Source organism: Dermacentor albipictus, chromosome 7, assembly GCF_038994185.2.
Source record: "Dermacentor albipictus isolate Rhodes 1998 colony chromosome 7, USDA_Dalb.pri_finalv2, whole genome shotgun sequence".
In the NCBI taxonomy this organism is placed as follows: domain Eukaryota; kingdom Metazoa; phylum Arthropoda; class Arachnida; order Ixodida; family Ixodidae; genus Dermacentor; species Dermacentor albipictus.
The window spans coordinates 75,563,398-75,707,576 of NC_091827.1; the positions used below are offsets into that span (position 1 = coordinate 75,563,398).

Below are 144,179 nucleotides of genomic sequence, written 5' to 3' on the forward strand. Positions count from 1 at the left end.
ACTCCGACGCCGACTGCTTATCACGCGCCCCCATCGATCCCCCGCCGCAAGACGACGAGGACGACTATGCCTTCCTTGGAATAATAAACGCGGAGGACTTCACTAAACAGCAGCGAGCAGACCCGGAGTTAAAAGGCCTCGTCGAGTACTTGGAAGGGAACACCGACGTTGTCCCTAGGGCATTTAAGCGCGGGTTGTCTTCGTTCACACTACAAAACAAGCTGCTCGTGAACAAGAACTTCTCACCAGTCCGCGCCAGCTACCTTCTTGTTGTACCGTCAACGCTGCGTCCAGAAGTACTGCATGCCCTACACGACGATCCAACCACTGGGCACCTCGGATTCTCCCGGACGCTGTCGAGGATTCAGGAAAGGTATTACTGGCCGCGTCTCATCGCCGACGTCGCCCGTTACGTCAAGACATGCCGAGACTGTCAGCGTCGCAAGACACCACTGACAAGGCCAGCAGGATTACTACAGCCGATCGAACCTCCTCGTCGACCATTCCAGCAGATTGGGATGGATTTGTTGGGGCCGTTTCCGACGTCAACATCCGGAAATAAGTGGATCGTCGTGGCGACGGACTACCTCACCCGCTTCGCTGAAACTAAAGCTCTACCAAAAGGCAGCGCAGCCGAAGTGGCGAAATTTTTCGTCGAGCACATCCTGCTGCGACATGGTGCCCCAGAAGTCCTCATCACGGACAGAGCAACGGCTTTTACAGCAGAGCTCACCCAAGCCATTCTGCAATACAGCCAGACAAGCCACAGGACGACAACTGCCTACCACCCGCAGACGAATGGTCTCACGGAGCGCCTGAACAAGACCCTCGCCGACATGCTAGCAATGTACGTCGACGTCGAACACAAGACCTGGGATGCCGTCCTGCTGTACGTAACATTCGCTTACAACACGGCGGTGCAAGAAACAACACAGATCACGCCGTTTAAGCTGGTTTACGGCAGGAACCCGACGACGACGCTCGACGCCATGCTGCCGCACGTGACGGACGAGGAAAATCTTGACGTCGCTAGCTATCTCCAGCGCGCCGAAGAAGCCCAACCGCTCGCCCGCCTGCGGATCAAGAACCAGCAGAGGACCCACAGCCGACACTACAACCTCCGACGACGCCTTGTCGAGTACCAGCCCGGTGACCGTGTTTGGGTTTGGACCCCTATACGCCGACGAGGACTGAGCGAGAAGCTTTTGCGTCGCTATTTCGGACCGTACAAGATCATCCGACGTATTGGCGCACTGGACTATGAGGTCGTGCCAGACGGCATTTCGCTGTCACAGCGGCGCCGCTCACGACCTGAAATTGTCCACGTTGCGCGACTCAAGCCATACCACCAGCGTTGACGAACTTTGGGACTTCGCGTAACTGACCTTTGGACTTTGTTTCTTTTCGTTGTTTTGTTACTTATGTTTAATAAGTTTCCTTATGTGTTTCGCTCTCTTATATTTGTAGCATCGGGACGATGCTTTTTAAGAGGGGGGGGGGTATTGACACGTATACTTATATTTATCGGGCGACCATGTTTCGCCGCTTAACAACCGTAATGGCACAGCGAGGGACGCGCCTGAATGTATCCGATGTTTCTGGAAAGTTATCGATGCTTCTACCCGGCTGTCTGTTGTCGCCGAACCTTGTGTTATCTGATTTCATCGCGTAACGCGAATGGTGTCGAACTTTGTGGAAGGCACGCGGGTCCGAACGATTAGTCTGGAACATTCAACGACTGCTCTATAAAAGCCGACGCACTTGACCCGCTGATCAGATTTCCGACGATCGCCGACCGTGTTCGCCGCTATCATTGTGCTATAAGTGTAGCCTGTTTTGTGGGCACAGGTTCGCCCAATAAAAGCTAGTTTTGAATTCCACCGTAGTGCTTCTTTCTTCACCGTCACTACCACGTGACAGTATATACTATCCGCGTGACCCGTGCCTATTTGCCGCCGACAGCTTATGGTATGCCGTCTTACAGTATGCCGTATGACAGCTACGGTATACCAACTTGGATCAGCTATCCCGGGCGCAAGACCAGATGGACCAAGCCAGGAATGGGACAGCGATGATTGACGTGTGGGCAAGCTGTGTTATCGATGCCTCGAAATAAGTGATAAGGCAGGAAATTGCCACCTCAACTCATGGAGCCGGCTGTCACTGAGTGAATCTTTGCGATTCCAGAAGGACGGGTCGGTGACTGGCCGGTTACCGCAGTGACACTAGATGAGCAAAAGTAATAGGTTACTCAATGGAAGGTTCAGCGAGATCGTAGAGTGACATGACAGGTGCCATGGCGAGTAGCGTAAGCAGGTTTGCGGTAGGCGTCAGGGAAAGCACTCAAGCGTCCTAGACGCTGAAGAGTTGTCGCATGCAGTGTAAGAGTTCAGAAGGCCGCTCACTACTGAGTGCTTCCCCGTCCCTGACAGGTGATCTCAGTAGCTGTTGATTGCTCTTCAGCAGTCAGCAGCCGCATTCCAAGATAGTAGAACATACATCCTGTATATGGCGGCATCAGGTGGTAGCACTGCAATGGTGTGCATGGGCAGTAATTACGTGAAGACGGAACTGGGCTTCAACTTCTACAAACTACACGCGCCGGTCGTTCGGCCAATACTGCGGCACATGAGCGCTCTGAGTGACAACGCTGTGTTGGCCATCGCGTGAAACAGCTGTTTCCGGGAAAACGGCGGTCATCGTCTATCAATGCACGGAAAGGGTGGAAGGTGCATGCTTGAATTCGAAGTCACCAATCCGTTGGGCCCTGAATTCAGAGGCGTCGACATCCGGCAGCTATTAGACCTCAGCTCTTAGGTGCCCGTTCCTGCTTTGAGCGTCGGCGTGCATCAGCGGCGTAGCGGAGCGAACGAGCACAGCGAAAGATAAAAGAGTGAACGCGAAGCGCAGCGCGGGATGAAATGAGACGATAGCGAAGAGAACGTGAAGTGGAGGAGGGAGGGGCAGCGAAAGCATGAGGAGGAAAGTGGAGGAAGCCAGCTTGAAGCACCTCCAGATGGCGCTCACGTTCGCTCATCGCTTTTTTTATTGTTTAACCTAGGTAAGACATTAGGCAGTATAATAGCAAGAGCTTGGTGGCGCAACCCACCACCCCATTCCAAAGGGGATGCTCATAACATCCCTCCAGCCATCCATCCACGGCAGCGGCGGCACCGGCCCTGCATGGGAAAGAAAAAACAGATCCCGAAAGTACATCTTCGCGCATAGCGTCCGCCGCAAACGCTTCCCAGTAAAGATTATGGTTGCATAAGCTAAATTTGCCGGCAAGCGGCAACAATGTGACCAGTCTATACACAGCGTCACGCCTCGCGGCTCTGCCAATCGGTGCGGTCATTGGTGCGATGCCTCAAAATATCGCGAAAGGAAAGCACGCATATAGCTGCGCTCATTTTTCGCACTAGGGACTGTCGTAATTTTTCCTGGTTTTCGATTCCACTGCCTTATGTTATTAAAATTTCACGATACCTCACAAAACTTTGTTCTCCTGGCTAGAAAAGGTGAAGCAGGGGAAAAATTGAGTGCCACTGCCACCGTCTTCGAAACACTGGCCGCGATAACGCGGTGCGCTGGGACGTGAAGGTCTGAAAATGGCTGTGGCTTAGCTAAGGTTACGCCCAGGATGCGAAGCATACTAGCCTTTATTTTAACGCGACAGCGTTAAGGAGCTCGTGTCGCAGAAAAGCCGGTGTCGTCGGTGTTGGTGTCTGCGGCGTCGCACTTCATGAATAAATCGTTGTCGCGCCGAACGCTGCGTTGCTCGACGCTCACCGCGTCCGATGCGGGAGGCGACGCCGCGAGCGACGGCGCGAGTTGGAGCCCCGTTTCTCCTCTGTCTTGACGTCATGGTGTCATGTGGTATTGAAGGCGACACCGCCGCGTCTGAGGAGCTGGGTTGAGCTCTCGAGTGACGGCGCGAGTTGGAGCCCCGTTTCTACTCTGTCGTGACGTCACGGTGTCACGTGGTATTGAAGGCGACACCGCCGCGCCTGAGGAGCTGGGTTGAGCTCTAGTAATATGCTTCTCATAAAAGTGAAGTAGAGAGAGAAATAGTCAAGGCATAATACTCTGGAGCTTTAGCTACCCAAGAAGCGCTTTTTTTATCTTTTACAGATTATCGAGGTATTGTAGCAATGGACGGCAGTAGGAATGTTTGTGGCTATATTTTGTGACGAGTGGGTTTGTCAGCCTACAATGCGTTTACAAAAGTATTGTGCCGCGTGAACGGTGCCGTCGAAGGAAAGTCATAGAAGTGCTGCACGTTAGTCATTACGTCACTGCCAGGGCTTCACACCAGCAGGTGAGCAGGATGTCGTAGGTCAAAAGCAGTATCAGTTGTGTGTGCTCTCCGCTTAAACCCTGTGTCCCACGATGTTGCTATCCGCGTCGTTGCTGTAACGCAGTGCCTCGGTCACCCGGTATTCCACAAATTCTAATACGTCTGCGGAGAAGCTGAAGCTCTCAAATGTCAAGAGCACAACGTGCTCTGGAACCAATCTCTTTTTTAAACAATAACAACTCTCGGACTTGGTTTTATTGTTCAGTGCCGGATTCTTAAATCCTTGTGGTGGGTGTGACGTAAGCGTTCTCGCATACGTGTCCACTTTCAAAACTATCTTTTTAACTTGCAGTGTGCCGAGCACCGTAACGAACAATATGAGCTGGCAATCTTCCTCATTCTTCTCGCTCTATGTCTCACGTTTTCTATATATCTGAAGTGCTGTGGGCATTGTGTACACAGCGGCTTTTTCTACGGTCATAAGGTTTCCAATATGCGTTCCCCTAGCGAGGTCACAGCTGCGCTGCTCCTTCTCATTGTTAACATGAAGAGTCTGACGTGTGACGCCGAAACTACGGAAGATCCATCTCTGTATGATCGGAGAGCAGCTGGGTCGGAAGGACAAACTAGCCAATCGAATTCTGTGAGTTTTTGCATATTATTCAAAAATAAATCTGTTCAACTCGCTATCAACGTGCGGTTGTTTATCGTTATCGGCTTGTCAAGCTCTCGCATCCCTTCACCTAATTAGTTCAACCATAGGATTCAAGGACTGCAAGGCGGGTCCTTTAATCGGTGCAAAAAGACGAGCGCAGCAGTAATTTCCTATGATATCCCGCTTTTTGCAACGATACCAAAGCGCGGTACTGCAACGTTTTGCACTTCGCCCCAATGGGGATCTAACCCGGCACACGTAACTCGAAACCGCCGCCTGTTTTCTCTGCAGCATAAAGCCGCAGGTACTCACTCCCGGCAGTACACAAATCCCTGGGCATGGGTTGACGGAGCGCTGAGGAGATTGCGAAATAGTCGGCGTAGTTTCTTGGAGTAGCCGCCTGCACTGTGCGCGATGAGGCCTGAGGACGTAGAAAGCATTGTTGCCACCGCATTGGCCAATGTGACATCAGTTAGCCACTCTTTGAGTGTTTTCAAGTCATATGGGTCGTGTGCTCAACGTATATTTCAACGTCTGCTCACTGCGCGGGCAATGCAAGAGGGATCAGTGTGTAGCAAGTGCTCTTACCGCACTCTTCGGCTTAAACCCTCATAGCTTGAGTACGTGCTGCCATGCCTTCCACGCTGTGAAAAACTGTAGTAAGAAAAGCGACGTATGACTAAATCCTTGAATTTGTGTTAGCAGAGCAAAAATATATGTTGGCTTCCTTAATTTTTTTCAGACTAAAGCACAAGGCAAAGCTTGCATGAGCAGCGAGGAGTGCCAAAAAAATCTGTGCTGCCTGCGACAGCAGTCATCGAATACATGCCAGCCATTGGCTAAATTTTTGCAAAAGTGTTCGGTAGAACAGGTCAGAGGTGCCATTTACTCGGAGCACTGCCCCTGCAAGCCCGGGCAAGGTAAGAAACTTGATAGCAGAAGAATGTCACGTATGTACGATGCAGTATTGAACAATACATTTCTGTGCTGTGTCTCATAATTTTTTTTTCGCAGTGAAGAGAACGCTGCGGGGCTGTGGACAGAATTCCAGACAGCGTACTATAGCAGAATTTTGTCTTGTCTATATTAACTTTTCTATACCAATTGGGAAGAGATCTCGTTCCTTATCGCGTCTTTCTTGTGCCAGTTATTCCCGTCTTGTTTTTTTTAACCAGCGCAAGAATCTTCTCCGTCAAGTCAGCGCCGCATTCGGCAAAAAATTATTACCGGTTGTAAACTTCTGCCGCTAGAAAGAAAAAAAAAACGCAATATAGAAATATCCCGTCGGATCCATTTTAACACCACCAATTATATCGAAAGTACTTTCTCGCATTCTGGCCAGCTTACGTTGGTGCTTCTATATGCTTGCCTCCAAATTTGAACTTTTTTTCACATGGCGAAATACGAATTATGCTTGCAGCTAACTCACTTGGGGGGGGGGGGGGGGGGGGCTAATACCATGGCAGTGCCGGCTCCATATCAGATAACGTTCGCGTCATGAAATCGTAATTCCATCAGATGCCCTTTTAAGCCGACACATGACAAGACAGTACCGTTCTTTGCTGTTCACAGCATCTTTACGAACTCCACCACGACCGCTAGAACACCACCGAGAAACGCGAAGGCCTCCACGATATGTGCGACATGACTTCCGTAACACTCCCCTCCTCACTTGAGCACTTCTCTAAAGCAAGCAGAGAACGCCCCGAAGCTGATAGGTACGTTTGTTTGATAGGGGGACCGAAAAGTAAGCATGCTTAGCCGACTGATGGGTGACAGATTTATTTAAGTGTGTAATCAAACCGATGCACCCCTAGTCATGCAGTCCGTGCTGCGTTGAGATAGAACCATGCCATGATTTGCCCGAGAGCCCCTGTTGCTGGCTAATGCTAGACTGTGTTTTCGAGCAGTTATTGTATTTATAATAAACCTCATTGCATTTAGCGGTAGTGCTGGGATCACCCATCGTGTTCTGAAGCTGCGGAGTGGCACATTGGCCACTAGAGCGGAACTCTTTACCTGTCTATCTAGTGGACCTGTTCAATTCGTCTGCTGCTCAGTTCCCTATTGGCTGGGATGGGTCACGCGTCAGAAGGAGACAGACGCCTCCAGCCAATCAGCCCTTCACGAGCAGACGAAATGGGCATGCCCACTAGGTGCAAACGTGCAGAATATCGTCCCAGATCTTCCAAAACCATGACAGACGCAGCTGTCGTGCACACGGTGGCAACCCTTGTTATTTTCGCTGTGTACGCCGCTATCCTATGCTGACCATGTTCCCCGTCTCCCGCCTCCAATATTCAACTTCCCAGCCATTATCGCACAAACTCCTCCGGCATTTTTCTTCTTATTGGCCATGCCTTCAGCTAAACTTCCCGTTCCGAAGTCGTCCCCGCAGTCTTTTCGATCTGCGTTCAAGACGACGCACACCACATAATCGGCACATCTGCTTTATCTGTGGATTGCACGCCATGTTGTGCGCTTCTTTCAGCAGCGGGTCACTGCTACTCATGGTCCCTTCCATGCGCGTAGCTACTCGCCGAAATGCGCCGCCACTTCTGTATCTTCGCCTATGCCCTTCGACTCAGCTCGCCGCCAAGATGCTCTTCGTTTGCCTTCTGCTTATCATCGCTCGCTTTCATCTATGCGTCGTCGGCCCCTACTTCCAAGAGAAACTGATTAGTGCAGTTCTGGAAACAAGAACTGAAAGTGCTTCAATCTTCACAAGACCTTTATTTTCGCCACAAGAAAATATTTATGTATATGTTGAGGAACCGTAACACTAGGATTTGTCGATCACGTGGCCACCGTTTCCGTCATCAAGGAAAACATTTGCCGCAAGCTCAAGAAAGCTACTAGGTCACTTCCTGGCATAGTACTCTCAGCTACTAGCGTGCAGCGCATTCATCCATCAACCGTGTGCACGATCCTTGTGGTCATCCAAGACGTTGTATACATCATCGAGTTTTTTGTGCTGCCCTCCTGATTCCATGGCCTACTCCTGGGATGGGGCTCTCTGCCACGTCATAAAACTATCATCGATTATTCTCAACCGAAATTGACACTTTCGCCACACGGTGACTCGTTATGGGCCAGTGCTTGTAACAGTACAAGCAACATGTTTGTTGATACCGACACACATACCCTCGGAAACGTAAGCGCTTGTTGCCCTATCGCGCGCTGCCGAACTAGGCGCCACTGAAATATTTAACCCACGTGACGTGTTCGCTCAGCGCCAATACATTTTTTTTTCGTTTGTCGTCCTCAATGCTACCTCTGTGACCACAAAGATGCTGTTCTCCAGGTACTATCCGTATGCCATGCTTTCACATAGTGGAGCAACCTGAGAACATGTTCTAGCTGTCAACGGCCCTGAAGATATTGATGCCCCCGATGACTCCGCCCATTGCCACGTTAATGCCATCCCATCTGTCCTTAACCCATCGCCTCCAGCCATGCTCAATTGAGCCATCGACACTGATCTTTCTCCTGCTCATCGCGTCCAACTTGTAGCTCTCTTTTCAAAGTTTTTTGCTTCCCTTGACTGTCATCCGTCATCATAGGATCGCCTGAATACTGTCTATGGTAACATCGACACTGGTCTGCATGTCCCTTTGGAACATCGCCTTTATCACGTTTCAGCGTAAGAGCACCGAATTATCACAAAAAAAATGGACGACACCCGCATCGTGGAGTCATTCAAACTTCCCAAAGCCCTGACCGCTACACGTGGTGCTTGTGCGAAAAAAAAACAGCTCCATACAATTTTGTGCTGATTATGGCCCTATAAACAAAATTACAAGGAAGGGCGTTCACACGCTACATCAGATCAATGGCGTTCTTGACTGTTTGCAACGCGCAGAGTACTTAACATTATTGCACCTGCGTTTCGGCTATTGGCAGGTTCTAATGAGTCAACCTGAGCGCCATAAAACGGCGTTTATGGCACCAAGTCGCCTCTACGAGTTTAACGTCGCCATTCGGGCTTTGCAGTGGGCTCGCTACCTTGGAGTGCATGTTCGATACCAAATACCGCGCCCCCAAATGGAAGACGTGCTTATGTTTCTTTGATGATATACTTATATTCTCAGTGGATTTTCCGACACACCTTTCTTCTCTGCACAATAGTCTTACCTGTCTCACTTCCATCGACCTACAACTAAACGTCCCGATTCCACTTTGCTACTCCAAAATTAACAATGTGCGGTCGCGTTGTTTCTAAAGACAGCATCAGTGCCGATCCCGACAAGCTTCGCGCAGTCACAGAGTATCCCAAACCAATATACATCAAGGTCATCCGAAATTTGATAGGTTTGTGTTCCTATTTTTGTCGTTTCATGCGCATATATTCGACCATCATCGCACATTTGACAAATCTGCTCGCGGTCAGCAACGGCATTTCCACCAGGTCATTTGTATGCAATGAAGCCTTTGTTCAGTTGCTTCGCTTGTTGCTCTGTCAGAAATTTTTCAACATTATGACCGAACAGCGTCCACGATAGTTCACACCAAATACGAGTGGCATTGACCTTGGTACTGCCTTGGCGCAACGGAAAGCCGCCTATGATAAATACGCCGTCCCTTATTCGAGCCGCACCTTAAAAAAGGCATGTTTGAATTAGTCAAATTAGCCGAAGGGAACGAGTGTCTAGAAATCCTCTCGGCATTGGGCAGCTTTCGTCCTCAAAGTTATGGCCGTCCTTTTGACATCGTAACTGACCACAATGCCCTTGGCTGGCTCTGTTCCTTGAAAAACTCATCGGAATGCCTCGGCCGTTGGGGGCTTCACCTCCAAAGCTGATGTTCGTGTCGCTTACCACACCGTTCCAAAGCGCTCTGACGCAGAGCCGCTCTCGCGTTCCCAATAACACCTGATGTTACTTTTCTGTCAGCTTCCTCGACTATCATATCGCGACGGACAGCCATTGATGCGCTTTCCCAGCAGCACCAGGACCCATCGGTCGCCCTCCCTCATGACTTTAATGTATCATTTTGCCACTCCATATGTCGTTCATTCGACACGGGTGCTACTCCGCCAAGCAACGCAACTTTCTGTGGGAGACAGTATCCTCTGCCACTACAGCTATAAGACCGACGGTCAGAATTAACTACTGTAAATCCTGTGTCATTTGCGCTCCGATGTCTGCACGTATTTCCGGGCCAATCCGCAATGTGCTTATGGTGGTGTCCTAAAAGCCTACACGCGGCTGCGTCAGAGGTATTACTGGCACGGAATGTATCGTTTTGTTCAGAAATATGTCCGGTCGTGCAACACCTGTCAACAAACCAAACCCTCATCACAACGTCGTGCTGGCCCATTGCAGCTGTTACCGTGCTCAACTAGACTGTTTGACAGCATGCTGGTCGACCTTTATGGTCCGCTCCTATGCCGCGGGTATGGAAACCGATGGACAAATGTTGGCCTCGATCATATGACACGCTACGTCGAGACGGTGACCCTTCCCGCCGCGACCACTCACGAAGTCTCTGTTGTTATTCTTCGCAATTTCGTTCTTTGTCACGGTGCTTCTCCAGAACTAGTAATAGGGACCATGTATTCATGTCAGATGTTATCCAAACCATTCTCGCCGAGTACCAAATCATTCACAGGAAATTGACATAAACGAATGGCCTCGCTAAGATATTAAATCGCACATTCGGCGACGTGTTGTGGGTGTATTTGGTCCAACCGCACCAAATGGGGCACCATATTCCTGTTTGTTACCTTCACCTACAACACCGTGGCGCAAGTGGCTACAGGCTTCCCCCCCCCCCTTTTCCATTTATACGGATGTGAGCATTGACGTCTGTTGGATACATTGCTGCCCTGCGGACATGAGGCTCCCAAATGCACTATCGGAATTCGCCCGGTAGGCTGAAGATTGTCGTGAGCTGGTCCATTTACCACGCTATAAGACACCATGCTCTTATATCATACTCTTACATCATGCTCTTACATCATGCTCTTACACCATGGCCTTACATTAAGGACTAAAGACATCAGAAGGCACGGCATGACGTGAGTCATCAGCCTGCAGCCATGTTCGCTACCGGTTATCTTGTTTCACTCAAGGTACCACCTCATGCTCCTGGCCCCTCTGCTAAACCTCGTGCGTGATATCATGGTCCGTACCATTTAATCGATGCAAGATCGCCTGTAAACTACATCGTTGCGGCCCTCACAAATTCGCCAGATCGGCGTCGTCATAGGCGCGAGCGTACTCATATTAGCCGCCTGAAGTCCTGCTACGACCCCCTCGTCTGGCCTTCGCCCTATGTATCCAGGATGGCTCCCCTTCGCCACCGGGACGAATTTAATGAAGCAGACAGTGTTGCAGACAGGCAGACATGCAGCTGTGTTGTCAGCGGCGCGTTGATAAAGAAGATCCATGCCATGATCGGCGCGAGAGCCCATCTTTCTGTCTAAGAAATATTGTGCCTTCGGGCTGGTATCGTTTTCAAATAAACCTCATTACAAGGGGCATAACTGACAACTCGCAAGTTTGCCTAATGGCACTTACTGGACGCATCGTACCTTTTCACTTTATTCTAATTGAATTGATCTAGACAAGGGAAACGGTTGCTATCATTAGGTCAGCTTCACTCCCTACTGCGCGTTATCAAGACCAAACTACTGACTTTCTATTTCGGAACGATGAGTGACTTCTTACGTATAGGGACACAGCTTTCGGGCGACCATGCTCCTATTGTAATTACGCCAGCTGTAGCTTCACCTTCACGGCCCACTTGCTAATTATTTAAAACAATGTGCCGCGTCCGAGTTAGGTGCTTTTTCAAAAAGAATTGAAGCAGAAGTCATAACCGCTAGGAGACGCCAAGGAATCAAAACTGTTCATTGCCCGACGGTGCTGCAAAACATTACGTGCCCCGACCAGGACACCAAACTCTCAACTTGTTAAAAAATTGTGCTTGACTATTATGTCGTGCATTAAAGACCAGTAGAAATACGACAAGAAAAACACTATTGTTCACATCCAATTCCTTCAGTGTTCAAATTTCATACAGGCGCTTCAACACGCCAGGTAATCCAGTGCACAAAAAGTCCTGTCACTGAATTTATTGCTTTGACTTGATCTTGTAAATTGAATCAATTGTCCTTTGTTCGAGTTCTTGAACTTTGCTCCATTGCCTTCTACTAGCAGTTGCTTGTGTTACTATAAGGTCTGCCGGTCATGTCCTTTCTTTAATTTTAATTCTGATGAAAAAATGATGTATTTTATTACCTTAGTGCCGCGGACCAAGGTATGTCTCTTACTTTACCAAGGAAGATTGTCTTCACCAATCGGTTTAGAAGTCAGAAGTGCTTCTGTACGTGTTGCCTAATTCCAATTTTAGTCACATCTATAAGACAAATTGCGGCTGCTAAAGTTATAACTGTAGTGGCAGACTGTGGGTGAAAACCTTGGTGTCTCTCGCTTTGATTTGGATTTTTAAACATTTGAGAACTGAACAGCGCGCAAAGCTAGCCAAGTGCAGATATTTCTCTCCCTCACCCCTATAAACCATGGCTTTCAAATTTCGCCACCCGGTTTTCACGGAAGTCGTTGGAATTGTAAAGAACTATCTTAGCTCTCGTCGGCAAGTGAAATGCACAAGAAGCACTCAAGTATGGTCAGTTTAGTAAGTCGGCTGTGCCAACACCACACTGTACCGTGAACGGTAACTAGTAAGGAATAATTCGTGCACCGGTGCAGCTAGACCCAACATTTCTTCCTTCGGGTACATGTGTCATAGAATGTGCCACTCCCACTCCGGCAGTTCATCTCTCAGTGTGTTTATGCGCGTCCTGTGCCAGAAATGCAGTGTCTGTGCTTGCGGGAATGTCGCTGCTCGAATCAGGGGGGCCGATGGCATTCGGGGTTGAACTGCGCATGCGGTCTGGTGTTCAGATATTTCTTTCCTCGGTAAGTTCTGCTGATGTGGTATGGTTGAAGTTCTCGCGGCACCCAGACTTGTTATAAGTGGGGAAGAGAAATGCTGCAGGCAACGGGGACGAAAGGGAACTTAGTCGAACAAATGGTCAGCCCAGACAAACCGCTGGATGTGAGAATGGTACGGTCTATAAGATATGCTCGAAAAATCAAAATCAAAATCATGTTTATTTTTCCAAAGAACTTTGGAAGGAGGCCCGAACAAAAAGTGGAAGCTAGTCCACTTGACGGGGGTTCGGGCCCCCTTTTACAAGGCACAGCGAAAGTGACAAGTTGACAAATAAACAATATAATCAATTATACATAACAAGATAATAACCAGTTTACAGCACAGGCGCACAGGCAATAGCACAGGCGTACAAATGAAAAGAAAACAATCTGATCAACATATAAGTGAATTTTACATTTTCTTATAAAGTTGTTATTCGACATATGCAAAAAAGTTGCGGAGCCTTGTTCTGTTAGTATTTTTTTATCGTTAATGTCTGTTTGTGTAGATAATTTATTAGCATAGGAAGAGAACAGCGAAGCATTTGCTCCCCATAGGATGTTCTCGCAAATGGTATTTGCCAGGGTTCTGTGCTACGAGTGTCATGTATCGGCGTTCGAATTGTCAGGTCTGCAAGGGAAGCTAATAAATTTCCAGGATTGTTGATGCTTTGTTTATATCTTATCGCCAGATGATACGAGTAAAGATTGTGAGTAGAAACTAAATTAAAACGATGAAAAAGTGGTTTAGTATGAGCGTGGTAACCTGCATTGGCTATATGTCGAAGAGCTTTCTTTTGGAGTACGAATATGCGATTTAAGTTCGTTGTTGTGGTTTTCCCCCAGACAAGGATACAGTAATTAAGATGAGAAAGGAACAGAGCATTGTAATTTTTTAGTTTAACCTCTTGTGGTAAAAAGAATCGAAACTTTGCTAAAATACCAACAGACTTTGCAATACGGGTAATAACGTGATTGATGTGCAGATCCCAGGACATGTTTTTATGAAAATGGACACCAAGTGCCTTAACAGAGTCGACAACTTCTACAATGTCATTACCGAGGAGAAGAGAACCTTCTAGCACAGCACGTGATTGTTTGGGTGAAAACAGGATTGCCTTTGTTTTATTGACGTTTATTTCCAATGAATTTAGCTTGCTCCAGGAGTTCAATTTGTCAAGGCAATCGTTTATATCGAGGTGAAGTGTCGTAGTGTTAGAGTTTCGGAACAGTAGTGTCGTGTCATCCGCATAAATAACAAATGTCGGTTTCAAGCTTATCTTAATTATGTCGTTAATGTAAAAGTTAAATAGAAGGGGAGCAAGGATGCTCCCTTGGGGAACACCAGCATTCACATTTTTAAATGAGGAAAGAGAATCACCTATCACTACGGCTTGCTTACGAAATTTTAGGTAAGAGGTTAGTAGTCGTAGGGGTGTGCCTCGTATACCATACAGCTCGAGTTTTTTTTGGCAACGTTATGTGGTTCAGGCGATCGAAGGCCTTTGAAAAATCTATATATATACCAGCTATAAATTCCTTCTCTTCAAAAGCTTTTAAAATTATTTCCTTTTGGTTTAATAAAGCGAGTTCTGCTGATCTGCCCTTACGAAAGCCGTATTGAGCGTTAGTTATTAAGTCGAAGTTGGAGGCGAAATTTTCGATTCTACCATGTATTATTTTTTCTAGTGCTTTTGAGAACACTGGAAGAATGGAAATAGGGCGATAGTTAGAAAACTGGTTTTTATCCCCTCCTTTGTGAATAACAATTACTTTAGAGAGCTTCATCCGCTCGGGGAAATTTCCAGTACTAATTGCTTGGTTATAAATATGTGCGAGTGGTGCTGCAATTATATCAATGGTGTACTTAACAGGTTTTAATTGTAGGTTATCCAGATCGCAGACATTACTATTTTTGAACAGGTTAAATGTCATTTTAACCTCATGCGCACTCGTAGGGTTCAGATATATACTATTTTTATTACTCTGGAGTTGATTAACAGCCTCAGGATAGTGGGACGTGTTCACTAGATTGGCAAAAAAATCATTGAATGCTTCAGCCAATTGGCCGCCCTTTAAAACCAGACCATTTACGCTTATCTCTTGAGCACTTTGAGCCGCAGGTGAACGATTCAATAATTCATTTATCCTTTTCCATACTACATCTGCCTTTGCATTACGGTCCAAATTAAAAGATGTAAATAGGTATTCCCTTTTCGCATTACGAAGAAAGGCGGTTGTATTGTTTCTATGTTGCCTAAATTGTTCCCAGTCATCAGGGTTTCTCGTGGATAAGAACTTTCTATAAAGTTTGTCTTTCTTTTTTATCAGTTTAAGGCAGAAGTTCGAAATCCAAGGTTTCCGCGATCGGCTGGATTTTTTTATAGTAATTAAAGGAAAAGACTCATGGTAGGCTTCTTTAAACAAACGTAAGAATGTATCGTACGCTTCATCAACTGTATCTGCGTGATATATAGGGTCCCAATCTATCCTTTTTAACTTAGAGCGAAATGTTTCAAGCGTGATTCGATTAATGTTTTGAATTTTCCGATTATCTGAATGTTGTGTGGCAATCTTATGGTGCGGCGACCTAATAAGCAGAAATATAGGTAAGTGATCGCCAATATGGGAGGCGAGAACACCACCTATATTATCATGCGGTGCTAAATTGGTAATGAATAGATCGATTAATGTGCTTGTGGCCGATGTAATGCGTGTTGCCGTGTTAACCGTGCAGTGAAAACCATTCGAATCTAAAAGCGTCTGGAACGTGTGCCGCGGGATGGATGCGTCCAACATATTAATATTAAAATCTCCGCCAAGGACAAGTGTCAGTTCATTTTGGTTTGCATACATGAGCAGATCTTCAAGGTAGGCAAAGAAATTGAGTAAATTCCCATCAGGCGGGCGGTACATGACAGCAAACATATGATCATTGGATCGGACAACAAGACTCTCTACGTCATTCGTCATTAACGAATAGTTTTCCAATAAATCGCATCTGACACTTTTCACATACATAAGCAACCCACCACCATTTCGGTTACTTCTGTTTTTCGAAAAACTGCTGTAATTTTCATGTTTTGGAGTGTCACTTTCTGAAGTAAGCCATGTTTCGGTTAGGAATATGAAGTCAAACTTAAAATTGAAAGAGTTTAACAGAATACCTAACTGATCTTCCTTGTTCCGTAGCGACCTTACATTCAAGTGGAAACATGTGAATCCTTTAATATTTTCTAATACAAATAATTTATTTACGTCATCGGGTGTAACGGCCATTCCTTTGTGAACCGAGCAAAGAAATGCAGTTATGTAGGCTTACTGAATCTTATCAATGTCCTGTGCACATGTCACTCGGACAACTCGGGAGTCTTCATCTTTACGCGCGAAAATATGACCATTTTTGACCCACACGAACTTCCAGTTTGACACTCTCTTTTTCTCAATGGCCATGCCCAAGAGCCGCCTCAATGGTGGACACAAATGTTCGTTCACAAAAATGGGTTCATTGGAGGAGTGGCCAAGGTCATGCATGGTAAGCCTAGTCTTTTTCGCCTTTTGAAGAAATGCGTCACGCTTGCAACGGCTCTTAAACCGCACGACAATGTTAGATGGCGCCTGATCGTTGCGAGTTTTCACCCTGTGCACGACTTCAATATCATCCGGTTCAACCTTATGCTGAAGCGATGTTCCAATCTGGCACACTGTCTGTACAAGGTCTTCACTTTTGCTCTCCTGCACTCCCTTTATTTCGACGTTGCAGTTCCGGGAGTATTGCTCATTAGCTGTAATCCTGAGCTCTTGCTCCTCTAGTTCCTTCTTAATTTTAGTGCATTCGGTCATGAGAGTGTCATTGGCTTTCTTTAACTCCTGGTTTTCTTTTTGAAGGGTTTCATTCTTTTTCAAGACCTCTTCAAACCTCGCGTTGAAATTGTCAAGGCTTTTCTCAAACTCGCGAAGTTCTTTTCGTACATCGCGTTCAAGCTTACTCTTGAATTCCTTCATTTCCCTTCGGTACTCCTCTCTTATTTCTTCAAAACGCGAAGTCATGGTGTTTCACATACAGCACCGGGCAAACACGATAGAAATTATTGGCAGCAGCGAGTACGACAGGGAAAGAAACAGATTCGGACAAGCTTTGAACTATGAAAACCAACTAACCTGGAGGGCGAAAAAGTAGACACACGCTTAATTCTGCGCTCTCTCCTGTCGTCTCGCTGCAGCCAAGTGACCGCTTCCAACGACGACTACGGCTTTTGTAGCCTCAAGTGGCTCCCGCGCAGACGCAGAAGCGTTGAGTAAAGGCACACGCCCCCCGCCAAGGCAGCGACGGTAGCTCGTTGTGAAGTTCAGCGCAGTCGCAGGTCACAGTGGTCCACGGCTGGATTGCGTTCCGGGCTTCTCTGGAGGGCGAAAAAGTAGACACACGCTTAAAGGCCAGAATACATGGAGCGAATATGCGACGAATAGTCGGCGTTCGACGCCCGGCGGCGTACGCGCGACGCGCGGCGGCGGAGAAATCGTCGTTCGCCGCCGATCCAGCTGGCGCAGAAAAGTTCGTCGGGCGTCGGCGATACCGGAAGCGGCAAACGAGCGGCGCCCCAAAGCGAGCCAATCAGGTCTCACTATCCGCCCCGACTTCCGACCTGGCTTCCCCGCTTGTCCGTGTATCCCGATCCCGCTCTATCGTTCACGCTGGTCTCCCGCTTTTCGTGTTCGTGGTATCCAAAGAGGCGCGGCTGGAATTTAACGACAAATTAATTTCGGCTGTTCAGAAGCGTGCCATCCTGTGGGACATTTCTAAACAAAATTTTACGCGTTTTTAGAGTGTTCCGCAATTCAAAAGCAAGAATAGTTGTCGTTAAAGTTTTTTTTTTTTTGTCATGTGTTTCACTACAGCGCTTTTGCCTCATCTAGCCACACTGATAACAACGCAGCGGCTCACCGGCGGCGGCCGCCGTGTCTTCGCTCCATGTAGCGCAGCCCGACGAACATACGGTGTCGCGCCGCGGCTGATTTTCCGCCGCCCGAACATCGTCGTGAAAGTTCGCTCCATGTATTCTGGCCTTAATTCTGCGCTCTCTCCTGTCGTCTCGCTGCAGCCAAGTGACCGCTTCCAACGACGACTACGGATTTTGTAGCCTCAGGTGGCTCCCGCGCAGACGCAGAAGCGTTGAGTAAAGGCACACGCCCCCCGCCAAGGCAGCGACGGTAGCTCGTTGTGAAGTTCAGCGCAGTCGCAGGTCACAGTGGTCCACGGCTGGATTGCGTTCCGGGCTTCTCTGGAGGGCAAAAAGTAGACACACGCTTAATTCTGCGCTCTCTCCTGTCGTCTCGCTGCAGCCAAGTCACTCGGCAAAATTAAATCTCGATTGCACCGGAAAGCGCGCATAGACTATTCGTTACTAGTTACCGTTCGCAATGCACAACCAAGTTTGGCGTTGGCTCACACACGCTCCATAAGTTCAGATACGCGCTCCCTTATTCATGAAGTTACGATGGCACGTTCGGCTGAGGAAATTGCTTTCGCATCCTGTACACTTTCTTTCCTATGCAAGACACGCAAGAGAAGCGCTACGGGGCCAGATGTCAGCAACAAGTCCTCCTAATCGCGTGACAATGCCCCGCCGATCTGCCGCTACCCCAACGCAGAGTTTTTGCGAAACTTGTTCAGGAACGTGGCGAATGTTCAGACCGAAGAAATTGCAAATTCGTGAATCTGCACTTTACGAATCATGTTGGTGGGATTTGTAAAAGCCGTAATAGTGAAACATGAAATGAAATTTATTTCATATATTCTGCCGATCCCAGCATGGTGCAGGGTGTAGCAGTGATAGGCAGGGTAAAATGCAGTGATCATAGGTTAGTGAAGGCTAGGATTCGCCTTTATTAGAGCAGCGAAAGAATAAAATTGGTCAAGAAAAAAGAGAAAAATTTAGAGGCAGTAAGGGTAAAAGCAGACAAATTTAGGCTGGCACTTGCAAAAAAATACGCAGCCTCAGAACGGCGAGATGGTGATGACATAGACGTAATGAATGAAACAGCAACGAGGCCGGTTTCAGAAGAAGCAATTGAAGTGGGAGGCAAGGCACCAAGGAAACCAGTAAGCAGTAAGCAAGGGGACGATAAGTGTCAAATAGAGACCGCAAAAAGGAAGCGGCGTCCTAGGGCTCATCACGTGCGAAAAAAAATTGACTATCTTTGCTTTTTACTCGCCTAGCACAAGTTCACTAAGAATGGAAAAATAATTTCGGCGTAACTACACTGAACTGTTTCCTACAATATGGTGTCCTTCATTTCGCCCGTAGGCTGCTCAATTTTGATAAATTGCACGAGCTTGTTCAATTGTGTTTCTGCGAGAAATATTCTTTTTACTTTTTTCTGGGCAGATGTTTATATACAATGACATATTGCAGGAGCGCAGGGAAATACAATGCCACTCTTGCATGGCAGTTGGAGCGAGCGTCGTTTCTTGCCGTTATTATTAGAGAAAGGCTGCATTGGCTAAAAAAATCGCCCGATATTCTCTCAGCTGTCGTATATACGTATGGCAGATTAAACCTTGTTTATTTTTCTAACAAATTTCAATTTCTCAGTAATGTTTGCTTATCAACGCACCGTTTCCTTCATTTTCTGATATGATTTAATTTTTATTGAAACTATTAAAACCAGATTTGGCTTCGTGTACTCCGGCGTACCGTAGTCAGAATCACAGTCAATCTATTTTGTCGACCATGTTCATCTTTAAAAGCTGCCTTTCTCGCTATACTAACTAGACAGGCACAGCTCTTCATGATTAAAAAGAATGAACGCGCCCATTTTGATAACAAGGATGAAGCGAAATGCATAGCCACCAACACGGCTACCATACTGGCATTAACGGAACAAACAACCAAAAAAAAAAACGGTATAGCAAGTACCGACATGAATTCTTGTGGCCAGCGTTTTTTGGCAGCTCTTGACTATGGTATGTAATTACGCTAGCCGGATCTTAGTTCTCCTCTAAAATCTTCTGCACGTTGTTGCATAGGACTCTCCAAAAATTATTATTGCCGTTAGTTGTATTGCGTTTGCGCGTTTGAGGCGCAAATGCCGCAACTCGCTTAACACAAGTGACCGCCACTGTCGCACTGCAGTCTTGCGTTTGCCAGGAGCAGTGAACCGCAATTATACCCATGTCATGCTCGGCAATTGTTTCATAGTAAAAAAGGACAAATTTAGACCGCATATCTGTACAACAAAGCTGGGGAGCAAACTCATAAGAATTTCAGAGCAAAAAGCCTCGCAACTGAATAAAAATTTGTCCATGTTCACAGATAAAACGGAGGACTGACGCTTTTCCAGGGTGCTTGCTACTGCGTGAGCTAACAGTAACTTTCATATGGTCGAAGGAGCGCGCTGCAAAGACGCTGACGCCATGCTTCATTCTCGACAGAAATCATTTCGTTTTTCTCCACAGCGAAGTTTTCTTTTTGAGAAAGCGCTTTCTAGAATGAAACTTTCTTACAAAACTGTGTGGATTTCCTTTGTAGGTTGGGACTATATTTGGAATAAGGACAATTTCTCGTGCTATTGATTCTTCCCTACCGTTGTGGGCGTCCGAAGAAATTATTTGCCACAACTTCCCAGCATGTAAATTAGGATTTGTACGCTGCTGCCTTCGCCAAGAAACTGCACAAACATTCAGCAAAAAGTGCATCTTGAAAGAGGCTTTCTAATGTGAGTGGGCTTTTACCTCACACGGCGCCAGCACGTGGCCACATTCCTGTCAAATCTTCATATAATGCGAAAACGTTAACCCACGCGCACGTTCTTGTGCCTATCTACAGTAGGCAACCATCACGCGGCCCCGGCTTCTCGGAAACGGCAATTCCGGACCGACCCCATCTGCGATATCCGCTGCCACCACTTCATCGCAACCATAACTTCATCTTCATTTTTCTTAGGTTTGTTCGTGTTTTAACCTAATTTTCTATAATGTAGTAAACGAGTAGAAAGAAGTTAACCGAGGGGGGCAATTTTTATTAGTCAATCATAAGACGCCAACAAACACTGACACCAAGGACAACATAGGGGAAATTGCTTGTGCTGAATAAATGAAATAAAGAAACGAGAAATTACCGTAGATATAAAGTGGATGAAGAAACAACTTGCCGCAGATGGGGAACGATACCACAACCATCACATTTCGCGTGCGATGCTCTGCCGATTGAGTTACCTCGGCGCCGTCTCCACATCTACTTTCTTGAGTATTTATGTTTCCTAGAAGAACCCTGGGAGTGTTAGCCAGTGCCACCATTACAGACCTTGGCGGCGGATGCGGAACATCCTTTTTGCCATGGTGTCACGAGAACGTGATCTTTTTTTGGGGGGGAATGTAGGCGGTCAATAAACCCGCACATGCTACCTGAACGCATCAGGAATGCCTTTAGAGTTTTCTGTCATCTGACCACTGTGGTGTATTTGAAATGAATATCATTGATGGTTATCCCGTTTTCTTATGGAAATTTATGCATGATTGTGCTGTCATGTTTGCAATATCCGTCCTAAACAAGATGAATTTGTTGAACGTATAGCGGACATTACCTGGTCTTTCGTTGAAATGTATACCGACGCTAACGTAGCATATTATTAATCTTTCCTCTTATTAAAAACTGCCTTTTCGAGTCTTCTAAAAGTGTTCAATGTCAGAAAAGTCATCCAGTTTTCCCCAACCCGTCACTAAAGAACAGCCTTTTACTGTGCATGAGCAAGAATGACAACATTTACGAGCAAGTAAAGGACCGTCCTAATAACATTAGATTGAAATTCCTATATTTTTTGCTCTGGCATATTTAATAGGCTATTGAAAGCAGATAAACGGTATATTATGAAGCAGAGGTAACGCGTGCTGCTTATAACTCTAAAGAACAATGGAAAAAAAATCAACTCCTTATTAAACCATAATAGGTCCAAAGTTACCCTCACTGAATTTCAGTCCTCAGGCCGGATCTTCGATCAGCCTTTTGGCACTGCAACTGAGTTCAATTCATCCTTTTGCACTCAAGCCCCTGGTCCTCCTGTGACTATTGACCGATATTTGACGCATTCTTCACACTCTTTCTACATCTCTAAAAATTATTTAAATTATGGGGTTTTACGTGCCAAATCCACTTTCTGATTATGAGGCACGCCGTAGTGGAGGACTCCGGAAATTTCGACCACCTGGGGTTCTTTGACGTGCACCTAACTCTAAGTACACGGGTGTTTTCGCATTTCGCCCCCATCGAAACGTGGCCGTCGTGGCCGTTTCTACATCTCTCCCACCGGCATTAATGAAATAATGCACATTTTAAGCTAAACGTCACCATTTCTGGCCTTGATGAAATTCATGCAAATAAGAAAGAACTAATTGCTCACCACATTGTTGTCCCCCTTTCGCGCATTCACAGTTTAGTTATTAAAACTGGGTCATTTCCATCTTAATTAAGCAACGCTTGAGTTATTTACTTGTTTAAGAAAGGCAACAGATAATGCATGACCGAACTGCTCGGCGGATTGTGTCATTTTTTAGTGAAATAATTTAGAAGTGTATCGGGAAACGCCTAACTAAACAGTTATAAGAATCCTCCATTTTAATTCCCCATCAGTGCGGCTTTCAACGAACTCTTCTTGTGATCTTGATTTGCTCACTTTTACCGATAAGATAAAAAAGCTATTGATACTGGTAAATTTGCTGCAGCCTTATTCATTGATCTAACAAATGCTTTTTATTATATTGTTACGTAGGAAGACACCGACGAAAAGCTATTTACAAGTATATTTACAAGGCAATACGCCGCAGTTGACCAAGAGGCAACAGCCCGCGCTAGCTTCCAATCGTCGTCTTCGTCTTCTTCCTGCGCGGCTCTTCGTCAGTGGGAATACGACCCCGTAGCATTACCCCCGGCGGCAAAAGCGCCATCCCGGAGCGACTAAAGGCTGGACTCGGAAGCAGTGTAGTAGCTCTTGAGCCTACTGACGTGCACGACATCACTGGACGCCAGAGTAGATGACGAGGTTGAGCTCACAGGAGCAATTTCATAAGTCACAGGCGTCACCTGGCGAAGCACGCGGTAGGGCCCTGTGTATCGCGAAAGGAGCTTTTCGGAAAGTCCAACGTGACGACAGGGCGACCACAGGAGCACGAGTGCACCAGGCGAAAACTGTACGTCACGGTGGCGGGCGTTGTACTGACGCTGCTGCGTGGTTTGCGAGGCCGTCAGTCGAGCACGGGCAACCTGGCGTGCATGATCGGCGAGGGCGATGGCGTCGCGCGCATACTCGGTTGTTGAGGTCGCAGCAGGAGGAAGTACCGTGTCAAGGGGCAAGGTCGGTTCGCGACCGTAGAGTAGATAAAACGGAGAAAATCCGGCGGTGTCGTGCCGGGAAGAATTGTAAGCAAAGGTGACGTAAGGAAGGGCAACGTCCCAGTCGTGGTGGTCCTTCGAAACGTACTTGGACAGCATGTCGGTAAGGGTACGGTTTAAGCGCTCTGTCAGGCCATTGGTTTGAGGATGGTATGAGGTAGTCAGCTTGTGTTGAATAGAGCAGGAACGCACAATGTCGGCGATAACTTTCGAGAGGAAGTTACGACCGCGGTTAGTAAGCAGCTGTTGCGGGGCGCCATGCACTAAGATAATGTCACGCAAGAGAAAGTCCGCGACGTCAGTGGCGCAACTGGTAGGTAGAGCCCGCGTGATAGCGTATCGGGTGGCGTAATCAGTTGCGACGGCTACCCATTTGTTCTCAGAGGATGACGTGGGAAAAGGACCGAGGAGGTCTAATCCAACACGAAAAAACGGTTCCACAGGGACGGCGATCGGCTGGAGATGACCGGAAGGTAGCACCTGAGGCGTTTTCCGACGCTGGCAGGGATCACAGGCAGCAACATAGCGTCGGACGGAGCGAGCAAGACCAGGCCAATAGAAGCGGCGGCGGACGCGGTCGTACGTGCGGGTTACGCCAAGATGTCCTGCAGTGGGTGCGTCATGCATCTGAAAGAGCACAGTCTGTCGTAGATGTTGTGGCACGACAAGAAGAAGATCAGGGCCGTCAGGGAGGAAGCTCCTTCGGTACAGAATGCCGCCCTGGAGGACATATCGGCGAACGGATGCGTCGGTAGGTGCAGAGCGCAGACGCTCGATGAGTACTCGCAGCGATAGGTCTCGGTACTGCTCATCGGCGATGTTAGCGAAGGCAGACACAGAGAAAATGCCGTCGGCGGTACTACTGTCCGCGTCGTCAGGCTCGTCTACCGGGTAGCGAGACAGGCAGTCAGCGTCCTTGTGTAGTCGGCCAGATTTCTAGGTGACAGAGAACGAATATTCTTGGAGGCGTAAGGCCCAGCGACCAAGTCTTCCGGAAGGGTCTTTCAATGAGCGTAACCAACAAAGCGCGTGATGGTCTGTGATAACGGAAAAGGGTCGGCCATATAAGTATGGGCGGAACTTCGCAACCGCCCAAACTAGGGCCAGACACTCACGCTCAGTGATGGAATAGTTGCGCTCCGCGGGCGACAGGAGCCTGCTGGCGTAAGCGATAACACGGTCGTTGCCGCGCTGGCGTTGTGCCAGTACTGCGCCAATTCCGTGACCGCTGGCATCAGTACGGACTTCGGTAGGCGCAGAAGGATCAAAGTGGGCCAGAACGGGAGGCGTTGTGAGAAGATCGATGAGAAGCGAGAATGCAGAGGCCTCGTTATCGCCCCACTGGAAAGGGGCGTCTTTTTTCAAAAGCTCGGTTAGTGGTCGTGCTATGGCCGCGAAATTTTGGACGAAACGGCGGAAGTACGAGCAAAGGCCGATGAAGCTGCGCACATCCTTGACACACTTCGGAACAGGGAAGTGCGTAACAGCATGGATCTTGCCTGGGTCCGGTTGCACTCCGTTCGCGTCAACGAGATGTCCAAGGACGGTAATCTGGCGACGGCCGAATTGGCACTTCGATGCGTTGAGTTGCAGACCGGCTCGCCGAAAAACGTCCAGGACTGCTGAGAGGCGCTCGAGGTGCGTAGCGAATGTTGGAGAGAATACTATAACGTCGTCTAAGTAGCACAGGCACGTGGACCATTTGAAACCGTGAAGAAGGGAGTCCATCATGCGTTCAAAAGTGGCAGGAGCGTTACATAGGCCGAACGGCATCACCTTGAATTGATAAAGACCGTCGGGTGTTACAAAGGCAGTCTTCCCGCGGTCGAGATCGTCCACGGCAATCTGCCAATAGCCGGAGCGAAGGTCAATAGAGGAGAAATAGCGAGCACCGTGGAGGCAGTCAAGGGCGTCATCAATCCGAGGTAGGGGATACACGTCCTTTTTGGTAACCCTGTTAAGGTGCCGATAATCCACGCAAAAGCGCCATGAGCCATCCTTTTTTTTTTACCAGCACAACCGGTGACGCCCATGGACTACATGACGGTTCAATAATGTTCTTGGCAAGCATTTTGCGAACTTCGGTGTGAATCACTTGACGCTCAGCCGGTGATACTCGATACGGGCGGCGATGAATAGGAGGGTCATCTCCGGTATTAATGCGATGTTTAACAGCTGTTGTTTGGGCCAAACGACGATCGTTAAAGTCAAAAATATCTTGGTAGGAAATGAGAACGCGGTAGAGCGCACGAGCGTGCTCGGACGGCATGTCGGGTGCAATCATTTTCTGTAAGTCGGTGATGGTACAAGTCGCCGACTGCGATGGTAGAGGAGGATCGGTTGAATTGTCGTCTATTGAAATCGATGCTACAGAGTGATCCTCGAATGAGCAAAGTTGGGCCAGAGACATCCCGCGTGGCAGCACTTGTGTCGTCAAGGCAAAATTGACCACTGGCAGGCAGACGCAATTCGCCGTAATAGATAAAATAGTATGAGGTAGTGTGATCCCGTGTGTAAGGAGGACGTCTTGCATAGGAGCCGCGATGTAGTGGCCGTCGGGCACTGGCGGGGATGACACGAAGTCAACGTAAGTCAGTGCCGAAGGTGGCAAGCGGACGAAGTCGACGGAACTGAGGCGAGGAAGGTGTTCTTCAGCGGGATCCAGAACAGGCAGGTCGAGGCGGAGAGTACTGGCGGAGCAATCGATGAGAGCAGAATGTGCGGAGAGGAAGTCGAGGCCGAGGATGATGTCGTGGGGACAGTGAGCGATGACTGTGAATAGCACGGTAGTGGAGCGATCGGCGAAGGAGACGCGGGCGGCACACATACCAATTACGGGGGCTGTTCCGCCATCGGCGACACGGACAACAGGCGTCGAGGCGGGCGTGATTATTTTCCTCAGCCGGTTACGAAGATCCGCGCTCATTACCGACAAATGCGCCCCAGTGTCTATGAGAGCTGATACAGGAACACCGTCGACTTGCACGTCAAGAAGGTTCAGATGGGTGGGCAACGTCAGGAGAGGATTTGGCGGCGTAGGGAGCAATGCAGCGTCACCTCGAGGCGCTGCATCGTCTAGTTTTCCGGCTGGGAGCGGCGGCCGAAGGGAGTCGGCGAATAGGAACGACGGGGCTGGGGAGAGCGAGATTGTCGTCGTTGGGGCGAAGGTGAACGAGAATAGGGGCGGTTCGGCGCAGGAGAATCGGTGGCGGCATTATCTGAGCGGGCAGCATAGGGACGAGAAAGGCCACCTGGGGGGCGAGAGTAGGCAGTATATGTAGACTGGTTCAGGGAACTCCAGCGACTGCGGCAGTGCCGAGAAATGTGCCCAATTCGATGGCAGTGAAAACAAATTGGCTTGTCGTCTGCAGTGCGCCATTCAGAGGTGTTGCGGAAACGTGGAGGGTAAGAAGGTGCGGGACGGGGTGGAATCGAAGATGCCGGGTGGGGATCAGGGCGATGGGCCGAGCAGATGGTGTGAATACCCATGTTGGCGAACTCCTGGCGGACAACTGCCTGGATCAGGGAAACAGTGACTGCAGGTGCATTGGAGGGGCTGGAGTCGAACGCAGCCGGATAGGCGGCCTCGATCTCACGCCGGACAATCCTGGTAACATCGCCAGTGTTGTTGGGACGAGGAGCGTCGGCACAGGAAGATGTCGCTGGGGTGTTGGGCAGACGGGCAAACTGTTGGTCGATACGTCGGCTTTTAGCGAATTCCAGGCGGCGGCACTCTTTTATAACTGCATCCACCGTCGCGACGTTGTTAAACACGAGCAAGTTGAAGGCGTCATCGGCAATGCCTTTGAGGATGTGGGAGACCTTGTCGGACTCAGTCATGTGTGCGTCAACTTTGCGGCATAGAGCCAAGACGTCCTGAATGTACGTGACGTAGGGCTCCGTTGACGTCTGCACACGACCGGAAAGCGCCTTCTGCGCGGCAAGTTGGTGACCGTAGGGGTTGCCGAACAAGTCTCGAAGCTTTTGTTTAAGCGAATCCCAACTGGTCAGCTCATCTTCGTGCGTCCGATACCAAACCCGAGGTGTGCCACCGAGGTAAAAGACGACGTTGGCGAGCATGATAGTTGGGTCCCACCGGTTATTGCGGCTGACGTGTTCGTAAAGGCTGATCCAGTCCTCGACGTCTTCCCCATCTTTTGCCGAGAATACGCCAGGATCACGGGGAGCGGAGAGGGTGATGTAGGTCGTCGAAGTGGCAGCAGGTGTCGGAGCCGGTGGAGTCGGGTTGGCGTCGCCGGGAGCCATGAAGGTAGGCTCGACGGACCGTCCACTGCGAAGCTCCGTGACGAGGTACAGGGAACGTCCACCTCCACCAAATATGTTACGTAGGAAGACACCGACGAAAAGCTATTTACAAGTATATTTACAAGGCAATACGCCGCAGTTGACCAAGAGGCAACAGCCCGCGCTAGCTTCCAATCGTCGTCTTCGTCTTCTTCCTGCGCGGCTCTTCGTCAGTGGGAATACGACCCCGTAGCAATATTAATCACAACATTTTCACAGCTAAACTTTAAGCTGTTGGAATCGTTGGACGTGCTTTAACACTAATAGCTAGCTACCTGATTGGCAACAGGCTGTATAAATTTGTCCTTCACTATCAAATTTCATAACAACTCATAAAGGCGTTTCTTTAAGGATCAATACTCCACCCACTTTTATTTTCAAATCATATAAATAACCTTCCTCAGATTATTAACAACTTTGAACCTTTTCTCTATGCAGATGATACATCTATACTTGCTTCTGACAAATTTATCCACTCTTTGACTGTGAAACAGAACACAGACATAAATAACATTTCAACCGGGTGCCGATGTAACTCACTCCGAATTAATCCTTCAAAAACGATGTTCATAATGTTCCATTGAAATCACAAGGTTTGTTTACATTGATATCCAATCACACTTATAAGACATTCTCATTGCTCCCGGTGATGAATGGTCCCTCCTGGGAGTTATTCTTGATGTAACGTTAGGATATGGTAAACACGATGCGCACTTACAAAAACTCGCTTCTGGCATTAGAATCTTAGGGCATGTCACCACTTTAGCACTACAAACCTAATTTCACTACACTAAGCGTTTATTCACAGTCGCATTACTTATTGCAACGCGACATGGGGCAATACTTATTTAACATATTTATCACCTATGCAACGCATATCAAACCAAGTCCTTAGGATAATAACGTTCACCTTATATAACAGCAGTGTCTCTTGGTTGCTTCATAGTTTTGATATACTCTCAATTTCTAGTCTATTTAAATAGCAGCTCGCCATTATCCTGTTCAAGTTCAAGCCATCATCCTGTTCAAGCCCGTTTTTATGACCCGGCGGTGTTGGCGTAGATCTTGCGCTGCGGCTTCAGTTCATCTCAATGAGTGTTGTCGAAGGTGATAAACCAAGGTAACGCAAGTGGAAAAGAAACTTGAAGTTTAGGTTGCAAAATTTGCGAAATAGGCCGCAATAAGTCAGAATTTGCAGCTCTTCCATAACTTACTTCTTTGCCTGCCCGTTCCTTCTTCCCAGCAGGAGTTACCTTGTCTGTTATTACGCGTCAATATGTCGCACCCGAGTAGAAATTCAACAACATTCTAGGAGTTGTCTTTGTTCGTGTTGGCCATCCAACTTCTGGGTCATAGTCACTCTAAGAGATTGGTGGAATATTCCGAATAACGAAACCTGCTGGTGTTACAAACCTAGGGCAAGTAAGCCACTTTTACCATTTCATTCCGCACATACAAAGCTTGTGAAGAGGGGAATCGCGAAGATGTGTTTCAGCGAAGCACTGAAAAAATCATGCCAACACCTAATGTACGATAGCTTCGAACGGCAAGCCTCGCGTTTAAGCTGCGCTGGTTACCCGAGCCACGTGCTTGTGTCAGTCGCAGAAGGACTGCTTAAGAAGGCGCAGCAAAGCAGTTCGGAGCAGGTGCACGTGTCGAGCACTGACATGAACAAAGGAAAGGTTGCCGTCATCCCCTACATACATGGATTCTCCCATAGAATAAAGAAGATTGCTGGAAGGAGCGGCATTAACGTTGTGTTTTCGGCACCTAATAAATTGGTCAGCCTCTGTAAAACCACAAGGGCGGAAAGAATCCCACGTAGCGCATGTGAAAAGGAACATAAAAACAAATTCGTTGATTGCATCGCCGGCGTGGTATACCGTATTCCTCTCAGCTGTGGACAATCCTACATCGGTCAAACAGGTAGATGCATAAATGACAGGCTACGAGAACATAGTAACAAAGTTAACAACGTGGCCGCTGACGGCTTTCTTGCCATCCATTGCCAGAGATGCAAGTGCAAACCAAGATTTAAAGAAACAGTGATCATGAGTAGAAGCAGGTGTGAAATGACGCGCTTGATAACAGAAGCCAGGCACATATCAACATTCGGCGATGCATGCGTCAGTAAAACTTCCATTTCATTATCATCAAAAGAGCTGAATTATCTTTGTTCGCGTTGAACGTGTACATGTCTTTGAATATGTGAATCAAGAAACTGCCTACGTGTGGTTCCCAGTTTATATCTTTTGTTTATTTTTCCAAAAATGCTACACGTGGTGTATGACGGGTCGAGGGTGTATATATAGCGACGAGAACGAGAAATAAATCTGTTGTTGAAAGTAGCGCTGTGTGTGTCAGATGTGCCTTCTGTTGTCCTTGTCAAGCTTGCACTATAACAAAATAAGATGTACGAGACAAAGTCGTTCACCGTACTGCTTACTCCAAAAATATGTACTTTGCGAGCTTTATTGCTAGTTTTGCTTGGACCTTTGCAACAGCTAACGCCCCACTTTGTTCGACCGTATTTGCCTGCAGTAGACTGGATAATGTCTACGAAGTACCGTGCTGTCAGAGGAGTAAGGCATGTTCCGGAAGAACATACACGCTTAAGTGTGCAGGAGCATGCGATCCTCTGCCGACATTTTCATTTTATTTTTTAAAGATCTCCTTTACGAAAGGAACCTCAGGCGCCTTAGCGTTCAAAGAGGGAAGTCACCAGAACGACAAATGCAATGAACGAGTCTATCCCGGTACGGGAACGTAGAAAGAGCACGCGAATAAGCGGATGGCACTTATTGCCCAAAGACTTGTGATCAAGTAAGACGTGTACATTACACTTTATGCCGTAGAGACAGGCAGTTCATCACTGAGCGTTAAGCGCTAAAACATGTTTGTTCCATTTGTTTTTATTTTTATTTGTTGTCTCTGACGTCTTCTGTCCTCCTTCTATCGCTGTTCGCCCTGTGGTACTCAATACGAAACTCATGTACCAGTAATCGTGCATTTCTATCACTTAAATTCCCAATCATACATATGTTGCAGTACAGCGCGATCATAAAACTATTTTTGGTTTAGTTACCAGTCGTAGTAGATATCTGCAATATAAACAGCTAATAAACTTAGGAAGTGTGCACAAGAGCTCGTCACACTGCACAATTTCAGTTCATGTAGAGTAAAAATTTAGTACTCCTTATTATAATTAGAACATGGTTTTCGTTTTATTTTTTCCGTGAGTCTATTGAATATTTCGTGGTTGTCTTTTCCTGTTTGAATTTTACTCGTTCTTTTGCTTTAACCATTCAGAAATGGTTCAAATCTGTAAATAAAATTATGCGACAAATAGCTCTATCCTTGCGTTTCTCTTACGTAGGTGAATTGAATGCTTTCGTTATGCAAACTTGTTCCTTTCTAATGCCTTTAGAAACGAAATTTTAGTTCGTGTTTTCATGGTTATTGCTTTTCTTATTACCTACTGTTTTTCTTTTTACGTCTCCATGCAACTTAGTTTTTAGAACGGCTAATATGATAGGTGTTCAGTACCTTTTACTTCGTGGCATTCTTTCTGTACTTTCTTTTGTTTAGTGCACTTCAGTCGCGCATTGATGTAAATGAAATCTCCCATCCACTGTTTACACGAAGTTCAGAGAGTTTGCTTTTCCCGTTGCGTCTTCATGTTGCCAGCACTATTTCCATTCTTCTCAAAATTAGTCGTGAAATCGGCACGTAATTTGCGTGTGATGCGGCGGAGACAGCCCGTTTTCACAGATCTTTTCATTACCCCTTTTTAGGCACAGCAATGGTGGCCGACACACGGGATACTTCGGACACAGGCTGACGACCCGCTGTCACTAGCCACATTAGTTTGGCCAATGGCCAGCTGCTAGTGCTCAAAGAACATCCTTCATTACCATGAAACGCTTGTTTAATATGCAGATGCGTTGGAATAGTTATGGACTATATTGAAAAGGACCAGGCCAGAAGGACTTTTTGGCGGTGCCACTGGATGACTAGCGTGTTCAATGTTAAGCGTGACAGAGGAGCCTGAATACACGGACCCCTCACGCATGACGCGTTTAGGAGTTTTAGCAGTATCTACATGGCGTGTAGATGAATCGCTTTATTTCTAATCGCACTAACCTCAAGATTCCTCGTAAAATGGTTCCTCCCGAACTTTTCGGGAACCAATTCTATCAAAATATATACAAGCTACATCTGTCAGCTTAAACTGGAAGAAAGGCACCCTTCAAATAAAAGAACCTGTTGTTGCCTTGAAGAAAGTTTCTATAATAAAAATTCTCTTCGTAATGTTTTCCTGCCCGCAATATTTTTTTACATTCTGTCCTCCGGTTCTCTTTATTCATGTTTCTGTCCCTGTGCATATCATTGCGTCCTGCTCTGTCAGAGCAGCAATATTAGGCAAATAATCACGCCAGGTACTGGTGCGACGTAGTACTGCAACTGTCACCAGTAATATAACGCTAATCTAAATTTTCGTACATTGCTTTGTGCAGGGTACATAAATACAATTGCGTGAAAGAGTATGACACATGCTGTGTCGAATTCTAAATCGCCTACCTGCGCAGTTTTGTATATTTCCTAGTTCGCCTGTAGTGTGCCGCTGTATGACTAGACAGCATATTAGCTGGCCAGATGGTTTTTCTTTTTCTTTGGCAGTTGCGAGGCATGCTACATCATATTTAACGGGTGTGGGCATTACGTGCACAATGGCGCATTCTACAGCACGCGAGGTTTCCAGTATGTTTTCTCCAAGAACTACCACAGCTGTGCTGCTTTTGCTCATTGTTGCAGCCACGGCGAGTCAAACCTTAGGCAGTGTATCTCCGAAAGACTTATGCTTGTTGGACCAAAGAGTGCCCGGATGGGGAGGAAACAACAAAGCAAAGATGTTCGTAAGTTACTTACGTATTTGCGAAAATGAATAGGTTAGGCACTACAATTATACCCGGTTGTTTACTGGTGGCTTCGTGTAGGCTCTCCAGCACAGTGCATCATTGAATTGCTTTAGTCATACCGCATTATGTAGCGGCAAGGCAGCCAGTTAATATGTGTAAGGAGATGCTTTCCCGTAGAAAACGTATATCTTTGTACAAACTTAAAGAAGGGAATTGCGCTAAAAAAGACACGGACGAGTAAGGACATGGACGGGCGCAAACTCGCGACTCATTTTATTCAGAAGGAACACAAATATATATACCTAGATTCTTATTGCCTAATCATTGCCTAAGCGCACATGCCAAGAACATTTTATTCTTTCTTATACAAATTTATACTGGAATCGTTTACACAATCATCACCTGACTTATCAATGTAAAAAGCTTCTGCGAGTTCACGTGCTACCTGGTTACGACTGCGCCTTAAGATTTTGGTTCTAGCCAGCAAAGGCTGGCATGCTTTATCAGGCGTAGCCAAAGGGCATGCGCCGCAATGTAAGGGCAAATTTGACCCTTTTTTCGTTAACCATAGAGAGCTTGTGTTCCCTTAGTCGTTCATTTATACAACGGCCCGTCTGGCCAATGTAAACTTTTCCACATGTCAGGGGAATTTCATACACAACCCCGACCGAACACCTGACAAACTGGGTGGCGTGACGTTTGGTGCAGTCTCGCACGCATTCCTCGCCGGAGACAATCCGGGGGCACAAACTTGCGCGGGGCAGAAAATACCACCTGCACACCGTAGCGATTGGCTACATTCTTCAGGTTGTGGGAGACCCTATGAATATAGGGGAGAACCGCCGGTCTGGTCTTCGGTTGACCGCCACCATCTTGAGGTGTTCTAGGTTTCGAGCTTTGCAGAAGCTTCTCTGCCACAGCAGCCACGACGGAAACGGGAAAACCAGCCTTCTGCAACCTGCCAATCTGATTGTTGAGGCTGTCATTTACCAGGTGAACACATGATTTCTGCAGGGCTTCCTTCAGGCACAGCATAACAATGGCACGTTTTACCGTCTTAGAATGAGCGGACTCAAAAGGCAACAGGTCTTTCCGGGCTCGTGGTGAGTACATCCAACACGTGTGATCTGGTGTTAAAGTGATGTTAATATCTAAAAACTGCAATCTATCTTGTTCAGGTAATTCGAGGGTGAAGGTTGGACCCCTCCCGTGTCGTTTAAAGACAGATAAGGTCTCTTGCACGGTAACCGTGTGTGTCAAACCGGGTTGCTTCTTAAACATCACCAAATAATCGTCCACGTATCTAAAAACTTTAAGAACCATCTTGTCGTCCAAATAACACACCAGATCACGATCAATGCTGGCCAGGAAAATGTTAGCCAGTACCGGCGCCACACAAGACCCTATGCAAATGCCCTGACGTTGAACATGAAAATGGTTGTCAAAAGTTACAAAAGTGGACTCAAGATAAAATTCTAGTAGCTTCATGAAATTGTCCACGGTTAGGCCGCTAGTATTCTGAAAATCTACTACACCATTTTCGTCGATGCAAGACCTAACTGCACAAAATAGGTCATCATGCGGTATAGAAAAGAACAGGTTTTCTATGTCAAAAGAGACAGCGTAGCCTAAAGATGAGGAACCCTGTAGGAAAGAAACCACATCACCTGAATTCTTCACAACAAAAGGGTCTTGTATAACTAAATTCCTTAAACACTTTTCGAGAAAAGAGCTAATCTCTCGTTGCCACGTATCCCTTTAACTCACAATACACCGGAACGGCTTGTCATCTTTGTGCGTCTTCACGGTAAAAAACAGTTCTAGGCTGTTGCGCTTACAGTTGTTAATAGCTCTTGAAAGTCTATCTAAAGCCAAGTCCTTGCACAGTTCTATGGCTTGAGCCTTTACCATGGAAGTCTTCAGGTTTTTGGTGACAAAGTTCCTTCCGACGGCCTCAACGGCTTTGTCATGAAACATCCCCTTTGGTAGCACGGCAAATCCTCCCTCCTTGTCCGCCTGTGGAAGCATCAGCTGATGTTCTTTGAAGAAGGAGACGACTTCTTCGGCGTCCCTTTTCACAGTTGACTGTCTTAGGCACGCAGGCACTCGAGGCTTGGTGGCCGTACGCAGCAGGCACTCGACCCCATCAAGAAGACACCTTTCATGGTCCTCTTCACCAGTTTTGCGCGCCACTTGTCGATTCAACGACAGCAACTCGTGCGCTGGCACATTAAGCTCCATGCTGAACTTAGGTCCTTTCTTTAGCACATCGGCTATCTTGGGTGGCTTCGTACAAATTTTCAAATAACATAAAAGTAGTACTTAGGCGTCATTGTTTCAATCGACTGTTACAGAACGCGCTCGCTATGGCATGCGGGGTGCTTCTGAATTTAGACCTAGAATGGGTGAAAGCATCGCGAAAAACGAGGAAACACGGAAGAAACGCACACCGCAGTGTCTGTGGTGTGTGTCAGCCCTTCTAGATTATGTTCAGCTGACTTGCCAAGCGTTGCACACTTGTGTAATTTAGACCACCCTGGTTCCCCTTAACTACAAAGCAGCCAAAGCGCGGTATATGAGCGTTCTCCACTTAGCCATCATCGGAATGCTACCATCACAGCCGGAAGTCGAACCCTCTACGTCGTGCGCAGCAAGCAGACAGCTGTGGGTACTGAGCCATGGCATGGGTGCGCCGGAAAGAGGGTGTGGCAGACGGCTTAGGAGAGTGCGGGACACTGTTGGTGTCATATCTACGAGTAAGGTTGTCCGTCACCTTAGGTACGGTGAGCCCAAATACCGCTGCGTTACCACGGATGCACTGGCCTGTATTGGGCAGGTTGGCTACTCCTACAGTGTTGTAGGGTCTATCGGGTACTTTTGTAAAGATAGGTACGAGTACCTGGGGCTCGTTGCCTGGGTATTTCATGTGTACACAATGTGTCCCGAATCCTGCTCTTTTTTTTTTATTGCGATAAAGACTTGCCCTTATGGCATAATTCTTGGTGCGCATATGTGTATTATATGTGTGCTGTGGGGCCTGTGTTGTGTATGAATTGAAGCAGTGTTTTCTGGAATCTGTTGTCATGTATCCAGCGGTCATAGCTGGTTGTTACACTGTAGCGGAGGCCGGCTTGCAGTTGCACACTTGAGTTTTACTCCTCAGTGCTCAACTATGCGGTGCATTGAGTGGCGCACGCATAGGAGTTTTTCTAAGCAACTGCACCTATGACTGAAGGCATAAATTCGTGATAGTTATGTAAGATGAAATGTGCGTTGTTTTTTATTTGTTTTCCTTGCAGACTAGGAGGAAAGGCCAGGCCTGTAAGAACACTGAGGAGTGTCAAATGCATTTGTGTTGCCTAGTACGCCAATCGGTGGGTACTTGCCAGCCGCTGGCTATGTGCGGACAAAAGTGCTCGGAAGATCAGCTCAGGGGTGGCTGCTATTATATGTACTGCCCCTGCAAAGCCGGAATAGGTAAGAAGCTAGAATTTAATGAGCATTGAATCTCGGTGCTCAGTCCCACAATTCCATCGCAACGTCGCAAGTGCAACGAGCCTCTGCCCTGTGTTGGCGACTTCACTAACGCGTAGTTCGAATTACCACTGCCGTGATCTTTTTTTGTTCTACTGCTGTGCATACAATTGATTTATTTATTACTACCCTGACACAATTTCTTTCTTACTATGTCTTTTCTTGCGTTGGTAATGTACCATTTACTTTTTTTTCCAGCGCAAGAGTTTTAGCCCCTAATTTCAAAGCCATATGGCATGGTAAATCTTTATTCTGGTCCTTCGCAACGTGCGTCAACACGTAGCGGGCCGCTCCCACGTCGGTACAGAAAGACCGAGCCTCTGTGCTACGTCGCGGGCCCGATAGACAGCCCCTAGATGTGCTTTGATATAGGGCTTGCTTATTCGAAAATTGATTTTGTTTAGGTGACATGTTTTCTACTACGGCGGAACAGATAAGCTCATATTATTACGAATACATTTCCAGTTATTACGAATACATTCCCACTCCCATTTAGCTGGGACACTCTGTATGTACGCGCTTCTGGAACATATTTAAACCTGAAAGTGTGTGCCTTATAGATTGCACTAGAATATGGTAATCTGGAAATATTATAGTAGATGTACAATTTCATGCGTGTTTGTTGTCTGTGTACTTCATTTTCTCGCTGTAAAAAGCCGTGTTTAGCCCGGTGTTTTATTCATATGACAAAGCTATACTTCTTGAAGGAGTGCGTATAGTAAGTGTATTTCGCGCATTCTGTCAATCGACTATTGACGTACTCTCTGATATGTCATGTTTCAGGGGCTTGTGAGAACGGTACATGCTTGCGATGACTTTTCAAATATATGGTCCTTAGGTAAGTCACCAAATTTTCATGAAACGAAAAATGAGTAAGCGCCATGCGGTGAGTGTTCGGGCCCACTCCCGCAACAAGCGAATGGTCTACCGGGGTGCGACATTGCTATAAGGGCGGCACGCAATAACACTGGTGGGCCTTACTTTGGGTGAACAATAAAGATCCCCAGGTGGTATTAGTAAGTCTGGAGTCCCCCTTTACGGCGTGCTTCATAATTTATTTCAGTTAGACTTGCTGGGACTCACGCAAACCAACACTGAATTTATTCGGGCTCAACGTAACTCTAGGGTTACGGGCTTAGAATGAGTCCGACATATTTCGACTTACGGAAACAAGGATTCGTTCGGACTTAAACTTACCTGGGCTAACAATGATGCTGGCGCAGGGTAGGAGGGAGCGAGTGGTGATGCATGGAGTTTGCGCTTTCCTCGGGTGTTTTATTTTTAAGGTATCTTGGACAAAGAGTGAAGGGCTACGCCCGATCACCGGAATTAGAAAAAAAAGGGAAAAGAAAAATGGCGCCAGAATCCATGTCACGATGACCGTCGACCGTAGTGCGATCAGCATCGAAGCAATGTACGGGCACACCGCGCGGTTTAAGTCACGTGTATTTATTATCTGTAACACTCATTTTTAGACTTTCGTTGTTTCGGCTATATAGGACGTAAATTTTCTGCGGCATCCACCCACATTGCTGTGGCACTCGCTTACCAAAGTCGCCATTGAGCATGAAGCTGTGATGACTAATGTATGACCATGGCAATATGAAGAAGGAATGACGTCGATCGAGCGGCCAAGGTGATATGACCACAGCGTTACGACAACCAGATGACAATTCCGAAATGACGACGATAATATAAAGAAGACAGCGTCACAACGCCGGCATGAAGACAATGGGAAAGAGACGAGTGTAAGACAACACCGGCGTAAAAAGGACGGTATGACGACAACAAGATAAAAATGTGGAATAACGAATATAGAACAGTGACGACTGAATGCGACAACAGCACGTCAATCGGTAGATGAAAGTGACTGTCTCACGAGGATGCAATAGCGTTCATGCCATGACAAGGGTGGTCTCTTATGAACGACGACGGCACGATTACAATAGAATGAAAGAGACTGAGCGACGTTGGCAATTTGATAAGGACGGTACGACGACAATGTGCTGATATTTCTTAAGTGACGAAGATGGGCAAACAGAAGTGATACGATGGTGGCGTGACGAAGATCATTTGAAGATAGAGTGACGAAGATGGAACGCCCGCGACAGCATCACGACGATTGCGTCACGATGACTGTATGACGGCGATGCGTTGATACGGCTACAGCATGACGAGAGTACCATGATGAAGCTGTGATGACGATAAACAAACCGCCACCATAGCATGATGACGACGGTATGGCGACAAATGTGTGACAACAAATTTATTCTGACACGAGTTAACAGCGATGGCGTCACGAGAACGACATGACGAGAGTCGCATGACGAAAAAGGAGTGTCAACAATGCAATAAGCACGACGGCCTTACGGTGACGCTATGACAACAGATGCATCGTGACTGTGTGACGAGCATGGCATGACGACTGTCAGTTCACAAAAGTGGGATGATGGCGATGCATCGACTGCGACAGCATCCCGATTATATACATATAGTTAATGGCCCAAGCTATTATGAGGCGTAGAAGGCATGACGACGGTGGCATGACTAGAGTGAAATGACAACTCTGCAATGGCAACGATGGAGTGACCACGACGGTATCCCGACCGTTTACATGACGACGAGTGTGGGACGACGATGGCGAGTCGATGACAGCATGATGAAAGTCGGCTGACGAAGCTAAGTGGCAATGCTAGAACGACTACAAGGGCATCGCGATGACGGTACGATAATGAATGCACGACGACTGCATGATGGCGATAACATGACAACGACGGCAAGACGGCAGTTGGAGAAGAAAGCTGGAATGAAGGCGATGCAAAGATTATGGCGATATCATGACCACCAGTACGTACACACTGGTCCACGTTATTAGACAAGCGAAGTCAGTATGCGTTGTAGGTATAACGACGACGGCGGGACAGCAGTCGCATGACGATGCTGGAGTGACTACGATTGAGTGACTGCTACTGCATCACGACCACGATCACATACCCGGTCCCCGTGACAGGAGGAGGAAATAACTTAATTGGGTCCTGAGGAACCCCGCCCCACCCCCTCTTGGTTTAGTGGTCGGCAGGGGTCGCGGGCCGCACCCACGTTGGGACGGGAAGTCCGTGAGCCTCCGCCCTTTCGTGAGCCCTCTGGACGGCCCGGAGCTGGGTCTGGTGGTCGTCGCTTAGCAGGGCGTCCACCCAGTCTTCTTCTTTGCTGAACACGGTGCCGCTTAACGCGGAGCATTGCCAGAGCATGTGCGATAGCGAGCAGTACGATTCGCCGCAGTCTGGACATTGCGGCTCCACGTCCGGTGAATAAAGGCTCAGTCTACCTATCGAGGGGAACGACCATGTTTGCAGCATTCTGAATATAGATGACTGTGGTCTAGTCAGTTTAGCGTGGGGGAGCGGGAAGGTCCTCCTCGACAGCTGATAATGCGTTGTGATTTCGTTGAAGGTGAGCAGTGGGTCTCGGTGCTCGGTGCTCGGTGGGTCCCGCCACTTCACTCGCCACGATCGCCGCGGCGCATGAGTCCTCGCGCGCATCCGTGCGCCAGCTCGTTGGCGTTGGGAAAGTCGGGGCGCACGTCGGCCCCCATGTGGGCGGGAAACCATTTGAGGATGTGATAACCCGCGGCTCCCTCGCTGCCGAGGACGGCCGCCGCTTTCCGCGATATTGAGCGCGAGGCAAATGCTCTGGCCGCCGATCGCGAATCTGTGTACACGTAAGGACGTTCGGGGTGCCTCATTGCCATGGCTATTGCCACCTGTTCGGCCACCTCGGACGTTACCCCCTTGACCAATGCTGCGTTAATGATCGTACCATCCCAGCCTCCCCGTACTGGGCCGCGTCTACAAATGCCGCCACTCCCAGGCAGTTGGCGGTCGATTTCAGCAGTGCTCGGGCCCTCGCCTTTCGGCGCCCCTCGTTGAATTGCGGGTGGACGTTTCTCGGAAGCGGTTCTACCTTAAAAGTGCCCCAGACCGCCGCGCTGAGCGCGACGCTGCGTGCGTTGCACTCTGCCTCTGCATTTATCCCTGCTTCTTCCAAGATGCGTCTGCCGGCCCTGGTGGTCGACGGCCGCACGACCTGTCCCTTGGTCTGTGCTTCGATGATTTCTGCTAGCGAATTGTGGACCTCTAGCCGATCGAGCCTTGACAACATGCGCTATTATGCGGGCGTGAGATGGATGGATGGATGGATGGATGGATGGATGGATGGATGGATGGATGGATGGATGGATGGATGGATGGATGGATGGATGGATGGATGGATGGATGGATGGATGGATGGATGGATGGATGGATGGATGGATGGATGGATGGATGGATGGATGGATGGATGGATGGATGGATGGATGGACGGACGGACGGACGGACGGACGGACGGACGGACGGATGGATGGATGGATGGATGGATGGATACGTGGAGTACTCAAATATTGATAATCGCAATAACACCAGGGCAGAGTGCAGCACAATGTAAATCTCGGACATGGTCATACACTAGCAAAATTAATAGGTTTCACTTGCCGTATATCTGTGGAAACTTCCCGACAAATGTTAAGCTGCATAAGTGTTTGGATGTCACGACAACTTCCTGTTTAAAATGGCGAAAACATATAGCTAACATTTATTATATCCCGGGACGCAAACTGGTATTCTTAAAACACTAATTACACAGCTCCATCTGTCAGTTAAGAATAAAGGCATATAAAGCAATACTCAAACCCTCTCCTGAATGCGCGAATATCAGCCCTCCCCCCCAAGCATTGGTTAACAACGAGCCGGAAAAAATTCAACGCACCGCCACTTGCATTGTTTGTCTATAACAGCTACAGGTGCAGACGCTCTCCATCTCAGATGCTATTCTCAGTGAAATCACATTTTAGACTCGTTGACAAACAGACGTAAATAAGCAAGTCTTATTATTCCATTCACTCTATTTTGAAAACGTGCGTCTAGAACCAGAAGGGCATATGAAGAGAAGATAAGCCTAGGGCATCTCATCATGAGCGAAACAAGAGTGTTAAAGCTGTTTTTTTTTTCGCGCACAAACTTGAATTCCCTGCCTGATAATTCAAAGTTGCTCGGTTTAGTAGAGTAGTTCAAGTGTAACTTTTTTATTTAGTTTATTTCATCACCTGGTTTCATTTGTTGGTTTTGGTTAGTCTAATGTATTGCACTTTTTTTAGCATTTGAAATCCTTTTTCTATTTACAAGTTTGATCGAAACGTTGTAACAGTGGCTGTACATATCTGTTTGCCCACTCCTGCTTCCAACCATTGTAGTTCGCTAAACTGAACAAACAAATAACAAAAAATGAATTTCATTTTTTTAGGTAGGAGGAGGCTTGTGCTATCATTTTGCGCTGTTCTTAATTCGGAGGTCTGTAAAAAGCAGGCAAAACATAAAATGGAAACCTGTGCCAACTTCATTCTTGCAAGCCGCTACAGTGCTGGTCTTAAACACGCAGTGAACAAATTAATTATGCCAATCAAAAGGACTGTTATGGGCACAAATCTAACATGCAGAACTTCTTGAGGTGCGTGCGACAGTCATGCACAAGTTCAGGTTTGCCTTAGGTGGGAAATGGATGGCTTGCGCTGTGATTTCTTACAACTTGGCTACGACCGTCTGCTTACCGAAGTACATAAGGGTGACATGGTCAGACACAAAGCTCACCGCTATAGTCGCGGGCTACTTTCTGTGGCTATGCAGGGAAAGCTATAGTGGCAAAGCATGCACAATTTACAGCGCTTCTGAAAAGAGTCCCGCGTTTTCACCCACCTTAGTCTAAGCTGGAGTAGAGAGTGCTGCTGGCGGACAATGCAGGAGCGCACGTATTTGTGGACGAAGGTGTACATCCCTCACCAATAATATTGTAGGCGAAGCCGTGTGTAGGTTTTTGACGCTCCACCGTGACCACACTGCGGGTCAGAATGAAAAGCGGAGCATAAATCTTGTCGTAGGTGGCGAGGCACTACTAAGAGCCATTCGGCGGCTGCACTGCTCGTGTCGTAATTCAGGAGGTCCTCTATCTCATAGAATTCATCGTGTTGCCATCATGTTCACACGACGTCATATTAGGTTGGGACTTTCTCTCCACACATCATGCGATCATTGACTGCGCCCGCGCCGAAATCGAGCTGTTTCAGTTTTCGACCGATATTATCACTAACCATAAGACCATTGTCGCAAAATCTCTGTTTCAGAAGACACCGTTATACCTACCTGGTCTTCCACTCTTGTCAGTATCTCTTGCGACTATGTTGATGACGGCACAGTACTCTTCGCTCCGTCTGAACTCTTAGTTAGCCGCCGTTCACTACCCCGCACCTCCACCAATTGTAAAGGAAGCTTATTCGGGTCGCAGAGAAGCAGCGACCAACGCGGCACCAGCAGGTAGGGCGCAGCCAGCGAACGAACTGGGTACGATTCACGCGATAGCAACGGGGCTTTTTCAGCCTGCCGATCGTCTTCGTCACAATTTATTTATTTATTTATTTATTTATTTATTTATTTATTTATTTATTTATTTATTTATTTGTGCTCAAGGGTAATAGCATTAGAGAGGAAGTGGAAAAAATACAATCATAACGACAACAACAAGATACAGTTAGTTACAATAACAATTTCAGACAGGCATGAACTTAAAAAATGCTGGTTAGTGCCTCACAAAAACGTTGTTTATCAATTATTGAAGCGATGTCCATAGGAAGGTGTTTCCACTCAATTGCTGTGCGCGGAAGAAAAGATGGGGAAAATGTTTTTGTTTTACAAAATGAAGTACCGACCTCAAGGTGAGGATCAATCCGATGGGAATATAAATTGAAGGTACCAATAAACACCTGTTACTCACTGCCACTAACAACTTGACTTACATCCTGCTGGCATCATCCAAACGTTTCTATCGACCTGTGCTCGAGACATGCGAATACCGACCACAAAAAATATGAAGTTCCCGTGAGCTACTACTTCAAACTTTAGAAGCAGCTTCATGACCAAACACTGGAGGAGGCGATCGTTCAAAGTAGCGATGTAATAACATCAGCAATAGTTAAACTTTAGTACAAATAAAAATGTAAAGTACTCAGATCCCACGTTCCCACGTCAGTGCGATAAATCACAGTTAAGGATAGATAGTAATATCTTTTTCTTGTGGCCAGCAGTTTTGCGCTCAGGGTCACAGGCCAACAGCAGAGCAACGCAATAATTTTGATGCCAATGAATTGCTCTTGGCAGATAACGGTTACAAAATATCATGTACAAATGACGTCGACAGGAAGCTTAACGCAGTCGCTTGCCCTTCGTCGCTGGTTTTTTGTGATGTTAATTACCCTTGCAAAAATTACCAACTGAATTGTAGAGCCTCCTGTCATCGCTGCCGCAAGGAGGCAGGGTCGTTATTTTAAATATATGTTAACGTCAGTGGACATTCGTCACGCCTGCCGACGTGCGGTGCATGGAGAAAAGCACACAGGAAGGAGTCGGACAACTCAGGTGGAAACGCACAACCAGTTGCATCTACAATAATGAGACAGAATATGAACTGAGGCGAACATGAAGACACAAGACACTACGAACAGAAATTGTGAGCCGCTACGAGCAAAGGTTTACCGTGGTCTCTGCAATTCTAAAACTCTCCACTTGTTCCTGCGGGAATCGCTTACCTGTACTCACGCTCGCACGACCTAGAAGTCAACGAAATGTTCGATAGTACCATGGAAGTGCTCATTGACTGGGCAAAACAGGTCAGGCGGGTCTGGTGCTTCTGGCGCTAGCTGTGACTTACGATGGCTTCCGATAGGTGTAGGTGCTGCTGGTAGTAAGCGCCGAAGGCAGGAGTGGCAACTATGCACACCAGCACCGCGTCTCAGGGCTGCCTACCGGTTGTCCTAGGCACCCACGACCACCCATGCATGGCGCACAGCCATCGTCACTAGCCCAGCCGCCCTCAATCTCGCCAGCGGTACCTGGTAGCACCGCAATGCCACTTGGCCTCGGACACCGCTCTTTCTCAGCAGTGCCCGGCTGCCTCTCTTGATCGCTGACTCCGGCTCGTTGAATTTCCAATAAAGTCTGCCGCATTCGATGTCTTTCGTTGGTGGCTGCCGTCTCCTTCTCCAGCCGGGTATGTCTTCTCCTCTGTTGTCTCGAGACCACCTCTTTTGGGACACACGTTCTCCATACGAGCGCCGATCACAGCAGAGCCCACCGTAGAAGCTCCACGAAGCCGTCCCTGATCGAACCATTCCATTCACGATCTTCACTTCCTTTATTTGACCGCGTACGCACATGTGGCCTAGATGCCATGGGGCGCGTTGACGCTTCATTGGCGAGGTCTTTGAGTCATCGCTCGCTTCTTTGTCCCACGTGTCCGCACGGGGTCGTTCTGTCACTTCTTTTTCATTCACCGCATTTACACATTGCGATATGAAAGTCAAGGCGACATTTCCTTTCCGGCAGTCACTGCAGCCTCTTCGTTTCCATGGTGCCCTCTCAAACCGGCCGGGCGTGCTCGCTACTGAACTTCACAATTATTACACTTATCCAATCGCTTTTGTCTAGAGCAAAAGTACCTTGTTTCCTTTAGATGCGCTCATATTGTGCGATATTCTTTTGTAATGCGTTTCACAACGTGAGCCTTATACATTGCTTCAAAGAGAGGCACTCTGTGAACGAATGGAATGATAGTACGTAGTTCAGTAGTTGCGTGATATGTGCTGCAGTTTCAGTGCTAGAACCTGAATCAAATGTGGTAGCACCTGTAATTGTAGATGACACAAGTGCCATTGTGACCTCGAGTAATGAAGATGAACAGTTCCAAATAATATTAGTATTGGTAGAACTCTTCGTGTCATTGCTGTACACTCATTAGGCAATGCAATTTTGCGCAGAAAACAGCGATAAAAGCAGCGAGGTGCCTTTCAAATATCGTCAAATAAGCAAAATAAAAACAAACCATCAAGCTTCGATGCGAATTCAAAGTGCAGGCTGCAGTTTGGGGAAGTGGAGTACCCGACCTGCTAACAGAGGACATAATGATAGCCACATCACTGAAATCCATGACTTACGAAGATTCGCACCGCGCTCGACGCCGCCGCTCATATTGAGAGGGGCAGAGATTTGTACTTTCTTCAGGAGTTCTGCTTCTAGATGCTTCACCATCGTACCATGCGACAGGAGTAATCGACACCATGGCAAAACGAGTGGGTTGCCGTTGGTTAAACGTCCTTATTCACTTCTTAGTCCTGAAGGGCTGCTGAGACGTGACTTGGGAAGGGGCTGGGGTGCAAAGCTGAAAAGGTAGAGTGGTGTGTAGTAAACATACTTGACGCTGCCGGCTTTCCGTTTGTGTTTCCAAGGCTTGGATATGTATAACCACTTCAGGTTTGGCGAGGCTCAGCTAACGGAAATGCAGAGTGTGCGTGATCAGTGTTGATCTGTATGATCAAAGCCTTTGAGGAAGTCAATTGGTCCAGGGAGAGGATAAATTCTTATTGAAAAGGCAGAGAGGTCGGCTTCAGCTCGTATGCTTTGCCCTGCTCATCTGCGGCGGGGATGTAGGAAACGTGCCAAACATTAGTGATGAAAGGTCATGGCGAGCATAGGACGAAGGGAACCATATATACAATAGGCTACGTAATACAGTGTTTTCGGTAGTCTTAGTCCAGTCCGATGCTCCGCAGATAGTTCATAGCAGCGCATCTGAGCAGTTTTGTTGCTATGCATTAACACACTGAAGCCGAAAAAGAACCTTCCGACAAAATATAGGCAGCACGCAAGCATTGGACCAAATACGGCCCACTTCTGGCAGGAAATGGTAACAGCTCTGGCCCAAAGCTGCCATTTGGTCAAACTGCAGCACAAGCTAATGCTCACCCAGTGCTGTGCCAACGTAGAGTGGACATACAGCCAGTGCAGCAGCCAATTTAAGACTGCCCAATAATGGCACCACAGCTTTTTCTTGGGCTGGCTGGTGCTTGCTGAATGACCTAATTTTGTAGAACAAATACTGCGGAAAGATTATCATTGACAGACACAGCAGAGAAAAAGACGGCGCTAGCAATGAGTTGCCAGCATAGCGCCAACGCTGGGCCATATCACCGTCATTATCAATGTGAGCTTTGGCCCAACCCCGACTTTGTGACGAATTTTTAACATGCGCTGACTTGAGCGTACGCAGCCATTAGTACCGCCAACCCATTCCTAGCGGCGAATATATTAGTACAAGAAGCCAGCGCGAAACACAGATTAAAATTAGATCTGGGAACTCCAATAGACGTTACAAACTCCTTATTGCAAATAAATAGGTACCAAAGAGGCATTTCCCGTGGAGGAAGCAGGTCGAGACTGGGCTATTTTTTTTCTGGGCTATTTTAAATAAACAAGTGACAGAGCGGCCCCCCATGTGGAGCTAGGTGACTGATGGTGACATAGACCGGGGCCACGAAGGTAGGAATTTATTAAGGTGTTGAAGATGGTGAGCTGGCCCACGCTTTTAGAGCAGGAAACTGACGTCACCAGGTAAATCCGCGCCCTGATGGTGGTGGGCTGGCCTGAACACTGAGCACAGAGGTTAAGAACAGGTTGCTTGACATTTGTTGCCAACTCACGCACCGACTTCCCCTTAATTTGAAGTGGATGCTTGCGCCGGATAATAGTCACGAATATTATCAAGGTGCGTATAAAAAAATTTTGGCAATGTTTTCATGTTGACAAATCGCTATACTACAAGCATAAACTTCGAACGAACGTGAAGGTGGCAAGCAATAAATATTGATACAAGAAGTTTGTGAGGCAACGTTTTTGGATATTGAAACACCTGAAATCGAGGGTTCGACGGAAGCCCGTCTGGTCGGGATGAAGCATTGAAGAAGTAAAACCAAGGACACCGACCAACATAGAAGTGCTAAAAAAAAAATCTAAAAGACGTTTCGGCTTCGCTACGGAAGCCTTGTTCACAATGGGATGACGGAAGGTTCATGGAAGTTTATGTATGCTTTAGAACGTAACGTAAGCAGCGCGTGTATGACGGTGGGAGGGTTCCCTCATTTCGATTAAGCGTGTGACGTGTTTTTTGTATCTCCAGTGACTCCAGATACAGACGCGATTTTTGGTTTCTTTCTTGGCCGATAATTCTTGAGCGATCCCAGTCGATATCATGGCCCGTTGCATCCGCGTGCTCGGCAAGGGCATTCGACACTGTACGCTTCTTTTCGACATCTTTCTGGTGCTGTCTCAGTCTCTGCTTGAAGTTGCCGGATTCACCGATGTATGCGTAGTCGCAATCTGCGCAGGGTATCTTATATACCACGCCGGGAAACGATTCTCTCGGAAGCCTGTCCTTTCCGCCGACGAGCGCTTGCCTCAGCTTACAAACGGGCACGTGCGCCACCTCAACGTCATAACTGCGTAGAACGCGAGACAGGGTTTCGCTTATCCCTGGAACGTAAGGTATGGCAGCACGCTTTCTTGGTCGCGGACTGGTCGGACGTGCAGGATTGGACAGACGGCGCTCCACAGCAGTCAAAAAGGATGTGGGGTAGCCGCTTGCCGAGAGATCACCTCGCACGTGGTCCAAGTCAGTGGAACGGCTTTCTGCTGTGGTGCAAATGCGGTTCGTACGGTTGAGCAGTGAGGCAGCAACCGACCTTTTGTGAGCGTCAGGATGAACGGATTGAAAGTTCAGGTAGTGGCCAGTGTGTGTGTCCTTACGGTACACGCTGAACGAGAGCCGTCCATCGCGTCTGGTGACAAGTACATCTAAAAAAGGGAGTCTGCTGTCGACCTCTGTCTCAACCGTGAATTGAATGGCCTTTTCTTGACTGTTTAGGTGCGCAGTGAACGAATCCAAAGCGGTGCGCCGAATCAGACAAAAACAGTCGTCCACATAGCGCAGAAAAACTTTTGGCCTAGGGCTGAAGGACGCGAGAGCACGCCTTTCCAAACATTCCATCGTAAGATTGGCAGCGGTAACAGAGACGGATGCACCCATTGCCGTACCGTGGACTTGCCTGTAGAAGACCTTGTCGAAACAGAAGTACGTGTTTCCAAGGCAAAAACAGAGGAGCCTCTTGAGGTCGGGAACGTCAATGGGCGACCTGTCTGGCAAAAAACACGTCACACGCCTAATCGAAATGAGGGAACCCTCCCACCGTCATACACGCGCTGCTTACGTCACGTTCTAAAGCATACATAAACTTCCATGAACCTTCCGTCATCCCATTGTGAACAAGGCTTCCGTAGCGAAGCCGAAACGTCTTTTAGATTTTTTTTTTTAGCACTTCTATGTTGGTCGGTGTCCTTGGTTTTACTTCTTCATTGAAACACCTAATACACGTTCCTTGGAAAGTGTTGCAGAGCACAATCAAAACACAAACACCAAGTGCACAGTATCCGCCCGTCTTCTTTATACCACAGCTTTATACCATGAACCTAGTCAACGTGGCAATTCAGAATTAAAGGCCAACTGCAACAATAATTTGAGCAGCATAAAAAGCGTAATTTTCATGGGGTAAATATATAACAGCCTCCGTGCAAAACTTTCAAAGTCATATTCAAAATGATTGTATGAGCGAAAGCGAGTGAATGTAGGCATTTCCACAGTGAACGTAAAAAAATCTAATGATGCTTCTCCTTGCCAGAAATTATGCTTAACCTAGATCAATTAGAACAAGCGCGGCTCCTGGGCATGACTTGCGATATCAGGCAGCACCCGTGGCTTTATCAAAATGAAAGTGAACGTGCTGGAAATTGTGTCCTATTCACTAACCGCCATTTTCCCCTGTCATACGCTAAGGCGCTACTGAAAGGATGTTAATAAACAAATTAGGCAATTACCGGCCATGTAGCTTAGAACAGTAGTATATATAACACAAGAATTAACGCTTGCGTTGGCAGCCATTTATAGCATACATTCCAACACAACATAACTGAATTGTCCACTTGTACCCGCGAGGAAAACAACAATGCCAAATATTCTGTGTAAAGTATTTTGTCCGCTGCGATACAGCAAGTAATACTTTCAATAATAGTGAAGAGGTTTTTCTCGCCAAATTTGCCTGTACATTGTTGCACGACGTTGTATTTCATTTTATTTTATGTTTGTACTGCTAATACACAGAGACTTTTTGAAGCTTCCCTATCAAGCTTCGGGGAGAGCACTATCTAAGGAAGTTTATATACGAACCTACGTGTTCCCAGCAAAATATTCACACCCTACACTGAACTGTTGGATCAACTTCCTCTTATATGATTCTGGATATTTTGATAGCACTAAGAAGTAATTTTTATCATACGGCTTTCTAAACGTGCATGTATAGAAAAGCTTTATGCTTCTCACATACAAGCAAATAATCGATTCACAGAGAGAAAATCACTTTATTTACATCGAAAAGTAACACGCTGGATTTGTTCTTGCAGGCTGTTCTGTGTTGCGCAGACGAAGAGCATAATAGGCAAATGAGAACAGGGAGACAGCCCCACGCTGAGCACACAAAACAATTTGTATCCAGAGAACCACATGGAAATATATGTCCAGGCATTGGATTCCGTCTTTTATTGGCACCATCTGAAATTATAATTGAGTTGATTCAACAACTTGGAAACCGAAATACCTACGAGCTCTGCACCAAGTCCGAGAAGCAGCAATACAGTCTCTAATCTTGTGGCGTGAATACAGGAAGACCGTACCCTATATTATTTACCTACACAACTGAACGAAATCGATTAGTTAATTTGAGTACCTTGCCTTGGAGCAGCACATTAAAGGCCCTCTATAATATTTCAGTGCTTTTACGTTTATCTTCCGCCACTAATTTTTCTTTGCAGCGCTGATGTAGCTCACATTGGGCCAGTTCAGGCTGACACAAATTATTGACAGCCACATTTGGTGTGAATTATCAAGCAGCTCTACGATTTTACATGGCCCGTTAGGAAGGTACCAATACAGAATCTTGAATAAAAATTATTCAATAAACGGGTGGCCGCCTTTTAGCGCGGACAGCACGGACCCCTCGGTAGGTACAGACTAGGTTTAACGACATGTTGAGACACACGTGTGAGCAAAAGTGTATGGAGCATGCTAAGCTGGAATAATTTTAATTTCATCGTTCCCTAGATTCTTCAGTTCACTATGGGGTTCCTGAGGCAAGAGAGAGAGAGATAAAGAGGAAAGGCAGGTAGCTTAACCAGATATCAGTGGCGAAGTTGAAAAGAGTAAGCAGCCTCCTCTGCAAATAAATACGACTTTTCTTTGGAACGCTTCCACTATACACTTTTGCTCGCGGGTGTTCATCCATATTGATTGGACTTCTACAGGTCAACGAGGACAACGATATACGTATGGGAATTATTAAACACCCTGTAGAACTTTTACAGCACCGCACCCGTTTGCTGACACCACCGTATTTGTTGACGTGAATGCACCAGCCATTAGGTGATTTCTGATCTCGCCTGTTTAAATGACCACTGGAGCCACAGGCACGGCTCAGACAGCCGATATTCCAGCCATCTTTCCGAGTGGGTAGACACAAGAGTTTGGCCAAAGCTGCCGAGACCGTCTAAGTATATTTTTCGCAAGGCTGGCTGTTCAGGCGATTTTATGTTCCATAAGGTTTCCATAAATTAGTGAACCTCACAAGAAGGAAGGAAACAAGATGAAGACAAAGAAACAGGAGGCACGGGGTCACCAATCTTCCAACCGATTTATTTCGTTGCTCTCCAGGGTAATCACTTTTAGGTTTCCGGTTTTTTTTTCTGAATCATCTGTTGCAAAAAACTTATTTGTTGTTCTTGAGCTGTATTATTCAGAGTGGCAGACAATACTTGTACAAAAAATCAAAACACATATTCAACTAAACCAAAAATTACTAATCACGCTCTTAGTTGTTTACGGCGCATATTGTAACTTACGAATTGTAGCTGTTGATAATGCAACCCATATCCACTTGAAATTATTTTCCTAAATGCCACCAGTTTGGAGATATGCGCCATCAAACCCGCTATAAAAATACAGTGTTGTTCCACTCGCATGGTGAGCTATCTTCAGTCAGTGAAAAAAAAATATTCTATGACCCTCAAAATTTTAAGGAGCTTTGCCGTTTCTAGCTGAACTGATTGATAGCTTCAAGCAGAGGCGGGATAAAAGCAGGTCACTTAGGATGGCAGCGATGTAATAGCCCATGCACACACCCGCTATTGCCGGTATAGATAGCATCGCCCAAGACGATGAAAGTGTAAGCCGAGCATAAATGTCAAATCTCTAAACATTGGCTACATGAAACATTCCATCGCCCTAAAAACGTGCCGCGCCGTATTCATCGATGGACTCTTACACTGTGGAAAAGAATTTAGTTCGAGGGATCTATAAATACAAGTCTTTCAGGTCCATCAAGAAGGCTTGGTAACCTTTGTGAGAATGAGCTTTCATAAAATCGATCAGCAGATTCGAGTCCTCAATCAAGAAAGGATAATTTAGGAGTATACAAGGAAGCCTGGTTCTTCAACATACAGCCACTAACTTGTTCGAAGTGTCATTTTATAAAACAATTGCTCTTAAGGGACGTCCGACTTATGAGTTCAAGCACTGAACAACACATCAATGTGATGGCGGTTGATGTGACTCATGCTTTTTTTTTTTTGTTAAGGACAAGCGGAAGTGGACCGCCATGAAATTGGGGATAATTAGTTTGAAGCCGTGAAGGAAGTGAACGCAGGAGGAGAAAGGCGCCTGAAGGCGGAGAGGAGAATCGCGGGCCAGGAAATGTACAAAGGACTGCACCGAGCACACCGCAAAGCAATGCTACCTAGAGGAAAGTCTATACTCTGTTCCATACATAGCAGTCAAAGCTGTGGGAACTAGGTAGACTTCTTGCAGTGGCTTCGTTCGCACTTGGATATAGTCCGATGCTTCTTGACCGCAATCGTGGGCAACCTTTTTTCATATAGGCTCACTATTGAATGAAATACGTTTTAACTCAAAGAAACAAACACACTGTGGTACACAGCTGGTTATGCGTTGTCGTAGATCGTTTTTATTTGTATTCTTCTTTACAGGTTTTTTTTATTTGCAACCCACCGCGAGGAGCCTCACGCGCATGCTCGCACGAGCGAACGCTGTTGGCACGCCCAGCGAAGCATAGACGGAACGCGCGGATTGATAAAATTTCTTCACCGAACTTCTGGCGTAGCTTCCATTGCGTTGACTGCTATGTATGGAGCGGAGTATAGGTGGCGTTGAGCGAAGTGGGGAAGGAGAAAGGAGGCGAAGCCGTCGCGGAGGAACAGGGTAGGCCGAGGTGCCCTGGTTGAGCTAGGTTGACCTGCGCTGTCTGACAGGTTGCACGAGCATAGCGACAGTGTTAAAAATAAGGTCGCCGTATGCAGCATTTCGGTTCTCACTGAAAGATGTGTGACAGTACATAGTATGCACGTACGTCATTCAACGATACTCCGCGACTTCCGGTTTACGGCAGCGCCATGTTGGGGAACCTATAGGCCTATGCGCGCGCCTGTTGACAAGGTACCCCAAGATGGCGGTAGGTAGCCGAAGCAGACGACAGCAGCGGATGTGACGTCACGCGCATACTATGTATAGGACGTCATAATAATCAGCTGACACGTAAAATAGAGCGTGCTGAAGCCGCAGCAAGATTTCGACTTATGAATCTAAGCTCGCCGTCTACAGCTTTATAATCCAAAGAATTGCCATTTCTTGTTTTGCCGGCATGTATACAATGATTTGTGTGCGCGTTGTTGCTTTCACTTTTCAGGTGCTTCATCGAACACTCCCGGAAATTCTTAAAGGTTGCCTGTGGCAGATAGCACAATTCTAGTTCATGAGCTGGTCTACTCGAAGAGGCCGGCATTACAGCGACAAAAAATCGAAATGCATAATCAACTAATTAACAAAAGATCCATACTTAAGTTATTCACTAATTACCCAATGAACCATGTTGCAATTTACAAAGTTTTGGCCGTGGAGTTCGCAAGACAGATCTACTTGGAACAAAGCCTCTGTATGAAACTAGTTTCCAGATATTAATTCCCAAATTTTGCGGAGAAATGCATTGGCGTTGCAGTCTGTGCGGCGTATCGTTATCGACGGACACAAAATAGTGTCCGTCGATTACGATACTCCCTGATGCGAAACTTGAGTGCAATTCGATACGTCTTTTTTTTTCATTTTGCGATACATGGAGGCAAAGAATCTGACACCGCGCCGATTGACAATGGGCCAGTGCGGTCAGCGCCTTCGCAGAGGGGCGGACTCTATGGAAACGCTGGCATGACAAGCGGCATCGGAACCAGCTGCGGAAGACGACAACGATGAATGCGCGGAGCAGTGGCACAAGCTCGCGAGAGAATGTAGTTGAGCGGCTTCGTCGAATGAGAGTGGGAATCTATCGGGGGCTACCCAGTGGCGTTTCGGTGAATACCGCTCAATGAAAAGGACTTTCTGGTTGAAACTGCCTACTCACCTGCGCTTGCACACAAATGCTCCGTCATATGCATGTGTGGTTTTTGCACGCCTCTGGAAAAAGAGCAAAATAAGTTGGTTTGTGTTTTTATACGGTAGGGCGGGTGTGACGCTTCGTTTTGCAAAGAAAAAAAATGATCAGGCTTAGCTTGGTTAAGCCAAGAATGCGTTGCATATTGCGCGAGTTGGGGCCCAGCTTTTCCTCCGCTGTCGTGACGTCACGTCACGTGGTTGCGCTAAAGGTCAATGGTGGCGGCCCGGCCGCATCCAAGGGCTGAACTGAGTGATTGCAATGTGCAACGCATAAAAATAGAAGCAACTTAATAACAAACATAGCAAACTTCAAATAGAATAGACCCACATATGAGACGCGCAGCAATGAACAATGGCTCATACCGTCAATGGTGGCTGCCCGGCCGCGCCCAAGGGCTGAACTGAGTGATTGCAATATGCAACGCATAAAACGAGGCACTCGCTAGTGCGGCTCCTGTCCTTCTTTCTTTTTCTTCGTGGTATCGAGATTGAGACATTGTCATCTTAATTTCTATGACCAAAGTACAACCAACTTTCCATTCTTTACTTGAACCTATGCAATCACGTAGGACAGGTGCATAAAACGCTGTTTTTAAACCTAGCTGAAGGAAAAAGATCGGTAGCTCCGGTTCTTACCTTCTTGAAGTGATTTAAATCGCTACCAGGCATGAAGCGTATGCGCTTGCGTAGACTTATGGCTGTAACTACTACTACTCCACGCATTCTGTGTGTTTTTGCTAACGCCCATCCTCCTCCGTTGCTTTGCTTATTTGTCTGTTTTTACTTCCTCCAACACGCTTCTTAACGCGGATCGGTCTGTTGTACATGGAAACTTCGGGTACATGGAACCACCAAGAAAGAAAAGTTTCTTTGATCGCCTCTTGACATTTCATAAAACAGCAACTAACTTAATTACTACAATGCCGAGGCTACATTGTTATGGACAAAACAAAATAAATTTGACAAGACTACAAGCGCATTCAAATCAATCATGCTCTTGCTAAAATGGAACAGAGAAAGAAGGCAACGGGACATAGTCCCCGTTTGGTTTTCTGTGTACTTCTTGTAACAGCGTAATACGTCTCTTTGTTCCTGGCGCTCCCGCTGTGGTACAATATTAGTCAACCTAGTTCAGAACATATCCCAGGTCGTGTAACGTGCTTTCTCTCTACAAAGTCTCTAAATTTCGAACTGTCCCATTTTTAAAAGTCATGGTTCGTACCAGTTAATACCGTCACGCTGATTTTGTTCTCGAAGCCTATTCTACGGCATCGCACGCAACAAATATACGGGTACATCGGCAAATGAGAAATAAAAGTATTTCACGCGACAGAGTTGTTGTACGTGAACGGTTCGTACAAACATACGAACTGCCTTCTTACGATCTCCAGCTGCGCAGGGACACGCACTGTGGTAGACGCCCCCTCTTATTTGAGATATGGTGCATCTTTCACCGAATAGTGAGTACGGCTGGCAGGTTTGCACGTGCTGTCGTTCCACACAACAGCAGTCCTCGTTGCACTCGTTGATATTGCGGCATACGCCATGTGGCTTTCTCACCTGGATTTAAAAATAAACAAAGTCCTTGGCGTTAACAGAAGTGCCTTGTGCTCTAGTTGAAGCGATTAATAACTCTCGTTCACAAGTCATTCCATTTGCTTTCCTTGCACGTAATTAGGGGCACTGTCCTTAAAAATTCCCACTTTTCTTCACAACGAACCAAATTATATCGTTTCCCGTACCAGAAAGAAAGAGAGAGGAGAAAGTTTAAAGCAAGGCAAGGCAGGACCGTTAAACAGCCGCACGTCTGGTTTGCTAACTTAGGCGGGAACAAGGAATTAAAGAGGAAAAAAGAAAGGGAAAAAGGAGGAAACAAAGACAGACGAGAAAACACTGCCAATTTGCTTCGTTCGGCGGAGCACATTGAAACTGCCGTCACTTACTTCAGTCTGGAGAGTTGAAAAAAAACGCACTTTTTTTCTGGCGCTTTCTACAGCCGTAAGGCATTTGGCGAAAAATTATGGCTTCCGTAAGGGGCCGCTGTCCCTCTTGTCGAGCGGGGTGCTGAGCACTTTTCTTTCTGCTTTGAAACGATGACAGTTTCAGACAATGTGAGCTGTCATCTATTTTCACCCACAAACTTGACATTCTGGACTTGTGGCCCTTCAGATGAGGCAGGAGTGCGCATTAGTTCAGTTCAGTTCAGTTTATTGTCCTTAAAGACCTCCGGAGGGGCTATTACATAAGGGGTGGGTTTAACATAAGTTCCACATTCGGTACACTTCATAAATTATATTCAAAGTGATCAATCACACGCTGTAGGAATGAAGACAGTCAAGTGATGCTAACAATGTCAGCAGGAAGGCCGTTCCAGTCTTTAGCTGCTCGAGGAATGAACGAGGCGGAAAAATGAGTGGTTCGGGCACGTGGCCGTGCGACTTGCTGCGGATGACTGGTGCGGTGAGAGATGCGTGCTGCAGGAACGATGTATGGCGCATGATGAAGGGTACTGAAAAAGAACTTGTGATAGAGCTCAAGACTAGCAATGCGTCGGCGATTAGATAGTAATGTTAGTCCGGATTGTGTTTTAAGTGCGGAAATACTGACATCATATGAATATTGTGAGTGAATGAACCTAGTAGCGCGGTTCTGAACAGATTCAAGTGAGGTGATAAGATATGTTTGGTGCGGGCTCCAGATGGCAGATGCATATTCAAGTTTTGCCCGAACAAGGGACTTGTAGGCAAGCAGTTTTACGTTTTGAGGTGCCTGGCGGAGATTACGTTTTAAAAAACCTAGTGTTTTATTAGCAGATGATATGATATTAGAAATATGTTTATGCCAGGATAGATCATTGCATACAGTGACACCTAGATATTTATAGGACTCTGCTAGTTCGAGAGGCATGCTTCTAATTTGGTAGGGAAATACCAGGGGATTACTGCTACGAGTGGAAGACATAACTTTACATTTTTGTACATTTAGTTTCATTAACCAATCGTCACACCATGTTAGTATGTTGGTGAGGTCTTTCTGCAGGGCTGTTTGATTGCTGGTGTTACGTACAGCTCGATAAATGACACAATCATCGGCGAACATTCGGATATTACAGGACACATGTGAAGGTAAGTCATTAATATATATTAAAAATAATAGGGGGCCAAGAACCGATCCTTGAGGGACGCCTGATGTGACTGGAACAGGGTTAAATAGGTGATTATTTATAATGACAGATTGGGAGCGGTTGCTAAGAAATTCAATGATCCAATTCAAAACATCAGGATGCAAATTAAGTCTTGTAAGTTTCAATATTAGACGTTGATGAGGAACTTTATCGAAGGCCTTAGAGAAATCCAGGAAAATTGCGTCAGTCTGTATGTTACTGTCAAGGTTAGTGTGAACATCGTGCAGAAAAATGGCCAGCTGTGTTTCACAGGAGAAACCTTTGCGGAATCCGTGCTGGGCGGGATGGAAAAAGTGATTCAAGTCAAGAAAATTCATGATAACAGAGTAGAAGACATATTCCATGATTTTGCAGGGGACGCTTGTTAGGGAGATGGGGCGGTAGTTAAGAGGCGAGTTTCTGTTACCTGATTTGTGAACTGGAACGACCTTCCCAATTTTCCAGTCATCTGGAATGAAACCTGAAGAAAGAGACTGGGCAAATATCAAGGACAAATAGGCTGCAGAAATGAGCTTCGTGTTTTTTAAAATTTTTGGGTTAATCTCGTCTATGCCGGAAGATGATGAACACTTGATTTTGTCAATGATCGCACAAATACCGTCTGCATTGAAAGCAATGGCTGTCATTGACGAGTTCATACTAAGCGATGATGAAATGGGAGGCGCATTAGATTCGTTAGTGAACACAGAAGCAAAGGCCGAATTGAACACTTCAGCGCAATCGGAATCATTAATAATTTCGTTCGATTCGTTAGGCTACTCGAAGCCAAAAACGACAAATGAGTTACCTCCCGTCGTAGTAATCAATGTGGAAGGCGTGCTTCAAGTGACGATCCAGGAAACAAAGGCGCTGGTTTCTAAAGTCTGCCGAATTTAATTGGACCAACGTAAGCTCGTGAGTAGGCATACGGAGTTTTCCCGCTGCGTCTGTTCTTGACATCGAGATGGGATGCAGTCGCCATTATCATGTGGAGGTCAAGGCTACATCTGCTTTCTCGTCTCCGAGGGTACCACAATAACTTGGAAACCACTGAAATACGGTTACTTGCCCTTTCTCTATTGCCTGATGGTAAATTTCTGGGGTTTGCGCGACAACTCGTCCGTGGAGTCCACGGCATAACGCAGAGAGCTAACTTTTGAGGGTGACCTTGGAATCGCAAAATATGGATCATTTCTTGGGCGATTCCTGGTTGATCAATTGAATAGCCGCACGCAGAGCTGCAAGCTCAACAACCGTCGTTGATGTCTAGTGTGATGTGCTGAATTTTATCAGTGTAGATTTTGTGTAGTGTAGTGTGTAGTGTTTTGTCAATGTAGTGTAGAGTGTAGACACAGTCAGTTTGAAGATTGCAGTTCATGTTAAAGTACAAGTCATTCACTAGTTCAAATAACTGTGTGTCACAGGAAAATCCCTTCCTAAAACCATGCTGATTAGAATAAAAGAAATTGTGAGCTTCTAGGTGGCTGTACACGTGTGAAGTGATTCTGTGCTCAAGCATTTTGCAACATACGCAGGTTAAAGATATGGGCCGATAGTTTTCAGGCGAGTGAACATCTCCATATTTGTGAATTGGTATTATTTATAACTAATAACCAATCGGTGTGTAACTTTCCAGATGCTAGGAATTGTTGAAAATATCGCATAAGGTCTTGCTTGAGGCAGTGACGGGGGTTCTTTATTATCTTGGAATTAATATTGTCAATACCCGCTGAAGTGGATATTTTCCGGTTACGAATGAGTAATTTAACGCCTTCAACAGTGATAATTGATTCCATGTACGCGGCGTCAGGTTCGGGAAAAGTTGGAACATTAGTAAAGTCCTCCTGGTTGAAAACAGATGAAAAAAAAAACATGTTGATTACGATGGGGCAATCGGCGCTAGAGATAGGTATGTTTCCTGTTCCGCGTAAAGCTTATGGTGTTAGTATCTGTTGTCGGAGATATGGTTTTCCAAAACTTTTTAGAGTTGGAAGTTAGCAGCCATGGTAGATCTAGCGAGTAGTATTTATCTTTGACGGAAGATATCACTGAGCAGTAATTGTTTGAACAGTCTTTGTATGCAGCTCATTATTTATCGAGCTTGGGCTTGTATGTAGCTATCTTGTAGATTGTGTTACTGAGTCGCTAGCGGTGTCGTCGGTGTCGGTGTCAAGCCTCAGCAGTGCGCACGCGTTTAGCCCTGTTATACGAACGCTTCTTTCTATGCCTTAGATTGCGAAGAGACTTGTGGAACCAAGGGCTGAATCTGTCTCTAGCTATGGAGACTATCGGGACGTACCGGTATACTAATGCAGTTAATTTTTCCCTGTAGAGTGCCCAGTTGTCGTTTACGGATCATCTTACGAAATTCTTGTAGTTGGGAGTTAATGTCGTCGTAATTTGCTCTGTTATAATCGCGAATTTGTTTTGTTGTTGTGCCAGACATGGGCTTCGGGATGCTAATAGCTAGTTAGATGAGGTTATGATCACTGAAGCCGCTCATATTTGAAATCGAAGTTATTGTGTCAGGAGCGTTTGTGAAAACCAAGTCCAAGATATTGGAAGCGCGTGTAGGTGCCTTCCCTATTTGGAAGAGGTTAAAATCTAACGTTAGATTGACTAGTTCCAGAGACGCATGACATGAAGATGACATATGTTCCCAGTCGATAAGCGGAGAATTGAAATTACCAAGAAATTAAACGTGGTTGGATGGACACAGCTGGAGCGCTTTAGTAACTCTGTCGCGCAAGTCATTCAAAAAGGAATGGTTACAATCTGGTGCCCGGTAACAGGCCCCAGTAAATACAGCGCTGGAGGACACATAAAAAGCAGCCCACACAATATCTAGAGAGGACCCGGAAACCATAAAATATGAATGAAGTTTTTTTTTTAATGGAGATAAGTACACCCCAACGCGCCTATCGATCCAGTTGTTTCTATAAATTTTTTAAAGATTACTTGCTGGCAGAATCTCATTGTCTTCGATATCGGGATTCAACCATGTCTCTGTTAGTACTATTATGCCTGCGTCACTATTATCTATAAAAGCACAAAGGGTATCGCGTTTAGATAGCAAACTTGGATGTCACTGTAGGCCACTGATAGAGAGAGAGAGAGCGGCTTGCGGCAAGAAATTCAGCTGACTATTTAGCGAATTTGCGCTTGTATCTAGCTATCTTGTAGATTGTGCTACTGAGTCGCTTGCGGTGTCGTAGAGATATACCGGTTTGTCTATGTAGAGCTTGTCGAACACCAACTTAAAGGCTTTTAACTGGCCTGGCAATAGCTACCAGCTTTCTTCTAGCCACACGTGTTGATGACGCGCAGTCTTCGCCAGATGAAAATTTTGTCCCCTTAAGTTTACGCGCTGTGGACAGGATACATTAGTTGTCCTTGAATGAAGACAATTTTGCGATAATGGGCCGTCCTTTTTAGTAGAATATCTTTTCAGACGATGAAGCCCTTCATACTGCATACTGGTTGTGGGAGGTTCCAGTTTTTCGTCGCAAAACTTGATAATATTTTCCTCAGACGTGGCTCAATCTTCTTTTTCGTCATCCTCTATCACGAAAAATAATAAGTTTGATCGTCTTAATCTGTTTTCTGCATCGTCACATGTGTATGTTATTCGCAGTAGCTGGCTTGAAATACCTTGCAGGGTATTCTGAGGGGGAACCGCTTTAGTGGGAACAGTTATGGTTGCACTAGCTTCAAGTGCAGTGACTCTTTGTTAGTAGCGGCTTGTCCGTCCTTGACACCCTTAAAGTCAAGCAAAGCTGACTTCGGCCCAGATTCCAGTTTTCCAATTGCCTCCAGGGCGGACTCGAAAGCAGTGGACTCTGTCTTGCTCATTGGGCCAGGGTTTGACTCAACATCTCCCTATAACGTGAGAAGCAAATTAACGAGGGAAGAAGGCGCATACTCCAAACAAATCGAATTTCAGCTTTTTAACGCTAGACACTATGGATACACACATAACAATTTTTCATTATGCATAGCGTCTGTTTTGAGGAACTGTAACCTAATTCTTCTTAATGTGTAAAAAACATCAGCCTCTCTTGATCGGCGCGTGGGGAGGCTTAAAACGTGAACAACATTCCCACACCAGCAGAAAGACCACAGGAAGCACCAATAAGAAAGCAGCACGCTTTCCTTTAAAAAAAACAGAAGACAGAAGAAAAGAGGGAAGAGCAGACATGTCGGCAGAGGGGACCGGAGGAAGATGGCTTGGGGTGCAGAGGTGCGCGCTCGTTGGGCAGAGAGACCCGGCGTGCAAGACCTTCACCCATCCACTACGAACATTCCCTGATGGCCGGGCCTCTCCTGACAACGCCAGCCTTAAATGTCAGTCTGAGGGCAACGCAGCTGAGGCTCAGAGGAACATGCTAAAGGAGAATGTTGAGACAGTGTTGCGCAATGTCGCCAATCAGCCTCCTCTACCGTATACCGGGTTGGCCCGGCGACTTCTGACAGAAACCCCTTCAATGTTGCTCAGGACAAAGTCTAATAAAGGCACGCAATCTGCTTCGAGTCTATTATCGGGATGGAGCAATTTCTAAGCAGGTAGATCCTTGCGCAAGAATCTATTGTTGCCAAATGTGTGAACATTGTATTTAATAGACATCTATAGTTAGTGGAGAGAACGTCCGAAAGCTCGCTGTCAACAATCAGAAGGAAGGACTGAGGCGACGTGGTAGTAGCGCGTCGTTTCCGAGGTGATGCGGTGGAGGCGGAATTGCGCCTCGAGTTGGTGAAACGAAACTTGCGGGTTCTGCGGCCAGAACGGTGGGATGCAAAGCTGCAGCTACGAGAAGTCCCGCGGACGTGAGTCCTGTTTCGTGCAGGGCTCGGGCGAATCAGTCATTGTGTTCGTTCTAGGTCACCGCTCGTCGGCTTATGCCTCAGGAGCGAACCACAAAGACAGCTGACTCGAATCGACGCTGGAAAAGAACCACGATCCGTGGCTTCACGTGCCACGACCAGGCGCCATCTTTGTGTGCTTCTCATGCGGGCGCACACCGTCCGGGTTCTAGGTGCTGCCCAAGTGAGGGTGCTACAAGCCTAATATCAGAGATTACCATGGATATCCGGCACATCAAAGGCGCCGAAGACGAGGCAAGTGACGCACTTTCAAGAATCACCTCCCTCGGCGCTGTTGTAGACTGGGAGTGTCTAACTCTGGTGCAGGTGGAAGACCCTGAGTGGCTAGCGCTCCGTAGCCTCCCCCGTTCTCTCCGTCTGCAGCTCGTTCGTCACCCGTTTGTTCCTAGCTCACTTTGGTGCGACATGTCAGAGGCTGCACTTCACCCCTTTCATTTCCTCGCACCTCGCCCCTTTCGCGTGGTTTCCAATGACTGGGCATCTACAATCCCAGCATCCGACCCAGGCAGCGCCTCGTTGCACAGCTGTGCACCCGGCCGAGCATCAACACCGTCTGGCAAGCGAGGCCCTCTCGTGCCTTGCTTGCCAGGCTGCTATAGTGACGCGCCACATGAAGACTATCAGGAAGTTTTTTTTTTTTGGCCACCTGGCTGTCACTTTAACCACGTCCCTCTCATGACTGCCGTACATTCTGACAATGATTGACCGCTTCACCATTGGTCCGAAACCACGCGCGTTGCGGATATCACTGCGGAGACGGTCGCTAAGCCATGCTCTCAGGTTGGGTCTCCTGCTTCGGATGCTCCAACATTTTTGCAACTGATCACGGCTGGCAATTTCAACGTACTCGATCTACTTCCCTGAACCACCTCCTTGGCACTAAGCAGTGCCGCACCAGGGCATACGATCACTGTGCCAAGGGCATGGTGTAGCGGCTCCATCAGCAGCTCACGGCGTGCCTGCATCGAGAGCATTGCGTCGACCACTTTCTTATAGGGCTTCTTGGCCTATGTGCCATCCTTCGTCACGAACTTGGTTGTTCAGCGGCGCAACTCGTCTATGGTGCACCCCTGCGGCTTCCTGGTGACTTGTTCGTTCCTTCGGCCTCCCACGCCCCAGCCGTTACAATAACGTCAATGCCTAGTGGACTGCAATCAGCAAATGCGCCCCGTCCTACCTAACTCTCCTAACCACAGGATCTTTGTGCATCCGCACCTTGGGCCTTCGACGCAGGGTGTTCTCAGACGAGACGGTTAAAGGCACATCTCACACCCTCCTGCGACGGGGCGCGCCGAGTCCTCCACAAGACCCTGTATTCCACTTCAATCCTATCAAATGGTAGTGAGGAGGGCGTCTCCGTATACCCACCCCCCCTCAAATCGGCCTACCTCAAGACGCCACCCATGGAGGCCCCTGCGGATGTTACTGGTGCACACACCAAACTGCATGTCACCAAGTTAGCCCCATCTCTGCCTCCTCGACGCGTACGTTTTGCTGCTCCATTTGGGCGGGGGCCCTGCAGTGCCCACCAACGCCTCAACGCGGCGACACTGAGGTCGGCGCTCTCAGGCGGCGCTTTGGTGAAGGCTGCAATAAACGATGAATGGGCACATGGGCAGCGCGTGCTCAATGCGCAAGCACGGCGTGGGCAGTTCTATTCTAGAAGATTGCTACGATGGTCATCTTGTTCTGGCGCTCCACTGCGACTCCTATGTTCCCGACAATGTACGCACCACGGGACCACCGCCCCACCTTTGCACTTCCCACACAAACACTTTTTTTCCACTTTGACATTCCTAATGCTAAGGAATTAAAATTGCTTCCGAAAGTGAGGCACATTATGGTCATTGTTCTAGTTAGTAAGTCTGGCGGGTTGGTAGGTCTCGGGCATGTTGTGTACTAAAACGACAATCTGATTATGCGGCAAGTCGTAGTGGGAGGCTCTCTTATAATTTTGATTACCTGGGTTTCTTAGCGTGCCCTTGCTGAATCTAACCACAAGCACGTTCTTGCATTTAGACCCCATTGAAATGCGACCTCTACGGCCAGATCAAACCTGCGACCTTGAGCTGGCCACTGGGATACCACCGTGTGTTCAGATGACAGTTGCAAAGCAGAGTGCAGAAAACTACCAACCAGCGTCACTTATTTACCCACTGGCTAGAGATTTTTATATTATTGTCAACTGCAATATTTCGTTTCCACAACCCGCCTTTGTGCGTAGTGATCTACACAAGTTAGCCTCGTGTCTTTTCTAAAAGGTGTTACACCGGTTATTTTGGATTGAGGTAAAGAAAAGCTTTTAGTGAGATTTCTCAAAAACCCTTGATTTGTTCATTCACATGATTTCTTTACACAAGTTAAAGCCGTGTGACGCGGCTGATATTCTTTGTTTGCTCCTTAAGGACTGCCTATAACAATGTAACAATTGCATTCCTTCATCAGGAGTTTTATCTGAACAATACGTCGCGCCTTATAGTGCATCCCACACCACCATTCTGTTAAAAAATTATCTCACTTCATCGATTACGAATGCTAAATCAATACTGCATTTGAGGGCATAAACCTGTTCGCTCGGGTTCAATACACTATTGACGGCCATACTCTAGAATTTGAAATTAATTCAATAATGAGGTATTGCACTTCTAATGGCGTAGCTCTAACAAAGCTTTCCTGATGCTTTTTCATAAAATGCGTATGGAAAACTGTGAAAAAAAGGCATCTAATAAACAATCTAGTTGTTCATTCTGATAATAAGCCAGACTTTATTGAGACTGTTAACCATATCAGGACTTCGGGATTTTCGGCTTTCTCTTTCGACTACCTCGTACTTTTTGGTACCCTATTTATTTCATAATATTATTTCAATATACGGTTGTTCGTGAACATTAATATTTCACTTCATTTTTTTCATTTGCTTTATTGATACTGTCAGCCCAACTTTGAGCTATTACAGGAGTGGTAGGTGACAATACAAGCAGCAATATAATTAGAGGACAAAGAAAATCAAAGTACATTTTAGGGAACGCACTGTTAGTAATACCATGGCAAATACAGCAGGTAATGCAATACCCAGGTGATTACAGTATTAACATTTGGCCGAGTTATGGTATGCGTAGACATGTGCTTTTGAAATTTTCAAGAAAGTCGCATATTGATGACTTCTTTACTATTAAGCCTGATAATAGATTCCATTGTTTTATGGCTCTCGGAAAGAAGCTGCATTTAAAAGAATCATTGCGAGTAGTAGGAGGACGGATATACATGCTGTGGCGATGACGAAAATTGTTAAGTATGTGGAATAGCATAGGCGTTGTTCTAGAGGACGAAATTGAAATTGTGCGACATAGATTCGTTGTTATAGATTTTGATAGGTACATTAGTAATTCCTATAATTAAGGCTACGCGTGAGTTGTTAATTGCAAGATGCCACATTAAAAACTTAAATTGGCGACGTAAATTCGCAACTTTTCCTTTGGAATTATTATATTCACGGGTGTACTGAATGACCGTTCTTGCTTCGTTCTATTTATGTTTATTTCCAAGAAAAGCTACTTCAGTGGCTTTACGTGTTTACAGATCACTAGATTTGTCAACCTGAAACTTATATTTTTATTTAGGTATTTATTTAACACACTGAGTGTAAATGACAGCGCTGACGTTTTCATATATGATACCTCTGTTCTTATAAATAGTATTCAATTGACCTAATAAAAAGTTTTGCGCCAAGACCAAAATATAAGAAAGAAGACAACACGGGCGCTCACTTCAACTGTTTCAGTGCAATTGAACAGTTGAAGAAGAGTTCAAGCAAACAAGTGTATGATGTTTTCAGCAGCGTACACGGATGCATAAAAAATACAGTTCATTTGCTGAAGGCAGCCAGGTAATTTCTGGAGATCTCCGACATGCTGCTAATACGACGCATTGATACTTTTGCCTGCTGGTGATACGAAAACTTTGCGCTTTATCTTTGTCGCATTGATGCAATGGTACCGTAGAACGTTCGAGAATAAACTGTACTGTAACACGTTCTGCGTCGACCATTAGCACAACTGACGACCGGTGTAGTGCGATCCAGCGTATATACTTCAAAGGCACCTTCTGCTTTGCGAGCTACTTACAGGACGTCGATAGGTTCCTCTCCTATAATGCTGTGGACCCCATTGTGCGCGTGCACCTTGGTTCACTTCATGGCGAATGGTGCTGTATGCTACAGTGTCCGCCAAGACGAAGATGAGCAACACTGCCACTGCGGTGATACGAGTGTTGATCGCGGAACGTGCTGTCAAGAACACCATGCAGCAGACGTGGAAGGCAGGTCTCGCTCCTGGACTTCTTGGGTAGAACATGTTTTTTTCTGTAACGCGCGGGATCATGCTACGTATTGCAGGCTAACCTTTTATGCTGTGTGTAGGTTTGTATACGACAACGCAACCTAAAAAGCAGCCAGACGATCTCGTCCGTGTTTCCTTTGTATAGCGGACCTGAGAGATTTCGTAACAAAATTGTTTAAGAAAAACAGAGCTCAGCCTTATATATAAAAATATATATCATACACTTTGTTTTGTGCTGCTTTCATGTTAAAGCGGCAAGATATTGCATTGTGTGCATCGGAACGTTTAGTTCGTTGGGTTTGTCTTGGCAGAAAAAAAAAAGAAAAGCAGAATTATACATGCGGAACAATGGCTTACCTTTTTGAATTTGTTTCCGCACAGGCAAAGCATATAAAGCATGCTCAGTGGGAACAAGTGTCAATGGCGAGGTCGGCTGAAATATTCTTCCTCTTCAGAAAGCTAACCGCTACTGAAATCTTCCAGCGCAAGTGTCTGTACAAACAGTTGTTTAAGGAACCTAGTGTATGGCTTCGACATGTGGGTTTATCCTAAATTTGTTACCGTGCTATTGTGTTCCGAATCTTTGGCTGCCAATCAATTTCTTTTTCCTTTCTAGTCGGACACAAAAGCCTATTGTACCATTGTGTTCTTTTCAACAGTGTTTTACTGCATAGTCATGCAGTCAGCGCCGTTTACAACGGGCAGTTATTCGGGGAAAAGCCTTCGCTCAAGGAGAACATACATGGAGCTATGCTCAATTTTAAACACAACGGTTGATTTTGCTGAAGTCCAGTCCTGAAACGGTGTCAGCTCTAAACATAAGCGACCTTGAGACTTCGAATAGTCTGTCAGAACCTCGCTACATCTGTTCTGCAGAAAATATGCTCTTGTGTGCATGGTAAGTGCATAACAAGGATCTTATTTGTTCGAGATCACGTGGCTATGAGACCATTAGGTGGCAGAGTGAATGGAGGCCGCAAAATCTTCTTGCGTAAAAGTAAGATCCCCTTTAGCTTCACTTTTATCACTCCTTTATTTCCTCATCCTTCTTTCTTAGTGCAAATTAGGAGGTCTAGGCTAGTTAGCACAGGCCGATTCGCCTGCATGCAAGTGTATTGTACCCATTCCTTTGGACATTCGAATGTTCTTCCTGCTAAGAAAGAGTGCGTTCTAAGAAGTATCCTTAAAGTTAAGCTCCACAGCAAAACTCACGAGTGGTTGCCGCAAGAATGCTCAGCCTAAAAAATATGAGCACAGCTAAAGATTAAATAGAAAACTGAATAAAACACTTTATGTTCACTTGTCCGAGCTTTTATTTCCGTGAAGCGCCTTCAAATAGAGTAGTCCAAGTAAGTAGGAGAGGATTACGGCATTATGGATGCCGTTTTCGCAGAATGCAAGCCTCACACGTTCAGTACGCCTCCTATAGTGAATTACAAGACCATTGTCGCGTTTCTTAGCGGCCAAATACAACTGCCGTAGCAACCATAGTACCCAAGTAACTGCGGTTGCCCTTTTTTTTCTGTAATCCGAGTGATTTGAAGAAAGAAATATGCAGTAAAACACGATGTCCAAACACAGGCAGCCCTGTGTAATCTAGATACAGATGAAAAAGGGTTTGCGTATTTGTTGCCGATTTTCCAATGAGTCTAGTCACCTTGAACACTAATCTTCAGTTTGGCCATCCTCAGCACCTTGTACCTGCCATCCAGAAGCCCTGGGCACACGTTCAGCAGGCGATGAGTGTACCCTGTATGCACAGGAACCAGATACTTAAGACACGTTTCAGGGTTTCTTATTGTAGTCCAAGCATAGCTGTTAACGCCAGTCCAACACGAAGCCTAGAATGGTTAACTTCCTTCAGCTGGAAAAGGTCACGGGGAAGAAAACCTGCGAATGGATATATAACTGCACATTTGTGCCTTCAGAGAATATACTTTTTGACTTCAAGGAGAGCCCAAGAATAAGAATAGGTGAGGTTGTAGGTTCCTCAGATGAGTCTGGCGAGCAAGTCATTTGATCAAGATTCTGTTGAACTGCCTAAAGTCCCTCAATGCAACGCATGGTTATGCGTAGGCGTAACCAAGTGTTTGTCCTATAATTCTCGTCGACCAGTTTCTTATGTCTTCGTAGATCTTCAGGGTTTCTTTCTGAAGCACTCAATGCAAGTGCTAACGTCCATAAGGTTTCTTCATGATATTATCCACTCGAGGACATCAGGTTTAAAGTTCAGTTTTAGTAGCGATGAATCTGGCATATCAGTGTTACTTGTAAGCATATGCATAATTTCGGAAGAATAATGGTCGACGAAGGGCACCCGTTCTCCTCGTGGAAAAGTCGCTTCATATGCGCATACCACATGACAGTGCCGAGGAAGAACGGTCCTCTTTTTGTTGAGATATGGTCCTTGGCACTTAAAAGCAATACCTGCGGCAGACGTCATATGAAAGGACTGCACATTGTCGTGTGATACCCAAAGGCCCTGATCCATGTAATCGCTAACTGATAGGGTTTTTCACATTTGATCATCTTTAGGCAACACTTTCAGCACAAATACAAATATCATTCCACATGTAATTCCTTGCCCTTAATCTCTAGTTGCGCTTTTTAAACAACGTCGACCAAATCTCACAATGACAATCAGCCAGCCAAACATCTCGTGTTGCTCGTTTAGTTTACCGTGCCTCTCTCACAAACAAATGATTACCCATAGTGAGCTACTTTGAAACAATTTTAGGCTTACTGAGCGACATTGTGTGGTCGTAAACACAAGCACGTGAACATTTGGCGTTTCCATCTTGCAACAGCATTACGAAGAGAAACTGCGAGCCATCCCTGGCCATCACCAAAACAGTTATCCTGAGGTGACAGTGACAATTATGGCCCCGTGGGCAATAATGGTCGAATGGACTATTGGTATTTGAGAAGACTCCTTTAACGGAAACATTTATCAACTGTTGTCATTTATCAAAAGTTGTCGTTAAATTCGACTTCGCCCTGCCATCTGGTCCCGGGTTCGAGTCCCGGACCTGGACAAATTTTTCTTCGACTGCGAGGCTTTTCTTTCGAGGAACCCGTATGCGGTTCCTTTGTAGCAAGTGTTACGATCGGGTGGATGTCTCAATTTCGCTTTATTAAGAATACTTCTATTAAACACATTTTTTAGACGTTTCACCTCACACAAAAAAAACTGAGACAAATTGATACCATTTCTCGAAAAAAATGAAAGTGAAGCATATTGGACATGTCATTTCTTCCTAGATATTTTTCTGCGTTGATTAAAAGTCCTCAACCTCAAAACCCTACAAAACAGTACTCATGTTTGAGAGCACCTTAAGTAATTTACTGTGATACCATTCATTCAAACTATAGTTTCACTTTTGTTTCCCAGGAGGTGCATATCTATCGTGCCATGACGCAGAAAGTTTTAAGGTGATATTTCTGGTGCTCATGTGGTGTACATGCAACCGTTTCAACATTCCCAAGAAGCCTCAATGTTTATAAGAAACTGAGAAGTGACCATATCAATGCAATCAATGCATCTGCCTTCTCTTGAAGTTATGGCCAATCATGCATACATTTAAGACTATGGGAAAGACACTTATGTGCGCATTAAGGAAAAAAATTAGAATCTTTGGCATGATACTCTCAATACTCCCGTCACTCTTATGGGCGCATAATTCTGCGCGCCTATTTAATTACCAGCCAATAAATGTAGACAGTCCAACTGGGTAACCTTGTTTCAGCAATCGATATAGAGATCATTTGGGCTAAGTACAAAATTGTGTCATATATGAACTTGCCATAAAAGAAGAATACTGTTGCTGCAACACAAGCAGCAATTGTGGCTCCTTAATAGTTCATCTTGCCATAATATGAAACATTGTATTGTATAATATTGCTGATTTATTTTCACAAGCAGCAATTAGTCATAGGTAAACCACATTAAGTATCGGCTTAAATGCTTTCCGCAAATATATTAAGCTCCTTAATTAACATACAAATAATACACAATGCTAATTTCTGCCTCACATTGCTGCATCTACGTATTTGCAGCATACACTTGCAGCACCTTTGAAACAAATGACACGAAGGTCAAGGCCAGCCTGGCGACCTTGCTTCCTAGGGGAAGTAGTCTGTATATCTGTAAATAGCCTATTTCGATCATAGTGTAACACCTCCATTTTAATAATGCATTGTATCAGGCCGTAAAAACAGAAGGTCCATGATGGTGGCGAAACACTTCTTCATGTACGAGACGCGAGGGCTCCAAGACAAGTCCCTATCAATGATGACGCCAAGAAAGGTGTGTGTTCGTCTGTATTCTACAGTTTGGTAATTAATGCGCATAGCATACGGGGCCATCGCTTTGCGAGTAAATGCAACGAGTGCACATTTCTCAGGGGATAGCTCCAGGCCTTGCCTTCTTAAATAGGTTGACATGGCCGTTGACGCCTTCTGAAGCCGCGCGCGGACTTGCAGACGTGTCACTCCTGAAGCCCATATGCAGATGTCCCCTGCTTACACGGAGAGCTGAACGGTTTGCGGTAACGAATCGGCAAGATCAACGAGCACCAGGTTGAACAGGGTCGGACTGAGTACTCCGCCTTGTGGTACACCACGACTGGTATAGCTAGACGGCGTTGGTCCATCTTCAGTAAAAATAAAGAAATATCTTCCATTCAAATAGCTGCGTATCCAGCGAAAGGAGTCTCCACCAATCCCTACAGCTTCTAAGGCGTCCAGAATCGCATGACGATAGACATTGCACGCACCTTTAACGTCAAGGAATACGGCCGCATTGATTCGCTTCAGATGTTTCTGGTGCTGTACATATGTTACAAGGTTGATAACGCTATCTGCTGACGAGCGTCTGCGTCGAAAGTCAGTCATTACATCTGGATAGACGTTGTAAAATTCCAAGTACCACTATTACCACGTAAGGATGATTCTCTCCATTACCTTGCCGACCCAGCTGAGCAGCGCTATCGTACGGTAAGATGACAATTCCAGTGTAGACTTGCCAGGCTTGAGGAGTGGAACAAGGTGACTGCATTTCCACGTGGTAGGGACCAGGCCGTCACACCATGATGCGGTGTATAGGCCAATAAGTGCAACTCTGGCCTCTTGAACAAAGTTTGCAAGCGCAGAGTATGTGATGTCATCGGGCCCAGGTGATGAATATCGTTTGCACCCAGGAAGAGGGGCCTCCAGTTCTTCGATGGAGAAAGGAGAGTCCATTCGAGGATCTAGGAAGCAGGGGGGGACAATAATAGGAATAGGTGCGCAAGGTGAATAGGTGAACGCCGGATCCGCGATCCTTGCGCATTAATCTTCGGCTACGTGGACTTCTCGGCGTCCTTGATGGAGGGCTAGAGATTTGAATGGCCGGCGCTGTTGAGGAGCAGTTCGAAGTCCGCGGACTGTTCTCCAGACAACTGAAAGAGGTTTACGTGGATAGAGAGACTAAGAAAGGGATTTCCAGCGTTGTTTTTGCAGCACATCAAGACGACGTTGAATTTTCTTTTGAATACGTCGGGCCTCTCTAACATCGTAAACCTATTTACTCCGTCTGTACCGTCGCAACACTCGCCGGCGGATCGCACGGAGGCTTTATACTTCCGCATCAAAATCTGTGTATTTCTCCTATGGGCAAAATGAACGCATAGCATCCTGCATATCCTTGGGGATCTGAATTTCTAGTGAGGACGAATAGCCTTAGCGGTATGCATCTTCCATGAGTGATTTAAACACGGCCCAACCTATTGTTCGTTTAAAATTGGAGGGGACGAATTTGTTTAGGCCTTTAATGTTCAGGTAGGTAGGAATGTGGTCGCTTCCGTGAGTTTCTACATCTGCGAATATCTGCGAACCAAAGGACGCGACGAGTGAGGCATCGCGAGACAAAAGCCAAGTCTTAACGACTACGTACAGCCGGCCGTGCAGAAACGTGGGACTGGCATCGTTTAGACAGCAAAGTTCATGGTCGCAGGCAAAGGAAACGAGGTCTCTTCCCTTGTAATTTACCTTGACGCTTCCCCAAAGTGAATGTTGTGCGCTAAAGTCCCCAACAAAAACCCATGGACCAGGACTCGCATCTATAATGCCACTCAGTCTCTGTCTGTCGAAACGACTTGATAGAGAAAGGTAAGCGCCCACGAGAGTAAATGAATGTTTGTGCTTTTTCACGGTCAACAGACATACTGATTACTGTCATGTGGCAGCACTGGACGAACAATGTAAGTCAGTTCACACCGTATGTAGACGATCACCTTGCTAATATTATTACACGTCGAAGACACATAAGCTTCATAGCCTGAGAACCGGATGGGTTTCTGTAGGCTCGGTTCACATACGACAATAATAAGGAATCGATTGGTGAAAATGTATTGGTGAATATCAGCAATATGGGATTTCAGTCCACGGGCATTCCACTGGATAATAAACGCTTCCTTGACTTGTCTGAAGAATGGCTGACGCGGTAGAGCCATTGTGCTTTATTCGAGGCTTTGAAGAACCGAATCCAGAACGTCCAGCAGTTGCAGTGGCCCCCAAGCAGATGACGTCTGCATGTCATTTATCAGTATGCGAATGACTTTAATTAGAGACTTGATTATCGCAATTACTTGTTTGTCTTGTCCTCGCACGCGATCTGTGCCATCAATGGTGCGTTGGTAGTCCACCTTCGGTCTTTGTTCTGCTGGAGGACTTAATGTCGGAAGTGCCGGCCAGGCGTTTGCAGAAGACCTATTCATTGCGTCACCAGACGCCGAGTTGCTAGTGTGTGTGAGCGCCTTGGGAGCACCAGCTCTTGGAAGTAGCTTCTTTCGTACGACGGTCTCAGTATTTCTAATAGACGAAGATCGTCTGCGGTGGGCTCGACGCCGTCGCACTTTGGCGGCGGCTTCTCTGTGCGTTGAGTTGTCTCTCACCATTTGTTTTAGGAATTTCAGCTTTGTCTTGTGCCTCGGGCAGTCTTTCTACGATGCTTCATGAGGACTAGAGCAACTTGCACACTTGTAATCAGTCGCACGGCAAGCATCAGTGCTGTGCTGCCCATCGCATTTTGGGCACACGGTCGAATTTTCACATATGCCGCTGACATGCCCTATCTTCAAACAGTTACGCCACTCAAGTGGTCTTGGAACGAATGGTCGCACTGGATGACGAAAAAATCCAACTTTCACGTGTGACGGCAAGCTTCTTCCATTGAAGGTTATCCTCACACAACGTGATTCTCCTAGGCGACGGATTTCGATAATAGTCACATCTGCTGTGGCAGGTTTAACCAATATCGGCAGATCATTGTCGTTGATTGATTCGTCGACATCATCAATTACACCTGATGAAGTATCGCTGTCCTGTGGTATTATGAAGCGAACATTAATCTTTCCCAGCACTTTGACTGTTCTCAAGACATCCAGCGCTGCTCTGCCCCTGCCATCGACCGCGAAAATGTTCTTACGGATGTTGATCCTCATATCTGTAATCTCATTCGGAACAAGAGCATCCAGTGTGACAGATATGGCTTGCCTGTTTAGCCGATTCAGGTCGTCGGTCGGCGTCTCGGGCAAAAAGCGGATGGTATCAGCCGCGTCATTGTTCTTTGCCATCGCCGTCGTCCTTGTTGAAGACGAGGAAGCAGTGACGATTCTCCTCCTTCCTTCTGGCCTCACAACTGTCAGGTAATCACCATCATCCGATAGATCTCCGTCTGAAGCAGAGTAGTACAGCATGGTGTCCTTGCTGCCTGTGTCGCTCTTGATGCTGTGACGTCTGTCTCCTCCGGACGTCTAGCGGGCTCCGCTTCCATCGCCGAAGGTCTCGGGCGCGGCGTCTTCCTAAAGCACGCAAAAATACTCGTAAAATGAGAGCAGTAGAAAACGGGGTTCCGCACAAGAGTCACTTCGTCGTCTAGACATATGAGACAAAGCATAGGAGTTATATCGCTAATCGTGAGCCTAAACCTTGTATGATATGGTAGCCGTGCAACATGAACAGCTCGTTATTACTGCAGCACGCAAGATGTCACGTGGGTTGTTGGCCTGCGTGCTATGAAGCTCCTGCCTGGTAAGCTGTTTTTTTCTCCTTTCTCACACAGGCTGTAGCAGACATCACAGTGAAGAATAAGTAAAAGCGTGGGTGGTTTACTACATAAATATGCCAATCGGGGTCGCCCCCTAAGTCTGCTTTTTCGAAATTCCTTTCCTCAGAACCAGCTCCTAAGGGAAAGTTAGATATGGCTGTCGCTTACGCTAAGTTATACAATGTGAAACGATTGAACGATCTGAATTTGCCTCAGCCGAGAAAATACAAGGAAAACGCATCACAAGCCGAACCTTCATGACACAATACTTGCGCTGAGGCGATTTATAGGTAAAGCAGTAGGACAACGTTTCGCGCTGCACCGTATTCGCAAGAACTATGCGCCTGACTGCCTGGTATCGCAGCTTCTTTTTTTCGTGCGATAGCTCGCACGAAAAAGAAAGAAGAAAAGAAACGATAACCAAAGAAAAGGCAAATAAGACTCGATGTTATTCTACACTTGAGTAAATGATTTCTAGCACAGCTCAGTAAGTATTCTAGGTTACTTGGCTCACATAGAACGGAGTCTAACAATCGTACTTCAGCATTGTTCTGGGAGGAACATGCTAGTTTCATTTGTCTGGTTTTTCTGCATACATTGAATAATAGAACAGCCGTTGCGGCATAAACAATGCGGTAACGTTCTTCGCTGCATGCAACTCATCGTCTCCTACATATGACGCACTTCACCGCTTTCTTTAGTCAGCCTCCTTGTGTGACATCAGCCAGCCACTTGCGCATTATTACTTTTTCATTTCAAAGGATCTGCGTGAAGCGATTCTCTTACCAAAGTGTCTTAGCGTTTCTCTATAGGTCATCAGTAAAAGACTTCCTCCTTTTTCTTTCCAAAAATGTGGAGCCCTGCTCTATACAATGCATGTGGCATTTGTCGATGCTTACCCCTGGTGCCTATGCCTTTAATAAACCCTCGGTGCCTGCTGCGTAACCTACTTAAAGACTCGATCGCCGTGAAATATGTGTCGTGCTCCTGTAATTATAACCGCGTTGCTTCTTATTGTCGCGGCGATGGAGAGCTCAGGTCACAGCATTTTCCGTGAGGAAATGTGTTACGAGTTCGAAGAACGCACAAACTTCGCTGAATTCACTACCCGCGTACAGCCACCAAAGAAGGTAAGTGATTAAAAAGTGAGTTTCCTCTTCTGAATTGGGGTTAGATTGTTAACATCTGGCAATTGTGTTAAAAATTGACGCTAAAACCAAGAACGTAAACTGCAAAGAAAAGAAATAAAAATACACGATACTTAGGCTTTTCTTCGAGTTCGAAGAATAGGCATCGGCTGATCCGCCCCATTCCATGCATGTATTTTGTCTACAGCACATGTAGTAAGGCTGACTTCATGATCACCATTTTGTTCGACATGTGAAGCCACTTCGACTCTTTGTTTTTAAAGGAAAACATGATGATGGCGAAAACAAGAATGAGTGCTCGTAATAAATGAACGCTCTGAAGGGCTCTTTCCAGACACCGGCCAGCTCGGCTCGTGTTTGTGCAGCTTCAAAATTTGCGGGCATTTGCTGTGGCAAACATTTCAATGGTAAGAGCTTTTTAGTGAATATGCGCTTCGCTCTTCAGGCATTAGTTTCACACCAAGCGTCGTTGGTAAAGAAAAAGAAGAAAGGCTAGAAAGTGCGATGAGTCGTTGTAGTGTTTGGGTGATGCTATGCCCACTACGCGGTGCGTTGCTTGCGGTAATGGCTGGGTGGACGACGACGCGGCACATTCTTGGGAAAGATAATTTGATCATTGGTGAAACTTATATTCTTTTAGCACGTCTTAGCATGGAGATTAAAGTTGGTGCAAGGTTAGGTTAGGTTAAAAACAAGTTGGGGTTATATCGGTTATAAACAAATATTACGGAAGCTACCGGTTTGGATGCGCATATTATAAAGGTCTAGACCAGACTCGGAATTCCCGGCGACTGTACGCTACGTTTAGCAAACGACTGTACGGCTGAAATGACAAGGCTTACGTTGTATGTGGCAGCGTTGTCATGTGGCAACTGCGCGCCATGCACCCAGCCATTTCCAGCAGGGGGCGCACTCCGCAGGGGGCGCACTCCGCAGGGGGCATAGCATCACCGGAATATTAGAACGACTGCTCGCACCTTCCAGCCTTTCCTTTTTTTTTTTGCCAACGGCCATTGGTGTGACGCGAATGCCTCAAGAGCGAAGCCCGCGTTCACTAAAAAGCGTTTGCTACTGAAATGTTTGCCAGAGCAAATGCCCGCGAATTCTAAAGCTGCGCATACATGAGCGCAGCTGGCCGGTCACTGGAAAAAGCACTTATGAACAAAAAGCTTTTATTTTTCCCTGATGAGTGCCATTTCACGTGCAATAGTTATGGTCCAGAACGGGTCTGCAAAATAATTTCACGAGCATGAAAGTATTTTATCAGGAATCAATGTGCTAATTACTTTCCACAGGCAATACACGTTTGTCTATATACATTACGGGAAAGTAAATAATTACTGCACTTTCAAGAACAAGAAAGAACACGTGGCGAAAGAGAAAAAGACAAATCCGCAGCAGCCAACCTCACGATAAATCTCAGCCTTAATGCGGGTAGCATTCAAGCAATGTAGCGACACCGCGTATCTGTGAAGACACCCTTATTTACAATACGTCGGGGTCATTAGCAGATTTCTACCGCATCATAATCTTCACGAATCATCATCTGTCATCACAGCGTCGCGCATTTCCGATGGCTCGAGTGAGAAGCAGAAAACGCTCTCGCTCTGGTCCGGGCTGGTAGCCGTAGCTTCCAACTTCTTCGATCGCTCCCTCAAACAAATATAGGGATGGCAGCATGGCTGGTTGGCCGCCGTCAAGTCTTCCTACAAAGGTGATCTAGGGAAATGCACCTTCCCGTGCTCTTCCAGCCCCTTCAACCGTTTGAGCCTCTTAAAGGGTCCTGAAACGTTTCGAACAAATTTGGTAGACGCGTACGATACAGCTACGGTAAATGACTCGCACCACAATTTGTGGGAAACGTGTCATATTAAGAGGAAGCTGTAGCTCGGGCCAAACTCCGACGCGGACTATTTAAATACATGTAAAACGCAAAAACGCTTTTCTGAGATAACCCCTGGACCCATATTAGTGAAAGTTGTTGCATTTGAGAAAAGTAAATTCAAGTGACTGTTGGACTTGAAATTTCGATTTAGGACCTGAGTATTGTTGAATGAATTTTCCAAAATTCGAAAGTGCGAAAAAAATAAAAGCACGAAGTTTGCAAATTAATAGCTCTCGGTCAAAACAGATATCGCGGTTCTGCAAATGGCATCCAGTAGATCATTCAAAACAAACAAATTGGAAATGTCAATTTGTATATTGCGTGACTTTGTCACCGTGTCATAGGTGTCTGCAAAAGCTGTATTTACACATTACTAATTTCTTTTAGACTTATGTGTAACAAACCAATTTTATCCGCTTTAGACTAACTATGAGATGCATTTCACATAATTCTGATATCATCTTTCATTGCTGAGTTACGGAGTTGTAAGCTTGATAGTTTCGTCTTCTGAAAATTTCCAATTTTTGCCAATCTTGTGTAAAAAATGAATGATGAAAATCAAAAATTCAATACTAAAAGTCACTAGATTTTAAGTTTTTCTTTTAAATGTAACAAACCTCGTCAAGCTTGGTGCTGTGGTTGCCTAGAAATACTAACTCTCCTTTTACATGTATTTAGATAGGAGCACCCGAGCCAAAACTTCCTCTTAAGAGAGCTACAGACGATGACGAGTTACCCTCCTCCATAGCCATGCATTTTCTCCTCAACTCGTTAGCCAACTTATCGGGGCTGAGCTCCGCCCTCACTGGCTCTGTGTCATGATGCGACGTCGTGTCCTCTACTTCCGGTTGTCTTGGCGCAAGCGCGCGAAGCCTGTCCAAGCTCTCCGCCAATCACCTGACAGTCAATCCCAAGAGAGAGCTATCGAAGCAGCGTGCGCTGCTAGTGTTCTGTCGCAACGCCGTGTGTGCCCGGTATGCAAGTTGGGCGTTCCGACGGATGGGTGGAGGCGTAAACTAAAGCCCCTCTACAGCCACCGGGCGGCCGTCCGTGGTAAGGCGCCAGCGGCGCATCAGCCAATTGCTAGAGTTACTGTATATGCTCCTTACGGTAGGAGAGCATATACAGTAACTCTACGAAGTGCTGGCGAACAGCGCTGCTAACGGCAGAATTCAGTGCACTGGCATCTGAAGCAGACGACGGGCGCCCCAAGTGATTTCGCACTGCAGGTTTTAAAGCCCGACGTGCCGGAAAACGCATTTTTATGTGACTGTTTTGAGAAAGGCAACCATTTGCGCGAGCCAGGCCATATTCATGACACCATGTAATATATAAAGCAGAAAATTTGTGCAAATTACCATGCAAATGCAAACAGCCAACAGAGCTCCCCGCGGTAAGCGAAGACACTGAGCACAAGCATCTATATCTCAGTTGTTATATTGCTGCGCACGTTAGCATTGTCGCGCACTTAATCATGTAAATACGGAAAGCGCAAAAATATATGAAATACATGCCACTAGCAATGTATTCGTGGGGCGGGTCTGTGTGTGCCATTGAGTATGTGCCCCAGGGGTTAACTGGCGTCTGCCGCTCTTCGATAAACCTTTGACGTCAAATGGGTTATTGCAAGTATCACAACACCACACCTACACGGTGACACTCATGTAATGCAATTTTAAAGAGAAAGCTTTACTGGCCGCGAACTTGCGATTACGCCGTGGCCGTGCTCCGAGGAGGCACATGACGTCACATCGCGTTCCTCGTCACACCACGTTCCTCGCCGTTCCGCTTGCCTCCGCTCGCTTCGTCAGCTGCATCGCATGCCTGATAACATGTCGGAGGATTGAAAAGGAGAGCTCGTGTGCGCCGCAGCAACCACAGTTGAGGCGGCAGTATGGACGATGACAATTCTGATAAGCAGGAGGAGGCCTAGAATCAACATCGGAACGAGATGAAGTTTATTTCAAGTGACGATCGGCAACCACGTTGTGGGTTTCTTTCCGGCTCTCAAAAAGCGCCTTCTTGCCAATTATGAGCCTTGAACATCAAGTTTGTGCTCTTTAAGGGCTCTGCATGAAAGATATCTAGTTAAAAAGCTGTCGTCGCTACGGAAGTGATCCACCAAGACTGTTCTGGTTTTCTCGTCACTCATGCATTGATGAAGTATTTGTCACAAGACTACAAAGATTGCCAGAGCGACTACAGTGGTCTTGAGCGATAACACGAAGGCTTGTACGTGTATGAGTCGGTCCCAATGGCACTGCGAATGTCCAATATGTTCGTGCATTGATGGTGGTATCGAATCCTTGACGCCGCAGGCACAGCTGCACGATATTCAAACCAAACGCATGCTTCTCTCACGCCGACGCCAACTGCAATCTAGCAACTCTACAACGAATGCTTGTGGAACGGAATTACCCGTATAACAAGGTACGCGATCGTCTGCGCTCTAGCCTCCATTCGGCCACTCTATAGAAATAATTAATTTCTCTTGCGTCACAAGCAGAGGTGTGTCAGTTAATTCCAATTTCGCCTCACGGCAGATAATGCTTTGGGACGCTGTCCTACCCTGCCTTCATGGTCAGCTCTCATTCACCAGTCATTTCCTCGTAGCAAAGCGCTACGCAGACTCTTCGAGAAAGTGTACCGGCTTCGGATTCGGCCCAGACTGTACCGTTTCTCCCTGGAATAATATTTTGGCAATATATTAACTGACGCGGACAATCTGTCTCGTGTGGCACATAGAAACGAAGCGAAGTGTGACCCGACTACCTCGCTAATTGGGAGATTGCGAGAGGCAGCACGTGGGTGACGCATAAACGCGATCCACAGCTACCGCCGCAGACAGAACTTCGCTCATGCAGCGCTTTGCTTCCACATTAGGTATCGGTGGACGCCCATGGTGTGGGGCCACGCCAACCCTATACCACATTACGTGGGAGTGCACACTACAAAACATAGAACACCTAGACACGAACACCACGAGGGAGCAATGGGAGGCACTGCTGTCCAGCTCGGCCCTCGACGACCATCTCAAGCTGATAAAGAGAGCTGAGAAGATTGCAAGAGCCAGCGGAGCCCTGGACTAAGGGCCCCGACCATTAGCGGTTTTCTGATTATTCTTTTGATTAAGTTTATCTATCTATCTATCTATCTCTCCGCATGCCATCAGTGAACATACGATGGCGCGCTAACCTGACGTTATCTCGTAGCGGTCGTCGCCACAGAGCCCATCTTGCACGGCACTACACTTTTCTCCTCACGCTTCCGCTGTACCCTCCTCCGCCGCTTTCGTCCTCGCGCTCTCTCCGCTATCGCCGTCTTTTATGCCCTGCTGCGTTCCCTGTTTACTGTGTCATCCTTCGCTGTACTCGTCGATTCAGTAACGTCGAAGCCGACGCTCAACGCAGGAACGGGAGCCTAAGATCTGCGCTCTAAAACTATGAACAAAAAAAGAAGACGTATGTCTCCCGTTTTTTCTTGGGCTGCTTCGCCGATCGCACATGTGTCGATAAGTTTCTGTTCTGTGTCCGTTGCAATTATATTTATCTTTACGAGGCTTCGTCATTCTTAATGTCTTAGAAACATGCCCGATCTTCAGTCATACTGCATTTCACACAGCTTAGCAGGACGACAGCTGTCGGTGGCGGCAAGTGTGAAAACGCCGGTGCATTAGCGGTCGCCTGCGAGGCACGGCAAACAGTCAAATCCTGGGGGTAACTATAGTTGGGAAGCGGGTGGAAGGAAAATATATTCTGAGAAAAAAAAGACCGATGCACTGATACGACGGCAAAATGGCGACTTCAGATCTGAGTGTTCGCCTTCGTAGGCGAAGCTCCGGAGCCATTACAGTTGCGGAGGCGAAGACAGCCATTTCCTATGGCACATTAAGCTCTTGCGTATGAACTGCTCCTTTATTAAGGTTATAACCACTATACCATAGCAAAGCAGTGCCGGACATGTACAGTGCTCTGCCATGGAAACGCAATACTCGGAGCGCACGGCTGCAACCGTCCCTTTCTTTTTTTGTGTTTTTTTGCGCCACAGGAGAGCACTAGGTGATCGCCGTCGGACCAAATGCAGCCGCAGTGAATCACGAAGGTCCTCCTCCCTTTTTACTGCATACGACGATGCATCAGCTCGGTTTCCCTATCCCTTTCAGTCAGTGCAAAAAGCGCCAGCGACCATGCGCCTCGAGTATCGTGTTTCAATTGCTGAATTACTTAAGATAGGGGTTTCGCGTGCCAAAACCACTTTCTGATTATGAGACGCGCCCTAGTGGAGGACTCCGAAAATTTCGGCCACCTGGGGATTTTTAACGGGCACCTAAATCTAAGTACAGGGGTGCTTTCGCATTTCCCCCCATCGAAATGCGGCCGCCGTGGCCGCGATTCGATCCGCCGACCTCGTGCTCAGCAGCCCAACACTATAAGCAATGAATAATCATGGCGGGTGTTTCAATTGCTGAGCACTGTACCTAATGTTGCCCATAGATCGCCCATATCCAGTCTCTTCACCATACCATCTGGTGGGGACGCAATGAAAAACGATTGACGTGAAGGTCCTAACCAGCTTCAGTCATGTTTAATTAACTGTTCGTGCAACCGAAAATGCAGTGTGTTTGACCAGCTTTGGTTTCACTTCGTATTTCTTTGCCGTAACGCAAAACAGAAAAACTACGGCACATATTAAACGGACAGGAGGAGGAGAAGAAATAAACGTTTACTTTCGAAACAATATTCGTGGGTAAGCCCTGGTTCTACTCTACATGGTAGGTCTCCTCCTTCCAGGAAGCCTCTGGCATTCGCTACCTACTGTTCGTTCGCCAAGGGAATCGGCGTGCCCTTTATTGATTGTGATGCCCGTTGTGGTCGTGAAGTGAACGACCTAACAGCTGCGCTGTATGTTGGTGTGGCAGCATCACTTGTCGCTATACTTTGTGTTGTCCCCTGGCTAGTGTCCTCTTCCAGCGAGGCCAGAGCGGCGTAATGGTTGTACACAGGAACATGTGTCGGTCGTGCGGGCAGGCCTTCTGTGTCGGTCGTGCGGGCAGGCCTTCTGATAAGCGAGGTCTTTTGACCGCTGCTCGAGCTACATTTTCATCCTATGGAAGGCCAGGGGCTTCCGTCGTCCTCGTGGCCGAGGTGTGCGCCATGACCGCAGGGCTGCTGTGCTCTATGCTAGTGGCATCTATCCTCAGGGTACTGTCTTCGCACGGTACACTCGTCTTTAAGACGGTGACGCCCCCGCCTTGGATGGCGATGGCATCGGTGACGTTCCGCTCCCTCGACATAGCGGACGGCAGCTTGGATGCTCCGCGCCAACGCGGCCAGTGTCACGTGGCATTCTTACTCGCGAAGCCGCACACGAACTCGGGCTGCACGCTGCAGCAGGAGGGTGTAGAAGCCAACGAACCTTGTAAATAGGCGTCACTAGTGATTATGAACGGCCAAAGCGGTTCATAAACAGTAGGGTTCCAGTAGCAGAGAAAAAAACCAACAAACGGTGCGAAAATTCGCAGCTACGGAAAAACACACCCTAGCAGAACGAGCGCTGGAAACGCCCCCACTAGCAACTTTTTATGTGTCTATTTCGTTACGGCCCGTGCTTTTTCGCTGACACCACGTAATTCATTATATGGTACTAGCCAGGCTAGGAGTGTGTCTTTCCGAAAACGTATTGGCTACGTGGTAAAACATTGAAACAATTTCAATTTCCCATGCAAAATATTTTCAACCGCTTCTAATTGCATCCTTCCAACTGCAGCCAAAAGGCAAAGGTGAACACTGCAGGAACACAAACCAATGCGGTGAGGATTTCTGTTGCTTGCGGCAACAGCACGTCACAACTTGCCAACCGTATTCAGGATATGCTGCAAAGTGCACGAATAGCCAGGTCAAAGGTGGATGCTACTCTGAGGCCTGCCCTTGCGCCGCTGGAGAACGTAAGCACTTATTTTTCTTTGTGATTTCTAGTCGATCAGCACCACACACAAGGCCACGCAGCAACGTCAATTATGTGCAGCACTGCGACATGCGAGATTAGTCCCATTTTCTGGACTGTGATTACCTCACGTGAAGTATTCGAGCACGGCAGAAAATTAGGTGTGTTGCGGAAATTAGGAAATTTGCAGGCGAAAGTTGGAATCAGCTACCGCAAGACAGGGGTAACTGGAGATCGCAGGTAGAGGGCTTCGTCATGCAGGGGACAAAAAAAGACAGAGTGCTGCTGCTGCTTCTGATGATGATGATGATGACGATGATGATGATGATGATGATGACGATGATTATGATGATGATGATGATGATGGAATGCGACCGTATAAATCGCTGTTCCTAGCTCCCCAAGGTAACGCTATGCGACAGCGTTACCACGTGGAGCGTCCGCCTTGGAACGCCACGAACCGCAACCTGTTTTCCGGCGAGTGGGCTTTGTCACTTGAGTGGATGAAAGCTCACAGAACGCGATACGCCAGCGTTTTGTTTCAGCACATGAGTCTACTTAACCGTCTCCATGTACTCTTTCCTGGCACATTATTATGATTCACCTTCTTCGCGCATTTCCACTGCGTACATGGATGCGTATTTCCGGAAAAGCGATCCGCCGCTTGCCGCATTCGTGTGAGCGCGGCTTGACGTCACTCTTAGAAATATTTACGCAGTTGGAGGCTTATCTTGTCGCACAACAACAATCATCATCTGTCTTGCCCGTATTTCTTTTGTTAACGCTGCTAGCGCGGTACTTCCAAGTCACGAACGGCTTGCGTGTTATCGGCGGGACGTGTATCATTCTCACAAGGAAAGTAGAGAGCGCTGAGCTTTCTAGAAAGGACACGCAGGCAAGGCAGACAACGATTACTGTTGTGGGACAAGATAAGCCCAAAAGAGTGCGAACTTCTATTTTAAGAGAGATATCCGATGCTAATGCGCTCGGAAGGGAAATCACAATGATGCGCCAGTAGGGGGTAGATCGAGACAGGCAAACCGACTCGTACGGTACATGTCAGCACTGGCGTATCGCATCGGGTGTGCTCTCATCCACTCAAGCGGCAAAAGGCACTGGCCGGAAGCAGGTTCCGGATTGTTTCGGACGAACGGAAATGTGTGACGCGTAAACGCGCAGCCGCGTAGTATTACCGCGATGCGCTGGGAATGTCTCATCCATGCAAGCGCTGCTGCTCATAGATCATTGCAAAATAAACAAGTGGGAGAGCATCCCAAAATATTTTAAACCACCACATTAAAAAAAACATTTCGAAGTGGCGGCAAGATGTCCAGCAGAATTGACTATTCTCCGTCTATCAACCTTTTATCAACGTGCTGAAGGAGTTTGGAGCATTGTTGTGTAGTAGTTGTTTCATTCCCACCCTACCCCTGTTTCCTTCTTTCAAAGCGGCGAAGTTTACACGTAAGCTAAACGTACTACTGTAAGGCTAGTATAGAATGCCGCTCGTGGCATAACACCCCAGCGCTGGCATGGCCGTGGCAGCTGGCGTTTGCAATGCGGCGGCATTCCTGCGACAGCTTCGCCGTCCACTCCAATCAATGCTGGGTGACTGTCACCTATCAGTGCCGCCGAGAACGGCGACGAATTCTGGCTACTTCTCACGCGGCTCGCCCAGGCAACCCGAGAAGCTACGAGAAATTGTCTTCGTTACCGGCCGCGTCTCATCACACTCTCAATCGGCAATTCTGATGTCCCTATAGTTTGTAAAACAAATTAAAAACATAAGGGAGGAAATGCCCACTCCACCAACGTATCGCTGGCTTAAAAGCAAGCTTTAGCGCTGGGACAACTGCGATTTATTCAAACAGAAGCAAAACGCAGAAATGGTTCTCTGAGACAAGCTGTGGAGTAACACGAACGACATTAGTAGCGCTTGAAATAAAGATATAATTTAATTGGGCTTTACCAGCCAGAACCTTAATCTGATTTCAAGGCAAGCCGTATTGAAATACTCCGAATTAATTGTGACCACCTGGGGTTCTTTAACGTGAACTTAATCCACGAGAAACGGGTGATTTTTTCCCCAGCGTATATGCGCGTTGTTACTTTAAAGTTAAGGCGGGCGGGTGGTCGCCACTTGAAGAGACGCTTTGGAATGAAGACGATCACAATAAACTTTTCTCGCGTTCTTCATTGAAATCTATGAGCACTTCGCATACGCGTCCAATAAATCGAATCTCGGCAAACCCTCACTTCCTATTGGTGAACACATCTGGCCAAAGTACTGACACGTAAGGCAAACGTCAAAGTTTACGTCAAACGTCAAGATTGCATTTCACGATGGTTTCCATAAGCAGTTTCTAGATATTGACTTTTTCCTCACATTTAAACCATATTGCTGTACTACCGACATCCCGGCTCGCGCGTTTTACGTTAACTACGTTCAAGCGCAAATCGTCAAACTTGTGAACATTATACCGTTCACTTGAAGGCTTACTTGGGGATTTAGATCATTCGTGTTCCGTGTCCTCAAACTTATAGGTTCTTGCGAAGTACGGGCACACTCCTTCGGAATAGTTGCCCTCAATATAGTTGCATGAAAATAGAGCGCACCACAGTAAAGTAAAGTTCATGCATCGGTCCTGCGGCATCGCAACGTACGGTGAACCCCGCTTAATGACCACGCAGTAGTTTCAAAGCTGACGTCGTACGGCATATCCGTGATGAAGAATATCTTCATATACTTCATATACGCCGTAAGCTGTGATACTCCTCAATTCAGGGCGATGATCTACCGCAAACACTTTGTAATACCATTCTTTGACCTGATCTTGTTCCGCGGAAGCTCGTCCCGTGTGGACCATACTTTAAACGTTACTGCGCAGACGCCGTGCGAATACGGCGAATGCCTGTATCTAAATTTGTTTCACTTAACAATTCATGTCAGCTTCGCACTTTCTAGTTGCGTTCTACTTGTATGCAACATAGTACTGGAATGTAATATTCGCATAACGGCTTTGTTTCTCATGTCTATAACAGAAAGGAAGCAGAAGCTAAAAGCCGTGTCGCCTGGCAAAGGCTTCTGTTCCTACAACAATTCAGCAGGCAGGCCGTACGCAGCATACAAATCATATAGATATGCAGAAAGCTACTGGAGTTTCAGGATACAAAATAATAGTCTTGTAAATAAAAATAAAACAAACATAACTTCAAGACATGCACTTAAGGTACATTTTCAGGTATTTGTTTCAAATACTAATATTTAGGTTTACTATCGCTGTGACTCATTCCCACTTCGAAAAAAGCATGAATTGTTTTTTTTTTCATAGTATTGATATCGGCACTCTAAGCGAACTTTCGCCATCCTCATCGCCATGAGGTTCCGTATATATTTAGGTATATGTGGGCTATATACACTGCCATGGTATATGACAAGCGGTATGTGCGGGTTATATTGCCACTCCAGTCTATCACTAAAGTTAGTCATACGCGGCCTTAGATTGGTGACAGAACTATTCCTCGGAATTCCGAGAATAGCAGCCCACAAACAAATGTCATGAAACAAAACAACCACGGCGCATGCCTTTTTCCTTAAATCTCCTCAGACTGAAAAATTAAAAGCGCGACACAGTAGCAGAGTTCAGACCTGAAAAATGATGAAAATTCATTGGCATGTTGTGCACTGCCTCCGGCATCCGTCCAGAAAAGGTGTTTCAGGAAAGGTGTTCCAGAAAAATGGTGATCAAATCGCTATTAAAGAAGCTGACATTAATAAACATAAATAAAATTGTCTAATGGCAAAATTTAAACAGAGGACCCCTCGCCGAAGTAGTCGTTTTTACTTAGGCAGCTTACGTTCGCTTAATTCATACTGTCACTGCATCGGCAAGTGTTACACTTCATGCAATATTCGAACATGTTGGTATAGCTATCATTGTTTCACCCTTATGGTGAACTTGTGTTATTTCGTTTTGTCAGATTTGTTTAATTAATTTTTTTTCTTCTGTGTGAAACATCTGCACGACTTGTTTTTTTTTTTACTGTGTATTTTTCTTGCACGCTTCTTTAGACCCCCCTGATGACATTCCGCCTAATTGCGACTAAAGTGAACGGTAATATGAGAGTTGACTTTGTAGCGTCTCCTTCTCATTATATGAAAGCAGCCATTCGTGCTCCTCGGCAACAATGCCTAGGCGTCATCTACCCTTCAGTATATCTAGTGATTTCGTTCTACAATAGCGTCGGTCCGCTATTTACCGGGATCAATCAAGGAACGTGTCGTCAGTGGCGCAATATTTAGCCGAGATCTGCGCGTAGCTTAAACGAAGTGAACAGCTGCAGCGATCTAACGGACTAAAATGGTGCAGTACAAAACAGAAAAAGGAGTTCCTATTTTTTTTGTGTGTCCACAAAAAGTGTGTGTCCACTTCTGCCAATTCGTCAGTCATCATCATTAATAGAATCACAAAAAATTATGCATGAAGTGCACCAATTGAAGGGTCTCTGCTAGCGATTCCCAGTTATCTCGGTCTATGGTCAGCCGATTTCAGAGTATGACTGCAAATCGACTAATCTCATCCCACCACTTTACTCTCTTCGCCCCCCTTCTACGGCACTTTTTGGCATCCATTCTGCAATTTTAATGTACGTATCTGACAAAACACAATCTTTACCTACTTTCCTTTTCAAGGGTGAAAGTGAGTTACTGGTCATATCTTGAACATGGATATCGTATCCGCTGCAACCCATTTTGATTCGTCTAGAAATTAGGTTCACATGATCCAGGACATTTGTCCGCCAATATAACATGTGCTCCTCGAAAGGCTATCTACCTATATCGTCAGCAGAGTAACTTTCTCCTCCTCAAAAACATACGTAGCTATTATAACCACTTCATGTTGTCCGTGTCACGCCATTTACGTACATGTTAGCGTGCAAGCGCTTTTTAGACACAGCTTAACTACATGTTTTCTTTGCGTCCCACTCTAGAGGCATGCAAACACGGTGTGTGCGTCTAACACCAGTACTGTTTCATCATAATTGAGCACAAATCTGCTGGCGCAGGTGAGTCCACTTTTTCTCTTTGCGTATGTATTTTTGCTCAGCCCGCGTCACTGATAACACAAATTATCGTTCATCTTATGTCAGCCTGCTCGCTTTCGACAGCGTAACTTACTTCCTTTAAGCGCTTTTTTGTTCATCTACCACGTCCTCAGCCCGACGTTACACTTTTTCCGTGAAATTGCAAGGCGAAGGGTTTTATTATCGCAATTTCTCGACAATCGGCACTTCTTGGACAGTAATGGCGACTTCAATAGAGCTAAAGAACCGCTATAGAAGAAATTAAGTGCCCGTTAAAAGAAAGGCCCATAGTGCCGAGAATATCCAAAAAGTATGTTGTGCCAGCTTAGGTACTAATTACTTTGAATATTTAGTGTCTGAACCTGTTAACTAATAATCCAACTAGACGTCCACCACCATAACAATACTGAAAACTTAATTCACGAATAAAAAGTTACGCACCAGTGCTGAAATGGGACTTCTGTGCAACTACCTGGCCAGTGTTCCGGTGCCCTTTTTCATTGACTTAATTTGAGTTTATGTTAGGAGCTGGGTGAACAGGTCTGACAACTTGGACGTTGAAGGTGAAATTGCTAGCAGCCGCAACTTTCGGTGCTTTGGCACATAAAATCTCAGCGACGCAATACGCTCTTGCTCACCATAATGAATTCTGAAATTTACACCCATAAGCACATTGCAACGTGATCAGACGTTGCAATGTGTTACGAGACAAATATTGAGAAAGCTACGGATCTTTGGCGCTGAGAGTAGTACCAAATGACTGTGTTCCTTGATCATTCGCAGTATACTTGCGGTAACTGTTATCAGTGGACTGTTATCAGTGCTCTTTGGAGTTGAGGCATACTTCTCAAACATTTGACAATGACAGAGAGCAGCAGAGTGAACCCCCCAACATGGCTCCCCACCGCATTGAAGTATCTTGGATACCGCTTTATATCCACAAGTCTGCAAAAAAAACACGTGCACGCAAACAAAAATCCGCAGAACGCATGACTGAATATGGCATTGCGTTTAGCATTCAATCAATATAGCGACGCAGCACTTTGCCACAGTCGAAACGAGTTATGCACGAGGTTTGTAAAGCAGCTGGTGTCCTCTTTCACGCTTCCCATGAACTTTCGGTGCCATCTAGTGCCGACACCACAAAGTCTGCGCGTGGCCCCCGAAATGCATGGCGCTAGCACTTGCGAAAGCTGAAAAACGCGTCGTGCGGCAACCAGGCTCCTCCGCCACATTTCTTTCTTGACACGCTGCGCCATCTAATGGTGCTGCCTTAGAAGTCCGCGTGTTCAGTACGAGACAAGTGTGGCAGCCGGTGCCGGTGAACGCTCAGAATTCTTACCTTGTTTACTGCATTTTCAGTGGCACATGCTCAGCGGGCTATGTTGGCCAGAGGTTCATTGAAGAGCGGCACATCTCCAGTGCACTCATGGCGCGATTCGATAAGGCGTCTGCGCGAGAGACGTTCAGTGAAAAGGGGCAAATTCCCAATACATTTGTGATGTAGCCTGCTAAAGCGTCCGATTGCTGCCCTTGAGCAACTTTCAAGACGTGTGTTCCATTGCGCTCAGCTATTAAAAAAAAACTTAGGGATATTTTCGTCCTTCCAGAGTGGTACACTCCCAGTGGCACATACCTAGCTACTCAAGTTGGCGCCCCAGACGTTGATTAAAGAGAGGCACAAACCTACTAGCCCATACCCAGACACCCAAGTTGGCATAAAAGAGGTTCCAGAAAGACCAGCCTAGACCTAGTGGCGCTGTAGCCACTGATCCAAGTGGGCGTCAAATAGTTTCTTCGAACAGCGGCACCTACGCAGTCCTGCATACCCACTGACCCATGTTGGCGCAAAAGCGGTTCGTTGAAGACCGGCGCATGTGTACGCATCGCCGCATAATAAGTGATCCAAGTTGGTAGAACAGTTTGTTTCTAGCCCTGTTTCCTCAGTACTGCAGCCCGATGCGGTTCTCATTGGACCACAGACAACCCAGAGACGTACGTCGGGGGGAAAATAGATTTAAACAAACGTTTACAGATAGTTGGCTGCAGAAAAGTGCTTGAAATGCAGTAAGAACGCGAATGCAATAATTAGTAAGGGCACCGCAGCGGCAAGGAGCTGCGCACTGCAGCACCACTCATAATGTGTCTGAACGGTCCACTGATCTTTACTTTCGCCATCAGGAGGCACACGTTGTATTTTACTACATTATGTTTAATCCATGCCACTTGTCATGGGAAAATGCCTACCGTCAAGTGAAACGGATGGACAAGGTTCATGGGTACGGCACTGTCTCGTAGTACCCTGCACATGGTTTTCCATTACCATGAACGTGTGTGCATATATATATATATATATATATATATATATATATATATATATATATATATATATATATATATATATATATATATATATATATATATATATATATATATATATATATATTGCCGCGACGCCATCTGTGCCCAACCACGCTGACGACGAGGACGACGACCTCGTGGGTGCAAGCGAGCGTGCTAGAGAAGAAGAAGCGAACACTGAACGCTTGTTCTAATTGTCAAGATTAAAATAACGCTCTCCGCTCTTGTCTCAAGTGAGCCGTGACACTGGTGGACGTGCTGGGTATCGCATCATCACCTCATGATAGGGACGACTCCTGCGAGTAGCCCTGCGTGCAGCCCTTTCAGACATCATCCACGCGTCGAGACACCTGTGCACTGTGCAAGCCGCCGCCTGCAAGGTCTGTGCCCGGAATTCGGTCCCTTGCAACGAACTTCGTCAGCGACCTCAATGACTCAGGAAATGGCGATTGCAAGTCCAACACAGGTGACTATCCAAAACAATCTAGTCCCCTCAAGCTTCCACGGTGACACGTACGAAGACGACGAAGACTGGCTGGACCAGTACGAACGCGTAGCTAAGGTCAAACAGTGGCGTCCGGACCAGAAGCTATCTAATGTGTACTTCGCTCTTGAAGGTAGCGCAAGGACGTGGTTCCAAAACCGCGAGGCACATTTGACAACGTGGGACGAATTTTGCCGTCGGCTACTTGACACCTTCGGAAGCACTGATCACCGAGATAATGCACAACGACTTCTCGAGTTGCGCATTCAGAAGCCCAATGAAAGTGTCTCCATGTTTGCCGAGGACATGTCTCGTTTGTTTCGTCGCACGGATCCCAACATGCCGGATTCGAAGAAGCTGAGCCATCTCATGCGCGGCGTCAAAGAACAGCTATTCGCTGGTCTCGTGCGTAACCCGCCTACAACAGTGGAAGAATTCATTAAGGAAGCCACAGCAATCGAGCGGGCGCTCCAGCAGCGTTGTCGGCAATACGAACGCCTGACTAACGATGCGCCTGCAGGAGCCGCAGTACTGACAGCGACAGACGAGACCTCGCTGCGTCAATTGATAAGAGACATTGTGCGCGAGGAGATTGCGAAGGAAACTGTGACACCGAAGGAGTTTACTGTCGCTTCGGTCGCTGAAGTTGTTCGCCAAGAAATTCGGCAAGCATTAGCACCTCCTGAGCCGCTCCCTGAACTGAGTCCCGAGCCGCGCTTCGAGCCACGCGCATATAGCTACGCAGACGCTGTCCGTCGCCCGCTTTCTACCATGCCGGTACAGCAGTAGCACCAGCGGCCACCTATTGCTGCCTGGACACAGCGGGAGCATTTCATGCGACCCCAGCCTCGCAGGACCGACGTATGGCGCACTGCTGATCGCCGACCATTGTGTTTTCACTGTGGCGAACCAGGGCACATTTATCGTTTTTACCCTCATCGCCAGCGTGGCATCCAGGAAATGTCACCTGCCACTCCGCGCCAGTTTCCAGAGAGACATCCACGCTTCGACGACAGTGTCAGTCAGGAACAAGGCAGCTCAGCTAATCTGCGGTCGCGCTCGCCGTCTCCATTACGTTATTCTTCGCCGAACCGTCGCAGTTTCGCCGACGTGGTACGAGGCCGCTCTCCAAGCCCACGGCGGGGAAACTGAAATCAGCGACCTCCGGGGGGAAGGTTGCAAGTCGTCGAACCGCCGAAAATCCCCCATTATTACTGAGAAACGAGCACAGCAACCCGGAGAAACGGGACGCCGACGAATTTGTAAGTGCCGACCTACTCTTAACAATTGATGGGCACGACGTGACAGCTTTAGTTGATACTGGTGCAGACTTTTCGATAATGAGTGAGCAGTTGGCAGACCGGCTTAAGAAAGTCGGAATGCAATGGACGGGCCCTTATAACCGAAATGCCGGGGGCCAGATAATGGTACCTACAGGAAAATGTACTGCACGGCTCCAGATAGGAAATACAGCTTTTGTCGCCACTTTTATGATTTTAAAAGAGTGCTGCAGATCACTCATCCTTGGAATGGACTTCTTGCGGGAGTACGGCGCCGTGGTTAACATACGGGACGGCGAGATAACCTTGTCAACTAGTACAGACACGAGCCAAGACGAAGAGCGCCGACGTACATCGTTACGTGTCGCCGACGACGACGTCTGCATACCACCACTATCATGCAGTCTTGTCTCCGTAAGTTGCGGAGAACAGTTTGACAAGGACGGTGTAGCCGAACAACTAACTGCACTTCTGTTCCATCAAGGTATTGCCATCGCTCGGGGTATCGTCAGCCTAATCGGCGGTCGCACAGAGGTACTACTGACAAATTTTACCAGTGAACGCCGGCACATCAGTAAAGGCACCGCTGTGGCCTACTTTGACGAAATGGACCACGTTCAACACTGCTTTGCTGTACAACAGGAATCAACCACCGATACGATGCCATCTATACCCGTCGTCGACGTTGACCCAGGTTTAGCGCCGCAACAGAAACAAGGGCTCAGAGAACTGATTGACCATTTTAAAGACTGCTTCTCTACAACGTCCCGAGTGCGTCAAACACCGCTGACGAAACACCGCATCATTACGGAGGAAACAGCAATACCCATCCGACAGCATCCGTATCGCGTGGCCGAGAAAGAGCGTGAAGCAATACAGCAGCAAGTCAAGAAAATGCTGGACGATGATGTTATCCAGCCGTCGAAAAGCCCTTGGGCATCGCCCGTGGTACTCGTTAAGAAGAAGGATGGCAGCCTGAGGTTTTGTATCGACTATCGCAAGCTCAATCGGGTCACGAAAAAAGATGTGTATCCCTTACCACGCATCGACGATTCCCTCGACAGGCTACGGCATGCACGTTACTTCTCATCGATGGACTTAAAAAGTGGATACTGGCAAATAGAGGTCGATGAGCGGGATCGCGAAAAGACTGCGTTTGTGACGCCTGATGGGCTCTATGAATTCAAAGTTCTTCCTTTTGGTTTGTGCTCCGCCCCAGCCACGTTCCAAAGACTAATGGATACTGTTCTCTCAGGCCTTAAGTGGAAGACTTGCTTAGTGTACCTAGACGATGTGATTGTTTATTCTGCCACATTTGATGAACATCTCAGTCGGCTACGGTCAGTCCTTCAAGCCATACGGTCCGCTGGGCTCACCTTAAAACCTGAAAAGTGCCACTTTGGCTATCAAGAACTACAGTTTTTGGGCCACATTGTAAGTCACACAGGCGTCAGACCTGATCCTGAGAAAATCGCAGCCGTCGCAAAGTTTTTAAGGCCTACGGACAAGAAGGCAGTCAGACGCTTCCTGGGCCTATGCTCATATTACCGGCGATTTATTGCGGGCTTTGCACGCATCGCCTCACCGCTCACCTGCCTAACCAGAGAAGATGTCCCGTTTATGTGGGGCGAGGAACAGGAGGCGGCATTTAACGAGTTGCGGCACCGTCTACAAACTCCGCCTGTTCTTGCCCACTTTGACGTGGATGCGCCGACAATGGTCCACACCGACGCCAGCAATGTGGGTCTAGGTGCCGTCCTTGTTCAGCGGCAAGACGGCGCTGAGCGAGTCATCGCTTACGCGAGTAGAACACTGTCACGTGCCGAGTCGAACTACTCCACCACAGAGAAGGAATGCTTGGCTGTAGTATGGGCCATTACCAAGTTCCGCCCGTACATATATGGCCGCCCATTTCAAGTCATAAGTGACCATCATTCTCTCTGTTGGTTGACCAACATGAAAGATCCATCTGCACGTTTGGCACGCTGGAGCCTACGGCTGCAAGAGTACGACATGACAGTGGTCTATAAATCGGGAAGACAGCACTTAGACGCCGACTGCCTTTCCAGATCACCGATCGAGTCGTCAGGCCGAGATGATGACGAATCCGCAGGCTTTTTAGGAGTTGTTAGTGCAGCTACCATCTCTCAACAACAGCAAGATGACCACGAGCTCGCTTCACTAATTGATTTCTTAGAAGGCCGCACCACAAACAAGCCCAGATTGTTCTCAAGGAACTTGTCATCATTCTGCATGCGCAACAGTGTTCTTTTTAAGAGGAACTTCTCTTCAACAGGGAAGAGATATCTACTGGTCATCCCTAAAACTCTCCGCAGTGAAATCTTGCAGGCCTGTCACGATGAAGCTACGTCGGGCCACCTAGGCTACACAAGAACATTAGCACGAATCAAAGAGAAATACTACTGGCCGCGGCTCGCACCACACGTGAAGCACTACGTTCGAACGTGCCTTGACTGTCAGCGACGAAAAGTGCCACCTGCGAAACCTGCCGGACTATTACATCCCGTTCAAGTGCCGGAAACACCGTTTGCACAAATTGGGATGGACCTTTTGGGCCCATTCCCAATATCAACTGCAGGAAATAAGTGGATCATAGTTGCGACAGATTACCTTACGCGTTATGCAGAAACCAAAGCACTTCCGAGCAGCACAGCAGCCGAGGCCGCGCAGTTCTTCATCGAAAATGTCGTCCTTAGGCACGGTGCTCCAGCGGTCATCGTAACCGACAGGGGAACCACATTCACGGCTGAACTTTTGCGAACTGTACTCACGCTCAGTGGCACAGCACACAGAAGGACGACAGCTTATCACCCGCAAAGCAATGGACTTACGGAGCGCCTCAACAAGACTCTTGCAGACATGTTGTGCATGTATGTCGATGTGGACCACAAGAACTGGGACCAAATTTTACCCTACGTAACGTTTGCTTACAATACGGCTCGGCAAGAAACAACAAGAATGACGCCATTCAGACTCCTCCACGGTCGAGAAGTGACTACAATGCTAGATGCTATGCTTCCTCATGATTCCAGCGATTCCGAGAATGACGCTGCAGATTTCACAGAGCGCGCCGAAGAAGCAAGACAGCTCGCACGCGTTCGCATAACTAGCCAGCAAGACCGTGCTGCGCGACGTTACAATCAACGCCATCGATGCGTCGTCTACCAGCCCGGCCAAAGAGTCTGGGTTTGGGCTCCAGTGCGCAGCCGAGGCCTCGCGGAGAACCTTCTGCGCCGATACTTCGGACCGTACAAGGTTCTACGACGCCTTAGCGACGTCAACTATGAAGTCATTCCTGACAGCCAATCCTGCTCGCGGCGCCGTCAGGACCTGCCTGAGACTGTGCACGTGGTGCGCATGAAACCTTATTTGGCTGAATGACATGGACACTTGCTGGTGGGCTGGACACCGGGTGCTACCAGCCAAGCATCGGGACGATGCTCCTTCTGAAGGGGGGCAAATGCCGCGACGCCATCTGTGCCCAACCACGCTGACGACGAGGACGACGACCTTGTGGGTGCAAGCGAGCGTGCTAGAGAAGAAGAAGCGAACACTGAACGCTTGTTCTAATTGTCAAGATTAAAATAACGCTCTCCGCTCTTGTCTCAAGTGAGCCGTGATAACATATACATATATATATATATATATATATATATATATATGACGACGACGACGACGACCTTGTGGGTGCAAGCGAGCGTGCTAGAGAAGAAGAAGCGAACACTGAACGCTTGTTCTAATTGTCAAGATTAAAATAACGCTCTCCGCTCTTGTCTCAAGTGAGCCGTGATAACATATATATATATATATATATATATATATATATATATATATATATATATATATATATATATATATATATATATATATATATATGACGACGAGGACGACGACCTTGTGGGTGCAAGCGAGCGTGCTAGAGAAGAAGAAGCGAACACTGAACGCTTGTTCTAATTGTCAAGATTAAAATAACGCTCTCCGCTCTTGTCTCAAGTGAGCCGTGATAACATATATATATATATATATATATATATATATATATATATATATATATATATATATATATATGACGACGAGGACGACGACCTTGTGGGTGCAAGCGAGCGTGCTAGAGAAGAAGAAGCGAACACTGAACGCTTGTTCTAATTGTCAAGATTAAAATAACGCTCTCCGCTCTTGTCTCAAGTGAGCCGTGATAACATATATATATATATATATATATATATATATATATATATATATATATATATATATATATATATGACGACGAGGACGACGACCTTGTGGGTGCAAGCGAGCGTGCTAGAGAAGAAGAAGCGAACACTGAACGCTTGTTCTAATTGTCAAGATTAAAATAACGCTCTCCGCTCTTGTCTCAAGTGAGCCGTGATAACATATATATATATATATATATATATATATATATATATGACGACGAGGACGACGACCTTGTGGGTGCAAGCGAGCGTGCTAGAGAAGAAGAAGCGAACACTGAACGCTTGTTCTAATTGTCAAGATTAAAATAACGCTCTCCGCTCTTGTCTCAAGTGAGCCGTGATAACATATATATATATATATATATATATGACGACGAGGACGACGACCTTGTGGGTGCAAGCGAGCGTGCTAGAGAAGAAGAAGCGAACACTGAACGCTTGTTCTAATTGTCAAGATTAAAATAACGCTCTCCGCTCTTGTCTCAAGTGAGCCGTGATAACATATATATATATATATATATATATATATATATATATATATATATATGACGACGAGGACGACGACCTTGTGGGTGCAAGCGAGCGTGCTAGAGAAGAAGAAGCGAACACTGAACGCTTGTTCTAATTGTCAAGATTAAAATAACGCTCTCCGCTCTTGTCTCAAGTGAGCCGTGATAACATATATATATATATATATATATATATATATATATATATATATATATTTGAACCTGTACATATATATATATATATATATATATATATATATATATATGTATATATACAGGTTCAAATTACCTATGATTATCTATGTCCTCGTCTCTTCCCTCCACGCAGAAATACACTATCAGAGACCTCCCCCATTTCGCATTGATATATACGAGCTTCTGGCACTTGCGATCAGTATATCGGTTTCATAAATGCTAATTCTTGTTTCAGCTCTTTTTTGTACGTTTTTACTACTTTAATTATTCTTACTCGTTTCTAGCGTAGTCTTCGCGTCTACATGCTCTTGTCCTTCTGTGTGCGATCCATTTTTTGAACAAAAAATGCTTCCGCCATCCATATCGTCCGTCCAAACCTCCGTCCTCAGCGCTAAGCTTCCTACACGTCGCGTACTCTTCGGCTAACTCAGCCATCCTTTTCACTGTGTTGACATAGCCGCTGTCTTACAGCTTACAAATTCCTGAATGCTTTTGCAAAACTGTTCTAGACACCTGCATTCAATGATCATGTCTCTGTTTCCATATGCTTCCTCACTTTTCAACGACTCGACTAGGTTTACCTTTAAGCAGTAGGCAAACTCCGGGTTTCTCTCCCTATCCTTCTTGTTCATGATTCAAAATCTTTGCCGAAAGGCCTAAGCCGAAAGACGGCACGTTTTCAAACAGCCACCCTTATCATTCGCATATTCATGTACATCTTCAGCACTGAGTCTTGCGATTACTTCAGTTGTTTCACATGGCAACGTAGCAACTTCTAACGTAATGTACTAGGAGCGAAGTTTGTCGTTGGCCATGTACTTGCGAAAGTTTGCTTCGAACAACCCCATACCATTTCTGATTCAAAGGGCTTTAACAGTCTGTCAATGCGCTTTGAACCTGCATCACTTGATCATTTCAGAACTCCTTGGCTCGTTCGTGACAAATGCACACGCTTACTCTCAAGGTCAAATTCCATTTTCCTTAACTGCCGATTTTCCTTACGCTCCTTTGTTTCCTATTCTTCGTTTTCTCTATCTCGTTTCTCTCTCTCTTTCCTCTCTTTATTTAAAAAAATTATAGCCCAATTTCAATGTCCTCCTCATTGCCTATTCAGAAATCAGCTTGCATATTTTCGCTTGAATCACTTGCGTGCCTCTGGGCCTGATTCCTAACCGTCAAACAACAATTAGTCTCTCAGCATTGACCTCAAATCCATAATTGCTGCTTTACTGCCTTCGTCCTCATGAAATCCAACTAGGTAACCCTAGCTCACAATCAACAATCCAGCTTTCCTGCTGCTCTAAACCGAACAACCACAAAAAAAAAGTTTTCCAAATGAACGCAAGAAAATTCGACAGGCACACAGTTGTCCCTACGTGGTTGAATGCGAAATCATTGCGACCACCGAGTGATGCCTGTTTTATCAGTCATTGAATAGCTACTTCTTCGGAAACCTAGTTCTTGGTATGACTCCCACCAAGGGTCGTGGGTTCGAGTGCCTTAACTGGCTATAATTAAGTGTACCTTAATTAACCTTGCCTTAATTATTACCGAAGGTCGTGGGTTCCACTCCCACCAAAGGTCGAAAGCTCGTAAACTTTTTGGACCATCGTGTGGTCACGCCAAAGCCGAATTTTCCGTCTGATGGGCTATATGATGCTTTCGCACCATTACTGCACTCTTCCCAGTACTCTTCGCTCTCTATGACAACCTGCTCCCTCTCCAACATCCTCCTCAGCATGGATGAGGTGAAGGCATCAGCTTTCTATTTCAAATAGATAGTTAGCGTTCTTGCGATATGTACCACCCGCTTCTTGGCCAATCCCCGTCGTGAGTATGTGCATATTGTGAAAATAATAATCATAATAGACTCGTTTAACATGTAGTATGTTATGTAAGGGCTTTATCATTTGCGCATCTTCATGCGAAAAAGAGTAGCAGGCACCAAACAAGGGCGACAACATCTCCTTGGTGGCATATAAATAAAGAAATTGACTTGTGGATAGAATCGGAATAAATCACTTGTTATTGGCGCTAGAGAAATATGGGTGCGATTGTCAACAAACGTTGAGAGCACCGTTGAGAGCACATGCACTGCCGGCCAAGGTTTGAATCCTGCTGCTGGACTCGCTTCATATTTAAGTGTGAGAGGGAAGTTAAACGGCGAAAATCTGACCGACGGATGGACCCAGATGAAGACATGAGATGACAGGCAAGGACAGCTTCGTTCTAAAATATTACTGATTACACGTAAGCTATTACGTACAAGTCTAGCCTACTTGCACGTGCAGCTGCACAGTTTCGCCTGGTATATAGCCCCTAGCTTTCCAACTATCTGTGAAGGTAATCAATGGGTTAGTATTCTTTCAAGGTTTCACGCACTTTCCGGGGGCTGTGAATGTTTCATTGTACGTTTGTATCTAACCGTTTTCCCACATGCCTGGGCCACTGGGTAGTCCGTTGTCGAAAGGGTGGCGCATCGGGGTGCTGCGATGAGCGAAGACGCTTCAAATCATCCATCAGACCAACTATGGTCACTTGAGTATACTCAATGTGTACATATGTGCTGCTCTTGAACGAGCATCATTCACGCCTACATGGGTCAAATAAGATGCGGGTCCGGGATAGGTACCACTGTTTGAAAAAACTCTTTGACGCCGACTTGGAGCACTGGGCATGTACCACTCAGTCTGTTCTGGTCTTCTGCGAACATCCTTGATTCCAACTTGGCCCAGGTTACGTGCTAGTTGGTGTGCGCTGCTCATCAATGAAAGCCTTCGAGGCCAACTTTGGTAACTAGGTATATGCCATTGGGAATGCGTCGCTCTACAATAACCAAAACAGATCACTTAAGTTTATCTGATGCTGAGTGAAATCTAGCCCATGGACGCCACAATGGTTTCTCATTGACTGCAACCAGACGCACTAGCAAGGTGAGCCAAAAATGTGCTTGGGTTGTGTCCTTTTCAGGGAACGCCTTTCACGCCAACTGTTTAGTGAGCTGCGCCTTGAAAGGGCTGGGTGCGTGTCACTATTCATTGGACCGCTCACCAAGTTTGGTCACTGTGCCACTGAGTGTGAGGTAAGCGAGTGAACGATTCGGAGCGTTTGCAGTCACCGGAGTGCCAGGCCTATAGTCTCGGAGGCCACCCGTGGACTTCTGGACAGTGCCACTAGATGTTTGTCCAGATAAAAGCGCAAAAGAGGAGGCCAGTTGCCGCATGACGCGTTTCTCTGTGTTCGAATGCACCGTCGTGCCATGCATTTCGGCCGCCACGCGCATGCTCAGTCGTGGTGACACTGGATGGCACCGGGTCTTCTTAAGGAAGCGCGAAAGAGGAATCCCGCTGCAGTGCACGCCCCATACATTACTCGTTCCTACGGTAGCTTTACCGTGGGTCGCTATATTAATTCAGTGTTAAGTCTATTACTAGGGACAGTCATCCTGGTATGTGTTCTGCCGAATTTCTGTTAAGTTGGCAGTGGAGAAACTGACTAAAATAAAAAATGCGGGTCTCTTGCCAAATTGAGATGGCTACACTTTCGCAAAGACTTTCGTCTCTCTTTCTAAATTGTTTGCGTTATCTGTGGCGACAATTACGTTAAGCGGTTGTTACGTTTGGAAAGGTTGAAGCAAATCCGAAGTACGTATTGGGCAACATTTACGGCGATTCTGCAGGAGTGTCCTGATTGAAGGTCTCACGATGTTTCAGAAGTGTACTACATGTACATTTACTGACAATGTTTCCACCTACAATTAGGTTGTCCTGGCTGCGATAGTTCCTGATAAACGAGCCCAGTAACATTGAATCGACCACAGATCGCATAGCTTTAATAATGTGTGTTTCGCGTCAAAGATGTAGTTTAATATTCAACTTTAGCCTAGCTTGACACTGCTACCTTCGTGAGATGTCAGAAGCATCGTTATTTTCATGTTGTCAAAGCTTTTTAATTTGTTTTGCAGGTGTGATCACGGAAAAACGGCTCTGGCGTCTTCACGATAACATTGATAACGTCCCACATTGGCGTATCTCGTCTGACGACCTTTTAATTTCAAGAGATAGCGCGACATCATTTTCTCTCTATATACGACAGAACAGCCTGCCAGAAAAAACCATTTCGTCCCCTCGCAATGTAAATAAACTTGAATTTTGCACTTCCAATAACACGTTCACTTCAACGTCTATGTATATAAAAAAAAACTAAAAACCACCTTCTTACGCGCCGAACCTCTATCTGATTATGAGGCACGCCTTAGTGAGTGCTCTAGATAAATTTTGAACACCTGGCGTTCTTCAACGTGAAGCCAATGCATGTTACTCGGGCGTGTCTATTTCGCCCCCCATCGGTATGCGGCGGCCGCGACCTTGTGCTTAGCAGCGCACCGGCAATTCCACGAAGTCATCACTGTGGTTCGCCCATCGAAATGAAATAGGTTTGCAATAGGCATTTTTATTGCCGGACAAAACGATACAATAGGTGTTTCTATGTCGGGCAAAAAGTGAACGCGCGCAAATTTACATTACACTCGGGTTATGAACTCCGTATTCATAATCTAATACTGCTTGTTTTTTTTCTTAGCAGTAAGAAATACTTAAAAATTGTCCTATTATGTATTTCGACTCTATGCTCAAAGTTCTCACGCGGAGTCGTTGAAGAAACCAACAGTTTTCTTCCATTGTTTGGTAAGCCCAGCACAGCACAATCTCCACCCCATGGGGCTCAACATCGGAAACAATAATCGCCGTGTATGTTGAATGCATTTTCTTTGCTTAACTCTTTGGTCAAGGTATTTTCACGTCACGAATCACTCGTGTATCAGGGTGACCTAATGTTCCTGACAGTAAATCAGCAAGCGCGGCGTTTTAAAGACCGGAAGGTCATGCAACATAGATTACGGTTATCATATTGGGACAATAAAATCCCCAAATGCTGTTGAAGAATGTTTAAAGTGTGCGCACGCTCATCTATACGAAAGAAGTATCCACAGAAAAAAGCCATACCTGTTCAGGGAATAACTGCAAAAAAAAAAAAATTGCCGACGATTATTATATTTCCTAATGCAGAAATTTGAGCGCAGCTCTCCAAGTGTTTTCACTTCGCAAGATATTTAGGCGAAGAATTCGAGACAGACATGTAGCACAGTCGGCGATCGTCCAAAATCTGATCTGTGGATCAAGCGCGTCGGTTTTTATGCGTGACTTGTCAAAGGTTCCAGTGTAATCGCTGGTGCCGCGTGGCTTCCAGAACGTACTACACAATCCACATCGCGCATACGATCAGATTGCAAAACAATTGCAAACCGTGACAATCGAAACAAGCGCGAACGAGACCAAACCGAGTAAACAGCGAGGGCTGGCGCGAGCAGACGACAGTACAAAACGAGAGATTCGGCTGAGACCCGTCACGAGTATACGCATCGAGCGGCTGGCAGGGTCCGCATCACACCAGTTTACCGCGCACGCATCACTGAAGAGGCCGCTGTCATTGGTCTCCGCCGTTCGCGGTTCGTGTCTTTCATATCCCGCTCCGCTTTCGCTCTTTCATCTTTCTCGGTGCTCGTTCGCTTGGTTACGCCGCCAGCTCCAACGCTCGTCGCAGAAGCGGGTGCGTAAGAACTGCGCCCTAAAAGAAGAAAGAAAACCATAAGCCAGCAGACATATATGCCCACAGAAGCCGCAACTGAATACAGCAAACAGTCTGACCATTCTTCATGTGGTCGGTAAGGCGGTGAAGGTGACCGCTGTTCATTTCTGAGAGCTGAGCCACTGGGTACCAATCTGACAATACTATCAACTAAGTATAATGTAGTATGTTTTTTACACCGCGAGTGCTTTCGCTGTTCCTTCACTTCTCATATATTCGTAAAGTATGCCTGTATGCCACCTGTTTCCGGGGAAAATGCCAGAATGTTAGAAACAAATGGAGCAACATCTATATATAAACCCATGTAGCAGAAACGGCATACTCCAGGAAGCAGGACATTTGTTTTTAGATTCATTGTGAACTAAATACAATATTTAATTTTAGGAAGTTGAGTTAGGCGGTTGCTGACAACAGAATATTTATGGCTCTTGGTCATTTCGTTTTATATAAGTTTGTCACACTTCCACAGAATCCTCCTTTTATGCCCTGTAGCAAGAGTGGATTTTTCTTTCTTTTCCAGGAACACTCACTGCACTAAGCCTCATGAATTTAGTCAGACACGCGGCATCATGGCCGCAGGCTCACCCAAACTCTCACAACCGTACACTTAGACTCACAGGTTTATAACCTATCTTGTCTCAGAATAAATTGGTCAATGAAAGTCTAAACTAATTTAGTCTTTTTTTTTAAGGAAAATGGGGAGAGCTGCCGCTGGTCAAGCTGCAAAAGTCGCAATGCACAGGGCTCGGTTTTAAGTTTTGATAAAACGGCATAGGTGGACTGAATGCGAATGACAGCAGATGACGACGCAGTAGTTATTATGGCAGTGTATAAATGTCTGATAAAACGTCGTTCGTACTTGCAGTATGCAATATATCTGAGCACTATGATAGGTGTGAAAATACCGTAGCTTGAAATATAATCTTGAAGCAGTAATGGATAGCCCTTTGTAACCTTTTCAACTGCTCGCGATCAGCTTTTAAACATGAACGCTAATTTCAATCATTCACCTTATTGAGTTTTAACCAACGACTAAGCAATATGCAGTTGTGTTTTATATTTGCTTTGTGTTGAACAAGCAGTTTCAAATACTACATTGATACTTAGTTTCGCTTCAGGCTAATATATTCCAACAAACACACAATGCAATTATACGGGGTGTCCCAACTATCATCCACCAAGATTTAAATATATGCAAATGCCACGTAGCTACACAGAATAGAGATAATGTTGTTTGCCGTCACTTGGACACACTCACATTATTTTTGTTTGCATTCTGCCTCATTATATAATGAGTCTTAAATAATTATCAATACCCTCAAATATTATCATTAGATCAAATGTGTCAATGACAAAATTTTAGAGCAACATGAAAAACTCCCCACACAGCTCTCTCTTGCTCAATGCATGCTACATAAACGCGTTTATTTTTAGCGTGAAAGAAGTCCGCGAATACACGCAATATTGCTGCGCGACTGGCCGCTCGAGGCACTTTGGGTGTATTCGCGGTCTTCTTTCATCTCCAACCGACTGAAAACCATATCTTGGTTTTGTCCAGCTACGTCGCATTTCCACATTTTTAAATCTTGGTGCATGGTAGTGGGGACAACCTGTAGGGACAAAGAGCGTGAACTAATGGGTTGGGGCGTGCTCTGTTTCATTGGCAGAATAAAAAAGTTCAGAAGGTTCAGTTTCATAACGTGCATACTTCCGTAACATTGTATCCCTGTACGAAGTATTTACGAGTATCAGTTTTATATGTTAGAAATAAAAATGCAGTCGAATGCCTCAACAGGGAACCCCTATAGAATGACATTGCCTGTACAATGAAGGATAGATTATGTCGTGGCTGAATTCCCATCTTATTGTGAGCCCCTGTACAACAAAAAACCCTACAACGACTTCGCCTAGGAAGGCCACGTAGCAATGCCACAAATGCCCTCCGCATGTCCATGCCCCTGAGTTGCGCTTTGCGCTGGAGCTAATGACAGCGCTAATGACACACTTCATGTGCATGCTGATGTCTGGGAGTGTTGCATTTCTGCGGCAATGTTCCATGAATCACTGTTTCAAACGAGCTTTGTCGAAATAATCTTAGGCCACTTGTACACCCGGCCACAAATGTTTACGGACCATGGGATCGCAGAAAACGTTCAATTTCCAAGCAGCCTGTAGCAGTAGCCAGTAGAACTGTATACGAAAGTGTTCTTGACATATTCTAGCCGACGCCCGAAATGCAAATACCAGGTTGCGTTTTGAGGTTGTGGAGATATTCAGCTTTTTCTCAAATTTCATGGTCCGTAATATTTTGTCGCCGGGTGTACGTCCCATCTGACCACGACGTTATCATGTAATCCTAACTGGCGACCGACGACGTCTTCGAAGCTGTAGGGAGTGGAAAGGACGCGAATGTCAACGAAAGCAACAGCGCTCAAAAGCAGGCACACGAACACCGAATGTTGACAGCAAGGCAGGTGACAGCAGGGTATGCCTATATGCATATTCAGCTTGCATTCCTGCCATGTTTCGCCATGGAGCATGCCGTAAACATCGGTGGAATAGTTTTTGACTGCATTTGATCATTCCGTCAGATAAGGTGCGCCACCCCCACCCCCCCCCAAAAAAAAAGAAAGCCACTCATTTCGCTTACTCTCCCTTGAACTCACGGTAGATCATTTTTTTTTCTTGTTGAGCGTGGTTCACCTGCATCTTTTTTTTTTCTTTTTTTAGCGGCACGTTGTGCGATGTTTACGACGAAATGACCTGTATAACGACGAATTCAGGAGGTCCCAAATACTTCGTTGTCAAGGCGTTCGACAGTGCTTATTCTATTGATCCGAAGACAAAAAAAAACGCAGTTGTGGTGTGGATAAAAACTAAAACCTTCACCTTCCCTCTCTTTGCCTACACATGGACTCACTACTGAGCTTCCCTGCATGGAGAGGAAATGGCGAGAGTGGCGAATTAAAGAAGCGTTGTTTCCGAGGGTCGTTATGGGAGGAAGTAGTTGCGGCCGAGGCGGCGGAAGCATGGGCTTGTGTCGCCGTCTCTCGGCAGCTGAAGAAGGCGTGGGGAACAGCGGTGCCCCCAAGAAAGAAGCTCCGCGGTAAGGGCGGTTCATTTAAAAATCCCATTTCGTCTGCTCTTTTCTTTCTTTTTCTTTTTTAAAGCAGCGAGTAGGTTGGCTTATTTCTATTAATTTTTTTCACGAGGTCAGCCTACGTTTTATGTGCTCATTGCACTATAAAACAATCAGACGAAACGTCATTTTCAAGTCAGCTCTCCTGCCCGCTTAGCAATCCTCCCGGCAGCGCTGCTTTCGAAGTTTTCTTCAGTTTACGACAGGCGGCGACGCAGCTCCTTGCTTCGCCCTCCTGAGCAGTGGTCGGTTTCACCTCTAGTTGTTACTTTTACTTGGCTTTTTTAACGTTACACATTCTGTTATTTTGAGCGAGAACGAACTGCTGCCATTGTCGCATGGTAATTAAATCTCATTTCGTGTCCTCAATTCAATTTCAAAGAATCTCGGTTGTGCCGGCTTTCTCGCTCACTGAGCCCTTTGATGCTTTTGCGTCAATAATGGTCCAGTTTGCATAAGCACTTGGCTTGTGTGCGTGGCTGGGCAGCTTCGGTTTAGGTGCGCGTCACCATACATCAGCATGTTTCTTAATGCAATATATGTCGTCATCAAAGGAAGTCACAGATGGGCTGAGGAAGTTTGCTCTTTGTTAAACAGAAATAGCATTATTACCCCCTTTCAATCTATTAAAATAAAATGCATGTAAAGCCACGAGTTCTTTCTCATAATGGTTTCCCATTTCACAATTTTAAGGTCTCTATGCGTATAAGCTGGCATCGTTTTGTGTTATTGATTTTAAAGTTACTAGACAAGTAGCATTTGCGCGCATCAACAAATATGAACTGCCTAGGAATATTTAGCATACCAGAGCGATTCACGATGTAAGAAGAATCCTCTCCGTAATTCTATTTACTATATGCGTGGACTGCTCTCCTTTGTGGAATGAACCTTATGGAATAACTTATATATAGATGCTGAACCATAGACGGACGAAGCTTAGTTGTCATACACCGTCTGCAGCACGCACATTACGTTTCACGTACTAAAATGCAGCTTCATCTCTGATACAGCCTACCCGATTTCCTGCCCTCGGGTAGTTTGCGCTTCTAAGACACCGAACTGTGTCCATTTGCAGCACTGCATAACAGTTAGGTGGATGTTTCTTATTGCTTTTGCTTTTCTTATACCAGAAGAGGTCAATAGTTCGTCGCATCCCAGTACATGAGTACCTTAGAATAAAGGAAAAAATCAGGGAGACAAAAAAAAAAAGAGAGGTCACCTGAAAGGTCACCATCCACCAGCGAACTGCCCATAGAACGGTCCGCTTAATTCCTCCAACCCCTAGGCCCACCAGACCGGAGCAGTTCCTTACGCGAGCAAGCACTTCGACAAAACATCGTCGTAACCCACACAAAACCGTACAAACGCAATTCAACGCCGGACAGCGATCTCCCCAGCGAGAGAGAACCCGACAGGTAACAGCCACGGGGCATACTGATAGCTGCTCGGGATTACTGCAGCAGCTGCCGGCGCCGCCGCAGTCTCCCCCGACGCCGACGGCGGTATGCGTACGCTGTCCGGCTCACGCGGGGTCGTAGCCTCTGCGGTGCCCAGGCGTCGTGACCGGAGGGTGTGGCGGATGTTGTTCGGGGCAACCGATAGGCGACCGCGCGGCTGTGTGCGCCGAGTCGACCCCTGCGCCAGTGATCAGGCCGTCTCGCTGTCGCCTCGTGCTGTTCCTGATCTTGTTCCTATGGCAACGTGCATTACTCGCCTTAGAAATCAACAACAACAAAAAACGCCACCATCACCGCGTTGCCTTGCATACTTGCGCATCGGCAGTGCGTGACTCTTGCCAGGTAATGGCGGCTATAGATTCTAGTGTTAGCTGTTGTGTGGACAAGATCGTCAGTCCGCGACCCAGAATACTTCACTTTTAGCCAGAATCAAATCAGTTATGATGATGAGGCTGGTTTTAACCATGATTATTAACTTGCTCGTGTTTCTTTTTGTGATTTTTGCCTTTATGTGTTTTTGTTGTTCCATGACGTCTTCCTTATTGTTTTTCCAGTAAATCTTTAAGTTTTCTCCCTCGGCGGCTAGTAAACGGTTAAAATGACAAACGCCAAAATACTCCCCTCCCCCTTTCTAAAGTTGTACCGCCTTTTAAGATATAGCTCTGCCTTGAAAGATGCCAAATACGGAAAAAAGAAACAGAAACAAGCTCTTCACTGTGCCTTTCGAAGTAGGGACTAGTGGAGCTTCAAATCCAGTTTCGATAAAATGACGACTAGAGACTGCACTTATCGCCGATGCCCCTTGAGAAATTTTAGCACGACAGTTGGATGACTTGTTCCTTTGGGTTTAATTTTATGCATTAGGACAAGGGACCTACACACCAGTAAAATGTGAAACTAAAGACGTTCTTATGGCCACCTCCACCAAAGCAATCTCGCGGTTTGGCTGTGTCTTAAGTTAGCCATTCAGCGATCCCACACGTGCTTACTATGAAGGTGTTAAAAGCCGCTTAACAAATCGCTGAACTCCGGAAAGGCAGTTCATCTAAATAAACACTCAGTAAATTTAGTGATTCTCTGGCTAAGTTAACAACAGTGCTACATCAGATTTAAAAGAAAAACAAAGAAGCACTGATTGATCCCAAAGAGAGCAATGAACTGCTTCTCGTATTGCTTCTACATAATCACTTTCCCCCTCACCCGCTACAGGGTATCCAACCAGAGATGTTCTCTGGTTAACCTCTCTGTCCTTCCTTTGCCTTTCGCTCTCTCTCTCTATCTCTCTCTATCTCTCTCTGTCTGCGTAAGGTTTAACTCGCACTAAGCGCTTACATTATCTATGTCATGGTGCACGCTAACAATACGTGTTTGGTTATAAAAATAACTAATGTTTCGCTTAAACGCTAGCTGGGAATAAACGTAAAGCTACTGCTTAAACGCTATTCAACTCGCCGACAGGCTAGCGTTTCACATCGCCACGGTTGCCTTTGGCTGTGTAAGCGCTCGAGACTGATGACGTCTTCTGGCAGAGGGGAATGTTGAGCGGCATTAGTCAGTACCGCAGCCCATTTTCTACCGACATTATAATGTACACTTCGCATAATTGGCCATATTTTTATCGAAAAGCTTACAGTTTTATCACATTAGATCGGAATCCTCAGGGCTCACTGAGCAGCCATATGAGACTATCTTCGCTTTTATTTCATGCTCATTAAATAGCGTGCGAATGGAAATGATAATGCTGCGCGAAATACATGGATGAACAAAAGAAGTGAGAGACGTGTCTTCCTATCGTCAAGAAATGTAATTTTTAATGTTGAGCCCGACTAGCCGAAACTTCCATCCTGGACAGCTTCTGGGATTGTTTCACGCAAAGTATTTGAAAGGTAACGACCACGTATTGGAGCTGGTAAAGTCAGTTTGGATCTCTTGAAATTAATGATCGCCTTTAAACTAAAAACAAGCATCCTAACATATAATTCAACTTAATTACCCGTAACATTATTAGCGTAAAAGTTTTTTTCGGTAGAGAACTGTTCATGAGGGTACAGGGGTCATAAACAATAGCCGCATAAAATAGAAATAATTTCTTGCTTAATTGGACTCCGACGAGAACATTAAACGCGTAAGACGTCGCATTGCTACCGCCTACTAACGCAAGTAATACTACCAAGCCCGGTTATAAACAGTGCCTACTGGGAACAGGTTTTTACTTCGTAAAATCAGCAAAAGATATGGTTGATTTTTTTAAAGTTTTCTTGCCAATTTAGCTGTTCCCGGCAGCTTTCACGTATAACAGGTGCGCCAGGATATGTTGAATCCGCAAAGTATATCGTCTCGTTTCCTTCTTTCTCATATGTTTCGGTTCTTCTTTTCCACATTGCAGCTTAGCGTAGTCCTTTTCTTTCACCCCCCTGACGTTTGCCTTTGTTCCATTCTTTATTCTCGTTGCTCGTTTTCCCATACATCAAGTGGTGACAGGGAAAACGGTACGTTATGTACGCTATGCCCACTTCTGCAAAGATAATTGTTGGGCCTTGTTCTTGCAACAGCGTCGTGCTAACGGTGGGCTAAGATGTGAAGCGGCGTTGGCTGTACTACACTTTCCACAGGTGGCTTTCCTCTTGCGCGTAGCGGCTTTTTTATTCCTTTTCTTTTTATTTTGTCTTGCGCACTCGTATAAAACGTTGAAGCGGCTTGAAACTTGCCTATTTCCGTTTTAGCTAAGCGCACGTTCACTGAGCATAGTATAGAACCATCTGGCGCTAAATGCTGTGCAAGTAACGCTTCTTTGGAAACGCTCAGTCTTGGCCATGTGGCGGGCGAAGGAAATCAGCCTACACGCACGCGGCTGGTGCTCTGTCGTGTTTCTTAAGTTCATCACTAGCTATCACTCATCCGACTTGAAAACCGTTGCCCTAGGAAGCAAAGACGTCACTAACTATATGTACTGCGACATGAACCCCCTCACAATTTTTGCGAGGAAGCAGATTATATGTTTCTTCCGCCGCATCCATACACTGCAACGTTTTTACAACGACGACACTCTTAGTCAATCTGTGTTGCTGGAAAGACAAAAAAAGTATATGCCAAACGTACCGCTTCCCCTGTCACCACTTGATGTATGGGAAGCCGAGCAATGTGAAAGCAGAACAGAACAAAGGCAAACGTTGAGGGAGTAAAAAAATCAAGTAGTATGCTAAACTCGAATGTGGAAAAGAAAGAACTGAAAAATGAGAAAGAAGGAAACGAAACGATAACTTTCCATATACCTTATAGATCCTGGCGCACGCACGCACGCATATATATATATATATATATATATATATATATATATATATATATATATATATATATATATATATATATATATATATATATATATATATATATGTTTATTTATTTATTTATTTCAGAATACTGCAGGACAGCAGTTATAGCCCATGCAAGAGGGGCTATACAAGGCATGGAAATACACTGTGACATAAAAAAAAACGGCAGTTTAACAGGTTTCCGCTAATAAACAAGCAGAAAAATGTGTTTCACTCAAACAAATGCTCTTCTAGAGCTTTAACAAAATTAGGGGTCTGGAATATGGCCCCCGGAAGACAGTTCCAGTCGGAAACGGTCCTCGGGAAAAAACTGTGTTTGTATGTTTCATTTCTTTCAAAAATTGGTTCGAGTAAATGACTTCTTGTGTGGTGTGTTCGTCTAGACGATAGCTGTTTAAGTTCTGTGGGATGCGAAATGTTTAGTTTAGGTGCTAAAAGGTTATGCAGGAAGAGCAAACGGGACATTTTCCTACGTACTTCAAGTAGTTGGATCTTATTTGTTTTCATTAGTGTCGTAGGTGAAACAAGCCTTCTTATATATATATATATATATATATATATATATATATATATATATATATATTGTGTGTGCATGCGTGTGTGTGTTCTAGCGGCTACCTACTAGCACTACGAGGAAGTAAACACTTGACAGGACGGAATAAGAAGAAACGGAACAAGCACTAATCGTTTGCCCTTTCCTTTTTTACTTCCTACTAGGAACTCTTCATTTGCACGTCGCACTAATAGTCCCGTTCACGTTTTTTTTTTTTGCCTACAAGCTTCAGGTTCCTTACTATCTTTTTTCACTGTCGGATATTGTGAATCAACGCGCCCCTGAAATCTATAAATCACCATCATCATCAGGAGCAGCCTCTTTTATGTCCCCCGCAGGACGAACGCCTCTCCCTGCGATCTCCATTTACCCTTGTCCTGCGCCAACCGATTTCAATTAGCGACCGCGAATTTCCCAATTTCATCACCGCACCTAGTCTTCTGCCGTCCTCAACTGCGCTTCCCTTCTCTTGGCACCCATTCTGTAACCGTAATGGTTCAACGGTTATCTAACCGGCGCATTACATGACCTGCCCAGTTTCATTTTTTTTTCTCTTATTGTCAATTAGAATATTGGCTATACCTGTTTGCTCTGTAATTAAAACCGCTGTCTTTCTGTCTCTTAACATTATGCCCAGCATTCTTCGTTCTATCTGTCTTTGTGTGGTCTTCTACTTGTTCTCAAGCTTCTTTGTCAGTCTCTAAGTATCTGCCCCATATGTCCGCGCAGGTAAAATGCATTGATTGTACATCTTCCTTTTCAATGATAATGGTAAGCTTCAAGTCAGTAGATGACAATGTCTGCCGTATGCAATCCAACCCATTTTTATTTCTTTCTCATGATGAGGGTTCCCTGTGATAATCTGACCTAGGTAAACAACCTGACTGGCAATTTGAACTCTTGTTCCCTTGAGTGGCTGTTCATCGTTATCTTTATCTTCTGCATATTAATCTTATACCCCACTCTACTGAATCAAATGCCTTTTCGTAATCTATTAAAGCCATATAGAAAGGCTTATTGTACTCTCCGGATTTCTCGATAACCTGATTGAAGACATGGATGTGATCCATCGTAGAGTATCCCTTCCTGAATCCAACCTATTCCCTTGGTTGACTAAAGTCCAGTGTTGCCCTAATTCTATTGAAGATTGTTTTCGTGAATATTTCATATAATACTGGGAGTAAGCTAATTGGGCCTATAATTTTTCAGTTCTTTAACGTCTTCCTTCTTGTGAATTAGTATAATGTTTGCATTTTTCCAATTTTCTCGGACCCTTGCAGTCGATAGACACTTCACATAAAGAGCCGCCAGTTTTCCAAGCATTATGTCTCCTCCATCTTTGATTAAATTGACTCTTATGCCATCGTCTCCTGCCGCTCTTTCTCGTTTCAGGTTTTGAAAGGCCCTTCTGACCTCATCGCTACTTATAGGAGGAGTTTCTGAATCCTGTTCATTACCGTTTCTAATCGAGGTATCCTGACTCTGTGCAATGTACAGTGTATATATATATATATATATATATATATATATATATATATATATATATATATATATATATATATATATATATATATATAATATATATATATATATATATATATATATATATATATATATATATATATATATATATATATATATATATACGATGTTAATAAAACAACGATATTTATTAAAGGCGAACTTGTGCCCACAAGTAAAAGTCACTGCGGTCGTGAAGAAATCGGCGGCAGTCGCGTTCTCCAACTGGGCTCGAACCGTCTACCTCTTCGTTCTCGCGTGACACCTCGTGCGCGTGGAACATGCGAGCCGGGTGCAACCGGCTGCCCGTGCAACAAAGATCGCTGCCTGTTGCTGAACAACAACACGGTACGGCGTGCACAGGGTCCAATAGAAGGGCGCGCAACTTGAATGTGACCAAATAGTCGCGGCATTATATATATATATATATATATATATATATATATATATATATATGTGGCCAGAAATAAAGGTGGACAAGGTCTTGTAATTTCCGTCCATGTGCAATTGTTTCAGCATTGCATGGTTACCAAGCCCTTAAATCTTATCACACGAACGTTTTTTTTTTATGTTTCCACACATCAGAATTGGGCTGTCGCCGAATGGAGTCGAACATGCGACATTGTTCTCAGAATTACAGTGCTGCTGCTGATGAGCGTGCACCACGGCTATATTAGGCGTGCCCATTGGCATTTGCACTTGTTTTTATGCAACATTAACAAACTAGCACAAAAACGTGCACTAGGAATCATCATTTTAAGAATAATTGATGAGGCAGTCACCTCCTGTGCACTTGGAATAATGCCAGAAATGATGCGCAGCTACCATTTTCAATACCGCGTTTACGTCATAATTCATGACATCACTGAAAACTTCTCACTTAATAAATTAGGCCCATTTTCACAAAAAAGTTCTCACGCTAGATTTTTTCGTAAGAGAAAGTTGTACCCAACCATAACCCTCGAATATTATTAGTGAAGGCGGCTTTGCTATGCCAAAGCTCACTTACAAAAAAAAAAAAGCTTTGCGAATTAATCTCCACGCTTTTCTAGTGAAGTTCTTGATTGCCGTATATGCGGCTGCCTTTGTTTCGAAAGTGAGAACGCAATCTTGATTTTCATAATTAAAGCAAGCATTGAGGCGCGGTGCTCCCCGCACACTCCATTTCAACCACATCACGAAACCCCGAAGGCCGCACAGCGGCACATTTCAACGCTGCCACAGGCGCAGCGAGAGTGCGACGTCAAAGCGACCGTTCCAGAGACGCCACCAGCGGCTACGGCTAAATACCGGTAGCTTGCGTGGCTTTACCAGCTGACCACACCCATCGCAAGTGGAGGCGACCAACCTTACACTCCTCTAATCCAGAGCACCTTCATGTCAGCGGCAGCTTAAACACACATTAGTGGTCTATAAAAGGTGGGCACGTCGAGATATTAGGAACTTGCGGAAGCCCACGTAGCTCCTTGCGTGCGCATTTCAGCAGGGCACACCCGCCACATACAGAGGGATGTGTGTTTGTGCGTGTATGTGTGCGCAAGTTGCCGTCTGGCGGCCACACCCGCCAGAGAGCTACCAAGAGCGAGCCGCACCCAACGTATTATGCATCCAGTTAAAGCAAAGTGTAGCAGTCAAAGAGATGCAACCGAAACGGTACGCCCAGTGCGAAGAACCGTGGCCCTTAGTTGAAGGTGCGGCCTCCACGGGGATGCTGCCGCTCTTCTAGCGTTTGCAAGCTAAGGGTGTCCGAGTTTGTTTCGTTTTGTTGTTTTATTCGCTGCTGCTCGTCATTGCTACTGCTTCTCATCGGTGGAGGGCGCGACAAAAGAAGGCGTACTAAATGCAATAGATAGCTAACCACATAAATAAACAAAATAGGGAGGAGGCTAATGTCGGAGTAGAAAAGAATCGGGTACAACACAGCTTGGCAAGCGACTCCGAGGCCTCTAGTGCAGTTCTGGCGCTTCTGTACAGTATGGTAGTGTTGGTGACGATGACAAAAGAAATATTTATTCAGGAACGTTGTATGGGTGTGTCCTCCTATACGGACTCGGTAGCAATACGATAGTAGACAGTTTTAGAATGGCGTTTGTCGCCTTGCATACGTTAAACGTAAGCACCTTTGAGGGACGTTACGGGTCGCGTCCTTTCAATTCTTTAGTTTACCGTACGGAAACGCAATCGTAAAGAAGGCGTTATAAAACAGGGCGCCGTCTGGTGGCTCGTGCCAAACGTATTCAAGCCAAGACAATCCATTAGCAATCATCCTGCTGTTGCCATGCGCGGACGCGTCTCCTACACCACGGAGGCCGTGCAAGAAGAGGAGGCCGTGCTAGAAGTCTGTACCGACGTAAAGTTCAATAGTTATAATGTTACTTGCTGGTTCTTCTTAACTTGGATTGTTTTCTTTTCTATATTCATATAACGTTGCCCATCCCGCTTGGAGCTTTTCTAGAGCCTGCAGTATTGCATGATTAAAGAAGAAATAAATAAATTAGTATCACAGTTTCGCCATAAGGATCGACGAAGCAACGAATGCGATATCAACATGTTCGGATATTACACGAAGTAGCTGGTAGCTGCAGCGGCAGAACGACTTGAACTAAACGTAAATTGACTAAGTATAAACGAGTTGCGCTAAGGGTCCTCTGTTTGAATCATGCCATCTGAGAATTTCATTTATGTTTATTCATCAAATCCACCGACTTTCTTGGCGACTTTACCACCACTTTTCCGTATCGGGTATGTTCCAAACGTCTTTCCTGAGCCGATCTCGGAGGTAGTGCACAGTCACGCCAATAAAATTGCCTCATTTTTATAGTTTTGAGCTCGGTTATTGCTTCGCAATGTTCAATTCTGAAAATATTTCAGTTAAAACGTATGCACTGTCGGTGTTTTGTGTTATGACATTTGATTGCGGGCTGCCATTCTCAAATTTCTGAGAAATAGTATTGTCAAGGATTTAAGACCACGCATTAGCAACTTTAGCCATAGAATGTTGTGGCACTATAACCCGCGCCCATACAGTATGCATGTCATATAACATACATATGCCTAAATACATACGGAACCTCACCGCGGCGTCGATGAGGACGAGGAAAATTCGCTGAGAGTGTCCATATAATTGCTACCGGAATAAACTAAGAAAAACTCCAGTCAAAGTGAAACCACGCCTCATGAACAGTCAAAGTTATCCCTTCAATCTTCGGTTTTAATCTTTCTTGTCAGAGGCTGTTTGTTCAAATCAGATGGAGGCGGCCAAAGTCTTCTTACACTACTGTAAGATGGCCTTTGTCCCTTGAGCACCATGGACAAAAAAACAAATCTGTTCTGCGATTGTACGACAATCTGCACAACGCCTGCCCGGACGCTGTTCAAGTGCCGCCTTCTATGCAAACTTCCTTGGCGCAACAATTGCAAAATCATTGTTCTAGACGAATCGCCAAACCTTGCGGGGGAAGGAAGGACCTGACTTCACTGTGCACAAGGGAGCGAATGATTGATCCTATCATACTTGTGATTAATTATACGGCCCCCTCGTAGCCTGGTTGGCCGAATGCGTAACCCTGGTAGCACAGATTCAAAGCGCCACATGTGCTTCAGTTCCGCCACATGTACAGGGGAATTTGGCTATATCTTCTTTCGATAGCCGGATTAAAATTAAAGTAAAGAATTACAGCCTTTTATATCGCGAAGATGACGCGTAATACAAATGACGTATACAGCGCGCTTCGGCACGCTGCTTGCATTTCCGATTACGCGGATGGGCAGAAGGCAAGAACGGGATGAAATTTGCGCGCCAGATCCGGTAGCACGCTGCTAGAGGAGGCGATAATGATACTGGCACGAGTCGAGTGGGGTTATTTATCACGCTAACGGCGGTTGGCTAAAGGCGAGAGAACGGCGTTTTGCGTAAGAAGACAGTCGGTTAGCTTACTCTGTGCAACGTTCGCGCGCTTCTTATGCAGAGCTAAATGCGAGATAAATGAAAACATCAGGAAGGTAAAAAGCAATTTCGAGGGTACTTGTACATCCGGGACCAAAGTGCTTATGGTTGTAAACGCTATCTCGCTACTCTCAGCGTCCCACGCCGATCATTTAAAACACGCTTCAATAATGCAACACGGGCTTTCTTTTCCCTCCCTAAAGCAGACTTGTTCCGGCACAGCACGTTCTAATTCGCGTGTTAGCTAAGCGTATACTAATAGAAAGTATCTGACAATGCTGCGGTTCAGCCAGCGGCACATACGTAGATACTTTCGAGAGGTTATTGCTTTAATGGGGGACTTGTACCCATGGGGTATGCATGCTAATAGAATTTGCGCGCTTCAAATGCAAGCTTGTTACCGCGACCATAGTTCTTTTAATTGAAATGGATTTATTCATAATTGATTGCAGGTTGTAAAGAACAATAATATACATAAGGAGGTCCCATAGTCGATGGCTGTATCGGTACCTCCTTGCGGTTCAGAAACGTAACTGCAGCCGAGTTCTGAAAGATGATTTTGCCTCGCACCTTTTTTTTTTCCTTTCCGAATTTGTCGTCGTTAATTTTCGAGGCATCACGATTCTTAGTTTCACACCGAGAGGTGTCACCCTCACTCTAAAACCTTTACTCTATTTAGAGTCTTTTGTCCCACAACAATAACCGCCATCGTTCCCTTAGGCACCGTGAGGCCGTTTACTTACGCGGAGGTTAATTGGCAAGTGGAGAGCATCGAGTAGTCCAGAGAACCAGGCGAGCACAAGCTCCAGGCTCGCGGCCAACACCAACACATTACCTGTGACTTCTACGCCACCACAGCGCCTATTCTTTTTCTAGGTGAAATGCCATGTGACCGGCGCTTTCCTGTATGAGAAACGCCATGTACGCACGCACAGGTCCCTACAGGAAAGCAGCGGACAACCTTCGCTAGACAAACCTAAATCCCACAGGAGCTCTAGCATTGTTACGGTGACACGAAATTACGCACCCCAATGGAAGTTCCGTTACGAGTGTAAACCGAGTCGTGCGATGACCATCACTGCTGCGAAGAATCGTTCAACGTAGCAGCCCCTTTGCCGCGCAAACAGAAAAAAAAAGCACCTCAACAAAAAAGTACATTTTAACGAGCCGCATACGTTAGCTATTCACCTAGCATATGTGATAGCTCCGTGACTATGGTGTTTTATAGTTTAGCACATGGTCGCAGCCTCGGTTCCCGGCCCCCGCTTGCTGCACTTACACAGGGCAAGACACAAGAAGGCTCAGGTACTTAGATTTGGTGTACGTTAAAGAATTCGTAGGAGGTCAAAATCAATGTGCACTTTCCGAGCGTTAAACCACTCAATTTAATTTGATGTAGTTGTTCTAGTAACAAACCAGTAGCTAAACGACTGCACTTCCACTAAACGCACAAACCCAGTCCAGCGTAATATAAGAAGCTGCCGGTGTAGTTCGATTAGAAGAATATATGTGTATATTAAACTGGAGAGGCCCAGTTTGTCACTATTATCTCAATTAACCTTTACACGTTTTGCAGCATTAGTACACCGCATATAAAAGCGTTGTGTGTAACACGAGATCGTTCAAAAAAACTCATAGCTGTTCAGGGCAGGGCATCCCTGTTATAGAAAGCAGCTAGCGCAAATTTTCAGCTACTAATAAGGAAGCTTCCTGTTTGTTCAAGTTAGTGCATTCGTTCTTCTTTAACAGGACGAAAATTGTCGAATGGCTTAGGGGTGCTCAAGTTTCTAAAAAGTTGTCTTACATAAAACGAGGGTGCATTGTTGATTGTGCTGAGACAGGCAGAGAGACATAGAAGAGAGGAAAGGCAGGGAGGTTAACAAGACGCGCGTCCGCTTTCCTACCCAGCACTTGGCGAAGGGGTATAGGGATGAAAAGAGAGAGAGCGAAGTTTCGCGCACTTTTGAAGGTTCGCACCGAGTCTGCACACGGTTGCCAAGACCTGTCGACTTGAGGTACCACAACAATGCTTTCGCGGCTCTCGGTGCCATCGACGCGTACGGCCATGGTCCAAGGATCTTCATTTTGGAAAGGGTCTAGAGTCCAGTGGAAATGTGTAGCCACGTATGTAAAGCCAGTCAGGCGTAAAATTCAGCCGAAATTCGACCATAGAGGCATGATCATGGACAGTTGCGGTGAAGTTGCTCCCAATTAAACATACCAGCAGGTTGAAAGTCGAGATTAAATTCATCGTACGCAAACGCACGCACACGCCGACACATTCACACTTTTGTTTGCGAAGGCATCCCCGCGGACACGTTATGTAGAAGGCACTCGCCGGAGGCAAAACACAAATGCGAAATAAACGGAGCACTCAAAAAGAGATTAGTTCTGCCGACCCGGGAGCCGGTCTGTCGACAACCGATAATTTGCGGTGTACGCCTTAGCCGGATAAACACGCCTTCGTCGCCACCGCACCAGCCACAGCGGCCTGCTCGAAAAACGCCGAAACCCCCAGAAAACCTCGACGGGCTACTAAACATTACCGCAGACTTGGAAACTGCCCGGCACAGAGTGGGATGAGTAAAGAAAATAACACTTCTCTCCCCCGACGCTAACGAAAAAGAAAAAAAAAAGGAAAGTGAATGTCATGGAAGAAAAGAGGAACCGGACGACCCTCCTTGAAGACACTAAACGCTCAACGTCGTCAGCGTTTAGGTTTGCAAGCTGCCGTTACGGCAATGCTCTGATCTTTCTTCCATATGTACATATTTTTTCTCCGCTTACACTTTCATAAAGATCATGAGAAGAAGAAAAAAAACTTTAGAAGCCATTACCAGTTCCGGACTGGGAGGCACCCAAACCCATGTCGTACATGCCTTCCGAGCGTGTTCGTTGTAGTAAAGGCTGCCGGTCTTGGTCCGTCTACGCGAGATGCTTCGTGCAAGCTCCCCGCTTGCAAGATGGCGCGCTTGCATTTGACCGTGTCCGCAGTAGGCGGCGCTTGGCGTCGTTTCGGCAATGATCCCTTGTACCGGAAATGGCAGTTCACGTCGGCACCGCTATGTCGCGTGCGACGCAAGCAAGGAAGCAAGAAGCTACGCGTCCACCTCAATGCAGCTCACTGTCCCTTTAGCAAAAAAAAAAGACAAGTGGCACTATTTTACAACAAACATAGAAACCTACAGTCACCTCAGGCAACATCAAGGCATGTTTCTCAATCTCTTTCTCGATGCATGGATGCGTTCAGTACACGTTCTCTTCCTTTTTCTTTCGTTTTTTTCCTGCGGCAGCAGCACAAATTGTATCGACAAGATTTATTGACGAGTATTATCAAGATGTCTCCAGCCTGACAGCGGAAGCATGCCGACCTAGCCGCCGCTTCTGAGTCAAAAACGTGCAGCCCACTACGAAAATTGTGTTGATCGAGGTTTCTAAAAAGAACATAAACTACCGTGGCCATATAGTTAATATAACCAACTCCATAGGAAAAGCTCCCCATAGCCCCCGTGCAGTGGAATCGGTAACCGCAAGGGCTTCGCCACATTCGCGTTCGACGAGATTCGATTCAGATGAGGCGCGCAATCAATGCGATCGCGAGTCTCCCTCAGTTTAGTGGGGCCAATAAATTCAGGCGCCTGGAAACGCAGCCTTTCACACGCCGCAAATGATACATCAAGATTTTATACGTAGCCATCTTATCTATTCAACAAAAAAAAACATGCGGAGTGAACTTTAACATTGTGCGCACGTGCATACGTGCTACGTGTAAACGCTTGATTTTACATCATGTTGTGAATATCTTTAGCGTTATGGTATTGAGAGGTAGCAACATGGTAACGCCTTTGTGGTTGCCGCTTTTTTTGCCCAGCTTTTTCTCCAGAGTTAGGATACTAACTCTTTGACAGTGGAGCGAAAAAGAGTGAACCAAGAAAGAAAAACACATACGAATAAACAGTGGATTGTCGGCGCTTGTTTTATCCTTTTCTCTCCTCGTTGTGTCCACGTTCGCACGCCGCCACCTTCAGTAACACTAAACCCAGAATGCTAAAATGGTACCGATATATGCAAATTTCACCCTTGCAGTTGCCCCTCCCCGCCCCGCCCCTCCACTAATTGTTTATACACATATCCCGTCAGGGGAGCTTGACAATATGTTACACCTGCTCAGGAGAGCCCTGCAATGTTCTACTTTATTTCTTTTTCAACGAACATGTCTGCCCCTCCCCCCGTCCCTTCTTTATTATCGGAAATCAGTACGTGAGGTCAGAGGGGCGGTGGTGGGAGGAAGCTGGCCCCTCCTCAATTTTTTAAGAGGAACTCGTCCCTCTCTCGTCAGCTACACTGTAGTACGGCGCCCATTCGACAGGTGCTGGGGGTGCTTGTACGGGAGGCAATTCTAACTCTCGAATTTTTCAATTAATGATTTCATTGCGATTAATCAGTTGATGTGGGAGGATTGAAGGCCGGTGCCCGGCCGAAACGCCCGTAAGATCGTTGTCATTTTTCCTACGTGCTTCTGTTAGTTCACCGGTTTCACTGGCGAAGCTTGTGATTCACCACTTCACTGGCCTATATATATATATATATATATATATATATATATATATATATATATATATATATATATATATATATATATATATATATCTGACGTGTTTGTGTTGTTTGCGTGTGTGTTAGCCTGCGCACGCTACATTCTAAAAATTTTAACACCTTTAAGGGTGTAATTATCCTGTCTCATGGGCGACACCCTTTATGCTTGTATTCCTACACCCTAAGCAAATGGTGCTAATACCCACAAAGGAGAAAGTGTTAACATGCTGAAACCTTGCCTATTGGTGGTTAATAAAAAGCACCCTTTAAGACATGGGTGTAAAACAAATGACACCTTCTTATATGGGCATAACCTTTCAATATTGGTGTAACCACCTTTCCAAAAAGATGTTATCCCTACAAGCAAAAATGAAAAATTTAATTATGTGGTCTTAAATGCCAAAACCACTTTCTGATTATGAGGCGCGCCGTAGTGGGGGACTGCGGAACTTTGAAACACCTGGGGTTCTTTAACGTGTACCTAATTCTAAGTACACGGGTGTTTTCACATTTCGCCCGCATCGAAATGTGGCCGCTGTGGCCGGGATTCGATCTCGCGACCTCGTGCTTTATCGCCCAACGCCATAGCCACTAAGCAGCCACGGCTGGTCCCTGCAAGTATTTTAGCTTTCACTACAGCGGTGTTGTTAATGGACCGCCTAGGTATCGTAAGTGCTGCCTAACCTTAGCTGTGTGACTATCTTGTTCAATATATGAGCCAGAACGTGAGAGGTGTGGCCACATCGCCCTCCTGGTTGAGAATTTAGTACTATATTTAATGTGAGACCCTTTCAGGGAAAAAATTAAGATTTCGCCATTGCAGCAAGGCACGCTCCCCATGCTTATCGTTATCTTCCTCTGCAGTGACAGTACACGGCCATCAGGCAGCACAGCGTTACAACAGAGCATGCTGCACTAAGGACACAGGATGTCCCACTGCTTGGCACACCAGTATAATATAACTGCATAACCTGCCAGCGTTAATCGTACGCCTTGTTAATTTACACCCGTAAAATTAGGGCGTAAATTAGAAGAACTGGTGTGTTTCAAGAGTGTTTGCATGTGGAACACCATTTGGAAAAGGGCGTTTGGAGCGTGTATACAAGAGCGAAAAAACCGCAACACCCCGATAACACCCATAAGGGCGTGAAAATTTTAAGAGTGTACACTGGTCGCCGCCCTATGAGGGCCCTCCACTCCGCTTTGTCGGAAATGATTTATGCTTTATGAGGAATTATTTATGCTATCCCATCAACAGGCAAGGCGAGCTTAGAGCAAGAAACGTCGCCGAATTGTCCAAATGCTCGAAAACACACATATTACAAAGGGACGGATGACAAGGCGAGTCTTCGCGTCTATCCTCCACTAAGCAGTGTTTCACTAAGGAGCTAGCCTAGCAAGGAATTCTTCCAAGTGAGAAGTAGGCGAACAGATATCTCAGACGGCCGCCTTAGCGACGAAATGAGGCAGCGTAAATGTAACCCTTATTTTTTTCCATATATATATAGGATAATTTCACCCTAACGGTGCAACTGCGCGCTTTGTGCCGCAAGGGCCTCCGTAACAAAGTACACGGTCGCTTTGTACGAAACCTTGGGAGGCTCGCGGCCCGTGAGCAGTAAACTTGTCTAAGAAAAAAACAAATTGTCGATAATGCCAATGCGCGGAATTTAAAGCACGTCTTCACGATTTGCCACAGATTAGTGAAACTTATTTAAACTATCATATGCAATTCCACAAATGTAAGTATGCTGTAAAAAGAAATACAAACGCTGGATCGTCTGCCTGTAGTTCGGGCTGAGGCAGGAGTGCTAGGTTGAAAAGCAGAGTCGACAGGACAGACCCCTGTGAGGTACCCTTGTCTCCGAGCTCCACACGCTCTGACCGTTCATTTCCTATCCGGATAGTTGCTGTTCTATTTGTTAGGAAATCTTTAATATATCAGATCGAGGGCGTGGACCACGCGTTCTATGCCGACGATATAACGGTGTGGACGAACCGCGCGGGTTCCGATGCCTGGGCGGAGGAAGCCCTGCAGAGACCGGCAACGACCGTCCACGAGTATGCCAGGACCTGTGGCCTGAGCTGCGCTCCACAGAAATCGGAGCTGCTCATGGTACAGCCCGGAAGACCAAAGAAAGAGCCGCCGCCGAACATAATCGTCACCATCGACGGCACAGAGATCAAACCAACGCAGCAGATCCGGATACTGGGCCTGCTGTTGCGCAGCGACGGCAAGGCGCACGCAGCCGTCAACAAAATCAAGACCACATCCGAGCAAGTCCTGAGCATGATCCGGAGAATCACCCACCGGAACAGAGGAATCAAAGAAGAAGACGCACTGCGCCTGGTGCAGGCATTCGTCGTGTCACGCGTAACGTACTCCACCCCGTACCTCCAGCTTGCGAAGGTGAACCGCGAGACGCTGAACACGACGATAAGAAAAGCAGTCAAACTCGCCATGGGCATCCCAGTCTACTCGTCAACGCAGAAGCTGCTGGAAATGGGTGCCCACAACACGGTGGAAGGGCTGGTGGAAGCACACCTATCCCACCAGAGAGTAAGGCTGAGCAGGACAGAGCATGGTCGGCCGTCCTACGCAAGATAGAATGGCAAATTGAACAGCAACCGACAACGGAGCCGCTCCCCACAACGGGGAAAGACATTATTAAGACCAAGCCCCTCCCCCGGAACATGCAGCCGGGGAGGAACAACGAGAAACGCTCTGCGCGGGCCAAGGCACTGGCTCGACAGCTGGAAGAGGACCCCGAGGTCCTCTACGCGGACGCCTCGCTTCGCAAGCACGGAACCAGAGCAACGGCGGTCGTCACCACCATCGATAAACTGGTCACAGGCGCGTCGATACGGACGACGAATACAGCCGAAGCAGAAGAAGCGGCCGTGGCCCTCACACTATGCCCGACCACTATGCCCGAGAACTGTCAATTCGGGCCGAGGACGACCCAGAGCTACCGCACCCCGTGACAAGTCACATGTAGGCTTCCCCGTCCGCATCCGCAACTCAGCCGAATGCAGCAAACAATCGTGCGACGCACGCAAGCGGAGTCGGTAGCGCATCCCGTGCTCTTGCACAAGATGTTTCCAACAGAGTATGACACTTCATGCCCTTTTTGCAGACGGTCAAAAGGCACTCTAGCACACATCCTTTCAGAGTGCACTAAGCTCAAGAACCCCCCCCCCCCATCCCTACCCCCCCTCCCCAGCCCCAACCCCCCCGAGCGATGGGAGACCTTGTTGTCCAGCCCCGACCTACCGACCCAGCTCGCGCTGGCGGCTAGGGGCCAGGAACTGCTGGACGCATATGGGACCTGAGAAGAGGGTTCCACCCCATCTGGTGCCAGCGTGCACCAACCGTCACTAAGGGCTCAGCACAAAAGTTGATTCTCCCTCTCTCTCTCTACCTGTATTTCTTGTGTTTACTGATTTCCATCGAAGGCAGCTGCTTATAGTGCCTGCTGAACATGTCACCCACAGCTGCAATGGCTGATGGGTCTGGCACCGTTTCTTTTGCAATCGACATGCGTAGCAATTTTTAATCCTAGTCAGCGGTTGATTTAGTAATTCGTACGTGCACCTGTAATGCTGATTTATATGACCAGCATATAGAAAGCACAAGACTGTGCTTCCATGCTCAGGTCTCTTTAATAATCGGCTAGCTGCATGGCGGGTGTTGCATTTCGTTGTGAATGTAGATTATTACAACGTTTTGGATCACTACTACCTTGTGTCGTCCAGAATAAATCAAATCTGAAAAACAGCAATTTTCGGGAATAGAATGGTGGCGCCATCTCTCAGTGTAACCGCGAAATAAGGCGCCCACCTTAACTGGAATCGCTACAAACAACGCACGCTTCTGATTTATTGAACAGAGTGGTGGCGCCATCTCATGATAGAGTGGTCAACAAATCCGCGCTCACACTATAGCATCGATTTAGGTTAGTATACGCCGATTCGAACGGCGCGTACTTCTGATGTGTTCTAGAGTAAGAGGGCACCGTAAAGCAGGCAAGAATAGTACCGGGAAATTGAACTAATTTGCGCACGATATTTGAGCTCAAGTCATGATGCCTGGCCCACTCGAGGAAATTTTATAAGTACTAATAAAGCAACTGTTGTTTTTTTATTAATTATTCGATTACACATTTCAGTTTCTCGAGCAAGCAATGTCCACCTCTTCCAGGTGAGGAACTACAATAGTGTTATCTTCCTCAAGCATATTTTACGTTATTTTCAAGTTGCTTCAAGTCTTCGCAGATGCGCCTGGTATACAGCAACATAAGTAAAAACAGCTGACAGTAAAATTGAGCCGGCGGTCGCCTGTAGAGGCGTCAGCATAGACAACGATGGTGAAGTTTCTCGCGATTATTATAAGAAACTGGGCTCGAGTGTGTAGCGTAAATTGAGACAGGTAAACTCAGTGCGCGTTTTAAAAGCTAGCTCGCTTCGAGGAAATTTGATACGTACTCTTCGTGACACTGCATATTGGTCCAAATAAATATTTATTTGTTCCTCGCTGAATAACTCGTCGTACCTTTCAATAAAGTTCTTCTTCGTCCTAACCGCTTCAGTTTCAGCTTTTTGACACTAACACAACAAGCAAACAAAGCAGAGTCCACACTTCAAGGCAACCCGCATGAAATCTAACGGGTTACTAAATTAGTCAATGATCTTGGCTAACGAATGTCGCATCAGGCTAGTTGGTTCATATTAGAAGACTGGGTAACAGCTCAAAATATAAAAAAGACAAGAGAAGGCACCACACAAGTGCTCCGTGGTTTCTCTCTTGTCTCCGTGCTAGTTCGTTGCATTGTTACCCCGTCTTCTAATGTGAGCTAACTTTTAAAATGCAGTAAAAATAAACACTAAATCAGTTTAGAGACCTGGAGTATTCTTTGAAAACACTATTTTTGTTGATTTCGCGCCAATAGGTTTATTATAGAGAGAATGGTCACCTTCATTTTTTTATTATTATTTGGCGTCCAAATGGTAGCGCCAGTGCAAAGAAAACACTTTCGGGCTTCTGAAGGTTCTTTTTTTTGCGTTGACACCCTTGCTTTCACATATTTGGCATTCATGTCTATTCATAACACCCCATAATAACATCGTCCCGCAATTGAAGTATTACCACCCATAAGGTTTCTGGATGGGCATTTAAAAAATCTACACGTGTTGCTGCAACCATTCCGCAGCCCATACGACAGGCATATTATATTAAGGGGGCTCTTAAACTAGTTGTCGACTTCGCTTGCAGTGAAATCTGTCCTAACAGCTATACGGATGTTAAGGACACGTTTCAAGAGCAGCGAACGTATTTTTTTTTTCTTTTTGCGATGCAAGGCTCAATCTGATACAGGACTTCTTACGAAAGCAAACACCTTGCGCATAGAAACATCTTAGCTTTATACAGAATCACGGGTCACAATTACTTGCATCCGGCACCTAAGAGTTATGGCACTGCCGTAGCTCAAAGCGCCTCCATATTGCGTTTCTGCCCATTTACGAAGAACGCTAGTAATATTAAAAGTCTTGCTGGGCTTGGGCAGTTGAGGAGTTGCAGGAAAACATCACCCAGGATTTGGAACAAATTGTGTGTAGAGATACCAACATTACAAGTGTCGTGGTACATCTGCCGTAGGGCAATGTGTATAAACTGTGTGGCTTCCTCGCGAAGTTCATGGAATGCCCCAGTTCTGGGCACATTTCTTCCACAAGCTATCAACTGATCAAATAATTGCCATTTGATTGAGTGTACGTAATAATTTTAAGTAGAAACGCTGGAAAGTAGGACGTGTTTAAGAAAACTGTCATTTTGTCCAAGCTACGTCACACAGCCTTCTCTATTCTTGTTAATCCTAGATTTGAACTCGATGTAATTCCTTCCTACAGGGTGTTTCCACAACCTGTTAGCCATGTATCACAAAAGTTTCTCCGCCCAATACTCGCAAGAGCGCCTACGTGTTCCCGAAAATCCTTATATTCATCCAAAATACCTGCAACATTGGCTCACGTTTTGAATTTTTAATCTTTGAGGAAACCATGACACGCCATATAAATGCGGTTCTGGATAAATACAGCACTAGAAGTACTGATAGAAGACATTTATTCGACCTCTCTCGCCAACTCAAATCACTGTTTTTCGGAACAACCCATGTATCTTTTCAATTTTACTTTGGAAAAAGAACACGCGATCAAAGTGGCACACCTATTCCAAACGGCCATCTTCTTTAAAGGGGCCCTGAACTACCCCTCGAGCTTGGTGAAAAAACGCAGTCCGCGGATAACGTACGCTGCTGTGACCACCACGGCCAAATTTCGCAGTCATGCGTGGTGCACGGAGCTCGCAAGTGGAGCGCGAAGCCACCTTTCTACAGCGAAGTATGCGGATAGCCGATTTGTGCGTCCGTCAGTCTGTAGTTCGCCTCTACGCCAAGAGCTCCTCAGGCGCAACCCAATGCGCATTCTCGAAAAAAAAAAGAGGAGAGAACGAGAGGCTCGCGATTGGCCAACACTGCCTAGATAGCACAAGGCCTGTTTGCTCCGATCCATGACGTCACGCCACGTGGCCCGAAATTACCATTTACAAGGCTGGAGTGAAGAAAGCGGTGACTTCGATATCACTGTTGCCTACTCGGGAGCATCCACGTTAGATTCTATGGCAGTCGGGCCAGGTAATGTGAAGGGAGGAATCGGAGTGAAAAGGCCTTGTGATAAATAGGTTATGTTGGATCATCTGCACCAATACTGACATCGTTGCTCTCCATCACGGCCGAGAACGCACGCAGCAGTTTTTCTCCGACTCCGAAATGGATAGGCCACGCGTCATACGTACTCCTTAGGAGTAGGCAGCTTTCGATCAGCAAAGCCGCGAGCAGAAGCGGGAACGAGCTCGCCTACGCCTTGCCGATGCTGCGGCCCAGGGCACAAGAACAGGCTCGTGCAGCCGAGCGTAAGCAGCAACTGCGTACCGAGGATCCGGCAACCTACCAAGCCTCTGTTTAGTGAGCTGTCCGGATTAACTCAGCGATAAACACCGGGGCCGCACGTTTCAGCTTCGCTGGTTAACCATCTGTACGAAATGCTTGGGCGGTGTTCTTTCTTTTTTCTCTCTAACGCTCTCTCGTCAGCAGAAGCCTGCTCCTCACAGCTTTCTAGACGCTTTATTTCGTAATATACCAGAATTCCCATACGCGACTGCTATTGGCCAATAGCTGACTCCAAACAAGAAAAGTGCTTGGATCAGTGTGCACCTTCATGCTGTTACTATATATATTTATTTATTCAGGCACTTTAATCAACTTTATAATTTAGGCCAAAATCTGCTTTCGCATTTCTATAATAATGGCGCACTTCGGAAGGCCGACGATTATCGTCTGCTCAAGTACGGCCGTGGCCGCCAAGATCGGAACTAGTGCGCCTGCGTGAACATCCAAAATCAAATGTGAAGTGCGTACCACGATGACGTTCAGTAGGCGGAGCATTGAGGGCACACCCCGCTCCACCTTAGCCTTCCCAGTGCCATTCATTAAGGAGCGGAAGCACCGCGTATACGATGTTCGATTGCCAATTACTCCGCTTCTGCCGAACGCATTGAAGTACTTTTCTGCGGGAAATTATTTCTGAAATAGTCGACATGAATAAAGAGTTGTTTAGGGTCCCTTTAAAGCTGTCTTTTGACACGCCATACCTTCATTCCCCTCGATAGGATCACGAAAGCACCGCCCACCTTAAGATTCGTCAACCGCGTGCTTGACGGTGGCACACCACAAGCAACCTTCATGATACAGCCCGTTTAGTGTCTCTTCACCCCCCCCCCCCCCGCCCCTGTTGCACTCTCTCTATCTCCTATTTATTGTCCTTGTTTGTGTATCTATTTTTTTTTAGAATGGCGGTTCTACGGCTGACGCAAAATCTCCTGAAGCCTAAAGCTCGTCGCATTCCTCTTTTTTAATTTATATATGCAGCAAAGAAAGCGAGACCTTGTCATTTCAAATGGTGCAGCTAGTCCAGTTTCCGGCAGTTCCTTCTCGCTGAACGAAACGACCACAAAGTTCTCTATAGCGGGGAGAAAAAAAAATGAAACGAGCGGGAATGTGAGCGGTGGAAACGGGAGGGGGTGATTCCGGAGCAGTGCACCATTACGGCAGCACACTCTGACACAATTTCTGGGATTGCGGGCGCGTGAGCGCTCACTTACTAGCTAAGAACAGTGCACGCGCGGGGTCGGTGATGTTCGCCATCAGCGTGCGTCCGGCAGTGAATGAAACCACGTACCGAACAATGCGCTAATGGCTTGAAACGCACCAGTGAACATCGTCCGTCAGCATTACGTACATTCTAAGTTGTTCGCTTTGCGACGTTCTCTCCTTGTTTTAGCTTTGTTGCCTGTCTCTGCTTTCACGTACGGACCCGTTTCGAGAACAATCAGAAATTGTGGAATGCAGCCGCAACTCACTGATGCGCTGGAGCTATCAAATGACTGTAAAGGTTAAGCGGTATGAACGCTGCCACACAGGCGAAGTTTTTTCATTGCTTCTTCTTCAAAGAATATACACAAAACATTCTCACAAAGCCGACAATTTTAGGAGGTACGATGTAAGGATGTTACTCAGCTTAGCAACGAGGCTTCATCACTATACGGGTTTTCTACTTTGATTGAGGTGCAGCCATCAAGGTTCAAAATTTTCATAAGCAAACACTCTTTCCTAAGCTTACGCACCATGTGCAAACGACGACAGCAACCTCTGTACATCCACCATGTAGCTCGCTGCATATCTATATATAGGCGTTTGCCAGAAAATGAAGGAGAAATAAATGAAAGTGTCGCGGCCATTGGGCGATGCTCATTACGCCTCAAAAATAAAGAACATGCGCCTGCGTTTATGCTCTCCCCACCCTCCCCCACCCCATCTTCATCACCCTACTCCCTTCCGCATCTGGAACAGGAACCAAAAATGTGCAAAGCAGCGTCCATCTGATTTAAGAGCACAAGCGCTGGTAGCCTTCTGTTTTCTGCCGGTGCTGGCGAGGCAACAAAGCAGACTCGCGACTTTATATGTTCTCCCGGAGAATAGCCCCTGCAAGGACGCATCCGCCAGAAATTGAGACACACCCTCTCTCACTCCCTCTCGCCCCCTTCTTTCTCGAGCGTCTCTCATCCCTCATGTTCTGAGCCCGCCTTCCCCGGCGCTCCAGTGGCAGACGCGAATGCCACCGCCGCATCTGCTCGCATTGCGTCAAAAGCACGCGGATAAATTCGAGAGCGGATAATGGCGCACCAGCGAAAGCGTAACGACCGAGCTGAGGCAGGGCGCAGATGCGTCCAAGACGCGCGCGCGCTATATGAGCTCGCCGCGAGGCGGGGAAGGGGACGCAGTATTACTGCATCGATGCGGCGCAGGCAGCGTCCGAGACCGCGATCACGACGCGGGTCGGTCACCCACATCTTCCGAAAAGCACCCCCCCCCCCCCCAACCTCTCCCTCCGAGTACTGGCTGCCGTCAGCTATGCCTTCCGCGCGGTCACGACGTGACCTTCCGAGCCACTCGGGTCGCCAGGCAGCGGTCTGTTGCGCGAGCGAAAGGTCAAGGTCCCCTCCTATTAGAGAGAGTGCAGTGCACGCCGCCGAACAACGGTCGTCAAATGCTCCGCAGTTCTGATCTCCTACCGCCGGTGTTGTCTGTCGCTTGCGCTTGCCTTCTTTTATTGTTGTTCTGTTCTTTTTCGTTTTCTCCTTACTTCGTGTCCGTCGAACTTTCCCTCCTGGGATGGTTATGAAACCTTCCTGAAGCACATGTCAGGGTCAGTAACACCTGCACGCCGCTTAAACGACGCCGCCATAGACACGCTCCTACCCTGGCAACGTTGTTCTTGTTTTTCGTACACGCAACAGCTGTGAGGATTGAGTAAGCTGGCAAACAACTGGCGTGCAAGTCTGTCAAAATTAAAATTAAATTCTGCTCTTTTACTTGCCAAAAACCACGACTTGATTACGACACGCCGTACAAGGCGACTTCGAATTACTTTGACCACCTGGGACCTTTTTTTTTTTTTCACGTGCATCCAATGTAGGGTACACGGGTGTTTGTGTATTCCGCCCCTATCGTAAAGCCGTGGCCGGGACGGAATCCGCTACCTCGTGTTCAGCAGCGCAAGGCCATAGCCACTGATAGACCGTGAGGAGTGGGCATGTTTGTTGTGGATGATGTAGACGTGGTGTCACAAGAGGAGCACGTGGTAAAGACATCTGCAATTAAATATTTTTTTTTTTAGTTTACAGTCAGCGCGCAGCAGGTAGTCAAACTTTTCCTCGTATTTCGCTGGTTGCACTTTATCTACATAGTGCTGAGTAAGTACAGGAGCGGCCTAAAGACAGTTTATCTGTTTAACAGATATGCTGTTTAACATGTAAACTGTAACCGAAAAAGAAAGGCAGAGAGTATGTACCATTGCCAAGTGTCTTATTAGTGAATGTGTACCAGAATAATTGAACAATGATTACGAGTCACATGCATAAATATAGTTTATTACTTGGACTCCGTGGTGTCTCCCAGCATATGGTGTACGGAGAGCCTATAAAAGACAAAAGAACCAGCATAAAGAACACCAAACGGCCGGTGGCATGTATGTTTACCTAAGTTAAAACAAAGTTAAACAAAGGAAATGTAGGCGCAGGACACTCAGTGTCCTGCGCCTACATCAGAAAAGGTTCGCATTATCTAGCTCTTTACGTCTTGACAATGCACGTTAAAAAAAAGTACTATACTGGTATTAAACAGTGTTTTAGATAACATGTTACAGCTAAATAATACCTGTAGGCGATTTTATTAGCACTTCTTTCTTCGCCAAATCAGCAATAAAGGATATATTCAAATTTTCGACGTTGACAGTCGCGCGCCTTCGTGTTTGTGTCACTTGAACTAAACAACTCATGTTGAAAAATGTTACCACAGCTTATAAAGCACGTGGCACTACGTCCTCAATTCGACCTCTCTTGCCTCTGCATATGATTATGTCTGAGGTGTACTCACTCATCCTATCTGTTTTTAGCTCATTTATTTAACCCCCGTATAAGACGGCTCTGTGAATGCAGGCCTCAGAACGTATTTAGCAAAATCTCAAGCCTTGCATTATCCCACCTCCCCCTACTTAAGAAACTCTACAAACCCTCTTCAACTACCAAGATTGAAACGAGCACCAGGCTTTGTTGTAAAACGTCACAATGTACTACACCATGGGGACTTTTCCTGTTAGAAACACCAGCAAGTTTCTGAACAAGCATGACAAGTTTTGTGGCCGTTCGCAGATTATTTGTGCACATGCCCGCACCTTTTCCAATTGTATGCGTGCATGCAAAATATCTCAGGACAATTACCGAAAGTAAAGACTATAGTCTTCGGGTCCCATTATGCGAGCAATCTCTCTACCAGCGACCCGCAATTATACGTTAGTTGCGCATGCCTTCCCACTCGCACTGTGAGCCCGTGCGGCGCCGGAGATATTGTTTGTTTCAAAACTGAGGCGCTATAACATCGCGCAATGAATTAATGTCAGTTCTGGCTTTCCCACCAAGTACTGCAGGCAGCAACATCGAAAAAGAAATTAAACCAACAAGCAAAGACCACGCCCATCTCGAATGTTCGGGCACATCTCGGCCACACCCCAGCATCGCGCCATTATTACAACGCAAGGAACAAGAGATAGTCGACCTTCGGTCAGCAGCCGGACGGGGGTCGGCTGACCTTTCGAACCGGAGCGCCGAGACGTTCCAAGTGCAGAGCGTGACCCCAAAGACCCCGATTACGTGACCCCTCCGAGATCTCGGTGCGCATTTCCTATGCGCCGGGTACACGTGCTTCTGCACAGGCGACGCGGCATACCGTGGCTTTCTTTGGTCACGTGGCCGCACCACCCTGTGTACGTTCCGCTTTTGAGGCATCCCGCGCGACGCCCCCGCAGTAGATTCCGGGTCCCACAAGCGATGCGAAGCCGAGATAGTGAAGACAAAGACGTGCTGGAACTCAAAGGTCTGCTTCCAGCTCATCCGGCATGCGCAACACGAACGTCCGTAGTCGGCCGGCAGACCATCACCATAATGCGTGATACTTAGTATCACAGGTTTCTAACAAGAACGCTGCTAGACGAACGCTATGAATATGGGTAGTGGCAAACACCACCGTAGTACGGAGAAAGCCCTTCGGTGAGCAAATATGAGTACTGCTCTTGCCTGTCACAGGTCAGGCACTTGTTCTGCGCAGGGACGTATAAAAACATACCAGGTGTTTTTCTATAGGATTTACTAACACTGTATAAACTGCCTGTGGCAGATGGCTTAATTCTAATCATTGAATTGGATTGACCGCAGAGGGGAACATTACATAGACAACAAATGTAAATCCCTAATTTAGTAAAGCAAATTTTATATAGCTGGTACTTTGATTATGGCACATATTACAATTTACGGATTGTGGGTATGAGTTTGCAAGGCATATCCACTTAAATGATTTCTGAGGATAGCGTCGCGGCGTCAAGATAGGTGCCATCTAGCTTTCGGCAAAAATGCACTCTTGGTCTTCATACTTTGTTGTATCAAAGCAATGCGTCCTGAATTGAAGCAAACTGCCAACTGTAACGTCAACTACTTTTGTCGCACACTAATTCGGCACTGAAGATCTGAGAACTTGTGTCATCCTTGAGAATTCGTTCCAAGTGTAAATGCCTTGTGAACTCCTCCGCTACAATTTGCTACTTTCAATATGTACAATGAAGAAATTTGCTGAAAACTGAATCAGCGAAATCATGGTAAATGATTCGAATATGCATTTCAATTTCTTCCGCAAATAACGTCGATTTTTGTAGTAGTCCTCTTAAGGAATATCGTTGCGCTATTACAAGTCAAACATACGGTTTAATTTCAACAGTTTCGAGCGGTGGACCAGTTTTCATCAGGGTTTACAAAAAGTGCGTATATATATATATATATATATATATATATATATATATATATATATATATATATATATATATATTGACAGGCGGTTTATTGATGGTTAGCAGGTTAGCGAGTACAGCGCAGACAGCAGCCGAGCAGTCCCAGCCAAACGACAGCGCCAGACCAAGCAGGGACACCGTCCGTTTGGTCTTTATCTTCCTCACTTCAGGAGCCATGCGGCCGAAGTAATCTTTGTGCGATCTTCGTCAGTACGATATATATACATATACATGTAGCGGTCTTGAAGTAAAGGAGTTCGGTTTGGTCGTCTGCTGCACTTCAACTCATTGCGAAGCCCGATGTAGCAGCATAACATACCACCCAGCGAGCCGGAACATTTGTCCTAACGCCATGTTGTCCTTCATCTGACTATCGTGTGTGTTTTGACGTACTATACATGCACCTTTTCGCAAACGAAACCGAAACTGCTTTGTCGAAAATCAATAAGACTGTTATTTAGGGGGTTCTGATGCATGCCAGTATTTTTACTGGACTTTCGAGGTACGTGACATGCACTTAACGTAAAGAATTAAGTGTCATAAATGTTATGCCAGCAGTAGTACTTTAAATGGTAAGTGTACCTGAGAGAGGATAATGAAGTGACTATACAGTGACATGCATATTTCCCATAAGTGTACGAAAAAAGATCATGCGGCTTACCTCTGCACTGTTATTGCTCAAGTTTTGCAAAAGAAAGAGTCAAATTTTAGAGTCCACGCCGTTCAGTGTAACACTTGGTACGGTTTCTGCCTGGTGTTTAAGAAAAATAGCGCAAAGTTCCTCTGCTTATCAAGATGCAGGCTAATACCGCGATGGCGCAAGCATAAACTTGCATCGCGCCCTGCCGACGGCTGCAAAAAGCAGCCGGTTATGAAGTGTTTCCGCGGGTTCCAGAGGAGCGGCAACCCTCCAAGACTGGCTTCTTGGCGCAATTTGCGTAATACAATGCGAGTCCGCGCTGTGTTATACGTCAAAGTTCGCTCACCACCAGTTCAGTAATAATTACTTGAAGCAAAACAACAATTTTTCGACTATGCGGCTGCCAAGTCGTGGGAGCTAAGCCCACCCCATGTAGACAAAGACATTCTCACTAATTGGCTAACACGTAAGTACCTAAATTTATCTCAGTATACATGCGCAAGGCGTTCGTCAAGTGCGCGTGGTTGAGAAAAACGTCGTTGCTCATTCTTATCAAGGTGCACTACCTTTGCCGCTTTCCGACAGCTCATCTTTCGTAACACTGTAGCTAGAATCGCAACGATGGCGGCAATGCCTAAGCTTCATCCAACCAGCGCACATTGCACTTCGAGGGAGTGTACACTAGCCAAAAAAAAAAACATACAGAATCAGCACGGAGCCGGGTGGCCATTGTACACGTTGTCGGCATTTCCACGCCCGGATCTACTCTTTATCCTGCAGGCACTTCGAGCTCCGCACATGATGATCACGCTGCATGCTTCATTATATGGTGATTATACCTGTACTATAAACAGTGAATTAGCATCACACGCTGCCTATGTTACGGTGTTCTCTTTCTCATTTTTTTTTCTTTTTTAGAGCTACTGTATGCCGCTCTGAATATGTCTTCGGATTGTGCTGGGAATGAGAAGGTCGCGTGTCACATTGTCCGAAACTATCGGGATTGAATTCCAGAAACAAAAGGTTATATTTTATTTTGGCTTTTAATGTGGTCCAAAAGGACATGGAGCATCGCTTGGCGGTGTAAACCGTAGAGCATCGTGTAAACCGGGATGTCTACCTTCACGTGACCTCAGTCCTACACGGGGAGTGTTATTTTGCTTAGACAGATCGATGCATTGCTTAAAAATATATTTTAGGTCCTTGTAGTTTTTTTCGCGTCAATGATAATTCTTTCTTTTTTGTTTTTAATTAAGGCGTGTTGAAATGTAACGCTGCCTTGGTGCGGAGCGGAGTGCTTCATTGAAGCGACCTCAAGTAAACACTCTCTACATTGTGACGTGCATCAATGCAAGTAGCGTGGTGGGACCGGCGCGAAGGTCGCTATCTTATTCAGAAAGTGGAAAATGAGTTGCACTGTTAAGGCTTGTTTGGGTCGTCAATACACCATCATAAATGTTTTTTTTCTTTTTTTTTACCGCAATGCGCCTCCTCGACCGTCGCAGAAGATGCGTGCATTTCGGCGGCACCGCGAACAGAAAGACACAGATTACACAGACAAACTGCAATAGTAAGCAACACGTGATATTATAGACGGGTGATAAAAAACAGCTAATGACTCATGCCACTGCAACGTGCTCAAGAGAAAAATTTTGGTGATTTTTTTTTCTTGATTCGTTTTTTTTAACACAATGTTACCACTGCCACTGCAGCTCAATGCGCTTCCAGTTTCTCACCAATACTGGCATGACATTGTCAAAGCGGTAGTAATCAATGTTGCGTGCGTTCGCACACAGTTTTAAGAAGAGACTGAGCACATAAAAAAATTCTGTTATAGAAATTTATGCTGGCTTCCCAAGAAAATCATTGCACGTTCATGCACTTCAACTGGGCACATCCCGTGGTAGGCTTTCAAAAACGCTACAAAATGGATCGTTGAAAAACGTTAAGCAGTCACTTTAAGCAAGTATGTTGTTCTAGCAGACGATATATCGTCCCGTAAAATATTTGCAAAACCGGCAAAATAACGAAGGCACCTCGTACGCAGTGCAAATCTTGTATGTTACAGAATATCAAATGCGATGCCAGTCATATATTGACAACCTCTCGGAATTTCGGGAAATCACAGTACGGATGACGCCGCCCCATCGGCCCAAGGTGGTGCCCCTATTATGCCAATACCACTGTCGAGAACAGATGCAGCCACATGTCTTCGCTCACTCGCATGCGAGCTTACGCAAACTCTGTGGAACACCAGTGATTTCACGAACGCACGTCTCCGCAGATTGGTTTCACGTCTGCAAGTCCGTCTTCCGCCAGGGTTACCACGAGCAGAAGCAATACTTCTGTGCTGCCGGTGGCTCGGCGTGGCATTCACGAACGCCTATTCCTTGAAGAGCGCTATGAAAACGCGGACTAAAAGAGGAACATGTACGACGGACAAGGCGCTACTTCCAACGAAATGTATTTTTAATGAAACGGGACTTTAAATAGATGCAACCAAGAATGGTCCATCGTGACATCACGACCTCCCTATCTCATTAGAAAAGCTATCTCTTTTCCAGTAAGCGTCACTGAAGGGCAACTAATGCATGTTCCCTCGGCCTTTGCAATGTAGAAAGCTTCTAATATCTCCCGTTCTAGTCTAGACCGTGCCAGAAACCTGGTGTCGCGAAGATACGGACGGCAATTGTGACGATTACAGTGTTCTGCCAGATGGCCCCCGCATTGTTATTCACAGCCCAATTGTGCTCACGCGCCCTTTCATTAAAACACCATCCGGTTTGACCGATATAAACCTGTTGGCAACTTATGGGCATCTCATACACGACATTACTTTTGAAAGCCGTGTACTGCGCTGCATGTTTCCTAGAGCATGTATCGGGTTTTTCCTTTGTCAGCATAGAGCATATCTTGGCCAACTTACACGGTGCACTGAAGAGAAGATTAACACTGTGCCTTTGCGCCACCTTCTTGAGGTTGTGGGACACCCTGTGCCAATAAGGAATCGCATGTAATCTCTTCCTATCAAATGGCTTTTTTTTTATATCGGTCAAACCGGACGGTGTTTTAATGAAAGGGCGCGTGAGCACAATAGGGCCGTGAATAACAATGCGGGGGGCCATCTGGCAGAACACTGTAAACGTCACAATTGCCGTCCGTATCTTCGTGACACCAGGTTTCTGGCACGGTCTAGAGATAGACAAGAACGGGAGATATTAGAAGCTTTCTACATTGCAAAGGCCGAGGGCACGTACATTGGCTGCCCTTCAGTGACGCTTACTGAAAAAGAGATGGCTTTTCTAATGAGATTGGGAGATGTCACGATGGGCCATTCTAGGTTGTATCTATTTAAAATCCCGCTTCTTCAAAAATACATTTAGTTGGAAGTAGCGCCTTGTCCGTCGTACATCTTCATCTTTTAGTCCGCGTCTTCGTAGCGCTCTTTTCTTCAAGTATGCAAAACCAACTTGCCCACATCAAGCTTCTACTGCCTATTCCTTCCGCTTGGAATGGCCGACAGCCCTACTTGCGTCACCTGCGGCTGCCAAGAGACGATCGAGCACCTGCTTTGTGACTGCCCCTGTTACAATGTGCCAAGAAAAGTGCTCGTGACCGCGCTCTTAAAACTGTACAATCGCCCTTTCAGACGAAAAAAAGTTCTCGGACACTGGTTCAGATGGGTTTTGGCGCCGAAGGCCTCAAGGGCTTTGCTGAAGTTTTTAAGGGTCTTTAAGGGCTCAAAGGCTTGGCCGCCTTTGACTGTTGTAGTGCTTAGCATCGCGTCACTATGTGAGTTTCTCTCTCTTTTTTTTCTCTCTTCTTTCTCTTTTTATTCCCAGTACCCGTTTCCCAAGCACAGGGTATCCAGCCGGTACTTACACTGGCAAACCTCCCTGTGTTTCATTCCCTTTTCTCTCTCTCTCTCTCTCTCTCTCTCTCTCTGCTCGTCCCGGAGCTTTCTTCACCCGGTGGGAGATCATCTGATTAGACTGCGCCGCCGCCAGCTTCAATCAAGATTAACCGCAAAACTCGCATCTCTTTCACCCCTACATTAGTACAGCGCTGTTTATGCTGGCGCACATAGCAACATGAAATATCTAGAAGACTCAGAACTGCTATGCCACGGGTCTGATCGCTTGGCCCGAGTAGGTAGTTTTCGTATCGGAACACCCAAACAAATAGCGTTACCTTGAAATAGCTCTATACTTCTTCAGTAGGCACGACTAAGCATCTGTGCGCACGACTCCGTGTCTACGGAAGCCCCTCTCAGAAAAAGCAGGAGCCCTGATCGTGACGCCGGAAAGCGTTTGCAACGGTGCTGGGTAGGTGGCGCCATCTTTATAGCGGGCGGTTTACTATAATGCTCGCAGCTTTCACGCGAGCGTCACACAGTGCGCTGCTTCACATAGTCTTTTTAACGCGATAGCGTTAAGGAGCTCGTGTCGCAGAAAAGCCGGTGTCGTCGGCGTCGGTGTCGGTGTCGGCGTCGGTGTCGGCGTCAGCGTTTTAACGCGTTGACCGTGAGCGATAAATCACGGCAGGCACTCCATAAATAAAAAGCAACTTCAAAGATGGGCTGGGTGGGAATCGAACCAGGGTCTCCGGAGTGTGAGGCGGAGACGCTACCACTCAGCCACGATTTCGATGCTTCCAAAAGGTACAAACGCGCCTCTAGTGAATGCGGTGTTGCCTTCGAAACGAGCCGTGGAAAGTTATACTGTGGTGTATATCGGTAATTACGAACATGTAACTTACAGAAGTCGCAATTACACGAGTAGCGATGTGCGTTTCGCTGCATTTCTTCTGCGCTTTCCGCACACGGAGAGCCATCTTGCGGCAAACACAGAAGACCCCCTCCTCTCCATGTACGGCGCTGCCCCGACAGATGGCGCGCCACGCGCGCATTGGAGCTGTCGCGGCTCGGACCAGCGCCTCCTCTATAGAGGAGGCGCTGCTCGGACTCTCTCCCCTGACAACGCTTCGCCTGGCTCCCTCTGTAGAATCAAGCGTCCTTCCTTTCTTTAGATCACTATCTCTCTATCTCTCTGCCCGTGCCGATCACGGCGTTTGGCTGGCGTGCATCATTTCCCCCTCCGGGATACCGAGTTCTTTGGTTCGCTCCGCTTGCTCAGGCGCACGTTTCGTTGCTGCGCCGAACGCCGCGTTGCTCGACCATATGGCTCGACGCTCACCGCGTCTGATTCGGGGCGCCTCGTAAGTGATGGCTGCCCTGTAGCCCATTGTCTTACACCCATTGGCGGGTCGACGGGAACGCTATCGCGTTCCACTCTTGAAGGCGAAGCTTAAGCGTCCTCCAATTTTTTTATTATTCTTTCCTTCTTTCTTTCTTTAAGCATGCGAATAGGACTACTGAGACGTATGGTAACTGTATTTTGTACAAACGAAATCATTGGAAAGAAATTTGTTCTTTCGGCAGGGATGTTTTTAGGCGGGAAGAGGGCGGGAGATTCTAGTGGTGTATCGGCAAGTTCTCTAGGTTTTCGAAGTCCAGTCAGTTCTCTTGGCGCAAATTCACTGTGGAGTTGTGACTTAATTACGGCATTAAATAATGGTCCCTGGCATCTTGTACGTGTAGAAAATACCGTATCACATGAGGTCGCGGTATCGAATCCCGGCCACGGCGGCCGCATTTCGATGTGGGCGAAATGCAAAAACAGCCGTGTATTTAGATTTAGACGCACCTTAAAGAAACCCAGGCGGTCTATATTTCCGGAGTCCTCCACTACGGCGTGCCTCATATTTAGAAATTGGTTTTGGCACGTAAAACCCCATAATTTAACATACCGCATCACTATGCGCAACCGCACCATTTATTTTCGAACATCTTAAGCAAGAAGTTGCTACATGCAGCGATGTTCATAAATTAAACTAAACAATTCAAGAATGTTTTATTTACTCGAAGACGAAAAATAATGATAGTGTATGACAATAGAGATGGCCCCAAAATGAAAGATTGCACGGGAACCCGCAATACAGGCGTAAGAGCTGTAACGTTTTTGTCCCAAAATTATTTTTTTACACATCATGAATGCTTCACACATGCACACAAACAAGGATTTACGTTCAGCAGCGTCTTAATTTGCATATTCAGAGCTCAACGTGTACTTCTCACTGGATGCTCCTTACAACCCGTGCTGGAAAAAGTTTGAAAATAGCATGACAAACTACCTTAGTTAAACCTATGAAGATCTACTGGCAAGTTTCCCCTGTACGCCCGCGTACTACAGGACGCTTGTTGTTAAAATAATAATTCCCAACCGCCAGTTCGGCCGTCAGCGGCACTGCCTAACACTCTCTGGTCGGATCTAACATATATATATATATATATATATATATATATATATATATATATATATATATATATATATATATATATATATATGTATATATATATATACCCGCAACCACTAATTCCGACGAAACTCCACAGAAGGATCGCCCGGCGAGATAAACCAACGCAGGCGTACTACGGAAGAAATTCGTTCGGTACCATCTGCACAAGGACATTCTTTTTTTTTCGGCCACTTTCATTTATTCGTCTTTGCCATATTTTTTTCTACATTTCAATTAAATACTCTGTTTTCCCGTATACTTTCACTGGCTTAATTGTCCGCTGCTCCTATGGAGAAGACGTATCGCTTAAAATGTAATTTACAAGCGTGGCGTGCAATCTAATTATTTTCTTGCCAATCAAATATATGATTTTCTGATGACTGCATATATATGCCTGATTATGTGCTGTTCTTCAATTAAACTTTTGACAGCTTGTTTGTGCTTTTGTCCACGACCTCTGCATCCCTGAAGAAAACGCCACAGCCAATATCGCGGTGTTACAAGAAGCCTATCTATATTTGCTCTTTTCTTGCACACTCTTAAAACAGTTGCAACCTTCGGGATGTATATTTTCCATACAATAATATTCTTCATCTGTCTTGGTCGAGTTTCTTTTCTTGGGTTTCCTTTCTTATAGGCTCAATGTTTCAAGCTAAAATATTGCCTTTGACTGATCATTAACATCAGAATCATATAAAAACCTGGATACATCAAATAACAGTCTTCGACAGACACTGTCGAAGGCTTCAACACGTATTTTACTACTGTAGGTCCAGCACTAGCCGCTCAACTACCACAGCTAAATAGTGAAGCTCCTACCGCTCCTAATCCAGTAGTAAATTTGTTCATTCTAGAAGAGATAGAGCTCAGTGACATAGTTTGAAACATATTAAATACACCAAACAATAACGCGTCAGGACCCGATGGCATTTCTGTAAGGGTGTTAAAGGAAAATATTGATATTGCTACGGAACAATATGTGCGATCACGAAAAGGCGAGCAGTGCGAAGACGACGACGACGATGAGAAGCTAGCGCGGGCTGTTGCCTCTTGGCCAAGCGCAGCGTATTTTATTGTAAATATACTTGTACATAGCTTTCCGTCTGCGTCTTCCTACGTAACATATCTGGTGGAGGTGGACGTTCCCTGTACCTCGTCACGGAGCTTCGCAGTGGACGGTACGTCGAGCCTAGCTTCATGGCTCCTGGCGACGACAACGGGACTCCCCCGGCTCCGACACCTGCTGCCACTTCGACGACCTACATAACTCTCCCCGCTCCCCGTGATCCTGGCGTATTCTCGGGCAAAGATGGGGAAGACGTCGATGACTGGATCAGCCTGTATGAACACGTCAGCCGCAATAACCGGTGGGACCCTACTATTATGCTCGCCAACGTAGTCTTTTACCTCGGTGGCACACCTAGAGTTTGGTATCGCACGCACGAAGAGCTCACCAGTTGGGATTCACTTAAGACACAGCTTTCGGGACTTCTTCGGCAACCCCTACGGTCACCAACATGCCGCCCAGAAGGCGCTTTCCGGCCGTGTGCAGACGTCAACAGAGCCCTATGTCACGTACATTCAGGACGTCTTGGCTCTGTGCCGCCTGCATCTTCCTGTGCCGACACTCCTCGTCCCAACAGCACTGCCGATGTTACCAGGATCGTCCGGCGTGAGATCGAGGCCGCCTATCCGGCTGCCTTCGACTCCAGTCCCACCAACACATCTGCGGTCACGGTCTCACTGATCCAGGCAGTTGTCCGCCAAGAGTTCGAAAACATGGGTCTTCACACCATCTGCTCGGCCCATCGTCCTGATACCCGCCCGGCTTCGATTCCGCCCCGTCCCGCACCTTCTTACCCACCACGTTTCCGCAACCCATCTGAATGGCGCACTGCTGACTGCTGCGCTGCTGCGTCTTCCTACGTAACAATACATTAGGCCCAGTTTTGTGTCGAATGTTCAATCACTCTATTACTCAAGCAATATATCCAAATTCTCTAAAAATTGCCAAAGTAATTTCAATCCATAAAGAAGGTGATCCGTCTGACCCTTCAAATTGTAGAGCAATTTCTGTTTTAAGCATAATCAATACTGTTTTTTAAATAATTTTGTCGAATCGGATGAAAATATTCATTTATAAGTACAATGTGCTCTGCCATCAGCAACATGGCTTGAGACCTCGTTTCTCAACAGCTACTGCAGTCTTCACGTTAACGCAAAAGATAAATATGGCTTTACAATTAAAAAAACTAGTAGCTGTTGTCTTTTTAGATTTAATGAAAGCATTCGATACAGTGAATCATTCCATCTTATTGGACAAACTTAAACATTGTGGGTTTCGAGGCGAAGTATTTGACTTTTTGTCAAGTTATATGCACGATCGATCTCAGGTCGTGAAAATCAATACCATAACTTCTTCAAAAGAAAATATTGTTACTGTAGTCCCTCAAGGCTCCGTATTAGGTCCGCTTCTTTTTTCTTTGTATACAAATGACCTGCAACAAATTATAGACTCTGCAGAAATATCGATGTACGCAGACGACACATGCACATAAGACACAGCAGATAATATTTCAGAACTCAGCCATAAGGTAAATGTAGAGTTAAAAAGAATTTCCGACTGGTTCTTGGCTAACAAATTAACAATTAACACAAAGAAAACCAAATATATTGTTTTTCATTCACGCTTCAAAACTGTAGATACTACACCTTTAAACATACATATCAATAGCATCCCATTGGATCAGACAAGTTCTTACAAATACCTAGGGGTAATTTTTGATAAGCACCTGCAACGGGAAGATCACATAAACAGTGTCTGCTCTAGATTGTCA

At 46.3% G+C, this 144,179-nt stretch overlaps 3 long non-coding RNA genes across 3 annotated transcripts; 2 read left to right on the forward strand and 1 right to left on the reverse strand.

Annotated features, from left to right (window-relative positions):
* Positions 1-4,830: 4,830 nt before the first annotated feature.
* On the forward strand, positions 4,831-49,601 carry LOC135899036 (uncharacterized). Its single transcript, XR_010563499.2, has 6 exons — positions 4,831-4,940; positions 5,695-5,872; positions 32,401-32,501; positions 35,804-35,981; positions 36,822-36,876; positions 49,463-49,601. It is a non-coding gene; the product is annotated as an uncharacterized lncRNA (long non-coding RNA).
* Positions 49,401-66,109, reverse strand: LOC135899037 (uncharacterized). Its single transcript, XR_011507441.1, has 4 exons — positions 65,721-66,109; positions 54,935-55,112; positions 53,521-53,573; positions 49,401-49,610 (listed from the first exon to the last, which is right to left on the reverse strand). It is a non-coding gene; the product is annotated as an uncharacterized lncRNA (long non-coding RNA).
* Positions 66,110-100,149: 34,040 nt separating this feature from the next.
* LOC139047504 (uncharacterized) lies at positions 100,150-101,313 on the forward strand. Its single transcript, XR_011507182.1, has 2 exons — positions 100,150-100,229; positions 101,112-101,313. It is a non-coding gene; the product is annotated as an uncharacterized lncRNA (long non-coding RNA).
* Positions 101,314-144,179: the final 42,866 nt, after the last annotated feature.